Source organism: Hypanus sabinus, chromosome 23 (assembly GCF_030144855.1).
Source record: "Hypanus sabinus isolate sHypSab1 chromosome 23, sHypSab1.hap1, whole genome shotgun sequence".
In the NCBI taxonomy this organism is placed as follows: domain Eukaryota; kingdom Metazoa; phylum Chordata; class Chondrichthyes; order Myliobatiformes; family Dasyatidae; genus Hypanus; species Hypanus sabinus.
The window spans coordinates 56,093,803-56,219,129 of NC_082728.1; the positions used below are offsets into that span (position 1 = coordinate 56,093,803).

Here is a 125,327-nt window from a genome sequence, read left to right on the forward strand (position 1 = left end):
GGGTATGAATAAATTATCTCAATCCATTTGATGAAAGATGGTCCAAATCCAAATTTCTTAAGCGCAAACATCATATATGGCCATTCCACTTGGTCAAATGCACGTTGTGCATATAATGAAATGACTACAGCCTCTTCTGCATGTTTTGTATATAAGATATTGAAAAGATTATGCAAATTACCTGGCTACCTGGCATAAAGCCAGTTTGATCTGGATGAATAATAGAACAAATGCATTCTTTTAACCTATTGGCCAGGACTTTCCCGAGAATTTTGGTTTAAATGGGCAGCTGCGAATTGGGGTAATATGATGAAACCACCTCGGGATCATGGCCTAGTTTTGGAATTAGAGAAACATTGGCTTTACATAAAGTAGGTGGCAATCTGGAAGCTGTCCTGGAGTGATTCAACATTCATAAGAGCAGAGGTGACAATTTTGGACCAAGTACTTTGAAGAATTCCATGCTAAAACCATCCGCACCCATCGCCTTATTAGTGGAGAGGGAAGAAATGACCACCTTGATGTCATCTAGGCTTATACCAGCATCAAGTATATTTACTGAATCTGTTGACAGCGTGGGCAGATTCAGATTATCAAAAAATGCTTCCACAGCTTCAACATCCGGACCTTCTTGTGATTGGTAAACATTAGCATAGAACTCCACAAAACACTGATTTTTTCCATGTCCATCAATAAAAAGCCATCTTTTGCCTTTATACGATGTAATGCCCTAGAGGACTGCATCTGTCTTAACTGATGGGCTAATAACTTATGGGGCTTTTCACCAAGTTCAAAATACCTCTGTCTGACTTGTGTCAGTAGTTTTGCAACACTCTTTGGCATTATAGAATTATACTCATACCATAAGGCAGTAATCTTATTAAGTAATTCTGCTTCCTGGTTTATTTTATAAGAGGCTTCCAAATTTGCCAACTGACCATCTATTTCAGTTAACCTTTCCTTGAATCTTTATTTTTGCTGTCTCATATGCTATTATGCAACCTCTAGTAACTGCCTTCATGGCCTCCCAAAGAGTGGAATCATCCTTTAAATAGTTTAATACCAACTGATATTAACCTTCCTTCTAAAATTAAGAAAACAATTTACATATTTAGGAGTAACAATTACTAAGAATTGTAAAAATTTATTTTTTGTAGTTTTTTTATTGAAGTTCATCATCAAACAAGCATTTCCAGAAGATGTATTTCAGACATTGTACATCTATATCATATGTCACAAGTCTCCACAAAGTATTTATCTGAAGTGTACACTTATAGAAAAAAGTGGAAAGAACTATGTACAAGTAGGGAGTGATTTTTTTTTTTACAACAGATTCATTGATTTGTGAGAATAAAACCAGGCCTACGAGGCATCATCTAGTTAAACCATTTTTCCCAGTATGAATCAAATTGTTCCAGCTTATGATTAACAGATGCTGTTATCTTCTCCATTTTGTAAATGTCCATTGTAATTTCCATCCATGCATTTAAAGTTGGGCACTCCTGTGATAACCATTTCCTAGTAAGAGTCTTTTTACCAGCCACCAACAGTATATTCATTAAATATTTATTTCTTTTCAACCATTCTTTAGGTATATATCCAAAATATATGGTCTTACTCTCTAAGGGTATTTCATATTTAAAGATGTCTTTTAGGGCATTGTGTATCCCCCTCCAATAGTCTTTGATAACAGGGCAATCTCAAAAAATATGATAATGATTTGCATTTTGATTTCCACAATTTCTCCAGCAAACATGGAGGTTACTATCATAATGGGATTTCTGAGAGGGTGTAATAAAATATCTTATGTTTTTCCATCTGAACTCCCTCCATTTCTGTGAACTGGTACACTTCCATTGATACCTCCATATTATCGTCCATTCTTTCTCTTATTAACATATTGTCTTAAGGGTCTTATTTAAATAAAGTCACATCTGTAAATACTGATAAAAATCTTGTTTTTCTAATAAGTGTTTCTGTTTAAGCATTTCAAAAATGAACAGTGTTCCTTCTTTCATTATGTTGCAAAGAACTGTTATTCCTTTAGCTGTCCAGTCCTTAAATCTAGCATCCAATTTATTTGGTGTAAAATCTGAGTCATATGCATACCATTTAAGAATTGCAGAAAAAGCATTTGATAGATTGGAATGGGATTTTTTATTTAAGGTATTGGAAAAATATGGATTAGGAACATAATTTATAAAATGGATTAAAACCTTAAATAGTAATCCCAAAGCTAAAGTAGTGACAAATGGTCAAATTTCAACATCATTTCAGTTAACAAGATCAACTAGGCAAGGTTGTCCATTATCACCTGCTTTGTTTGTGTTGGCAATAGAGCCACTAGCTGAATTAATTAGAATGGACCCAGATATTAAGGGTTTCAGAGTTAATCAGGAAGAATACAAGATTAACTTATTTGCTGATGATGTTCTACTTTATTTAACAGATCCATTACATTCACTACGCAAATTATCTTATAGATTAGAAGAATGTGGGAAAATATCGGGTTATAAAATAAATTGGAATAAAAGTGAAATTTTACCTCTTACTAAAGGAGATTATAATCAATGCCAATTAATAACTCAATTTAGATGGCCAGCAAATGGTATAAAATATTTAGGTATAAGAGTTGATACTGACATAAAAAACTATACAAATTAAATTATTCACCACTTTTGAAAAAAATTCAGGAAAATCTCGATAAATGGACGGCATTACCAATAACATTAGTAGGTAGAGTAAATACTATAAAATGAATATATTCTCTAGACTACAATATTTATTTCAATCATTACCAATATAATTACCCCAGAAGTTTTTTCAAGAGTTAAACAAATATGTGAGGAAATTTCTCTGTCAAGAATATCGTTGGAAAAATTGACATGGAAATTTGATCTAGGAGGATTACAACTTCCAAATTAAGAATTATTATAAAGCAAATCAACTTAGATTTATTGCATCTTTTTTCGAGAAAGATAAACTGGCATGGATTAGAATAGAACTAGATAAAATAGGAGAAAACGTACCAGAAGATTTTATATACAAATGGGAATCTAAATGGATATGGGAAAAGAAAGAATCTCCTATATTAAAACATTTGATTGACGTATGGATTAAGATAAATGTTGATGATGAGACAAAAAAATCCTTATTAGCAAAGAGATCTTTAATTCAAAATAGACTTATTCCTTTCACAATGGACAATCAACTTTTATATAATTGGTTTCAAAAAGGGATTAGATATATAGGAGATTGTTTTGAAGGAGGTATATTATTGTCAATTGATCAATTAAAGAATAAATATAATCAAATAACACTTTATTTTGTTACTTTCAATTAAGGGCTTATTTAGGAGAAAAATTAGGTCAGACAATGTTATTGCCGAAATTTAATGAAATAGAAATTTTAATTCAAAAAGGAAATATTAAAAAAATTATATCTTGTATGTATAATTTGATTCAAAAACAGGCAATTAAACAAGGAGTCCATAAGTCAAGACAAAAATGGGAAAGTGATTTGAATATTAAAATTGAAGAAACAAATTGGTCAAGACTATGTCTTGATAGTATGTCAAATACAACAAATGTTCAGTTAAGATTAGTGCAGTATAATTTTCTACATCAATTATATATTACACCTCAAAAAATAAATTAAATCCAAATTTATCGGATTAGTGTTTCCGATGTAACCAGGAAACTGGTACTTTTTTACATTCTACATGGTCTTGTTCTAAAATTCACCCTTTTTGGACAAATTTAGACTTTTACTGAACAAATTACAGGAACACAATTTCCTCATAATCCAATATTACTCTTACTAGGTGATATTGAAGGGATAAAACCGAAACTCAAACTAAATAAATATCAGAAAGAATTCATAAAAATTGCACTGGCAGTAGCCAAAAAAGCTATTGCAGTTACTTGGAAATCGGATACATATTTAAGTATAGACTCTTGGAAGAAAGAAATCTATGGCTGTATTCCATTAGAAAAAATTACTTATAATTTAAGAGATAAATATGAAACATTTCTGAAAATTTGGAGCCCTTATTTACAAAAGACAGGACTAAATATATAGATGCTCTGAAGATGAACCAATTGGTTATTTGGGGAAAGAAATAAATATATATATTAAAGTTATTACGAACTCCATGGAGCATGTGGAGATCTTCCAACAACCAGGCACTCTTTCTTTCTTTCTTTCTCTTTCTTTCTCTTTTTTTTTCTATAGGGCAGTTAGGGGGGAGGGGTTAAGGGGAGAGGGGAAGGGTTATATACATTTTTTTTCATACTTTACTCTGTAATTACTTAAAAATGCAATAAAAAAAGTTTAAAAAAAAAGAATTGCAATATCTCCCTCTAGATTATATTCTTTTATATTAGTTTTCCATATTTTAAGAGTCCATTTAACCCATGGGTTATCAATAGTATTTATGTAACTTTGCAGGTTGTTATCAGCCAAAATTGCTTGTATGGGGATGGGAAGTACCCGCTCCTCAATGTTTTTCCATTGAACGTCATATGATGGGTTGCACCAACATATCACAGCTCTCAACTGTGCTGCAAAATAATAATCTCTAAGAGAAGGTAGGCCCCATCCCCCCTTTACATTTGCTAATTGCAAAGTTTTGAGAAGAATTCTAGGCCTTTTACCCTGCCAAAATATACCTTGATAGCATCTTGTTCCATTCATTGAATTGATTTTGATTAATCTCTGTTGGTAGGGTCTGAAAGAGATATAACAGTCTGGGCAGTATATTCATTTTAATAGACTCAATCCTTGAACTGAGACTGAGAAAAGGAATCAGGCTCCATCTTGCCACATCTTTAGTTTTTTTATATAAAGTCTGATAATTACATTCTGATAATTTTGCCAGATCTTTTGGCATAATAATACCCAAATATTTGAAAGAGTCTGTGTGCCATGCCCAGGGGTATCAACTTTCAATTTATCTTGGCTGGCTATAGTAATATGAAAGTAATTGGGTTTTATCTATGTTGATCTTATATCCTGATAATTGACCATATTGTTCAAAGGATTGCATCAATTTAGATAGAGTATGTTGGTTGCCCTAGATAGATCAAAATGTCATCTGCATAACAAGCCAATTTATGCTTTGTCCCTTTAATAGTAATTCCCCTGGTATCTTCATTTTATCTGATGTATTGAGCTAATGGTTCCAGATATAATGCGAAGAGTAGCGGTGACCATGCACAACCCCGTCTCATGCCCCTTTCTAGGGTAAGACTATTTGATAAATATCCATTGATTTTAATCCTAGCAGTAGGGTTGTCATATAGTGTCCGTATAGTTTTAATAATTGTCTTCGAAACCAAATCTATGTAAAACTCTGTACAGAAAATTCCAATTAACCAAATCAAAGGTTTTTTCAGCATCCACACTTAATACTATTGCTTCAATTTTATTTTTTTGTACATGATCCATAATGTCCTTCATATTGTTTTGTGTTTGGCGTTGTCGTATAAAACCTGTCTGACAGTTACATTATCAGTGTGGGTAGAAACTCCTCTAATCGTTTGGCCATGATGGTGGTAAATAATCTATAATCTACATTAAAAATGGATATTGGTCTAAATGACCCACATTCCATTTTATCCTTGCCTTCTTTCGGTATAGCTGAGGTTATCATTTCCTTCCAACTGGGTGGCATTTGTGCCTTTTTTATAGCCCAGTTCAGTGTGGGGAGTAAAACAGGAATTAACTCATTTTTAAATTCTTTGTACCACTTTGCCATATACCCATCTGATCCTGGTGACTTGCTTAATTTAAGCTTGCTAATTCCAGCTTTTAATTCAACTTCAGTTATGTCAGCAGTCATAGTTCTATTTTGTTCTTCGCTTAAAGTGGGTAACTCTAGAGAATTCAAGAAGGTGTCAATTAGGGTTATGCTTCCCCCTGGAACTTTGGAATATAGAGTTTTGTAAAACACTTCAAAAGCTTCTTGAATTTCACTTAGCTTATTTTTTTTTTTAATCATTTTCGTTCTTGGGTCCCTAATTCAATGAATTGTATTTTCTGGGTTTTTTCCAGTTTCCACGCCAGTATTTTCATAGTTTTTGATCCACTTTCATAATGTCTCTGTTTCAGAAACATTAAGTTTTTCCTGATTTCTTGCGTAGCCGAACTATTTATTTCATTCTTAATTCTTTTAATTTCCCCTAATGTATCCTGTGATAAATTCAATTTGTAATTCCTCTAATGTTTTATTCCTTATTTTTTTCTTATATGAAGATATTGCTATAATTTTTCCTCTTAAGACCACCTTCAGAGTATCCCATAAAATGGGATGTGAAACCTCTCCATTATCATTAAATTCTAAGTAGAGACGAATTTCTTTTTAAATTTGTTCCTTAAAGTATGGATCATTGAGTAGACTTCAACTTAGTTTCCAAATAGTATTCTTTGGTTATAGGTCAAAATCAACAGATAAATATGTAGGTGCATGGTCACTTACATCTATTGTCCCAATTCCATGGGTGTTTATTTTGTCTTTGTCTTTTCCATATGTTATGAAATAGTCTGTTCTTGTATATACAGAATGGGGAGCAGAATAATGAGTGTAATCCCTTCTGTCAGGGAAAAGGTCTCTCCATATATCAACATCCTCAAAGTGTATTAACTTTCTTATGTAAAGATTTTGTTTCATAGGTTTTTCTATTGGAAGAGTCTAAGTTTGGTTGTAATTGTAAATTTAAGTCTCCCCCACATATCAGGAGACCTTCTGTTTCCATTACCATAATATCAGTAATTTTCTGAAAGAAACCAGTATCACTTCCCGGGGTTGCATATATAAGAACATAAGAGATAGGAGCAGGAGTAGGCCAATCGGCCCCTCAAGCCTGCTCCGCCATTCAACAAGATCATGGCTGATCCAATCTTAACTCTAGTTTTCACCGAATCCCACAAGGCAACAGTGCCAACCAACAGGGCACCATGCCGCCTATTTTATTTTATTATTCATCCCACCCAAACCCATGTGATCACCCAGGGGGGAAAAAAATGATTTGCCAATTGAGGAGAGAAAATCTGGAAAATTCCTCTCCGACCCATCCAGGCTATTGAAAACTGGTCCAGGAGATCACATGGCTGATCTAACCCTAGCCTCATGTCCACTTAACTGCTCACTCACCGTATCCCCTAATGCCATTTTTATCCAGGAAAATGTCTATCTCTGTTTTGAATTTATTGAGTGTAGTAGCTTCCACAGCTCTCTGGGGCAGTAAATTCCACAGCCCCACTACCCTCTGAGTGAAGAAATTTCTCCTCATCTCAGTCCTGGAAAGGCATTCCCTTATTTTAAGATTATGCCCCCTAGTCCTAGTTTCACCCATCATTGGGAACATTCTCCCCGCATCCACCCGATCTAGCCCCTTCACAATCTTATATGTTTCAATAAGATCGCCTCTCATTCTTCGGAACTCCAATGAGTAGAGTCCCAATCTACTCAACCTCTCATCATACATCAACCCACCCATCCCCGGAATTAACCTAGTGAACCTTCGAGAGCCAGAATGTCCTTTCTTAAATATGGACACCAGAACTGCATGCAGTACTCCAGATGTGGTCTCACCAATACCCAGTACAACTGCAGTAAGACTTCCCTGTTCTTATACTCCATCCCCCTAGCAATAAGAGCCAGCATTCCATTGGCCTTCTTGACCACCTGCTGCACTTGCATACTAACTTCTTTGTGTTTCCTGCACCAGGACCCCCAGATCCCTTTGCACAGAAGCACTTTCCAGTTTCTCTCCATTTAGATAATAACTTGCTCTATTATTTTTCCTGTCAAAGTGCAAGACCTCACACTTGTCAGTATTATATTTCATCTGCCAAATGTCTGCCCAATCACTCAGCCTATGTTCCCCTGCAGGATTTCAATGTTCTCCACACTCATTACACTCCCTCCCATCTTTGTGTCATCAGCAAACTTCGATACATTGCACTTAGTCCCTTTCTCCAAATCATTAATATAGATTGTAAGGAGTTGGGGTCCCAACACCGACCCCTGCGGAACACCACTAGTCACCAACTGCCAGTCTGAGAATAAACCATTCATCCCAACTCTGCTTTCTGTTAGAAAGCCAATTCTCCACCCATGCCAGAATATTATCCCCAATCCCATGATTTTTTACTTTAAGTAATAATCTTTGGTGTGGCACCTTGTCAAATGCCTTTTGGAAGTTCAAATACACCACATCCACTGGTTCCCCTTTATCTACCCTATATGTTATGTCCTCAAAGAACTCCAACAAATTTGTCAAACATGACTTTCCTTTTGTAAAGCCATGCTGACTTTGTCCTATTAAGCTATGTTTATCCAAATGCCCTGTTACTGTTTCCTTAATTATCGATTCCAACATTTTGCCAACCACAGATGTTGGGCTAACTGGCCTATAATTCCCAGCCTTCTGTCTATTCCCCTTCTTAAATAAAGGAGTTACATTAGCATTTTTCCAATCTGCCAGGACCATTGCCGAGTCCAGCGAGTTTTGAAAAATTATCACTAATGCATCCACAATCCCGACCGCCACTTCTCTTAAGACCCTAGGATGCAAGCCATCCAGGGGATTTATCCACCTTCAGTCCCATTAATTTATCAAGTACCATTTCCTTGGTGATTTGAATCGTAGTTAGCTTCTCTCCCCCTCGAGCCCCCTGTTTATCCAGTGTTGGGATATTTTGAGTGTCCTCTACTGTAAAAAACTGATACAAAATATTTGTTCAGCGTTTCCGCCATCTCCATGTCCCCTACCATTAATTTCCTGGTCTCATCTTCTAGTGGACCAACATTTACTTTAGCCACCCTTTTTCTTTTTATGTAACTATAAAAACTTTTACTATCTGCTTTTATGTTTTTCACCAATTTACTTTCATAATCTATCTTCCCCGTCTTAATCAATCTTTTTGTTATTTGCTGCTGATCTTTAAAAGCTTCTCGATCTTCAATCTTCCCACTAGATTCAGCTACCTTATATAACTTTCTTTTTAGTCGTATACTTTCTAGTATACTTTCTAGTTGTATATATGTTCAATAGAGTAACTGAATTTCCGTCTATATTCCCCCTTACCAGAATATATCTGCCCTCTTTATCTCCCATTTCAAATACTTTTTCAAAATTTGGCTTACTTGAGATAAGAGTAGCAACTCCTCTCCTATGTCCTGATTTATATGAGGAGAAAAACAGATTAGTGAAGCCTATTCTCTTTAGTTTTTTTATGCTCATTATCACTTAAATGAGTTTCCTGTAAATATACTACATGGGCTTGTTCTTCTTTCATTTTGGATAAAATTCTCTTGTGTTTGATTGGATTTAATAGCCCATTGACATTAAAAGAACTGAATCTTACCTTGTCCTTAGCCATCTGTATTTATCTGTCAATGTATCATTGAAATTAGAATAAAACATAATCGATCTACTCCCTGAACAAATAAGAACCAAAAAATGCAAATAATAACAAAAATGGCAACGGACATGTGATTCCAAGGCTGCGGTCTCTAGTAGATGACCCTGCGTTGAGCTAGAAGAAATGTCTAGCTGCGGGAGATAACCCCTCCTTCTTGTGAGTACATTGCAGTATTCATAAAAGTCGGTGAACAAATCCATTACACAGAAAAGATTTCCCTGTGTACTCCTATATATACATATACACACACATCTATTATATACATACACATATATATATAGATGGATTTTGGTGGGGAGAAAGGAGTAAGAGAGCGAATAAAGAATAACAACTAAGTAATATAAAATCCACATTATAATAATTATTTCTCAAAATAGGTATATCACCGTCTACTTTTACTTCCGTTTAGCTTCTCAACATTTTTAAAGTTAGCCAAACCTTATGGCTCTTCTGAAGGGGGTGAGGACTGTCTTTGGAAAACTCCCTGTCTCTTCCTAATATATTTCTCTCGACCTCCTCCCATCTCCTGCCTTCTCGATTCTTACACTATTTCCCAAGCCGAGTGGGACAATTCCTCAGCCAGGCTTTCCCTCATTTTGGTCACGCTGCCGGCCAGCCCTCTGGCCTTCATGTCTGTAGTCGCCTCTTCCAGTCTGGTACAACAGCGTCCCGTTGTCATAAAACACTCGAAGTTTAGCAGGGTACGGAGTTTGAAATCTAATCTTTTATTGCTTTAGTACTCGCTTCACTTCAGAGTATTCTTTGCATTTCTGTAGGACTGCGGGGGGAGGGGTGTAATCTTGGTCAAAATATATTTATTTATCCTCCAAAAACACTCTTCTTACCGCAGGCCCTTCGTAGAATCTCCGCCTTGGTGCTGTACCAAAGAAACTTTATTATTATTGAGCGTGGCTTATCTTGGGTAGAATTCGAGACTAACGTGCGGTGGGCTCTTGACCTCCAGCTCCGTAACCAAGGGAAGATCCTGCGTGTCCTGCAATAACTTTCCGACAAACTCCGTCAAAGACAAGCCCTCCGGTCCTTCAGGAACGTTGTAGATTCTGATATTTTTCCGCTGTGACCCTCCCTCCAGGTCAAGCAGTTTACTCTTCTTGGTGATTTAATATTTTTATTGTCTGACTCAGTATCCGTTCCACTTTTTGAACGTGATCTACCACCTTCTCAATTTGAGTCTCTGCCACCGCTATTTGTTGATTGACGCTGGCGAGCTCTGACTTAATATCACGGAGCTGCTGCTTTATATCTTTCTGGAACTCCATCTCTTTCAGAATTTCAATCATATTCGCCGCTTCACCTGAACGAAGCCCAGTGTCCACCTCGCTAACACGCGGTCGGGTAGGAGAGCCGCTCGCTGCACTCCTCTTGGCTGCAGGCTCTGCAGTGTCGCTTTTTTTAATTTCCATTCTTTTACCCCATTCTTGCCCCTCTTTTCAGTTCAAATATTTTTTGAAAAATACTATATTTGATGGGTTAAATATTTCAGGAGCTAGTGACTTAAGCTGCCATTCTCAACAATGACACCACCGGAAAAAAAAACTGAAGATTTATTTAAGGAAAATTTTTTTAACTTTAATGAATTATGTTTTTAAAAGAAACTTTCTAATCGGTCGCCTCTCTCTTTATCACTGATTGGTCGAATTAATTCTATTAAAATGAATATCTTAACTAAATTTATATACCTTTTTCAAGCTGTACCTGTTTCTGTTCCTAAATCTATTTTGACTCTTTGGATTCAATTCTTTCTTCCCATATATGGAAGAATAAAAAACCTTGAATAAATAAAGCTCATCTTCAACAAACCAAACAGAATGGAGGCTTTGCCTTGCCCAATTTTAGATTATACTATTGGGCAGTTAATATACGAAATATTATGTTCTGGATATATTACATTAACCGTGAGAAATGCCCTATATGGGTTTCTTTGGAAGTCAACCCTGTTACGAAGTTTTCCATTATTAATTTACTTGGATCCTGCTTCCTTTATTTTAAAATGAACTAACTGACAATGTGGTGGTCAAACATACTTTGAGGATTTAGTTACAGTTTAGAAAACATTTTGGTTTATTGAGATTCTCCCTCTTGAGTCCCATCTTTTCTAATTGTATTTTTAAACCATCTTTAATTAACCTATCTTTTGAAAGAATTGGATAGATTGGGTATTAAACAATTTCAGGATTTGTTTGATGGAGGGAATCTCTCTCCTTTTGTGCAACTTCCAACAAAATTTAACCTTTCCAATACTCACTTTTTTCGGTACTTACTGATTAGAGATTTTTAAGATCCCAACTACATACTTTTCCTACAAGTCCAGATAAGAACATTATAGGTATTATTTTTAATCTGAAACCTTTTGACAACAGTTCAATATCTCATATTTACAGTCTGCTGTTGGGACTAAAAAAGGCATCTTTAGATAAAATTGAAGGAGTCTGAGAAAAGGATTTACTGATTTTTATATCTGAAGAGAGCTGGAAGATTATTTTTAAATTGATTTATTCTTCATCATTATGTGCTCATCATTCTTTATTACAATTCAAGTGGTACATAGAGTTCATATGTCTAAAGACAAGCTCTCTCGTTTCTTTGCAGATATTTCCCCCTATTGTGATAGATGTACTAATGGAGTGGCCACACTAATTCATGTTTTGGACATGTCCAAGCCTTGAAAAATTTTGGAAAGATGTATTTCAAACTTTTTCTGTACTTTTCAATGTTAGTTTTAAGCCCAATCCCTTGACTGCCATGTTTGGTATTGTTGAGGATGGTATTACAAAACTGAAGCCATTTAATTTGCCGGTATTGGCCTTTATGTCTCTTATGACCAGGAGGGCAATCTTGCTCAAGGGGAAGGAGGCTGCCTCACCCACTCATGCTCAATAACTATCTGAAATTATGTTGTGCCTTGATCTAGAGAAGATTCGTTGTTCGATTTCTGATTCTAAACATGATTTTCTAAAGTTATGGGGACCCTTTCTGAGTTATTTTCATAATCTTTGAACTGTTATTAAAGTATGGATCTGAGCCATTATTATTATAATATCATTTGGGAAGGTATTTTTTCTCTTTTTTTTTCCACCAACCAGCTCATTTTGGTGGGAGTAGATTTTTTTGTAATAAAATACAATTATTTTATTTTATTTTATTTTATTTCATAATTCTATTTTTTTCTACATGATTGATTTGGAATATGGGATATTGTGATCACATTACTATGATTTAAATGTAATGTGATTCATATTAGTTGTATTCCTATAAATTTTCTGTTTGTATTCATGCAATTTATATAATATTAATAAAAATATTGAAAGAAAATGAGGCAGGAGAAATAATAATGGGGTACAAGGAGATGGCTGATGAGCTAAATGAGTATTTTGTGTCAGTCTTCACTGTGGAAGACACTAACGGTATGCCTGACATTGTAGTGTGTGAAGGAAGAGAAGTGAGTGCAGTTACCATTATAAGAGAGAAAGTGCTCAAAAAGCTGAAAGACCTGAAGGTACACAAGTCACCCGGACCAGGAGAACTGCACCCTAGGGTTCTGAAAGAGGTTGTGTTAGAGATAGTGGTGGCATTAGAAATAATCTTTCAAAAATCATTGGACTTTAGCATGATGCCAGAGGACTAGAAAATTGCAAATGTTACTCCACTCTTTAAGAAAGGAGGAAGGCAGCAGAAAGGAAATTATAGACCAGTCAGCCTGACCTCAGTGGTTGGGAAGATGTTAGAGTCAATTGTTCAGGATGAGGTGATGGAGTACTTGGTGACACAGGACAAAATAGTACAAAGTCAGCATGGTTTCCTTCAAGGAAATCCTGCCTGATGAACCTGTTTGAATTCTTTAAAGAGATTACAAGTAGGATAGATAAAAGGGATGCAGTGAATGTTATGTATTTGGACTGTCAGAAGGCCTTTGACAAGGTGCCACACATGAGGCTGCTTACCAAGTTAAGAGCCATGGTATTACAGGAAAGTTACTAACATGGTTAGAGAGCATTGGCTGATTGGTAGGAGGCAGCGAGTGGGAGTAAAAGGATCCTTTTCTGGGTGGCTGCCAGTGACTAGTGGTGTTCTGCAGGGGTTGGTGTTAAGACCACATCTTTTTATGCTGTATATAAACAATTTCAATGATGGAATAGATGGCTTTGTAGCCAAGTTAGCAGATGATATAAAGATTGGTGGAGGGGCAGGTACTGTTGAGGAAACAGGAAGGACATAGACAGATTAAGAGAATGGGTAAGGACAATGTTGCAAAATGCATGGTCATGCTCTTCGGTAGTAAAAATAAATGTGCTAACTATGGGATCTGAGAGGCAGAAGGAATTGGGAGCTCTTGTGCAGAACACCCTGAAGGTTAACTTGCAGGGCGAGTCAGTGGTGAGGAAGGCAAATGCCATGTTAGCATTCATTTCAAGTGGTCTAGAATACAAGAGCAAGGATGCAATGTTGAGACTTTTTAAGGCACTGGTGAGAATTAGAAAAGATGTGCCGGCATTGGAGAGAGTCCGGAGGAGGTACACAAGAATGATTCCAGGAATAAAAGGGTTATCATATGAGGAACATTTGATGGCTCTGGGTCTATACTCACTGGAATTTAGAAGAATGAGGGGAGAATCTCATTGAAACTCTTCAAATATTGAATGACTTAGGCAGAGAAGATGTGGAAGGGATGTTTCCCAAGGTGGGACAGTCTAGGACAAAAGGGGATTAGCCTCAGGATAGAGGAGCAGAGCAATTTCTTTAACCAAAGGGTGGTGAATTTGTTACTACATGCAGCTGTGCACATGCACATGTCATTCGATATATTTAAGGGAGAGATTACTAGGTTCCTGATTGGACATGGCACTAAAGGTTATGGAGAGAAGGCTGGGAACTGGGTTTGAGGAGGAGATTAAAAAAAAAGGATCAGCCATTATTGAATAGTAGAGCAGACTCGATGGGCCAGATGGTCTAATTCTGCTCCTACGTCTTATGGTTTAATATGAGGTGTTGCCCCTCCAACCACAGATCATAAGACCATAAAATATAGGAGCAGAAGAAGGCCATTTGGCCCATCGAGCCTGCTTTGCTATTCAATCATGGGCTAATCTAATTCTTCCATTCATCCACACTCCCCTGCCTTCACCCCATTCCCTTTTGATGTTCTAGCTAATCAAGAACCTATCTAGCTTTGCCTTAAATACACCCAATGACTTGGCCTCCACAGTTATTTGTGGCAACAAATTCCACAGATTTACCACAGACTGAAGTAATTTCTCCGCATCTCAGTTCGAAATGGATGTCCTTCAATCCTGAAGTCATGCCCTGTTGTCCTAGCATCCCCTATCATAGGAGATGTCTTTACCATATCTAATCGGTTCAGGCCTTTTACCATTTGGAATGTTTCTATGAGATCCCCTGTCATTCTACTGAACTCCAGGGAATACAGCCCAAGAGCTTTCAGATGTTCCTCATATTAATTCCTTGAATCATTCTTGTGAATCTTCTCTGAACCCTCCCCAATGTCAGTATATCCTTTCTAAATAAGGAGCCCAAAGCTGCACACAATACTTCAAGTGGGGTCTCACAAGTGGGTTATAGAGCCTCAACATCACATCCCTGCTCTTATACTCTATATCTCTAGAAATGAATGCCAACATTGCATTTGCCTTCTTCACAACTGACTCATCCTGGAGTTAACCTTTAGGGTATCTTGTATAAGGACTCCCAAGTCCCTTTGTATCTTTGCATTTTGAATTCTCTCCCCATCTAAGTAATAGTCTGCCTGTTTATTTCTTCCACCAAAGTGCATGACCATACACTTTCTAACATTGTATTTCATTTGCCACTTCTTTGCCATTCCCAAAGAGTGGCCTTATCATTGCAATAGAGGAGGCCAATGGACTGACCTGTCATAATGAGAATGGGGACTGGGATTAAAACAGTTTACCCGTTGTAGAAAGGGAGAAAATGCTCAACAAAGCAGTCCTCAATTTGTTGAGCACCTTCTCTCCATCTGCAATGGGAGGTGGGGGGGTGGGATCACCTTCCAGCTGTATTCCTTCCTCTCCCCCCACCTTCTTACTCTGGCTTCTTCAGTCCTGATGAAGAGTCTCGACCCAAAATGTTGACTCTTTATTCCTCTCCATAGATGCTGCCTGACCTGCTGAGTTCATCCTGCATTTTGTGTGTATTACTCTGAATTTCCAGCATTTGCAAAATCTCTTGTGTTTATGTAGAAGCTAATGCTCAGGTTGATGTTGGGATGAAAGAAAAATACAAATAAGCCCTAAACTATTCCCATCTGAAGTCAAAGAGTTGTAGAGCTATAAAGCTGGAAACTTCCCTTTCAGCCCAATTGGGCCATGTTGGACAAGATTCCCATTTAACTTCTTCCCATTGCCTGCATTTGGCCCATATTCCTCTAAACCATTCTTATCCCTGTACCTGTCCAAGTGTCCTAATCTGTCCAAGTCCTTTTGCAATCTTACTCCTTCCTCAACACCTCCTGCCTCCATCTATTTTGTATTTTCAACAGACTTGGCCACAAAGCCATCAATTTTGTCATCCAAATCATTGACATAAAATGTAAAAAGATGTGGTCTTAACACAGCTCCCTGCACAGCACCACTAGTCACCAGCAGCCAACCAGAAAAGGCTTTCTTTAATCCCATTCTTGTTTCCTATCAGTCAGCCAATCCTATATCCATGCTAGTATATTTCATGTAATACCATGGGTTCTTAACTTGCTTAAAAGACTCATGTGGCATCTTGTTAAAGGCCTTCTGAAAATCCAAGTAAATATTATCTATTGACTCTGTCTACCCTGCCAATTATTTTCTCAAAGAATTCCAACAGATTGGTCAGGCAAGATTTCCCCTTAAGGAAACAATGCTGACTTTGACCTATTTTATCAAGTGCCTCCAAGTACCTTAAAACTTCATCCATAATAGTAGAATCCAACACTTTCCCAACCACTGAAGTTAGGCTAAATGGCGTATAATTTCCAGACTCTTGCTTCCTTTTCTTCTTAAAGAGTGTAATTTGCAATTTTTCACCAATCCAAAACCATTCCAGAATCTAGTGATTCTTGATCAATCACTATTAATGCCTCCACAATCTCTTCAGCCTCCTCTCTTAGAATCCTAGGGTACAATCCATCTGGTCCAAGTGACTTATCTACCTTCAGCTTCAGTGTCTTTTCCTTAGTGATAGCAACAACACTCACTTCTGGCCCCGATACTCTTGAATTTCTGGCGTACTTGCAAGTGCCTTCCACAGTGAAGTATGACGCAAAAAACCTATTGAGTTCATCCGCCATTTCTTTGTCGTCCCCCCCTTACTATCTATCCGGTGTAATTTCCCAGGGGTCCTTTCTTGGTCTGTATTTTGGCCCATATCACTCTAAGTCCATCCTAGCTATGTACCTTATCCAAATATCTTTAAAATCTTGTTATTGTACCTGTCTCAACCACCTTGATGCACCTTCCCTGGGCATGGGACTATGTATGTTTCATCTATTTCACTCCATCGTTTTATATATCTTGATAAAGTTATCCCTCAACCTCCTTCATTCAATTGAATAAAGTCCTAGCCTACCCAACCTCTTCCTATAACTCAGGCCCTCAGGTCCTGCCAGCATCCTCATAAATTATACACAGTAGTCCAAGTGAGGTCTCATCAATGTCTTGCACAACTGCATCTAAAGTTCCAGCTTCTATACTCAGAGCTCTAACTGACAAAGGCCAGCATGCCGGACTCCCTCACGTCCCTCTCTACCTGTGATGCCACTTTCGTGGAACTCTGTACTTTTACTCCCTCTGTCCACAACACACTCCAGGGCCTGACCATTCACTGTATGTCCAATGCTGATTTGACTTCCCAAAGTGCAATACTTAGTACTTAACTACATTGAACATCATTTGCCAATCCTCAGCCCACTTACGTAGCTGATCAAGATCCCTGTGGTAATTGATAAACTTCTTCACAGCTGATGACACCACCTATTTTAGCAGCATCTGCGAACTTACTAACCACACTTTGCACATTCACATCCAGATTGGTTATGAACAGCTATCAGGAATGGAACCTTGTTGTAAACCTGGGACATCTTGTAAAACATTATCATGAGGGGATATTGGACTTCAAGTTTGTATTCCTTTCCCTCCTCCCCCCCCCCCCCCCAACCAACCTTCTTCCCAAGCCACACTCTCTTCCAGCCCATCGAGTCCCTTACCCTGGACACTTCCACTCAGTGCAATAGCTCTTCCATGAGGCTGAGAGACCTAGAAGAGGTGAAAAGAACTCAGGACCACTCTTTGACCCCCAGCCGAAGTCAAATATATGCTTCATGTTTTTAAATTTTCCTAATATTTAGAGGCATTTTAAAATTACATGAAAGTCAATAAGTAATTTTTAAATAATTGAATGAGCCTATGATAACATTGTTTAACTGAATGAAACAAGACTTGAATATTTTTCATATTCATCTTTATTAATGAAATATTTGATGTTGTAATGAAGTCTCTATGACACAAGAGCAGACCAATGTTTCACATCCTGCACCTTACCATTTTCCACACACTTACTATAGAAATGTGGCAGACAGAATGAGATAGCATTGAAATCTCCCATTATATAAACCATTAAATATATAAAAAAGAGACTTGATTAGAACAGCCTTAAACCCATGGTGAAAGAAAGTAAGGAAATGCGTAATATAATTCAAAACAGTTAGTAAGATTGTTTGTTTTAAAAGTTGAAGGTAATGCATGCTTAACACTCAGTGGTATCTGTTGGCAGTAGTTAATACAAGCCAGAGTATGAAGAGTAGTGAGGCCCAGTGTCGAAGCGGCTTGGTGATTGATAGCTGGAAAACACATGTGGGTCTGACTTGGCTGGGAGAAGCAAGAGGCCAGAAAGCTCATCTTTCTTGCAGCGCTTCATCAGTTCTTTGTAATTGACTCTCTCCTCTGTCATGGGATCAACAAGATCCCTGGCATAGTTGGACTCTTCCTGGAGGACTCTGGCGGTGTTGTTATCGATCATGTTCGACATGAGGGCATCCTTGGTAGACACACGGCCGGAGCGGTTGGGGTCCACCAGTCCCCCAGTGAGGTACTGGGCTTCCAGGTACTGGTGAGCAACATCATTGGGCAGCCAGCCCTTCTGAAGAGCCACCCCCACAGAAAGGCGTTCCTTAGTGACAGGGTCTTCAAGCCCAGTGAAAGCCTTCTGGGCATTGAGCAACCTTCTCGCATGGGTTCTGTCAATCAGGCTTCTGTCTAAAGCCTTATGGACTGAATGCCTTTCCCGGGTTGAGATGTCTATGATCCCACCTGTAGCTGCCTGTGCTTCCAGCAGCCTTTGAGCTGTGATGGGCTCGAGTAGCTTCTTGTTTAAGGCACTGGTGATGGACATCTTTGTGTTAGTGGTGTTGTCAAACACTCCAGCTATGGGTTGTTGATCACGGTCAGTGTGCCCCCGGTAGGTTGCAAAACCTGGGCTAGAATAGTTTGTTGATTGATACCTTGAAGAAAGTGGTGGCATGGAATTCACGGTGCTGATATGTAATGCTGTTGGTTTCTCTTCACCCGCTACCAACAGTGCAAACTCAGATATTGGAAGCTTTCCATCCCTATAGCGTTTCAGCTCTTCCTTTGTGATTCTTCTGTCTTTCAGAGCAGTGTCAATGGAGTATTCTTTCCCACTCTTCTTGTCTCGAAGGACAGAGGTTTCTCCTGATATTCCATGGGTGAAAATCTCTTCCCAATCACACTCCAGCTCCTGTAGGTTGATGTATTGTTCCCGATCTATTATGTTCCTTCTGTAAGCCTCATAGGGTGACAATTCCTTTCCAGTATCTGGATCCACAATGGATATCTTTGTAGACAGATTGGTTTCTCTCATCTGGATGTCTCGTTGACGCGCTTCTTCCCTGCTGATCTGTGACTCAAGGTTTCGGATTGTGTACTCTTTCTCGTGAACTTTGTCCCTCTCCTGCATGATCTCCTTCTCTATCCATGATACTTTATCATCCAGCTCTTGTTTTCTTTGCTTTTCTTTCACATGGTGCTGACTCAGACGTTTGAACTCCTCTTTATGGACAAAAGTCTTTTGTTCTCTTTCTGCCTCCAGGTTCTTCAGTTCATCCTCCAGTGCTGACTTTTCATGGAAAGCATTATCTCTGGCTTTTCTCAGATCTGATTCCAACTTAGTTCGTGATACCATCGTGTTTTCCAATTTCTCGCACCTATCCTTAACCCTTCTTATTTCCTCTTCTATGTCCAGCCTGGAATTCTTCTCCTTGTTGTATAAATCTCGTGTGTGGGCACGCTCTTCCTCCAAGGCCTTGTCTTTTTCTATCCGGATAACTTCCCTGCAGATGAGTTTTTCTTGGGATTTCTCTTTGTGGAGAATCTCCAACTGGAGTTGAATTTTCTTGATTTCTTTGTCCAAATTAGTAACTTTATTCCTTTCTTGGTCTAACTGCTGACGTAAGGATCCAGCTAATCTTTCGAGACCTTGATCCTTTTCTACCTTGAGGACTTCTTCGGTGACAATCTTCTCTTCCAAGGGAGGAGGATTGGACTCTAGGTTGCGTATTTTATATTTGATTCCTTCCATTTCATTTTTGATGGTCTGGTGAATACCCTTTTCCTCCTCAAGGTTTAGTTCTTTCTCTCTTTCCTCTATCAGAGCTTTCAGATGCTGGACTTCCCTCTCCAGGTTCCGCCTTTGGTTTCGTTCTTCATCTAAGGTTGTGTTCAGGCTGTAGTGTTCTTTGGCAAGTTTTGGATCCTTTTCTAAACGAACCATTTCCTGAACCACAATCTTCTCTTCAGGCTTTTGCCTCTGCAACTGAGAGTACATATTCTGCAAATCAAACACTATTGCTTCAATATTCCTTCGTTTCTCCGATTCTTCACGGATTATTGTTCGGAGTCGCTTCACTTCCTTATCCAGCATTGGGTCATCTTCATACTTCACAACATCTTTGGTCACTACTTTGGTCTCAATCTTTGACCGTTCTTTCCGCCACTCATCTCTTTCATTTTTCAACCTCTTAATCTGTACCTGCATATCACCATGTTCATCATCCATTTGAGGGAGTTTATGTTTGAGTTGATCAATCTCCTTAAGCATTTCTGGGCTTTTCTGAAGCTTCACAACTTCCTTGGTGATATCTTTATATTGAATTTGAGGTTTCCTGTCTTTCAGCACTTCTAGGTCCCCATGGGCGATGGTGATTTCCATCTCCACATCACCCCTTCTCTTGGCAGTTTCTCGTATGTCTTTTTTCAGTTTTGTTATCTCTTGCTCAGTTTCAGGAAGGATACGGAAATTCTCTTGAACTATTTCTTTTGTTTCTATTTTTGGTTTCTGATCATAGATAATTCTGTACTTCATCTGCAGCTCACTCAGTTCTCTCTCCAGATCACCATTACTCTGGCTTTCTTCCTCACAAAGCTTCCTGAATTTGACTAAGTCCTTTTCAAGTTGAGGGTCCTTTTCTATCTTCTTGATCTCCTTAATCATTACCTTTGGACTAGTTTTTCCGGCTTGTTTCTCCAGGGTCTCAATCTGAGTTAGCATATCGCGTATCTTTTCAGTCAGCACCTGTTTTTTATGACCCTCATCTTCAATCTCGCTTTGAAGACTTTTGGAAGCCTTCAACATATTCGGGTCTCTTTCTACCTTCACTTTTTCAACCACAACAACCTTTTCTTTAATGTTGATTGGCTTCTGCTCAAGGATGGTGACCTCTCTTGTTAGACGATCCCAGTCACCAATAGTTATCTGCTTTTCCCTTCTCAGAGTATTAATTTCACTGCGAAGATTTTCAGCTTCAACATCCAAAGCAGGGAGCCTCTCAATTTTTTTCACCTCTTTAGTGAGCAGCCCAGTAATGGCATTTTTCTGATCATCTGTCAGCAAATTAATTTTCTGCCTAGTTGAATTTATATTACTCTGGGTTTCCTGTCTCTGTTTCCGCACTTGGTTCATTTCATTGCGCAAGTCAGAAAGGCTGGCTTCTATTTTGGGGTCCCTGTAGTACTCCACTACCTCTTTCTCTTCCATTTTATCCACTGGCCGACGTGTTCTTAGAAGACTAAGTCTCTTGCTCTCCTCCTGAAGAGTTTTTTCAGCTAATTTGGTCTTCTTTGCCTCTTCTTGGTATTGTTGTTGGATGTCACCACCTTTGCTGGCAAATGTTGACTTCACATTCTGTTGCATAACGACGTCATCTATTGGACTTTCTTGGTGCTTAAAAGAGATAATAAAATTAAGTTTTAGATCAATGTACATTATTTACACAGTATTGCATGTTGTTAAAAACAAACAGGCCATTTGCCCTCTAACAGTAGTACTTCTATCTTTCACTATTAACCCTTTTCTGTATATCTTTGCACTGCTTTCCTGAAGTATTCATTTGCCTTAACCAACCTATAAGGTGGTGAGTTCCACATTCTAACTACTCTCTGCATAGAGAAGATCTCCAAGTTTTCTTTATTGGATTAGTGTTGCCCTAGTGCCAGTGTATGTGAATCAATGTTCAGTCATCTGACCATCAGACATAACAATAAAGCTTAGTCTGACAAACCACATCACAGCGGGTCATCCAGTCATTGGGGTTCATTAGTTGTCATTTGCAACTTTCATAACATCTTAGTTGATCAGAACTGACTGACTTTTTGATTTTTAACTGCAAAGAGTCTGTCTCTGCTTTAAGAGGAGGGTTTGAATCCAAACTTTAAGACAGAAGCCTATTATTGCAGGTAAATGTGAAGCCCATGACCCATAATCAGTCTTATTTAGTGTGGTCAGCTCTTGGTACAGTGACACAGACAATGACACTGCAGATAATTTCAGGTCAAGTGAAGCACACAGGTATGGAAATTCAACCAGAGCCACACACAGAGCACAAAGTACTCCAATTCTGAACCTCAAAAGCAAGGCTTAATATCGTCACCACTACATTTGTCCATTTTGATAACTATGCAAGAGCAAACATAATCGTTCATAATCGAGAAGTACTCTGTAAATAATGAGAGGAAAATAAAATGAAGAGCCCATATTTAAACAGTGAATGACATGCCTTCTGTTACGAATATGTCATATGATGTTGTTAAACCAGGGGTGCTAGTGATCTGTAATGAACATCACTAAAACTCTCCCTCACTCAATATTCATTTCCTCCAGATGGCGGAGACAGTATTAGAACCCAAACCTATTTGGAGAAGCTATCTCAGCTTTGGTTTGCCTAATGTGGGAAAGAGAACATTGACTAAAGTTCTCACTTTCTGATAGCTGGCTATTTTCCGAGTAATAACTTTTAATAACATTGTCCACAGTAGTGCCTTGAGAGGCAAAAAGAGGGAGAAAGCTCAGAATCAAAATCAGAATCAGGTTTATTATCACCAGCATGTGACGTGAAATTTGTTAACTTGGCAGCAGCAGTTCAATGCAATACATAATCGAGCAGAGAAAACAAATAATAATAATAAATAAACAAGTACTTTGCTTCAGTGTTTACAATGGAAAAGGATCCTGGTGATTGTAGGGATTGCTTACAGCAGACTGAAAAGTTTGAGCATATAGATATTAAAGAAGATGCACTGAAGCTTTTGGAAAGCATCATGTTGGATAAGTCACCGGCTCTGGAAAAGATGTACCCCAGGCTACTGTGGGAGGCAAGGGAGGAAATTGCAGAGCCTTTGGCAATGATCTTTGCATCAACAATGGGGACATGAGAGGTTCCGGAGGATTGGAGGGTTGCTGATGTTGTTTCCTTATTCAAGAAGGGGAGTAGAGATAGCCCAGGAAATTATAGGCCAGTGAGACTTACTTCAGTGGTTGGTAAGTTGATGGAGTAGATCCTGATGGGCAAAATTTATGAAAATTTGGAGGGGTATAATATGATTAGGAATAGTCAGCATGGCTTTGTCAAGGGCAGATTGTGCCTTAAGAGCCTATGGGTAATTTTTTTTGATGATGTGACTAATCACATACATGGAGCTAGAGCAGTAGATATAGTGTATTTATATTTCAGCAAGGCATTTGATAAGGTACCCCATGCAAGGCTTATTGAGAAAGTAAGGAGGCATGGGATGCAAGGGGACATTGCTTTGTGGATCCAGAACTGGCTTGCCCACAGAAGGCAAAGAGTGGTTGTAGATGGGTCATATTCTGCATGAAGGTTGGTGACTAGTGGTGTGCCTCAGGGACCCCTACTTTGTCATTTTTATAAATGACCTGGATGAAGAAGTGGAGGGATGGGTTAGTAAATTTGCTGATGACAAAAAGGTTGGGGGTGTTGTGGATAGTGTAGAGGGCTGTCAGAGGTTACAGGGGGACATTGATAAGATGCAAAACTGGGCTGAGAAGTGGCAGATAAGTGTGAGATTTTGGTAGGTCAAATATAGTATTAATGGTAAAACTCTTGGCAGTGTGGAGGATCAGAGGGACCTTGGGGTCCGAGTCCATAGTTGACTCAAAGCTGCTGCGCAGGTTGACTCTCTGGTTAAGAAGGCATTCAGTACATTGACCTTCATCAACCATGGGATTGAATTTAGGAGCCAAGAGGTAATGTTGCAGCTATATAGGACCCTGGTCAGATCCCACTTGGAGAGTACTGTGCCCAGTTCTGGTCACCTCACTACAGGAAGGATGTGGAAACCATAGAAAGGGTGCAGAGGAGATTTACAAGGACATTGCCTGGATTGGGGAGCATGCCTTATGAGAATAGGTTGAGTGAACTTGGTCTTTTCTCCTTGGAGCGATGAAGGATGTGAGGTGACCTGATAGAGGTGTATAAGATGATGAGAGGTATTGGTCACATGGATAGTTAGAGGCATTTTCCCAGGGCACAAGAGCGCACAGTTTTAAGGTGCTTCGATGCTTCGAAGATGGAACAGAGGAGATGTCAGGGGTAAGTTAGTTTGTTTTTACTCAGAGGGGTGAGTGCATGGAATAGGCTGCTGGTGATGAAGGCAGATACAATAGGGTCTTTTAAAAGACTCCTGGGCAGGTACATGGAGCCTAGGGAAATAGAGGGCTGTGGGTAACCCTAGGTAATTTTTAAGGTAAGGACATATTCGGCACAGCTTTGTGGGTGAAAGGGCCTGTATTATGCAGTAAGTTTTCTATGTTTCTAAGTAAATCAATTACAGTATACGTATACTGAATAGATTTTAAAAAACATGCAAAACCAGAAATACTGTATATTTAAAAAAAAGTGAGGTAGTGTCCAAAGATTCAATGTCCACTTAGGAATCAGATGGCAGAGGGGAAGAAGCTGTTTCTGAATCACTGAGTGTGTGCCTTCAAGCTTCTGTATCTCCTACCTGATGGTAACAATGAGAAAAGGGCATGCCCTGGGTGCAGGAGGGCCTTAATAATCGACACTGCCTTTCTGACACACCTCTCCCTGAAGATCTCCTGGGTACTTTGTAGGCTAGTACCCAAGATGGAGCTGACTAGATTTACAACCCTCTGCAGCTTCTTTCAGTCCTTTGCAGTAGCTCCTCTCCCCATAGCAGAAGTGATGCAGTCTGTCAGAATGCTCTCCATGGTACAACTATAGAAGTTTTTGAGTGTATTTGTTGACATGCTAAATTTCTTCAAACTCCTAATGAAGTATAGTCACTGTCTTGCTGCCTTTATGACTACATTGATATGTTGGGACCATGTTAGATCCTCAGAGGTCTTGACACCCAGGAACTTGAAACTATTCACTCTCTCCACTTCTGATCCCCTGTGAGGACTGGTATGTGTTCCTTTGTCTTACCCTTCTGGAAGTCCACAATATCTTTTCCAGTAAGTGTTTTGGGATTCCACACTGTTCATGTAAGTTCCATTGTAATGCTGATACAGAGAGAACTTGCTGAGTAAATCTAAGATTCCACAAATAATTGACCCACGTAGTCTCCCCTGCAATCATTTTGTAATAGTTGTACCTCTGGTGTATTCCAGGATATAAAAGTCACATGCACGTAGGAGCAAAATTCTGAGCACTGGCCACTGGATGATAAACCCTCACTGATGTGAATTTCATGAAACCATGTACTGTAAAGGGCATTGGGCATCCTGAAGTGCAGCCAAATGTGAAGGGAAATGTTATCTGAATTCAGCCAGGAGAGCCTCAAGGAGTCAGCTACTCCCTGCAGCCCATGATAATGAGTTATGGATCTGCTGCTGGGTGGCAGGTTAGACCTTAGACTACCGAATACCAGAGCCTCTGAGAGTTGTACCAGAATTAAAAGACGGGCAAAAGTACATTCATCAACAATGTGTAATCCTTAGCTCTCAGGTGCTAAGAACTCTCAGCAGCTATCACTTTCATTACCTTTTGCTTAACCTTTGTCACAAATTCCAGCTGGCTCAGCAGCTGATCATTTGACGATGAGACTTCAGCAAAGCGTTTGACCATGTTCTTATCCTGTAAAGGATACAAAGAATGTTATTTGGGAGTCACATACAGTATATTCACTGTAATTGGTGTCTGAAAAAGGGCGAGTGAGGGACAAGGGCAACACAACACAGAAGAAGTCCAGCCAACCCGTTGTAACCATATCGGCTTTTAAATTATTATATAATCAGTTCCATTTCCATAAGACTATAAGACGTCATGGCTGATCCTTGATCCCACTCAACCCCATACACCTGCCTTCTTGCCATAACCTTTGATCCCTGACCAATTAGGATATTATCAACTTTTGTTTTAAATATACCTGTGGTCTTCCTTCCACAGCTGCCTGTGGCAGAGCATTCCACAGATTGAACTATTCTCTGGCTAATAAAATTCCTCCTTACCTCTGTTCTTACACTCCTACTCCTTCCTTTTTTTAAAAAAAAATACACACAGCTACATTTTGGGTTTTTTGTCTGCTTTATCAGCTCAAGTAGTGTGGCCCAGGTTGTAACAATCGGTGACACCAAAATATTCTCCTCCTCTTGCTGTCGGTTTCCAAACATCCTGTCAATGGAATCAGCTTACTTCCCCTATCAGAACCATCTGCTATGTTTAAATATATTTATTAAATCTTCCCTTCACCTTCACTGCTCTGAGCAGAATAATCTTGACATCTTTGAGCTTTCATTATAATAGGTGTACCTTACTGTTCTGCTTACTATAATTTTGAATTAATTTGTATTTGTAGGGGTTTATGATCTAATTGTGTTCTTTTGTGTAAAATTATGTATAATTTATGATTAATTCATGTTTTTTTTCAAGTAAACATTGTGTGATTTTATGTTCCTGTAACACACAAATTGCTGGATGAACTCAGCAGGACAGGTAGAAAATATGGAAGAGTAAACAGTCAACATCTTAGCCAAGACCCTTCAGAATCTCGTCCCAAAAACGTCGACTGTACTCTTCCATAGATGCTGCCTGACCTGCTGACTTCCTCCAGCACTTTTTGTGTGTGTGTGTGGATTTCCAGCATCTGCAGATTTCCTTAGTTTTATGTTCCTGCAACGTTTTTCATTGTACCTGAATTTTTCATTAAACTTGAATGTGACACCTTTCTACTGTGACGAGATCTGAAGGATTATTCTAAAGTGGACTGTTCCCGTAACAAGGGAGAGAGGGAGCAAACAGCTTGTGTGCTAATTCAGCAACAGGGAGAGAGGAAAAAGTCTGAGTTGCCTTGGAAACTGAAGGACGGAGCTATCTGATGGACAGCTGGTGTTCTGCACTATTGAGATATATACAAGGTCAGTTGACTTTTTTAATCAGACGCACAAGAGTCACACGACACCAGAGGCAAGGAGGACACTGGTGAGCTTTCTGTGCCCACGACAAGGGTGGGGTTTTGCTCACAGTGTGGACAAAAGAGTGACTAGTTGGGGAGCTATCGGTGTGTTTAACCCTGGCCTGGGTTGATAGCTCACTGTGGAAAAACCGACATTCCTCTTTCTGTGGTCACAAGTTGGTGACTTTAAATAAGTTTCGGGAGCAGGAGGATGACATGGAGGATTGGCATCGGCATTGGGAAGACAAACCAACTTTCTACCTCTCTCTCTCCAACTCTATTCAAATCAAATTCCAGAACTGAACTGAGTACTTATTATATCACCGTAAGACTGTATAACCTAACCACCTGAGCTGGGGAAGCGTGGGAACCTTATTTACTCACCTATATATATATATACATATACTTTGCTAACTTGTTTACCTTATCTTGTTTTATATTACTTTATTCACATAGTTACTAATAAAATTTATAACAGAAGACTCTGACCCCAGGTGTGTCCATTTCTGCTGGTTCTTTTTAACCCCTTACAGGATATGTAACACTACTATGAGATGCATAGTCCATCACTGAGAGTATATCAGACCCCAGATATCACCAATAAAGGAACTTGAGTCACAAATACTTGTACTGAGTTCATGATTTACATGCCACAGTGACTGAAAGAAATTGCAGAGAATTGTAAACACACCTTCCCTTCTATGGACTCTGTCAATACTTCCCATTGCCTTGGTAAATCATCCAACATAATCAAAGAGCCCCACTAATTTTGGTCATTCTCTCTCCTGCTTTCAACCAATGGGCAGTAGCTGTAAAAGCTTAAGGACACATTCCACAAGGCTTAAGGGCAACTTCTATCCTTTTGTATATAAGACTCTTGAAAGAATCTCTTGTACAAAAAGTACTCATGACCTCACCATCTATATTGCCATGGCCCTTGTACTTTATCAACCGACATACACCACACTTTCTCTGTAACTGCATTCTGCATATGTTTTTCCTTTTGTGCTTCCTCAAATAATCTGTCTGGCACACAAACAAAGCTTTTCACTGTCTTGTAGACATGTGACAATATTAAACCAATTACCTGTAACCCAGTCACTGTCTTCAGCACTAGCTGAAATCACTCCTGATGTCTCACCAAATTTCCCCAAATGTTAGCTGATCTGCATTCACCTGGAAGATTGAAAATGATTTTGGCATGGACTAGATGGGCCAAAGGGACTGTTTCTGTGCTGTACTTTTCTATAACTCTATCTTATGACTGATGGTTGGTTCATGCTGGAGTTGCTAATCTCCTTAAGTAAAGAAAGGCAAGTGGTCATTGAGATGACATGACTGATCAGACATAGATTACACAAAGTTTTAGAAGTCATACAGAACATACGCTAGAGGGAAAGGTCTTTGAGTCCATCAGATTGAGCCAGCATTTGTATTTCCCATTGTATCTTCAGCTACCCCTCCTTTTCCCCTTTTCACTTCATTTAACCTATTAGCATATGTGTCTTTACTTGAATATATCCATTCTTTTCACCAAACCTCTTCCCTGTGGTGATAAGCTGCACATTCTAAGCACACCTTGGTGCCAAGATCTTGTCTTTACCTGATCCTTAATGCTGTCTTGCAGTGTCTGAGTTCTTAGCTTCTTCGGGCCAGAGATAGGGTCCAGAGATGCTCGGTACTTGTCATTGTTGGTTTCATAATCCTTTGGGAAAAAAAACACAAGCAAAACATTACTGATTTCATAAATGCAGGCCCAGAGAAATTCCCTGTGTCTTGAACCCCATTTTTCCCTCTTGTTCAGAACCTTCAGCTCAACACCACCTTGTGAGGAGTGGGTTGGGGTGGAAGAGGCTGGCTAAATTAGGCAGCTGGTCCAAAACAGTGCAATAATGTGGCTTTGAGCTGAGCAGAAATTGTTGGGGTGGAGGGGAGCAAAGAAATAGAAGTATGTGACTTTGAGCAGCTCAGAAATTTGGGGGGGCACGTAAGAAATAGAAGAATTTGATTTTGAACAGAGCCAAATGCAGCCATCCTCAGCTGAAGTAAAACTCAACCTCTTCCCACCCCCACCTCAAAGTGTAAATATCATTATTGCAAAATGTCATTATTCTAATCCAAACCTCTGGAGTTGTAGAATGGTAGAATAATACAAGTCATTCAGCCCACTTATCCATGCCAATCTAACCTTGTCTGATCTATCTGCACTTATCCCATGACACCTCCAATCCACGTACCTGGCAATGCACAAAATTAATCCTTTCTTCCTACCTCCAATTTTTTTTCTGTTGGTTTCTTTGACACCTGGCTGTTTCTAAAGCTGGAATAATCTTTTTAAATTAAACATCTCCCTGATCCAGGGTCTACTTTGCCCAATCACGCTTGGAAGCAGCAGTTACACCCGACAACAGGAGTAATCAGGTGATGAGAAATTGGGAGAATCTCCAAAGCCAACACATACCTTCAGTGTTGACTGCAAGTCTTGAGAGAGATGGACGAGTTTATCTTTCTTAGATTCCTGGTTCTTGATATCGTCTACCAGTTTCTGTAAGATCAAAGATGTTACAATGGAGTGAGCCTAGGTCCCCTTGGCTCTAACATGTGTATCAGGTTGAAGAATAAATCAAGCTTGAAAAGCATCTCAATCAATGTTTCCATCAAGTTGGGTGGAAGCTCAGAAGGCATCCACCCAACTTGTGCCAAAGACTGCATTATGCCAAACCCTGGTTATCTTCAGTGAGGTGATATTAGCCCAGGCTTGGAAAATATTGTGCGCTTGATACATTGTTTTCAGCACAGGTACGTTAATGTGTCTGCTTCTTTTCATAGTCCAAGAAAAGTTGTCCATCGAAAGTTCACCAGGTGGATAAGGAGTACACACTTACAGTTACAGCTTGTAACAATCAGAGATCATCAGTGTGACCGCCAAGGTGTTATTGATCTTGGGGGCAATATCTTAGTTTCTCTTTTGTTTTCTAAAGAAATGCTATTCATACAAAAAGTGTGCCGTGCTCCTTGAAAATGTGAATGATTACTAATGCTTGAACTTGAGTGATTACAGCCATTCCAAATAAGTGAATTGCATCAATACAAAACTGAAATGTGATCACCACAAAATATGGACAGGATTACAATGAAACAGAATGGATTATTTATTTATTCATTATGATACTGCGCAGAGTGAGCCGCACCATCCGGTTATTCCCCGATTAAACCCTGGCCTAATCACAGGACAATTTACAATGACCAATTCACCTACCAACCAGGATGTCTGTGGAACATGAGAGGAAATCAGAGCACACAGATTAAACCCATGCAGTCACGGGGAGTATGTACAAACTCCTGACAGACAGTTATGAGATTTGAGCCCTGGTCACTGGTACTGTAAAGTGATGTGCTAACCACTAGGCTATCATGCTCCCCCCATGAAAATGAAGTAGATTTCCATGAAATAGTGGATTACCATGATAGTTTGGGTAAATTACCATGAAAGAGTTGATTGCCATGAACAATTGATTGGATTATCATGAAACAGAATAGATTACTAAACAAAATTAAATGGATTACCATCAAATTGTGTGATTTTCTGTGAAAATTTGATTGGATTACCATTAAAAAATGAGTGGATTTCCATGAAAAAGACAACATTGATGCAGCATGTTATTTTTTCTTCATTGTTCTATCTAGTTTGACAAGTTAAGTAAAGGAACTTCAAACCAAGTATGCCGTATTGAAAATGAACAATAGTCAACAGCAGGACACGATGATTTATCAGACTTCATATCATGTGGTACAATAGTTTTAAAAGATTCATACACATGCAATACATACATTTGTTACCAAACATGGACTGAAAGAAAGGTTTGAATTTCTACTTCCTCGTGCTTAGATAACACGTACCTTCTGGGCTTGGAGTTTGTTTTGGACTTCACTGAGGCTGGCAGTGGGTTGCACTTGGTTGTTAGGAAGATTGTCCATCCAGGTGTTGAGTTCCTGCAGGGATGTTTTGTAACGCTGTTGGGCCATATCAGCATTCTGAAGCATGTCCTCTCTGAAAAGATGAGAGAGCAAGGGTGAAGCTCTGGCACAGAGAAGCTAATACAGTGAATAGCTCATGCCTACACTGGTCAGGTATTGAACATTTATGATAAGATTCTCCCACTGGAAGCTTTAATGATCAAAGGTTTGTTTTGCAGGTATCGATTTACAACATCATGCAAGTGCAGTGGGAGATGGACATGAGTTGAGCTGGATGCCACCTCTACCTACCCAAAGCTCTAGCTAAGGCCACAGCATCTCCTCACCCTAACATGTCTTTGCACTCCAAAAAAATGAGAACCCAAAATGCTACAGCTGTGATGGAGGAGAAAACAGCAGCAAACTAACATGAGAAGCAGTAGTCTGCACAGGATCATCATGGTATTCTGTCTTTAATAACAGGATGCTTGCCTAGGTTTTTAACATGCAAACACTTGTATTTCAAAAACTATCAATCAAGCTGCCCATAAATATTGGAAATGTTTTTACAAACAGTTGATAAGGAAACATTTGTAAGAATTATATTAGAAATAGGGCAAGATTCAGATCAGAATCCAGTCAAGATGGCACCAAGCTCCAGTCCCTATTGAGGTCATGGCTCAGACTTTTTTTTTAGATTTGTAGGGATGATTTTCAGAGCAGAGGGTGAGTTGGGGATTAGGTTAGGGTTTAGGGACAGGGATGTAGGGAAGTTAGCGGTCATGCTAGATTTGAGGTCTCCAATTCACACTTCATATTCGAAGACCAGCAATGTGGATGTGTGACAGAGGACATCCAAAAACGGAAGTCACATTGGCAAGCACTGTGGATGAAGACCAGTGAGGATGAAAGCTGGTGGCCCAAAGATCCAAAGTCAGTGGGTCCTCCCACATCAGAGAGACTTCCAGGTTGGTGGCTCCTCCCAGGACAGAGAGTCCTGGAATTGAAGGTTCAGTGGGCAGGACGAATTGCAATGACTGACCCCCTAAGTATGTGACTCAGCAAGTCTAGAGTTCAGGGTCAGGGTTCAGTCATTGATGAATCCAGAGTTTGAGGTCTGGAGTTAGGGGCACCGTCATCAGTGAGTACTGTGGGTGATATGAAAAACTGAACGGAAGTCGAGAAGTCAAGACCCGATGGCTGAAGTACTGTGTCTGTGAGTCTGGGGAAGTTGAGGCGCAATGTCTGCAAGACCAAGTCCGCTGGAGACCCAGAGGTGGCCTCTTGTGAGGTTAGAGGATGTGCGTGAGTAGGTTGGTAGGAGAGAGGAAAGGGGGTTGTTTTGCTATTGTTTGTGTTCTGAATATTGTGAGCATGCTATATTGGTGTCAAGATGTGTGGCAGCATTTGTGGGCTGCCCCAGTACATCCTTAGGTCATGCTGGTCGTTAGCACAAATTATGGACTTCACCATGTTATAATGTACATGTGAAAAATAAATTAACCTGAAGATTTTGAACAGAATCTCTCAATTTCCTATGTTCCAAGGAGCAAAGTCCTAGCATGTCTAATCTCTGCTTGGTTAAAGTCCTGAGACTCCCTCTGCAGCAACACACTGTGAGTCAATTTGCCACAGTGCAGAGTTGAAGCAGCTGCTGCACCACCACCTTCAGAACCTGGCAGATACAACATCTCACTGGGGATGACCCTTTTTCTTTTAAATTAATTTTTTTATGTGTTTCTACAGTACAACTACAAAAAAATCAACAAAATGAAAATTAATACAGTTCAAAACAAACGTATCTAATATATAATTCATAACAATAAAGAAAATGCACCTGAAAGGGATTTCTTCTTTTATGTTACTGCTAAGGCTAATAAAATGGTTTCTTTGTTATGTTAAAAATAAAAATGCTTCTTTGTTATGTTAACTGCTGAGAAAGTGCTTTTCTCTCGCAGCTTGTTTGGGTTATAATTACTGATAACTAGACTTGTATTAATTTGTTAACCAATTGGGATAGATGTTATTCTTTCTTGTGGGTCTGTAAGCTATTGTTTCATAGACTTTGGGGAGACGGCGCGATGGGGATAGAGAGAGGAGACGCGATTCTGTAAGCTGGGTGACGGAACAGACCCTGAGCAGGAGTCCGAGGCCCAGGGTCTTCAGCAATGAGAGGAGACGAGGACAGATTCATGTGCAGTGTCTGGTCGACCACCATTGTTGGTCCCAGGTGGCGGGTCGAGGAGGTTGGAAGGAATCGAATGGTGGCAAGAAAACGTCGTTAACTGAGCTCCAACGGTTGTGCACGAAGTGGTTGGACTTTGGCGCCTTTTAATTTTCCTTTTATTTTGTATCTCTATTAAATACAGAGTTCCAGTAATATCTATAAAGTGTAATCATTTAATCGCATATGGTGTACTGTCTGTTATTTGGTATGGTGGGGACATCACACAGCATCTGCACAAGCTGATTACCAGTTTGGTGGGGCCAAAGGCTGCTCCCCCTAGACGGAAGTGAGCTGAGCGAGCATGAGGCTTACGAGGGGGCTACATTGTGGGGGCTCATCCGGGATTGGATTTTGTGGAAGCTGTGTGATCGCCTTCTTTAAATTATGCATGCTGTGGGGACAGAAATCTGGTGTGCCTCTGTGGGATTGCTGGTTATCACTGCATGTGTGTTGGATGGGGTGGCTGTTGGTATCCTGGAGTTCGTTGTTCAAGTCCAGACTAGTGCTGATGAAATGGTGGTGGGACCATGGGCTGTCCATATTGTTAGGAGAGAGAGGAAAGACTGGTTGGAATGTCCCAGCTATAGTAGGCTCCGCCCGGTTGTTGGAATAATGTCCAGCCCTAAAGGGGTGGAGGCATGGGCAGAGCAGACCTCTCAGTTGTTTGGTGAGTGGCAATGCTGGCTGAGGGAAAGTGGCAGGGATTGGTTGGAAGTTTGAGTAGGCAGGCTGGTGACGTTGTTAGAACTGTCAGGTCCAATTACCTCGAGGTGACTGCTGCCAGTTATGGGAAAGTGTGGGAAAATGCATTTGGTTCGACTGGAAGACAAATGCCGCAGCTGGGGGGCTTACTATATCTGTAGCAGGAGATTTGTAGGAAGTTTTCAGGGTATCTTCTTTGGCTAGAGGGGCACGTAAATTGTTTGCTGTGCCAGGGGAGTCAGTCAAGGGGATCAGCCCCTACCTAAGTTGTTCAGTTGATCCAAGAGGTGTTGGGAAACTTAGAGGAGCCCCATTGGGGCTTGGGGTCTCTGGGGGAGCACATTCCCAGCAATGTACCAAGGAAATCCCGAAAGGAACAGACCCTATTCCTGAAGGCTTAGAGGGACCATGCACTTGGGTGTCGTTATGGATAGATGGAAGCCACGCTAAAGCCATCCTCAACACCGGGGTGCAGGTCAAGTTGCTGTACAGTTCGTTTTAGAACTGGTATTTGAAGAATTTACCCTTGACAACATTGAGGGCAATGGAGATTTGGGGTACTAGTGCCAGTGATTATCCAGACAACAGTTACTGGTCAGTGAAAATGGAGTTCTTGGAGGCCAATGTGGGGGTGACTGACTTTCGTGAATCATTAATGCTGATGTGTCCGGATACTGTCGGGACGGGCAGCATTTCGATTCTGGAGGTGACCAACAGCCCGCTGGTGAGGAGGTGCATGTGGGGCCTGCTAGGAGGAGGCGGGTGAGAGCTGTTTGGAGGCATTGACTGTGCACCTAGTGTTTCAAGCTGCTTGTGAGGACGTATGTAGCAGCATTGGGCCGGTACCGAATTTAAACGAGAGCCGGTGGTGGTACGGACTGGGGGAAGTATCTGAGGGTGAGACCTTCTTAGTGGATGCTCCGAAATACCAAGAGGAAGGGGAGTTGACCACTGGACACCTTGGTGAGAGAGAGGTCGCGGCGACTGGCCCCTGCAGACGTGGAAGACATAGGCAGCGTGTGTGTGGATTATAGGACTCTGAACAGGCACACTGTCATTAATCAGAATACGGTCCTGAGGGCCGAAGAGGCAATGGTCTGTCTGAGTGGTGTGAAGGGGTTTAAAGTGTTGGATCTGAGGAGTGGATGTTGCCAGATCCCGATGAGTGAGGCTGACAAGGAGAAGATGGCCGTTATAGGTCCCCTAGGATTCTTCCGGTCTGAAAAGATGCCACAGGGCATATCCAGAGCCCTCGTAATCTTCCTGCGGGGCATGTGGAAGACCATGGGGGATGTGGAGGTGTTTGGAGTTTTGGTGTATGTGGATGATCGTCTGCAGTTTGGATTCACCTTGGGGAACTATGATGCGAGGCGAGTGCCAGAGCCCGGGTGGCAAGGAATTAATGAAGCAGAAAACCTGAAAGTTGACCTGGAAGAAGTCATTAGGAAGAAAAAGCTGGAGATAAGTTCAGTGAACATTAAATTGGAGGCTGACCAATCTTTAACTGCTGCTTTTCAGGTCAGGGTGCAAGAAGCTGGTGGAGTAACTGCGTCCCAAATGGAGATGAACATGAAGTGTGAGTCAGAACTGCTGAGACTGTGGCGAGAGTTGGAGGAATCAGAAGAAGCTGACATCTTGATTGCAGGAGGCTGAAGAGGCTGCAGAGGCAGCCCAGGCCAAATGCTTCGGTTTGGAGAAAATCAAACAGTAGCTACCGATCACGGAAATGAGGAAGAATATGGATTCGAAGGATGACGTGCTGGATGTGTGGTACATGCTGCCTTTTGCTAACTTCCCCTTGATTGAGGAAGACACCTTTGGCCCTTCTCCCACTGAGTCAGGTGTAGTGGGAGGGCTAGCTGTGGGTTACTGCAGGACCCTAGAGGAAAAGAAGCACTTCCCCGGGGCACCACTGCTCAATACAAGAGGACATGGCTTTAAGATAAGGGGAAGGAAGTTCAAAGGGGGATATTAGAGGAAGGTTTTTCACTCAGAGTGGTTGGTGAGTGGAATGCACTGCCTGAGTCAGTGGTGGAGGCAGATACACTAGTGAAGTTTAAGTGACTACTAGACAGGTATATGGAGGAATTTAAGGTGGGGGGGTTATATGGGAGGCAGGGTTTGAGGGTCGGCACAACATTGTGGGCTGAAAGGCCTGTAATGTGCTGTACTATTCTATGTTCTCTAGACACGGGATGGGGGCTCCGAGTTGCAGTGGGGGCTCGAGTGAGAGATTGAGAGAGGAGTTGGCAAGCAGACCCGAGGTATCTCCAGTTGTGTCCGAGCCTGAAGGGTTTAGATGAGGGGTATGGAGGCCTCAGAGAGTTAGGAAACTCCCAGATAGGTTGGTAACTATGTAGAGCCTGAGGAACAGGGCGTGAGGACATTGTTTGAGGAGCAATGTCACCTGGTTTGTACCTGGATTGGGTTTTGTGTCTGCAGGAAGGGTTGGCGAATTATTTAGAATTCATGAGGACATGACTAAATTTGATGGGGGGGGGAAGAGTGAAAGGGGTTTCTTCTTTTATGTTACTGCTAAGGCTAATAAAATGGTTTCTTTGTTATGTTTAAAATAAAAATGCTTCTTTGTTATGGTAACTGCTGAGAAAATGCTTTTCTTTCACATCTTGTTTGGGTTATAATTACTGATAACGAGAATTGTATCCATTGTTAACCAATTGGGATAGATGTTATTCTTTCTTGTGGGCCTGTAAGCTATTGTTTATTGTTAAGGCTACTGCCCTTAGACAGAAGCATGCTGAGCGAGCCTGAGGCTTACCGGGGGGGGGGGGGGGCACACACCCAAAATAAAATATAAAGTTAGTATCCTCCCCACCCTCCCACTACAAAACTCAAGGCCAACCATTACAATATGTAAAAGAAAAATTAATCAGAGTGTTCGACCCCACAGAGCTGTAAATATATATTAAAGTATAACGCCTACTACCAAAACTATAATGTAATTCCCATCCCAAAAAAACCCTAAAACTTACAGGAAAAAAAAGCTGGAAGTAATGGATTATGGTGTAGGAAAAAAAAGAATAAACTTAATCTAAAGAGGAGTTATGAAAGTTTTCAAAAAAGATCCCCACACCTTATGAAACTTTATGTCTGAATTGAGAAGTGAATAATGAATCTTTTCAAGGTCTAAACAGGACATAATATCACTAAGCCATTGAGCATGAGTGGGTGGGGCAACAGCTCTTTACCTGAGAAGAATTAAGCGAAAAGAGAGGCAAAAGATAGTGTTCAACGTTTAGTTGGACGCAAATGCATGTCTACCTCACCCAAGGTACCAAAAAGGGCAATCAGAGGGTTAGGTTTCAAATGACAATTAAAAATATGGGATAAAGATTAAAAAAAACTTCTCTCCAGAATTTCTCTAGCCTAAGACAAGCCTAGTACATATGAATAAGAGAAGCCTCGCCCCCTTTACACATGTCACAAACAGACTAATGTCAGGATAAAACTGTGATAATTTAGTTTTAGACATAGAAGCCCTATGTACAACCTTAAACTGCAAAAGGCAGTGGCGAGCAAATAGAGTTTGAATTAACTGATAAAGAAATATTTAAATCATGCTCCCAAGCAGTTCAAATTTTATCAAAGGGGCACACCTCAAGGTCACTAACTTATCATGATTAGAAGATATTAAGCCTTTACCCAGTGGACTAATACAAAGAAACAGATCCATAATGTTTTTCTTGGGTATCTCAGGAAAATTTGATATAAAAGAGTTAATGAAATGTCTAATTTGAAGGTATGAGTATTAGGTAGGTTAAACTATACAGACAGTTGTTGAAAAGTTGCAAAACAATTATCTATGAAAAGATCTTCAAAGCGCCTAATGCCCTTTCTATACCAATCATGAAATGTTGAGTCTTGCGTAGAAGGTAGGAAAAGATGATTGTTTAAAATGAGAATAGAGAGAGAGAAACCATGAAGGCCATTATATTTTCTAAACTGAGCCCATTTTCTCAGAGTATGTCTAATAAGAGGATTAACAATTAGTTTAGGCAAGTGACCAGGAAGTACAGATCCAAGAAGTGCAGAAATGAAGAGATCCTTACTAGAGTTCAGCTCCATTGCCACCCATTTTGGGCAGTCAGACTGTATGAAGGACCAAAAAATAAGACTACGAATATTGGTTACCCAATAGACCCTTTTAAGAATGTGTATTGCCTACCTCAGGTCCAGTTGATCGCTGGCATTCTGAAAGCGTTTGTTCAACTTTTGGACTTCTAACCGTTGTTTCTTGATATCAGGACAGTATTCCTGGAAATTCAACTCCAAAGTTCTGCAGCTGTCCTCTGTCTTTTTCAGATCCTGGTTCACCTTCTGCAGCTTGTCCTGGTCGTTGTTTAGGTCTCGCCTAAGCCTCTAAATGAGAGAGAAGCAATGACAGGAGAGGGAAGGTTTCATGAGAGGAATAATCCAAAAGGACTCAAAACTGTGCAGCGTTCTCTTCTATTTTATGAGATCTTTATCCTTGCTCTGTGTATGTCTCAAATCTAAAACAAGGTTGGATAACAAAGCATACCATTGTCCTGTTAACAAAGAGTAGGCTTCAAGAGTTTCTGAATCTCTTGCTAGAGGTGAACAGTATAGCTTTATTCGTCAAGAACTCCTAAGTAGAACACAATTACAGAGTGGATTCCACTCCAACTCACAGTGACAGGAATGCTAATTAAGGGGAGCCTTAGATCTCAGAACACTGCTTGGCTCTCACACTGGTGTGGAGCAGCCTTCTTCACAGCCTATTCAATGGCAGCCACACAAGGACTCAACGTAACTGTTTCACTGCTGAACTTGCTAAGAGAATCAGTGAATGCCATAATTTACATTTTTGGTACTATAGTAAAGTCCCCTGCTTCTGCTGGGAATGTGTATCAAGAACTTCTTATAGGAATGAGTGAGGCTCAGAGATACAATACCTCTCCTACTCATTGACCAATTCAGCCCTGAAACTTGTATCTGGCAGAATGCCATTGACACCATCTGAGACTCAACAGGCTTTTCTCATTGCCGAGGTAAATCTCAACCCTACATATTCAGGTGGCCTCCAGGTTCTGTAGCTGAGAACTGTCCATAAGCTGACTTCTCCTACCATCAGAAACATCTGTTTTTGATAGATCCCCATACACTATTCTACATAAGTTTACTAGAATTCTGTTATTTCATTAAATAGTCATGATAAAACTATCTGTAATTAAACTAGTAGAATATCTCCTGGTGCCAGAATGCTGCATAATCAATGTCATGAAATGTTGTATTAGTATTAGTATTATTATTGCTACTAACTTGTAAAGTGCTTTAAAATGTAGGGTAGAATTTACATACAGTCAGGTCATTCATAACCTGGGGAGTCACTGTGCTTTGTTACCTTGCGAGGGTAAGGTGAGAACGGGAGGTTACCCATCCTCACTCGAGGGTTTCCCCCTAGAGCGAAAGACAGTGTTGGGAGAGGCTTAATTGAAAAAAGGTATGCAAACACAATTCAATATCTGTTCTTAAGGTGCATTCCTTTTCATTTAAAGTGTGTACATAAACACACACACACACACACACACACACACAACCCCCCCCCCCCAAAAAAAAATCATTTGCATGAAAAGTTTTCTTCATCTGAAACTGGCACAACATTGCCAAAAGTGCAGAAGGTTGCAGTTACAGCATTGTCATTTCAAATAGATCACAAACATTTAAATAGATAATTTCCTTCTAAAAGATTGACTTTGGAGTTTATAGTAGGAAGTTCTGGCACATAGAATGTTTGCAGACATAGGATGTGGTTTATTTTACTTTTTATTGGATTTTTGAGACAACTTGATGAACCCATGAGTCTCCTCCCAGCAGTAAGCTCTTGCTTCCCCTAAGGGCAGGCATTGGTGTGCTGGCTTGGTGGATTTCCAACTGTTAAAGCAAATCATGCTTGGCTCTGCCTTGTCTTTTCCTCGGTATTTTGGGGTCAAATATATTTCTTAAAAAAGACTACTCTCAGTGCCACTCTATTAGATAAAATCAAGAAATTCTGCAGATGCTGGAAATCCTGCAAGAAATTCTGCAGATGCTGGAAATCCACACACACACACACACACACAACGCTGGAGAAGCTCAACAGATCAGGCAGCAGCCTACTCTTTCATCCCTTCATGTTGTGTGCGTTGCTTAGGTAACCCTGAACCTAATAAAGTGGCCACTGAGTGTGTGTTCATGGTCTTCTGCTGTAGCCCATCCACTTCAAGGCTTGATGTGCTGTGCAGTCAGAGGTGCTCTTCTGCACACCACAGTTGAAATATGTGCAATGAACACAAAATGCTGGAGGAACTCAGCAGGTCAGGCAGCATCAATTGAAAAGAGTACAGTCGATGTTTCAGGCCAAAACCCTTCAGCAGACTGGAGATGAAAAACTGAGGAATAGATTTAATAGGTGGGGGGGGGAGGACAGAAAGAAACACAAGGTGATAGGTGAAACCTGAAGGGGGAGGATGAAGAAAAGAGTTGGGAAGTTGATTGGTGAAAGAGACAGAAGGCCATTGAAGAAAGAAAAGGGGGGAGGCAATGGGCAGACAAGGAGATAAAGTGAGAGAGGGAAAAGGGGATGGAAAATGGTGAAGGAGATGTGGGTGGGGGGCATTACTGGAAGTTTGAGAAATCATCGTTCACATCACTGCTCCCCCTTTATGATCTCTGCAGCCCACGTGCTCACCCAGTCCTGCTACCACAGCCACGTATTCTTTCTGGGAACATGTCTTCGCCACCAGCTTGTCATCAATCACCTTGTGTTTCTCTCTCCCCTCCCTCCACTTTTTGAATCTACTTCAGTTTTCTTTTTCCAGTCCTGCTGAAGGGTTTCGGCCTGAAATGTAGAATCTACTCTTTTCCACAGATTCTGCCTGGCCTGCTGAGTTCTTTCAGCATTTTGTATATGTTGCTTGGATTTCCAGCATCTGCAAATTTTCTCTTGTTTGTGGTTGAAATGTGTGCCTATTTGAATTACTGTCACCTTCCAGTCTGGCCAATCCTCTTTGACCTCTCTCAAAACAGAACTGCCACTCACTTGATGTTTTATGTCTTTTGCACCATTCTCTGTAAAGTCTAGGAACTGTTGTGCATGAAAATACCTGGAGACCTGCAGCTTCTGAGATACTCAAACCATCCCGTCTGGCACCAACAATCGTTCCACAGTCAAAGTCACTTAGATGACATTTCGTTCCCATTCTGATGTTTGGTCCAAACAACAACTGAACCTCTTGACCATGTCTGCATTCTTTTATGCATTCAGTTGCTGCCACATGATTGGCTGATTAAATTGACAAGCAGGTGTACATAATAAAGGCAACACGGGATGTAGATTGATGGTGTGAAGTTTGAGTTCAGATCTATGGGCAAAGGACCAGCTTTTCCTTTCTTGGCTGTTTCAACATTGTGATCCGTTTTCCCTGCTCCCCCAAGGTAATTACCTGTAGCTCAGTCTTCCTCTGCTGCATGGCATTGGAAGTAGCAGGAACCACAGACTCCTCTGCAAGACCGGATTCGATTCTCTTGATGGCATCATTCGCCTTTTTAATGTTGGTTTCCAACTCTAATTGTGATGATGCTCTGGTCAAGGTAAAGACAAACATTTCTCAGAGAAGTATAAACTTGATCTTGGGGAGTGACTACACTTTGGGACCCACATATTCATCCATTAACTTTAAGAATAACAAATAGCAATGAGAAGTTCAGCATGTCCCTGATACCTTTCACCAATTCAACACAGAAAGCATTCTGACTGGATGTATCACAGACTGGTATGGCAACTGCTGTGCCCAGGGTAGCAAGATATTGCAGAGAGTTGTGAATGCAGCCCAGTCCATAACATAAACCACCTTCCCCTCTATTAACTCCCTCTAAACATCACTATGCAAGCAGGCTTTTTCCACTGAGGTGGGGTGAGACTGGAACTGGAGGTCGTTGGCTAAGAATGAAAGGTGAAATATTTAAGGGGAACCTAAGGGGAAACTTCTTCACTCAGAGGAATGTGAGAGTGTAGAACAAGCCACCAGTGGAAATGGTGGACGTGGGTTTGATTGCAATGTTTAAGAGAAGTTTGGGTAAGTACATAAATAGGAAGGGTATGGAGGGCCATGGTCCATATGTGGGTCAATGGGCTTAGGCAGAACAACTGTTCAGTACAGACTATATTGCTCGAAGGGTTGTGCTGTACTGCTCTACGACTCTATGCCAATCCTATTTTACCCAGTGAACTGGTCATATTCTCCATGTCTCCTCCTCAAGCATATCCAATTCCATCCCATTTATATATACAATTCCATTTTGAAAGCTGCTTTTGGAGCTGTTTCCACTATCCTTCCAGATAGTAGAATGCACTCTGATTACAACATCTCTAGTCTAAAAATCATTTTCATTTCCACTTATTTCTTTTCACCTAAATTGGTGTCCTCTGTTCACCAAGCTTCCTGCAACTATGAATATATTTTCCCTTCTCTAATTCCATCAAAGCCATGGTGATTTGGAGCAGTTCTGAAGAACTTCTTAACCTACAGTAATGTGAGAACAAAAAGCCAGCTCCTCCAGGGTTGAATAAACAGCTGCCACTCAGTGCCCTGGTTCTGACTAGAGACAGGAATCAAAGAAGTTGGAAAAATCAAGGTGGGGGTGATGAAGGAGAGACTATAAAGGTGGGTGCTGTGAACTCACTTGTTCTGGTATTGGTTGGCCAGCGAGGTGACGTGTTTGTGCTTATTCATTACATCGTTGAGCTTTTTTGGAAGCTGCGATGCAGAGGGCCCTGTGGGTTTCTTCAGAAGGTGTGAATCGCACTCTTTCTTTACAGAATCTTTCTCTACTCCAATCTTCTGTAAGCGATTATTTATATCCTGCAAATAGAGTCAGATTGGTAAGTTGACCTACAGAATGTTATAGTAAATTTTCATGTGTAATCTACAAAAGGAATCAATCCCTTGTTTGCTATTTAGTACAAATATGCCTCCCTCAGGATAAACATTCTTTGCTAAGCTCTTCTGCTGATATATTCCTACACTACACTTACAAGACTAAGACTCTACAGAATACAGGGTAACTTTCAGTAATGTGAACCTTTATTTCCCATCGAATCCCATGTTATAAGTGAAGATATATCCTTATGGAAATTTTTCCTTACAATAGTAATGATCCAGCAGGTGTGTGTTCTATAGGCAAGTAAAGCTTGTTATATTGTCAGTAGAAGGGAATGGTTGTTGTTTTAATGAACAATATTTTACAATTTGATGAAGTATCATTGTACATGTATCAGTACTATAAGTGCCTTGTCAGTTTCCAAAACAAATCTCTTAAGTGATCCCCCACTGTGAACTAGCAGCCTATGATTGTTGACCTTGGTAAATTATTTCAGTTCTCTATATATATTGTGTGTTTATATTATTTTTCAAATAAATTGTGTAAAAGTGAATTTTTATTCCATTACTCAGATTTTTTTAGTAATGTGTGGATTCTGTAAGGCTGAATTTCCATTACCTGTGAGACGAGGATTCACTGTACATGTGGCTGAATGTTCCAGTTATAAAATAAATCCTTACAACAACCATACCATCTCTCCCCCCCCCAGGGAAGTACTATCCTTATAGATCAGACAGTCGTGCCCCAATGGTACAAAAGTACCGACACAAAATCACTGAAGCTGAAATTTTCCTCCACTCTACCCCAAGGACTTTTTTTTAACATTCAAGGTACATTTATTTTCAAAGTATTTATGCTGTATACAGTCCTGAGGTTCGTCTTCCCATAGACAGCTATGGAACAAAGAAACCCAAGGAAACCGTTCAAAGAAAAACATCAATTACCTCCCCATTGCAAAAAAAAAAAATTCTTACATTATTTTTACATCTCTACTTCTTCAGGATGTGTCTGCCTTCTACCTGATTCATTTCCTTCTACATACTCCTCCTTCAGGTACAGTATGTCAGGTGTATTTAACAAGTCTGCTCTCCCCTCTCTCTGCTGTCATCACCAGCATCATTCAGGCTCACTTGGTTTCTGCACTATCTCTGGCATTCACTTTGATCTCTCCACCCTTCCATTTGCAATTTCAGATGTGCCTGGTTTCCTAATGCTTTTCTTGCTCTGATGTAAAGCCATTGACCTGAAACATCAATCTACATCTGTCCCCACAGATGCTACCTGACCTGCTGAGTATTTCCAGTATTCTCTATTTAGTTTTTTTTATATTTCAGGATTGATTGGTTAGTCCTACCTGCTGGTCCTTGAGACGGTCAGCGATGTCCTGACTGGGAGCACTTCGGTTGATTGGCATATGAAGATGGGACATCACATCCTTCTCAGTATCTTCCAAGTGGTCATTGATCCTGTTGAGCCTGGACAGAAGATCTTTGCTCTGGGGATCATCCTTTCCTGAACCAAGGCAAACAGGCAAGTGACAGGTCATGTGATGTAGCAGAAGCAAATAGGGTTACCCTTTTACTCTAGGTCACAGATCTAGTATTAAGGGTGACCCAAAGATTCAACATAAGCACTACAGCCTTAGTCTATTGATTGGTGCTTGGAGATATTCCATTGAATAGAAAACAGCTAAAAAATAACATATGCTCCATTAACACCCTTCTCTCACCTGGTGCTGCAGCTTGGGTCAACAAGCTGGTCTCCTTGGTTGAGTAGTCCCGTTGTGTGGGTTTCATTTGTTTTAATTCATTGTAACGGTTTTTCAATTTATTCTCAGTGTCTGACCGTTTCTTCTTCAAATCATCCAGTTCCTTTGCCAGTCTAGAGGTAAACAGCAGACACTGACTGAGCAGAGACACAAGAGATTTTGTAGGTGCTAGAAGTTTGCAGCAACATACAAAGGAGCGGAGGAACTCAGTGGGTCAGGCAGCATCTATGCTGGAAAATGGACCGTTGACATTTGGGCCGAGGCCCTTCATCAGGATGGAACTATTGATTAGAAAGGAGGTAAAACTCTGTTCTGGGTTCATTCTGCACTTAGAACATGACATAGTAGAGGTTTATTTGGTATCTAATCAGGGTTGTACCTGCCATGGGTCAGTGCAAAGAGAGATTTATTGTGTAGACTTGCTCAGGTAGTGCTTGATCAAATGGTATGGAGAAAGCCTTACCTAATCCACATCTTACCTGTATGACTACGGTGAGGCAACATACAAGCAGCTATTTTAACACTGCTATTGAACTAAACGTTCCAATGCAAGGTTTCAACCTCAAACTTCACTGTTAAGGTGCTGTTGTATGCTTCCTTAACTATATTACCTCCTACCTTCAGGAATCTGTGAATGTACACCCAAGCTCCCACTCTTCCTCTACTCTCTTGACTGCACCGAACTGAATGGCTCTTGCCATTATTCTTCTCATCTGCATTGTTTATTGCTATTTGTGTCTAATCAATCCACATCCAAATCTTGTACCGTCTGCTGGCCTTCTTTTAATGACTCCTACATTTCAGTCTAAATGATTGTAGTACATAGAGGATTGAGCTGCGCAGAAATTAACAGCAAACAGCCCCCCAGTCACTAAATCATCCTTTCTTCCCACCTCAAACCAACTATTTTCCAACTCCCTTGGACCTTACATTATCAAGGACCTTGCCACTTTTCATGTAGTCTTCATCATATGTAAAATTATTAGCAACATTCCACTTTACTTCCTTAAAGTTAGTCAGAGATGTCCTTTCTTGTTCATGAAATAGTGGAAAATCCATCCACTTTGAATTTCCACATTCAAGTCTACCAGGTTGCTAATAGCTTGCAAATAATTGCCACTTGGGTTTGCGTTGAATAATAACCACTTGATTTTGAAAATAAAATCCATAGTTAAAATGGGGCTTACTTGTTTGCTTGACCAATGACCTCTGAGTCAGGGGGAGGGATGTTGAAGCAAGCCCCAGGGACACGCTGGGTCTGTTTAGCATTGTTCACCACCACCCAGTTCTCTAAATCATTGTTGTCTTGGAGCATTAGCTTCTCATCGCGAGTTACTTCATTCTGAAAAGGACAAAAAGGATTCTAATTAGGTCAGTCACCTGATAGCACAGAACAAGCAGACACTTTAGTTGGCACTGTTGGTCTTCTTCACTCTAAAAACCCTGCTGTGGTCATTTAGGACGTCAATAATTCACTGTGATTTTATAGTGGCACAGCAGATAAGTGCAGCTGCATCACAGTTCCCATCGACCCAGGTTTGGTCCTGACCTCCAGTGTTGGCTCTGTGGAGCTTGCACACTTGGCCAGTTACTGTTAGAGTTTCTCACTCTTCCTCCATTTTCATCCTAAACACATGCTGAATGGCTGTTTAATTAATTGCTGGCTTGTCTTCCTTTTTCCTCACCTCTCCATCATTCCAGTCACACAGTGCAGTCACTGGAAAAGGTTTGAAAACAGGAGTGCGTCGGGCTTTCAGTGGTGCGATCTGCTGGCTCCGTCGTTTCAGATCATTCAACTCTTTGTCCATTTGGATAATATTTTTCTCATCATCCTGAGAGAGAGGAAGAAGTGCGAGTTAGGATTGTGGAATCCAAAACTTTCCATCTCGCTTTTAACCACATTGCTAATTTTTGTACTGTCAACAAATCTCATCATCATGGCCACTCTATCTAGGTCTACATCACTAAAAACTTCAGAAAAAATCAAGAGATTAGTACTGGACGGTGTAGGAATAAGTAACATCATTCCTGTTACAAAACTACTTTACAATGATTACCCCTGCCTTCCAACTACAGATCCAATCAGCCACTCACCTTAGACCTCGTAAGGTTTTCTTTGACCGGCTTGCCCTGAAAGCTGTTAAAATTTAGACTACTTCAAGTGTACTGCCTCATTAACCCACATTGTTAAGCCATATTTTTAGGTTTTGTGGAATTTTCTTCCAGGTTGCATGCTTCATTAAAACACAAGTATAATGGTGGAAATCTGGCCACTCTAGACTCTAAAACTTTGTCTTCATATCACTTGTTCCATCAGGAATTTCAATGATATAGAATACTAAATCCAGTAATGTAGGATTGAAAGAAAGGTGGTTGATCGAATTAAGACTAAAAGCACTCACCTCAAACTGGTGGAGCAGGTCAGACACATAGCGGGGATTGTCATTGTATCTGGAGTACTTGTTGTCCAACTCTGCATTGTGCTTTTTGATTGACTGGCTGAGATTCTCGGCATCATACTGAAACTGGGGTAGCAGAGAAGATAAAAACAAGGTTGAAAGGGTGTGAAGCAGTGAAGGAAAAATATTTCACAAGTTGGCAGGTTTCTACAACAGAACAACTTGGGCTTAGACATATAACAGAGGAGCACCATCAAACACAATTTGACACTGAGGCCCTTGAGATGGTAAACAAAGCATCAGACAAGGAGTCCTAACAAAGGGTTTGGACCTGAAACATTGACTCAACATTTCCCTCAAGAGATGCTGCTTGATGCATTGAGTTCCTTGTGTGTTGCTCCAGATTCCCAGCATCTACAGTTTCTCTTGTGTCTCAGTGAAAGTGAAAGGTTCCAAGGAGGAAAATTAGGTGGAAAAGCATAGAGGTTAAGGAAGACATTCCCACACTTAGAGAAGTAAAAATATGGTCGACATTGGATACGCTGGAGAAGATCTGAGATTTTGATATAGGTAAAGTGAAGACGATGGACCTGGATAATGAGATATTTCAAAGTGGACTGGACCCAATCTAGCAGCCAATGTCAGGGTGAGCATATAGAATAGATAAACCCCTAAAGACTACAAGCTGGTGTGAGCTGGTACAATCTGAACAGAGATTCACATTAAGTAACAAACAACCTGCTGGAGGAACTCAGCATCTGTGAGGGGAGAGGAATTACTGACATTTCAAGAAAAATCCTGTATCAGGAAGTTACATGTTTCTCCAGATTCCAGCATCTGCAGTCTTGTGTGTTTCTGTTCACAATAAGGCATTGAGTTCTCCTCTCCTCCACTCTCCTCCCTGCCTCAGATAATTCAATGTTGGGTTACTTTCTGTTATGCATAAATCTTAATGGCTGAAATTTGTTAGTTATCTTAGCTGAAACCCTAACAGAGCGGTCATAAACAACAAACACGAGGAAATCTGCAGATGCTGGAAATTCAAACAACACACACAAAATGCTGGTGGAACACTGCAGACCAGGCAGCATCTAAGGTCATAAACAATGGTTAGAAATTAATGAAACCAGAGGAGTACATTAGCCAGGAGGAGTGTGATGCTTTACTCCCTGTAATGTATTCCAATATCTTATGGAAGGCTGAATGATTTTGCTCTTTTGAGTAAATTCTCACCACTTGGATGCACATTGTTAGAGATAGGATGGGGTGATGGGGATGGAAGAAAAGAGGAGGGGGAAACAGGTCTCCTCTTGAGTGATAGCAGACACTATACGGTTTAGCTGGTGCACCAAGTAATAGTGCTGTCACTCAACACACTGACCTTCGCAGGCTCCTGAAAGACTGTAGAGGGAGCTGTACAACACAATGGTCAGAATCCCACACTGATTGAATATGCTTCCCCAGGTCCCAGTGTCAGCTTGTTCTTGGTCTTTCAGGTACCAGGTTCAAAGAAAGCTTTTATCCATAATTGGATGCTCCCTTTGTAAAACAAAATGGACTCTTGCCTCGTTACGGCCTTGCAAGTTGTCTGCCTGCACTTTCTGTTACACTTACTCTCTACTCTGTTGTTGCTTTTCCCTCAGTGCACTGATGAGATGAAATCCATATGGATGGCATGCAAAACAAAGATCTTCACTGTAGCTTGGAACATGTGATATTAATAAACCAATTTACAATTGGTCAGATTTACATCCACAAAACCCATGAGAAATCAAAAAAACACAGGATAAGATGTTAATATCCTTGTACCAATGTTTGTGAGCTCCTGATCGAGACTGCCTTGATATTGGGAGTGGCACCACCCCAGAGTTGACATGCAGGGGTTTTCAAGTGGCCCCCTCCTTCCTTGAGGTTTTATCAATTAGCCCACTACATTTCCCAAGTCAACAACCCCCATTGTGTCCTCCAACTCTCTTGATGCTATCTTGGAGCACAGGAGAGGTCTTTTTGCTTGATTCAAAGCAATTAACTATTTCTTTCTGCCACCTCTGATGTGACTCTGATAGTTTGCCGCAGGGTCTGATCTCAGCAATGTGGATGTGGCTATAAATCTACCGGACAGACTTTGGTTTCCCAGAGCTGCTAGATCTACATAGTGTAGCCTCTTGTGTTCTTGTGCTTCAGCCACTGAATCCTCACATGGGGCTGTGAGTTCCACAATGTAGATGATCTGTAATGACTTGGACCAGAGAACCAAGTCTGGCCTAAGGTTGGTGGTAGCAATTTCTGGTGAAAAGGTGAGTTGTTTATTGACATCCACCAGCATTTTCCAGTTACAAGCCATGTTCATCTTGCCTGTTTCTGGCTAAGGAAGGAGATTAGTTGGTCTTTTCTCTCCCTCCTGGACAAATGCTGCTGGTGTCAGAGTGTTGGTCATCCTACGGGGTAAGGAGTCAACTGCTATCTTCTTGGTCTCGATTGCTGCTACCAGACTCTTTGAGACTTGGTTGTGACACCATGTGTATCTGCTTTGTGTGAGGCTGGTTTTGCAACTTACCAGGATATGCTTCGGGGTTTCCAGAATTGGGCACAGGGAACAAGTTGGGTCCTCACTGAACCACTGGTGAAGTTTTTTTGTGAGGGAAGCACATCACATGTGACTCTGATGAGTAAGTTAAGTCTGTTTGCTTCCATCTCCCATGAGCCATTCCAACTGATTTTACTCCACTCAATGCTTTCCCACTGTGGTGAACTACATATACCTGTCTGGACACGCCCCCCCCCCCCCCCCCGCTGACTGATCCTATGGCTCCTCCCACAGACCCCGGTATAAAGGCGATTGAGGCCTGAGCCCTGCCCTCAGTCTCCAGAATGTAGCATGGTGGTCAATTGCTGCTTGTTCTTTCTTCCAGTCAATAAAAGCCGATATCTCGCCTCACGTCTCAGAGTTATTGATGGTGCATCACCCACCGCACCCATTGCCTCTGAATGAGCATGTTTTTTTGTGCAATCTTTAAATGGGTTCCTCACATCGGAAATGTCACAGAAAAAAGTCAAAGTCTTCAACTGCAGCATTTATAGAATCGTACTATCAGTAACACCACACCAAAACTGACACTCAGCTGACTTGCTGGATATACACCATGTCTGCCCTTTGCAGCTAGTTGGGGCAAACTGCAATGCATGCAGAACTCCATCAGGCACACAGCAAAGTTACCAGGAAATAATAAATGTTGTTTTGGTAGCAGAGAGAGGGGCTGGAAGGTTTAACAGCCCACCCAGGGGGCAAAGGTAGCTGAAGTAAGATTAGTGTCCACAGGAGACACATTTATTTCCACTTCAGATCTGCAGAGTTCCTCAAGGGTGCAGCCAGGTGATCTGGCAGGAAATTGCTAGGGAGGCCTCAATAAGTACTCTTGTGCATCTCTCTCTGTGCCTGCAATTTGAGGAATTCACAATGCAGGAAAATTCCTGCATTGCCTGTTCCTGGGGGTTGAAAGAAAGCAGACAATGTCTCCTCTCCTTGAGGAGGATTCAGGTACACCTCCTAATGCAGCAGCAAGCAGCAAACCAAGCGATGTGCCAGAGTCACCCTGTGGGTAGGAATCTCAGGCAGTGCTCCAGCTCTGCCCAACAGCTCAAGAAATTGCAAGGAGTTGTGAACACAGCCCAAGCTATCACCAAAACAAGTCGTCTCTGCACTGACTCCATCTACACTTCCCATTGTCTCAAGAAAACAGCCAACAAAAGATTAAAGAACAAGCAACACCAGTCTCAAGGACAACTTCAATCCCACTTTAATGATAAATATGAACACTTGACCTCACAATTTACCTTGTCATGTTCCTTGCACCTTACTGTCTTTGCGCACTCCACTGGGGAGGTCAAGTCAGGCCACAGGGCCGGGAGAGTTGAGTCAAGAGAAGTGGGATTGTGTTCAGAAGAGCTGACCTGGGTGGAGACCATGCTGCTGTCTGCTGTTCAGAGGTGCCTGTGTTAGTGCGAAGGTGGCATGTAGTGAAACCATTTCTTTTGCAATGACAAGACCCTGTTGGATATTGATTGCTGCAGGCCTGCTTCCCTTGTTTGGTGGAGAGACAGGTGTCGCTTCGGTTGTAGTGAGGACAAGGTCTCATTGCTCAGGCTTGCATTGTAGTGTGGCTTCCGGGCATGGTTGGGGGTGCCCTCGCCCATCAGTGCTGCCCTCCAGTGTTGGATTGGTTGAATTGCAGTCTGGTCTGCCTGGAACCATCAATTTGTGGGGACTTGTCGATCAGGGTCTTGGACTAAAAATATGTTTTCTCACGTGACTTTTTTTTTCATTTTTTGTTATTTTGAATGTGTGTGTATGTTTTTGCACCTTGGCCCCAGAGGAACGCTGTCTCAATTGGCTGTGTCCAAGTATGGTTTGAATGACAATTAAACTTGATTTGATTTATTTTCTCTGAAAACGTAACACTATATCCTAGAAGTTATTATTTTGTTTTCCTTTTATACTATTTCGATATGCTTATGCATGAAATGATCAGTTGGGATAACATGCAAAACACTTCTCCACTGTATCTTGGTGCATATGCCAATAATAAGCTAATTACCATTTACCAGTGTGTGACTACATGCGAACTTTCAGTGAGATCAAAGTGCATTCTGATCAGCGCCTCTTTAAACAGCACACTTTCAGGGAAGCAGTTGCTATAATCTGAGTATCTGGTGGTTAAATAAGAGCTGTTGTTTTTCAAACTAGTGAGTGACAGCAGATGTACTTTATGTTTTACACTACTGATTGGCTGGGTAAAGAAGTGCTGGGTTAAACAAAATGTCTTGCTGAAGTGTTGAAGATAAAATTTCTCAAGGAGAGTTGAGCTCCGGGTTAGGACTCGATGGGCCAAATGGCCGCCTTCTGCTCCTTTATCTTATGGCTTTATGGATTAGGAATATTCAGCTCTGGGTTAGGAGTGTTCAGCTGCACAGTGCAGTGTCTTTGGATTTATGTAAACAAGCCTCAAAGCAGTCAGATCAGCCAGCTGGCAGCTAATCTAAATCTCACCAGTCTTGCCATAGCACCTCATCTTCAATACCACTTATTGATTCCACCTTGGATCACAGAAAATTCACTTCTCAGAAATAAGCCAATTGGCATTATGCTGTTGCTGGTAGAAAAGGGGCTCTTCCAGCCTCATCCCTCTTTCTAGCGTCTGTCCCTGCAGTTCACAATTCTTCAGTTGACATCCAATGCCTCTGCGTGAAAATACTTTGCCTCAGCCTCCTGCTAAGACTTCCACCAATCTACACCCTATCTTTGACCCCTTTCTGAGTCTTTCTGATTTTATATCTAAGACTCCCCATAGATTTAAACAGGTCATCTGTCTTCCTCAGTTTTCACTGTTTCAAAAAAAACATTCCCTCCCTACCCTTTCAAAGCACTTATTCCATGTAAGATGCATGATTAGAACGGTACTCATTTCCATAGATCTTCACATCTACAGTGCTTTTGGGGACAGAGACTTCTAATTTCTCTTTATGGGCAGAGGTACAGAAAAACGTAGCTCCTCAAATTCCTATTAAGCTTTTCCTCTATCTTCTTATTCTTCTTACTCTTTTCAGAAGATTGCTAATCTCTGTCACTATCCTCTCAAATCGCTTTTTAAATATCTTGAATTTCTATCTACTAAGCCTTGTCTATACAAGATGAGGCCATAACTTAATCACTTTAGCTCAAAATCAAAATTCCAGAGTGCCTAGGAGAGACGACATCAAAATGTAAGTAATCAAAAGGGACGGGATTAGGTGCTTTATTTCTGTATCACTGTTCAACAGCTGGTCTTTTACCTCAGCACCACATCCCTGCTCTAATCCCAATCATGGGCTCCCTTATCATTTGAAAAAGCTGTCTCCTTCTTCAACATCAGTGGCAGAATTCTTTACCATCTTAGATATTGCCCCACCAAAGATTCCACTCACTCTTGATGAAGACATGTTTCTGTCATATGGCTGACCTCTGAGTTTGAGACTGTGACCCCTAGATATCCCAGCCAAAGGAAATATCATCCCTTCACCCCCATTTCAACAGAGACAAGGATACTGGAGAATTGGAATCTAAAGCAAGAAAGAACCTGCTGGAAGGACTAAGTGAGCTGAGCAGCCTCTGGGGAAAAGGGAAATGCCAATGAATCGGGTTGAAACCCCATATTAAGATTCCTCTAATGCCAAATCCCCTAAGGATTTCTTACCCACCTCTTATTCTTCCAAACTTTAGGAAGTCTGGTTAACCTCACCTCAAACTCCGTTCCAGGAAATGATTTAATCCCTTTGCTACAGGTAAATGCTTTCTTAGGTACTGAGAATAGAACCGTACTAATGCTCCAGATGCAGCATAACTCGGATCCAAACACATGGAACAAATATATCTCTACTCTTCTACTCAAATCTTCTTGTAACGTACCATTTTACTTTCTAATTGTCTGAAGAGCATGCATGGTAACTTCAAGTGATGCTATTGCTCCTCTGAGCATCAGCACCTTTCAGTCTCTTACCATGTAACCCTCTCACCATAGGCTTGGAAGGAGTTAGCTATTATTGTGAGTACAGACTAACAGCAATGCATTTGGACTCTCAATGAAAGGGCCATTTCCAATAAATAAACAGGAATGATTCTTGCCTAGAGTGTGAGAGGTCCTAGGTTCAAATCCCAATTGCTAGATCTCTGGATACATTCTAAGGGCATAGCCTCAGGATAGAGGGGCACCCTTTCAAAACAGAGGTGTAAAATTTCTTTAGCCAAACGGGGTGAATTTATGGAATTTGTGGCCACATGCAGCTGTGGAGGCCAGGTCATTGGGTGTATTTAAGGCAGAGATTGATGGGTTCTTGATTGGACATGGCATCAAAGGTTACAGGGAGAAAGCCAAGAACTGGGGTTGGGGAGGAGATAGAAAAAAAGAATCAGTCATGATTGAATGGCTGAATAGACTCGATGGACCAGATGGCCTAATTCTGGTCCTATGTCTTATTGGTTGTCTGGTGTTGTTCAATCCTGAGATTGGCCTTTAGCCATGCCAGATTCTGATCTCAATTTTTGTTCATCAACTTGGTTTCTCTCTTCAGAGTTGTGTTGCCTAGAATATATCATTCCTCTGAAAGGTTAACTCCTTCACAGGGAGCCCAAGGCATCTACACTGCCCATCAGTACCTTTCTGTAATCCTCCACGTTCTTCAGGTGTGCCTCCTGGCAAATGCAGAGATTCAGAAACTGTTGCCATTCATTCTTCACAGCGTCCCTGTGAGCCTGCAAGAGAGGATCTACATATGTAAGGATTTCCATCTAATGCACATAGGACAGGACTCTTCATCCCAAGTCAAAAAACAAAGATCCAGATATAAAGATGACACGTATTCATTCATATATTTCTATGGTTGCTTGTCAATAAGGTGTCCAAATGCAATGGGACAACTTTACAGATGAACTTCCCCAAAACAAATGCATTTTCTGGAAGCAGCCAGGTTAGTGTGACAAACTGCTCAGGAACATTCTACCTTACTAAAAAAATCAGAACTGGGTCTGATCAGTCATCACACAACGTGCTGACTAACTACATTCCTTGGGTAAAACCACACACAGGAGGTGGGAAACAGGATTTAGAACATGTTGGACTTTGTTAATGCCAACATCACCCACTTCTCTCACTATCTGAAATATATCTGATCAGCCATGATCTCAGAATAGCGGTGCAGACTCGAGGGGCCGAATGGTCTACTTCTGCACCTATTGTCTATATGATACTTTCACTAAGTATACTTAGTTGCTTAGAACTTGCTTGGTTATTTTGCAAGGCGGGATTGAATTGTCTTCAATCTTTCTGATTGTTTGGAACTGTAGTCTATGTTTGATAAGTTTTAGTTTGATTTACTTTGGAGTTGGATGGTTGGATTGGAATGGTTCAGTTTTTTTTGGTTGGGAATCTATCCACAGGGTGTCAGTTCAAATTAATTGATTGAGTAAAGTTAGTTTCATTGATTTGGACTGAGTCTATTTTTTTTTAGTTTAGGATGTTTCAATATCATTGATTTGATCGAAGAAACATGAGAATATAAGAAACTAAGAATGGGGGAGGCCACTCAGTTCCTTGAGCCTGCCTGTCAATCAATATGATCATGGCTGACCTATCTATGGCTTTAATTCATCCTCTGCCCCGATGCCCTTAATTCTGCCATTTTTCAAACATTTACCTAGTTCCTTTTTCAATGCCCCTAGTGATCAGAGTCCACAATTCATTGTGATAGATATTTCTAGCAATTCACCATCCTCTAAATGACAATTCTATGTACCTTACTTTAAAATGACCCGCCTTTAAACTTCTGTGCCCCCTCTTTCGTTATTCTCTCACTAGTGGAAACATCTCAACATGACCTGCTCCCTCAGTATCTTATGTTTAACCCCTTATTCTTTTAAGCTCCAAAGAACACAAATCTAAGGTGATTAGCCACTTATGATAGGTGACTTCGGAATAGAAACACTTGATTTGATATTGTTCACTCTGCTTACTTAATGGTTATTGCATTTGATTAGTGATGCTCATTTGACTTTGGTCTGGTTTGATATGTTCTTCCCATATAGCATCATAATTGATCTTCTAATCCCCAGTGTATGCTCTGTCAAGCAGGAAGATTGGACAATGTGATAAATGAAGTGGAAAGACTAAAGATTAACATGGTGGGAGTTAGTGAAGTTCATTGGACAGGTGCTGGAACATGTCAGAATGGAAATAAAACACTAATTTATTCTTGTGGAACATCCCATACTAATGGAGTAGGAATTCTTATGGATGAAAACATGACAAGAAATGTTTTAGGACTGTGCTGTCTTTACGACAGTTATTTAGTTTATAATATTTTCGCTTAGTAATTCATTCAATAGTATTTTCTAGTTAGAATTAGAAGTGTTTAAAGTATATTCATTGCATGTAAAATATATCGGCATGCGATGACGTCACATCCGGTTTCGCCGCGTCTTGTGGGAAAACACCGGTTTGAAATTAGCGCGAGGGTGGGGGCTTTCCACGAGGCTCACCTGAGCAGAAGTAGTTTTGCAGGCATGAGAAATCACAGTGAGAGCAACGCTGTAAGTTAATAGATAATCGATATATTGAACTAAGATGTTAATGCTGATCCTGTTAGAGGTAACGACGGTAGATAATGTTTATGCTTTCGTTAGTTAAAGAGTCGCGGATAGTTTGCATGGAAGTGTATTTAAAGTAGTCAATGGAGCAGGTAAACTCTCCCTGTATACTGCACCTTAGTGTAATGTAGTTATAGTCACCTTTGCAAGTATTTACACTTGAAATGTGATATTAAGGAAGGAACAAATACTGTATCAATCTTGTATTGTTTTATCAACAGTTTTCACCATATGTTAATGTGAAGAGTGAACAGTAAATGGTTAATCTTACTGCGATCTGGTTTGCATTAACTGTGGTTTATCCGGACGTTAAATTCGGCGTTTCGTTACACCCGAAGGAGAACGTTACAAGGACATTGAGCAATATCAGAAAGAGCGTTCCTTGTTAGATTCAGAGGACAACCATTTGATTTAGGTATATTTGATACAGGTATATGCACCAATAACAGATGGAACAAATGAGGATATAGATAAATTCTATGAAGACCTTGAACAAACAAAGAATGGATGCAAATCTCAAGATCTTGTTATTGTCATGGGAGATCAAAATGCTAGGACAAGTGCTGATGGAAATACCATAGGAAAATTTGGACTAGGGGAAAGAAATGAAAGAGGCGAGAAATGGGTAGAATGGTGCAAGATGAATAATCAAGTCATTATGAATACCTCTAAAAACCATCCAAGATGCTTGTGGACCTGGAAGAGTCCAGGTGATAACACCAGAAATCAAACTGACTTTATTAATATAAACCATAGATATAGGAACTCAGTGACATAAGCAGGTCTTTATGAATTAGTAATAGAACAAATTATCGCCCTTGAAGATTATGGAATTGAAAAACACTCATATAATCAATGACATTTATGAGACTGGAATAATACCAGAAGAGATTTTAAAAAATCAGTATTTATCACTCTTCCTAAGGAACCTGGAGCAATAGAATGTGAATTATATAGGACCATAAGTTTGATAAGTCATATCACCATGATACTTCTAAGAATCTTGATGACAAGAGCTAAAAGTAAGATACAATCTGAAATAGGTAAAGAACAATGTGGTTTTGTGAAAGACAAAGGTACAAGAAACGCGATATTGATGTTAAGGATACTATCAGAATGAGCTATTCAAGTGCCAAAAGATTTGTATGTTTGTTTTATTGACTACACAAAAGCATTTGATAAAGTGAAGCACAATAAGTTATTTGAAATATTACAGGAAACTCTAGATCTAGATTCAAAAGACCTCTGCCTAATCAGAAATCTGTACTGGGAACAAACTGTCGCTGTAAGAATAGATGGAGAAGTGATTCAGTTTACAAAAATCAAGAGAGGCATTAGATAAGGTTGTGTTTTCTCCCCTGATTTGTTTAACGTGTACAGTGAAACAATATTACAAAAAAAAAAGAGACATCTTGGGAATCAAAGTTGGCGGTGAAAACATCAATAATTTCAGATATGCGGATGACACTGGTAATTGCAAGTACAGAGGAAGAACTACAAATCTTAATTGATATAGTTGTTGAAGAAAGAGCAAAAATGGGTCTATCTATCAATTGCAAAAGACAGATTGTATGGTGATATCCAAAAAGAAGAATTCTACCAGCAGGCTGAAAATAAATGGGGAAGATATGAAACAAGTACAGAACTTTTGCTACTTAGGAAGCTGGGTGACATCGATCACAGGTGTGACATGGACATCAAAAGAAGAATAGGGACGGCAAAAGGCACCATTACGAGAATGAAAAGTATACCTTCCAGTACTAAACTAGGCATGACTACCCACCTCAGAGTACTGAAATGTTACATTTATTCAGTTATGTTATATGGCTCAGAATGTTGGACAATATCTAGTAACACGAGGAAACAAATTGAAGCAGCAGAGATGTGATTTTAGAGGAGGATGTGAAGAATATCATGGATGAAACGAATATCTAATGAGTATGTCATGAACAGAGCAAGCACAAAAAGAGAAATAATGTATGAGATCATGAAAAGGCAACGTAACTTCATTGGACATGTGATTAGGAAAGAGGAGTTAGAATACACAGTAATTATGGGGAAGAAAGCAAGAGGAAAGCACAGACAAATGACAATGGAGACAGCAGCCAGAGAACTGGAAATGAATACCAATGAATTGATCCACTTGACCCGAAACAGGAGTGTGTGGGCCATGGCAGTCAAAGCTCAAACTGGGCATGGCACCTGATGATGATGCTGATGTATGCTCTGTCAGTGATAGACACAGAAGGTGGAGAACAGGTGGCACGTACCTCAACTGCAGGGCTGCCTGGGTGCTTGAGCTTCATCAGACGCTCTCCATTGTCCTGTATTCTATTGACCGCTTCTTCCTCTGCCAACAGCCCATTTTCTTTGAAACTCTGGAGGAAAATAAAGATCAGTGAATTACATTTCCTTGTGAATCTTGTCTAGAACATTGAGGATGAGGCAGTGCCTGGGGCATGATCTAGATAGGAATGACGGAAAAAATTAAGAGGCTTTCAGGACCTAAGCATCACAGACAAGACCAACATTAATGTCCCCTTCATAATTGTCCCTTGAAAATGTGCTGACAACTGGTGGCTTTCTGGATCATTGTTAAGGGTCAACCACATTGGAATCCCACATATGACAGATCAGGTAAGGATGAAAGATCTCTTTCTCTCTTTCCTTGGATGGCATGAATGAGTTTGATGGGGTTTGTTTGCCGCAATCTGATAGTTTTTGCAGTGAACAATGCTAAGAATAATTGTTTTAAATTCTGGTGTATTAACTGAATTTGAGTTTTTCAGCTGCTGTGGTGGGGTTTGAACTTGGGTCTCTGATCTGCTAATACAATAGATTACTAATTGTGTTAGTTAATCACTGCACCATCAGCATACCCTTCACCTCAAATTGCTTTTAGATGATTCATCTCATGCCATCCTCCCTAAATAACAGGGCTAGAGTCTCCCTCATAGCAGTTTGCTTCCAGTTTACAGTTTCTGATGTTTACAGTTTACAGATCCTGTTTACAGTTGCTGTTCTAGAGATTTGCTAAGTATGCCCACAGAAAAAGAATCTCAGAGTTGTATGTGGGGACATGTAAGTGCTCTGATAATAATTTTTACTTTGAACTTTTTTTGATCAACCAAAATTGTTTTTGTCTGGTGATAAATATTGAGTTCCACACCAGGGAAAAGTCATGGGTTCTTCTTTAAGGCATTAATTTGGTGAGCAGATATATAAAAATCTAACTAGTACCTCCTGTTCCATCAGAAGAAATATTTGTGTTTGTTTCTGGGATAGAATCTGAACTCTCAGTCTTGTGCAGCTGGTGTGGACAGAGGGAGAGATGGAGGACCAGCCAAGGGAAGGAATTTCAGAACTTTGAGCCTAAGCAGCTAGAATCATGGACAACAATGAAATGACGAGCAATACCACCAATGAGCAGGGTGCCAGAATGGGAGGAGTGTGGATGTCTCAGGGGTGTAAATTTGAAAGAGCTTAAAGATTTGTAAGGGGACTGAAAATGATAGTGAGGATGTAAATTGAGACATAATCGCAGTGAAGGAAAGGGAAAATAATTAAATAAAATAACTAATTGGTCAAAAGGTAGAGTAGACAGTAAACGATATTAGTTTAGAAACACTTATCATATAACACCTTGTTTATCGTCAAATGTCATTTAAAACATTTTGTTGAAGTCAACACATGATGTATGTTAATATTGTCAATGATGATGCCAAGTTTACAGGAAGACCAAGCACCTCATACTGCTTGCGCACTTCCTCGGGCTCCAACATCCGGTCACTCCAGTCCTGCCTCTGGATCTTGTCCTGTTGCTCATTCATGAACACCAGCTGCTTGGTGCAGTCCTGCATGTAGTTGTAGAGCTCATCCAGCTGGTGGCCACGCTGCTTGGAGGAGTCCTGAGTGAAAATAAAAGCAAGGTTTCTAGACATTGCTTCCATCAGGCAGGAGGTACAGGTGCCTGAAGTCCCACACAACTAGATTCAAGAACAGCAACTTTCCTGCAACCAACTTACATAATGTTAATCCCACTTCAGGATTAGACCACATCAGTACACACCTCGCACTACCATGGGCTTGCTATCAAGTAAGTCCTGGTTTTTATTTGCACCAACGACTTTTCTTTTGCACAGTCATTTCTATTCTATCACTATAAATTTTATATAAAATTTACATTTAATTTATATTCTGTGTATTGCCTGTACCTTTGTGCCTCTGATGCTCTGCTAGCAAGCTTTTCATTGGACCTGTACCTCACTGTGCTGTGCAGATGACATTACATTTGACTTTTTTTTTGTAATTTTTTTATTGAAGTTCATCAAACAAACATTTCCATAAGATGTATTTCAGACATTGTACATATATATCATATAATCATATACATCACAAATCTCCACAAAGTAATTATCTGAGGTATATGCTTATAGAAAAGAGTGGAAAGAAAAAACAAGCAAAAGGAAAGAACTATGTACAAGTAGGGAGTGATTTTTTTTTACAACAGATTCATTGATTTGTGAGAATAAAATCAGGCCTATGAGGCATTATGTAGTTAAACTATTTTTCCCAGTATGAATCAAATTGTTCCAGTTTATGATTAACAGATGCTGTTATCTTCTCCATTTTGTAAATGTCCATTGTAATTTCCATCCATGTATTTAAAGTTGGGCTCTCCTGTGATAACCATTTCCTAGTAAGAGTCTTTTTACCAGCCACCAACAGTATATTCATTAAATATTTATCTCTTTTCAACCATTCTTGAGGTATATATCCAAAATATATGGTCTTACTCTCCAAGGGTATTTCACATTTAAAGATGTCTTGTAGGGCATTGTGTATCCCCCTCCAATAGTTTTTGATAACAGGGCAGTCCCAAAAAATATGATAATGATTTGCATTTTGATTTCTACAATTTCTCCAGCAAACAGGGAGGTTACTATCCTAATGGGATTTCTGAGAGTGTGTAATAAAATATCTCATCAGGTTTTTCCATCCAAACTCCCTCCATTTCTGTGAATTGGTACACTTCCATTGATATCTCCATATTGTTGTCCATTCTTCCTCAGATATAATTATCCCTCCTTCCTTCTCCCATTTTGTTTTAATGTATGAAGTCGAATGTGTTTTAAGATTTGACAACCCCTTATACATGCTTGAAATGATTCTACTACCATTATCTGAATTATATGCTTTTCTAAAGAGCTCTATCAAGCATGTATTTGCCTTGGTTACATTTTTAAGCGTTACATTTGACTTTTCAATGCCATCAAGGCAACCATGACATATGCTTTCTTCACCACAGTCAAGGACTCTAACACCTCTCTGTTCAACAACTGAACAATCGTCAATGAACAATGGATTAATTTGATTCCAAACTGTGGCAGGTGCTCACTGACAATTCTGCACCTGTAAGAAACAGTGACTCACCACCAGATTTTTGTATTGCTTCTGAATTCTCTTGAGTTCATCCTGTAAGAAAAGAAAAATGATAATCAATTCCTCTCACTTTTGTCTTTTAGAAGGTTTATCAACACCTGTTGTTTGTAGATTCTTGAAATAGTTGGGTCTTTTCTCTGGCAGCTGTGACTGTGGCAGAAGCCATCGTGTTCCTCTACAGAAACACAAAAGATTCTGCAGATTAGAGATCATTTGCAGATGCTGGAAATCCGAGCAACACACATAAAATGCTGGAGGAACTCAGCAGGCCAGGCAGCATCTAGAAAAAGAGTACAGTTGATGCTTCGTTAGGACTGGAGAGAAAAAAGATGAGTAGATTTAAAAGGTGAGGGGAAGGGAGAGAGAAAAACACAAGGTGTTAGGTGAAACTGGGAGGGGGAGGAATGAAGTAAAGAGCTGGGAAGTTGATTAATGAAAGAGATACAGGCCTGGAGAAGGGCAAGACTGATAGGAGCAGAGTGAGGGCCATGGAAGAATAAAAAGGGGAAAAGGAACCCTAGATGAAGGTGATGGACAGGCAAGGAGAAAAGGTGAGAGAGGGAAAAGGAGATCGGAACTGGTGAAGGAGAGGGTGGGGGTGGGGTGGAGCAGCCATTACAGGAAGGTTGAGAAATTGATGTTCATGCTATCAGGTTGGAGTCTACTCAGACAGAATATAAGGTGCTGTTCCTCCCACCTGAGTGTGGCTTCATCACGACAGCAGAGGAGGCCATGGATGGACATATCAGGACGGAATTTAAATGGGTGGCCACTGGGAGATCCCTCTTGTTCTAGTAGATGGAGCGTAGATGCTCGGTGAAGCAGTCTCCAAATCTACGTCGGATCTCAATGATATAAAGAGGCCACACTGGAAGCACCAGACCCCAACAGACTCACAGGTGAACTGTTGCCTCACCTGGAAGGACTGTTTGGGGCCTTGAATGGTAGTGAGGGAGGAGGTGTAGGGGCAGGTGTAGTGCTTGTTCTGTTTGCAAGGATAAGTGCTAGGAGGGAGATCAGTGGGGAGGGACAAACGGACAAGGGAGTCTGTTGGATGTGGGGGTAGAAGAGTGAGTTGGCAAGTTTGCAGACGACACAAAGGTTGGTGGTGTTGTAGATAGTGTAGAGGATTGTCGAAGATTGCAGAGAGACATTGATAGGATGCAGAAATGGGCTGAGAAGTGGCAGATGGAGTTCAACCCAGAGAAGTGTGAGGTGGTATACTTTGGAAGGACAAACTCCAAGGCAGAGTACAAAGTAAATGGCAGGATACTTGGGAGTGTGGAGGAGCAGAGGGATCTGGGGGTACATGACCACAGATCCCTGGAAGTTCCCTCACAAGTAGATAGGATAGTTAAGAAAGCTTATGAGGTGTTAGCTTTCATAAGTCAAGGGATAGAGTTTAAGAGTCGCGGGGTAATGACGCAGCTCTATAAAACTCTAGTTCAGCCACACTTGGAGTACTGTGTCCAGTTCTGGTTGCCTCAGTATAGGAAGGATGTGGAAGCATTGGAAAGGTGTACAGAGGAGATTTACCAGGATGCTGCCTGGTTTAGAGAGTATGGATTACGGTCAGAGATTAAGGGAGCTAGGGCTTTACTCTCTGGAGAGGAGGATGAGAGGAGACATGATAGAGGTATACAAGATATTAAAAGGAATAGACAGAGTGGACATCCAGTGCCTCTTCCCCAGGGCACTACTGCTCAACACAAGAGGATATGGCTTTAAGGTAAGGGGAGGGAAGTTCAAGGGGGATATTGGAGGAAGGTTTTTTACTCAGAGAGTGGTTGGTGCGTGGAATACACTGTCTGAGTCAGTGGTGGAGGCAGATACACTAGTGAAATTTAAGAGACTACTAGACTGGAATGTGGAGGAATTTAAGGGGGGGGGGTTATGTGGGAGGCAGGGTTTGAGGGTTGGCACAACATTGTGGGCTGAAGGGCCTGTAATGTGCTGTACTATTCTATGTTCTATATTCTATGTCATGTAAGGAGCTGCAGATATTTGAAATCCAGAGCAACACATGCAAAATGCAAGAGGAACTCAGCAGGTCACACTGTTGCAGGGTCACAGCCCGAAACCTTGACTGTTTATTTCCTTCTATAAATGCTGCCTAAACTAGTGATTTCCTCCAGAATTTTGTATGTGGTCTGACCTTTTTCTGCTTTTCTCTAGCTGCAGTGTGTCTGTAACAGCGGCCTAACTGTTATGCACTGAAAGCACATAATCTATCCAGAATATTCATGAATTCAACAAAATAATGACCACTGGACCATTGTTAAACCTTAGCAATTTCGTCAGATGTCCAGATTTTTACCCGTGTGTGGACATTGGTGAGAAATTTTGGCTTTCACTTAAGGCAGCACAGTTGTACATGGGGCAGAGGCCCGACTCTGGTGCTGTGTGTGTAAGGTTTGCATTTTTCCCCTGTGACTCCATGGGTTCCTTTTGGGTGCTCCAGTTCCCTCCTACATCCAAAGACATGTGGATGAGTAGGTTAGTTGGCCGCTGTAAATTGCCCCTACTATGGTAGTAATTAGTAGAATCTTGGGGAGAGTTGGTGTCAACGTGGGGCAAATAAAAAGTAGAATTGAAATAAATGGGTGGTTAATATTTGGTATAGACTAAGTGGGCCAAAGGGCCTGTCTTTATGTCGTGTCTCTCTATGAGGGAAAATGGCACTGGCCATCTATTCCATCAAAGCCTCCTCATAATCTTACAGTACATGCACCTCTCAATTCACCTCTCTTCCCCATGATTAGGCCAGGATTAACTCAGGGGATTGCTGGACAGCATGACTCAAAGGGCCAGAAGGTTAAATTCTGTGCAATATCTGAATAAATAAAACCCCAGAGGCTGACAGTTTCCAAATAAATGCTGGAACAGAAGAATGTTGGCAGCATCTGTAACTCAGCCATCACGGCTATTCTGCCTTACCGGATCGGAGATGGACTGTCTGTTGATCTGCGACCCATAAGCCTCGATTTCCTTACTCAGGATGTGATGGGAGGCAACCTGCCGTTCAAGTTCTGGCAGTTGTGATCCATAGCCACCCTTATTGATCTCTGCCTGTGAATAGGGAAAGAAAGCACATCAAAATGAAGTGTATGGTAGATGCAGCATGAGGAACGTAAAACAATTCAGAACAGGAACAAGCCTTCCAACCCATGATACCTACTCCTAATCATCAAGGAGGTGGGAATTGGGTATCAGAGTACAACACAGAGACCAAAGGCAGTGAGAATCAGCGTACACCATAGAGACCAAAGCCAATAGCAGTGTACAACACAGAGACCAAAGGCAATGGGAATTAATTTATAACACAAAAGCAATGGGAATCAGTGTACTACAAGCAATGGGAATCAGTGTAACACCAAGTTAAAACATAGAACATAGAAAACCTACACCACAATATAAGCCCTTCGGCCCACAAACCTGTGCTGAACATGTCCTTACCTTAGAAATTACCTGAGGTTACCCATATCCCTCTATTTTTCTAAGCTCCATGTAGCTATCCAGGAGTCTCTTGAAAAACCCAATTGTATCCGCCTCTACCACCGTCGCTGGAAGCCCATTCCACGCACTCACCACTCTCTGCGGAAAAAAACTTATCCCAGACATCTCCTCTGTACCTACTTCCAAGCACCTTAAAACTGTGCTTTCTTGTGTTAGCCATTTCAGCCCTGGGAAAAAGCCTCTGACTATCCACACGATCAATGCCTCTCATCATCTTATACACCTCTATCAGGTCATCTCTCATCCTCCATGAGAGATCTAAGGAGAAAAGACCAAATTCACTCAACCTATTCTCATAAGGCATGGTCCCCAATCCAGGCAACATCCTTGTAAATCTCCTCTGCACACTTTCTATGGCTTCCACATCCTTCCTGTAGTGAGGCAACCAGAAATGAGCACAGTACTCCAAGTGGGGTCTGACCAGGGTCCTATATAGCTACAACATTACCTCTCGGCTCCTAAACTCAGTCCCAGGATTGATGAAGGCCAATGCACCGTATGTTTTCTTAACCACAGAGTCAACCTGCACAGCAGCTTTGAGTGTCCTATGGGACGTGGATATGGACCCCAAAATCCCTCTGATCCTCCACACTGCCATGAGTCCTACCATTAATACTATATTCTGCCATCATCTTTGACCTACCAAAATGAACCACCTCGTACTTATCTGGGTTGAACTCCATCTGCCACTTCTCAGCCCAGTTTTGCATTCTAACAATGTCCCACTGTAACCTCTGACTATCCTCGACACTATCCACAACACCCTCAACTTTTGAGTCATCAGCAAACTTACTAACCCATCCCTCAACTTCCTCATACAGGTCATTTATAAAAATCACAAAGAGTAGGGGTCCCAGAACAGATCCCTGAGGCATGCCACTGGTGACCGACCTCCATGCAGAATATGACCCTATCTTTGCTTTCTGTGGGCAAGTCCGTTCTGGATCGATCCACAAAGTAATGTCCCCTTGGATCTCATGCCTCCTTACCTTCTCAATAAGCTTTTCATGGGGGTACCTTGTCAAATGCCTTGCTGAAATCTGTATATACTAAATCTACTGCTCCTCCTCCATCAATGTGTTTAGTCACATCCTCAAAAAATTCAATCGGGCTTGTAAGGCACAACCTGCCTTTGACAAAGCCAAGATGACTTTTCCTAATCATATTATGCCTCTCCAAATAGAGTGGACAGCCAGCACCTATATCCTCAACTAATACTAGAGACCATTAGTTTAAGACGAGCCCTGGATGTCAAAGGTGTGAACGATGTAATTCACACAGAGAATGACAAGTCCCTGGAAGGCACTGCGGGGTCTGGTGGTACAGACTGATACGATAGGGACAGTGAGGTAGGCACATAGAGGGTTATGGGCTGTGTAGGAGGGAACGGTTAGATTGATCATAGAACAGGTTTATGTAGGTCAGCACAACATTGTGGGCTGAAGGGCCCAACTATACTGTTTAATGTTTGATGTTCTATGAATAAGGAACATTTTTAAATCTCTTTCAGATTCTTGGACCAAATTTTTAATTGACTTTTTTCTACATCTTCTGATCATTCTTCTATTTTCCCATGAAGCTATTTCACTCAACTTCATCTCCAAAGACTGTATGAAAGAATACCTGCTGGAGTTTATCTAATGTTAGTGACGGTGATCAGTATTGTTTCACAAATGTCCCTTAAGAAAGGAAATTGTCCATATCTATCTAACCTGGCTTGTAAGTGACTACAGACCAACAATCATGTAGGTAACTTAATTGCCTGCTAAAATAATCCTCCAAGCCAGTCAGATCAAGAGTAAATATCAATGGGCAGTAGGTGCTGGCCTTGCTAACAAGGCCAACACCTGTGATGGACAAATTAATAGAGAGAATTGAATTGTTGAGCCATTGTCTTGGGGTCCAGAGACCCCCTGAGCTGTTGCAATTAGAAAAGAAAACATCATTTTTGAGGAATTCCTAATTTTATGAGGCAGGACAAGCAGAATCTGCTTTGGAAAATGTCCTGATAGACTGCACTTTGAGTTACAGATTGATAAGTCAACAAGCCATTGTAACTATCCAACAGAACACTCTCAGAAACACAGCACCATTAGTAAGGACAGGAGGAAAGGGAAGTTGTTGTGTCCTCTTGATAGGTTCTCCTGAATAGGTGAGAGTGAAGGATCATACTCTACCTGTTTCTGTGCCAGGATGTTAGACCAGTCCACGGAATTATCTGTATTGGGCAGTTTGAGTTTCTCATAGAGATCCCGATACATTGCACATTGTTTTGCCCAGCGTTCATGCATTCTCTTGACGCTAATCAGAAACATACATGAAACCCACGTTAAAACAATCACTCATTCTTGCTGGCTTATCTTGCAAGTCTAATTCTACCCTCAGTGCTTTGCAGTGAGTCCAGTTGAATATCAGCAGGTGGTGGATGGTCATACAAGCAGTTGGTAAATATCACAAGTCCTGGTTACGTGACTACTGACACCAGACAGACAATTTCTGAAGAGTATTGATAATGGCTGGGGTCACCTGCCTTATAAAAACACTGCCCAGAAGAAGGTAAGGGCAAACCACTTCCATAGAAAAAATTTCCAAGTACAATCATGGTCATGGAAAGGCTATGATCATTTACGTCGTACAACACAACACATAAGGAACGTATGAGTGGTAGCTTAACAAAAGCATGCTCTCTGGTGGGTCAGAAGATTCATCCCAATACAGGGACACAAAAGGACAATGTAAGAACGATCAACAATCCACTCCAATCCCAGCCTGTGATTATTCCCCGTATCTAGAACTCCTTGTTCATGTTCCTGAGGTTCCTTTCTCAGTGGGGATTGATTCTCACAAGTAGTACGTTCACTTGTAATTACCCATCATGTATAATCCTCTCCTGTACTTCCAATGTCAGCTGCCAGCATACAAAAGCCTCAGCTGGCAGGTAGACTCTGAAATACTGACTGATTACACCCAACAGAGTGTTGAAGCACAGAATGGGATCCAGTCTATCGTGGTCTGTGTCAATGATTTAGTCTGTTTTTCCTTGCCCCTTCAGATGGATGGTGGCCATTATGGGCAAACATCACATGTTACAAGTGTGTAATTGTCTTCGACGTGGATGTAGATGTGGATGTAGCTGTGGGATCGGGATGTAGGTGTGGGATGTGGATATAGTATGTGGGAAGTGGGATGTGAATGGATGTGGACGTAGGTGTGGGATGAGGTTGTGAGACGTGGATGTGGGAAGTTGGATGTGGGATGTGGATGTAAGTGTGGGACGTGAAAAGTGGGATGTGGGAAATGGGATGTGGATGTGGGATGTGGATTTAGATGGATGTTGGAAGTGGGAGTGTTTGTGGGAAATGGGTGTAGATTTGGAATGTTATTGGGAATGCAGGTTATGGGGAGTAGGTGTGATCATGGGGTGTGGATGATTGGCGCTCCTGTATATTGGGTATATTAAGTATTGGGGTTAAGTTACCAGTGTAGCAATCCAAAACCACAAGGTGCAATCCCAAGGGGAAGAGTAAACTACATTTTACTACAGAGAAACCCTTTAATAACCAGATTATCATAAAGCTCATCTGATTCACTCCAGCAAAGAAAATCTTTCACCTTTACCCGATATATCCTTTATATTATTCCTGACTCACTACAATATAAACATTGTTAAGAAATTAACTCAGGGGCTGTTGAAAGATCTGCAGTGGTGGCAATTTTTTATGAATGATTAGAAAGCTAGGGATTTCTGTGGTTTAACTGGGGCATAATTTATTAAGGTGAGAGGGGAGAAGTTTAAAGGAGATTTACAAGGTAAGTTAATTTACACTGAGTGGTGGATAGCTGGACTGTACTGTGCTGTCAGAGGAGGGAATGGATGCAGATACAACAGTAATGATTATGAGGCATTTGACCTAGAAATTGCTAATTCCATATGAAAGTCCATTAACCACTCAGTGAATGGCTTAAGGATTGCCACTAAGAAATGCAGGAGTGCACAGGCCATTGTTAGGCATGCCAGTGAAATGACGTTTGGTGAAATTGCAAGGATCAAGTCCATGGGGTTAGGAGAAGACAGGCTGGCAAGCAAAGTTTGCCAGTGGGTTAGGATAAGGTGTTGAGAGCGGCATGTAAGTGAGTGAGGCAGGAAAGAATATCACACAGAAGAAATTGATTTGGGAAAAATTATTGGTGCAGCTCAGCCAATAGGTAAGAAGAAGAGATGAGGGTCACAATAGAAATGGAAACTTGAGGGGTCTGGAATGCTGCCTCAGAATGGGAGAGTGGCTGCCCTCATGACAAAGGTAAACATGCAACTCTAGGGAGGGTGATTGCCCCGGTTAAATCATAGCACATGTTCACAGATATCCAGGGTGAGAGCCAGTGTTAGCTTAAACAAAGTATTGTGAAAGCCTTCAGAGTTTGGATGATACATACAAAACACTGGAGGAACTCAGCAGGTCTGGCACCATCTATGGAGGGAAAGGGACAATAGATGTTTTTGGTCAAGAACCTTCATTAGGACTGATGTACAGGTCTTATGATGAAACATCAACTGTTCATTTTCCTCCATTGTTGCATCCTGGCCTGTTGAGTTCCTCCAGTATCCCAAGTTTGTTACACCAGATTTCCAGCATATCTAGTTTCTCTTGTGTCTCTGGAGTTTGGATGATGACGGATTTGGAAGTGACTCACATATGTAGCTCATGAGCACTGTGAAACTGTGCCACCCAACCTTCAGACAATGGGTCCTCCAGCACTTTTATGGTCACATTTACTGAGGCTTGCTTAATATTTGCATATTCTCTAGAATACAAACTCTCAACATACTCTAATGGGATTTGAACTCACTGCCTCTGTATTATTAAACATAGCTGCTATGTTAATAATGTCCTTGAGAACATCAGGACATGTCAACTCACTCCGTTTCAATCTCCTGAGACTGTGGGTGCTTCAGCTTCTTTGCTTTGTCCGCATCCAGGAAAAGATCCTTAAGAAGTCCTTCTGACCGAGCTAAGTTATCTTTGTTCACAGACTGGTATTTGAAAGGACGATTGTTCTCAGAGTGTAACTTATCCTGTAGAAGAAAAAATCAAGATAAAACTGAGCATATCTATCAACAAATGCTTTAAAAATGCCACATTGGTGCACTCTTAGGATACAAAGCATAGAACAATACAACACAGGAATAGAGCATTTGGGTCATGATCCCTTCAGCCAAATCAAACGGCATATTGAAAATCTGGTCGAGTACTGCCACAGCTGGCAGGATGTTTCCGGCACATACATCTTCGTGTAAAAAATACTTACAGCACACATCTTTAAACTTTCCATCTCTCACCTTTTGGAACAGCACTCATCAGTGAGAACCAAGCAGAATACACTGAAATCTATATAAACCATATCCACTGCTCCAGCTTCATCAATTTGTTTTGTCACCTACTTGATAAAGTGCATGTGAGGCACAACTTACCCCACAGAGTGCCATGGTGGAAATATACTATAACTTTGCTTCTCAAAAAGCTCATAAGTCCTGTTCCTAATAATCCAATAGTTTGCTCACCACTAACATAATACTCACGTCTATAATTCCATAAGACCATAAGATATAGGAGCAAAAGTAGGCTATTCGGCTCATCATGTCTGCTCCGCCATTCAATCATGGCCGATCCAATTCTTCCAGCCATCCCCACTTCTCTGCCTTCTCCCTATACCCTTTGGTGCCCTGGCTAATCAAGAACCTATCTATCTCTGCCTTAACTCCACCCAATGACTTGGCCTCCACAGCCACTCATGGCACCAAATTCCACAGATATACCACCCTCTGACTAAAGTAATTTCTCCACATCTCTGTTCTAAATGGACATTCTTCAAGCCTGAAGTTGTGTCCTCTTGTCCTGGACTCCCCTGCCATGGGAAATAATTTTACCACATCTAATCTGTTCAAGCCTTTTAACATTTGGAATGTTTCTATGAAATCCCACCCCCCCCTCCCATTCTCCTGAACTCCAGGGAATACAGCTCAAGAGCTACCAGATGTTCCTCATACAGTAACCCTTTCGTTCCTGGAATCATTCTCGTGAATCTTCTCTGAACACTCTCCAATGTCAGTACATCAGTATATCCTTTCTAAAATAAAAAGCCCAAAATTGCACACAATACTCCAAGTATGGTCTCATAAGTGCCAAACAGAGCCTCAACATTTTATCCCTGCTCTTATATTCTATACCTCTAGAAATGAATGCCAATATTTCATTTGCCTTCTTAACCACCGACTCAACCTGGAGGTTAAACTTTAGGGTATCTAGCACAGGGGCTGCCACGTCCCTTTGCATCTCTGCATTTTGAATTCGCTTCCCATCTAAATAAGTCTTCCCATTTATTTCTTCCACCAAAGTGCATGACCAACATTGTACACTTTCCAACATTGTATTTCACTTGCCACTTCTTTGCCTATACCCCTAAACTATCTAAGTCTCTCTGTTTCCTCAACACTACCCGCTCCTCCACTTATCTTAGTACCATTGGCAAACTTAGCCACAAATCCATTAATCCCATAGTCCAAATCATTGACATACATCTTAAAACGCAACAGTCCCAATACTGACCCCTGTGGAACTCCACTGGTAACCAGCAGCCAGCCAGAATAGGATCCCTTTATTCCCACTCTCTGTTTTCTGCCGATCAGTCAATGCTCCACCCATGCTAGTAACTTCCCTGTAATTCCATGGGCTCTTATCTTGCTAAGCAGCCTCATGTGCGGCACCTTGTCGAAGGCCTTCTGAAAATCCAAGTACACCACATCTACTACATCTCCTTTGTCTACCCTGCTTGTAGTTTCCTCAAAAAATTGCGGTAGGTTAGTCAGGCAGGATTTTCCTTTCAGGAAACAATGCTGGCTTTGGCCTATCTCATCATGTGACTCCAGGTACTCTGTAATCTCACCCCTAACAATCAATTCCAACAACTTCCCAACCACTGATGTCAGGCTAACAGGTCTAAAGTTTCCTTTCAGCTGCCTCCCATCCTTCTTAAAAGCGGAGTAACATTTGCAGTTTTCCAGTCATCTGGTAGAATGCCAGAATCTATCAATTCTTGAAAGATCATTGTCAATGCCGTCACAACCTCTCCAGCTACTTCCTTCAGAACCCGAGGGTGCATTCCATCAGGTCCAGATTTATCCACCCTCAGACCATTAAGCTTCCTGAGCACCTTCTCAGTTGTAATTTTCACTGCACAAACTTCACTTCCCTGACACTCTTGAATGTCCGGTATACTGAAAGTGTCTTCAGCTGTGAAGACTGATGCATAATACACATTCAGTTCCTCTGCCATCCCTGCATCACTCATTACAATATCTCCAGCATCATATTCTATTGGTCCTGTATCTACCCTCAACCCTCTTTTACCCTTTATATACTTTAAAAAGCTTTCAGTATCTTCTTTGATATTAGTTGCCAGCTTCCTTTGGTAATTCATGTTTTCCTTCCTAATGACTTTCTTAGTTTCCTTCTGCAAGTTTTTAAAAGCTTCTCAATCCTATCTTTCCACTGGTTTTGGCTTCCTTGTATGCCCTCTCTTCTGCTTTTTTTCTTTGGCTCTGATTTCACTTGCCAGCCATGGTAGTGTCCTTCTTCCCTTTGAAAATTTATTTGTATTTGGAATATATCTGTCTTGCAGTTCCCTCATTTTCCAGCTATTGCTGCTCTGCTGTCCTTCCTGCTAGTGTCTCTTTCCAGTCAACTGTGCCATTGTAATTTCCTTTATTCCACAGTCACATTGGAATTCAGTTTCTCCTTCTCAAATTTCAAAGTGAACTCATATTATGATCATTGTTCCCTAAGGGTTCATAGAAACATAGAAATCCTGCAGCACAATACAGGCCCTTTGGCCCACAAAGCTGTGTGGAACATGTCCTTACCTTGGGAAATTACCTAGGGTTACCCATAGTCCTCTATTTTTCTAAGCATGTACCTGTCCAGGAGTCTCTTAAAAGACCCTATCGTATCCGCCTCCACCACTGTCACTGGAAGTCCACTTTATGCACTCACCACCCTCTGCATAAAAAAATTACCCCTGACATCTCCTCTGTACCTACTTCCAAGCACCTTAAAACCGTGCCCTCTCGTGCTAGCCATTTCAACCCTAGGAAAAAGCCTCTGACTATACACATGATCAATGCCTCTATCAGGTCACCTCTCATCCTCTGTTGCTCCAAAGAAGAAGGCTAAGGTTCGTTAACCTTTTATTACCTCTGGTTCACTGCACAACACCCAATCCAGCACAGCTGTTCCTCTAGTGGGCTCAATGGCAAGCTGTACTGAAAAGCCATCCCTTAGACATTCTACAAAATCTCTCTCCTGCGGTCCAGTACTGGCCTGGTTTTCCCAATCCACTTTCATGTTAAAATCCCCAACGATTATCATGGCACTGCCCTTCCAACATGCCTTTTCTATATCCTGCTGTAATTTGTAATCCACATCCCATATGCTGCTTGGAGACCTCTAAACAACTGCCATTAAGGTCCTGTTACCCTTGTCGTTTCTTAACTGAACCCATAGAGACTCTACCTTGTGATCCTATGTCATCTCTTTCTAATGATTTAATTCCTAGAATAATCCTTATGATCTTTTTTAAAGAAAAGAACAGCATTTGCTGTCCTCCAATACAATCCTCTATTGCCACTCTTGTAGCAAGGGATGATACAAAGATCATCCATCATCACTGCACTTGCTTCCCATCGTAACCTGGGGTGTTTCCCTTCAGTCTGAAGATGGGGAGTCCGTGGAATTCATTGCCACAGATGGCTGTTGAGGCCAAGTCATTTAAAGCCAAGATTGATAGGTTCTACATTACTAAGGGTGTCAAATGTTGCAGGGAGAAGACTGCATAATAGGGTTGAGAGGGAATAATAAATCAGCCATGATTGATTGGCAGAGAAAATTTGATGGGCTGAATGGCCTAATTCTGCTCCTAGGAGAAGAGGGGAGGTAACTGTCAGCATGCTACAGCATACCATTCATACTAGCTGTGGCTTTGAATCTCTGAAGCACCAACCTCCCTAACTTGAGACAAACATTAATATTTTGCATTAGATGAGGCATTTTGGTCCAGTAATGTGACAGGAAGATTCATAGATCGACCATCACCCATTGTCTGAGTTGTGGTTAGGAGGGATTAAGAATAATGTGTATTAGATTTTATTTCCTTTGAGAAAAGAAACCAGATGTAAGGCAGGAGGATTTTAAAATAAGGAGTGGCTGTCATAGAACAGTGGGAGATTACTTCTAATGGTCTATAACCAGGGGGCACAAGTAAGGTGTTTGCCAAAAGTAAGAAGGGTCCATGAAAGATAATCATTTTACAACACAGACATATGGAGTATGATGCCTTATATGATGGAAGGGGAATCAACAATTATTTTCCAAATGGAAATACTAGAAGAATACTTGAAAAAGCTGTTATTATTCAGGTTGATGCTCTAATGAAGTACTGATAAAAACTATCCCGATTGAAGTTATAGATGGAACTGGATGCATTTCAGCTCTGGCAAGGTTTGCAAAGTGAAACCCGACATCACGAATGGCTGTGATGCTTCACTCCAGATGAGCTCATGCTTTGAAAGGGAGAATAAAACTACACCTTTGAGGATCCCTTCAGCACCTGGTGACCCTGTGATCTGTGTCTTGGAGGCCTGCATCAGAACATCTTTCAAGAGGTAAACTTGTCAATAACATCTCTTCCTCACTATAGATCAACTATGATGCAGCTCAAGCATGCATGCTTAGCTCACTGCTCTACTCTACACCCATGATTGTGTGGCTCAGAATGGCTCAAATGTTATTGATAAACTTGCCAATGAATCAACTATTGTTGGCAGAATTTCAAAACATATTGAGGAGACATACAGGAGCCAGATAAATCAGCTGGTTGAGTGGTGGTGCAAACTTTCCCTTGACGTCAGTATGACCAAGGAACTTATTGTGGACTTCAAGAAAAGGAAGTTGAGGAAATCCCACACCAGTCCTCATCAAGGGATCAGGAGGGAAAGGGTGAGCAATTTCAAGTTCCTGGATGTCAGCATCTATGAAGGTCGATCCTGTGCCCAACATATTGATGCAATTACTAAGAAGGCATAATAGCAACTATATTTCATTAGGAGTTTGAGGACCCTTGGTTTGTCACCAAGGACTCCAGAAAATTTCTACAGGTAAACCATAGAAAACATTCTAACTGGGTGCATCACCATTTGGCATGGAGGGGACACTGCACAGGATCAGAAAAAGCTGCACAAAGTTGTAAACTCAGCAATCTCCATCATGGGCACTAGCCTCCCAAACATTGAGGACACTTTAAAAGGTGATGTTTCAAAAAGGTGGCATCCATCACTAAGGACGCCCATCATCTAGGATGTGCCCTCTACTCATTGCTACCATCAAGAAGGAGATACAGGAACCTGAAGACACACACTCAAAGTTTCAGGAACAGCTTCTTTCCCTCCATCATCAGATTTCTGAATGGACAATGAACCCATGAACACTATCTCACTATTTTTTGCTCTTTTTTTGGACTGCCTATTTAATTTTATTTTTATATACAGTATACTTCTTACAGTAATTCATTATTTTTTATTATTATATTTCAATGTACTGCTATTGCAAAACAACAAATTTCATGACATATGCCAGTGATAGTAAATAATATTCTGATTCTGAGCATGGCAAAACTGTTACAGGCATCATTGTTTGGATCAGCTCTTAGACGGAGTTCTTGTCAACTTCTTATTTCTTCAAGAAATTGCATGAAGCAAATTCAAAAAGAGCAAGACTGGTCCATCTGAGTAAGAGCATTTCGCTCACAGATGATGTGGTTATTCAGTGTTATTTGTTGGTCACTTAGCCAATGCATTACCAAGCATTGGAACAAGCTACTTCTCTTTACAAATACCTGGAAGATGCTTTGAGATGTTCAGAGGTCATCAACACAACTGCAAATTCTTTTTTCATTCAACCATTCTTCCTTTAGTTATCTCATGTTCCCTGCTGCAACCCTAAATGAAGAAAGCATACTCACCGCTCGCAGTTTTTCCTCTGTGTCTAGAATGTCCCTTTCCACCTGATCTCCATTGTTCTGCATTCGTGTAATCAGCACAGGAAGATCACTGGAAAAGTAAACAAGGAATATCAGAAGAGGACATATGGGATCCAGTGCAGAAATCGAGCAAGTGGAACAGTACAAAAGTTAGAGGGGAAAAATTTAAAAGGGGCTGGAGGGTGGTGAGTATATGAAACAAATTATTAGAGGAATTGGTAAAGGCAGGTGCAATTACAACTTTTGTAAGGCATTTGGACAGCTACAGGGATAGACCATGTTTAGAGGGATATGGGTCAAATGCAAGCAAATTGTACTGGCTTAGTTAAACAACTTAGCACAGCCCAAGAGCATGTTTCTGTGCTGCAATACTCTATGACTGTGACTTTCATTATGATACTACATGTAGAAGGCCATTTGGCCCATTGGTCTTTTGTTAGGTCCTTAAAGGACTTCTCCAGTGGCTTCCACCCATCAGCCTAAACTCTCGGTCCTTCACTTTTCCAATCCCTTTGAAAGTCACTATTTCATCTAATTACCCCCATTTCTGCCACTGCTTTATAGGAGAAGTTTGGCATATTTCCATCTTTGGTTTCTAGACCTTTATCCTGTAAAGAACATTCACTAACACAAGAACAGTTCCTGATGTTTGAACAACAATATTAAATTTCCCTCCTGCTCCTACACTCTAAGGAGATTGATGCTAACTCCACGAAGCAACAAGCAACCCTTAGTTTGATGAAAAGTATGGCAAACGTGGCTGTATTCTCCTTGGAGTTTTCAAAGTGTCAATAGAGCAGGTGAGAAAATCATACTTGTGGGTAAATTTGTTACTAATACTAAGTCGTAAGAAGCTATGGTTGTGTCTGTGATGGAGCTGGTTGAGTCTACAGCCCTCCCCACGAATAAGAACATCTTCAGTAGATGCAAACACTAGGAAATCTGCAGATGCTGGAAATTCAAGCAACACACATAAAATGCTACTGGAATGCAGCAGGCCAGGCAGCATCTATAGGAGGAAGCACAGTTGATGTTTCGGGGTCTTGGCCCCGAAACATCAACTGTGCTTCTTCCTATATCTTCAGGAGATGGTGCCTTGGAAAGGCAATATCCATCAGCAAGGATCTTCGCTGTCTGGACCAAGCCTTCTTCGTATTTTAACCATCAGTGAGGAGGTTCATGAGTCAGAAGATCCACAACCAATGATTCAATATTGGCTTCTTGTCCTACTCTCCCCTCCGTAATCAAATTTCTGAACAGTCCATGAGCCTATGAACACTACCTCATTATTGCTTTCTTGTACAATTTATTTGTTGAGTAATTTATAGTAATTTTTTTGTCTTTGCACTGTACTGCTGCTGCCAAATAACAAATTTCATGTCTTATACAGTAAGTCAGTGAAAATAGACCTGATTCTGATTCTGTCATAGATATAACATCATTAGGGAGATGTTGTGAGACTTACAGCACAGGAACAGGTCTTTTAGCCACTAAGTACGTGGCAACCATACATTCCACACTAGTCCGGCATTAATTTTATCTTTTTGTTCTCCCCATATTCTTAACCCCTCTGCCCCTCCCAGTTCTACCACTCAGCTACACACTAGGGGCCATTAAGAGATGAAAGAGATGAAACCCACACAGTCAAAGGAAGAACATGGAAACTCCACACAGAGAGCACCTGAGATCAGGACCTAACTCCAGCGCAATGAAGCAGAAGCTCCACTTGCGGTGCCACTATGCTTACCCACGGGGTGAGGGGAGCTATGAGAAGCCCTTTCATTCGGCATGCAGTCAGAAGCTGAAAGACTTCACCTTGGAGAAGTGTGAAGTCCAATACCGCAATTAATGTTAGAGGATGGGTGTTTGTTCTTGTGGAACTTAAATGGGCTACAGGTAGTTGGAAGAGAATGGTGTGATTTATTTGTTCTTTTACAGGAAATGTCAGCATTTATTGTCCGCTCTATTTGTCCCTAAACCGAGGAGGCAGGTAAGAGTCAGCCACTTTGGTGGCCTGGAATCCTATGGAAATAAGGTAGGATAAAAATAGGCACAGCTTCTTCACAAAGGGATACAAGTGAACCACATGGGACTTACAGCAATCCAGTTCTCTCATGGTCATTGTTGCTGAGAATATTTTTTTAGTTCTGGATACTTAAGTCCCCCAGGCTAACATGGTAAGGTTGATTACTCATGCTTCTGATTAATGGTCCCACACCCTGGTTGTTGGTGCAGTAAATGAACCACCATGTTCCTTCAGTAAATGAACCGCATTGTTCCTTCAAAAAGTCAACACAAGCAACACACACAAAATGCTGTGATAAGTGAGATCAGGTTAGGGAGAAGGTGGGTGGGTGGTATTTTCCTCCACAGATCTGCCAGACCTGTTGGTTTCCTCCAGAATTTAGTTTGTGTTGCTCAAGATCTCCAGGATCTGCAGAACCTCTTGCATCTATAAAATAGTGTTTGAGTCTGGGAGGTGGACACAGTAAAGGGCTGTAAATAGTGGAAATGGGAGAAAGTGAAACATGGAAGCAAATAAGGGTGTCAAGGTCCAGTCCATAAAATCTGCATTCCAGTTCATGGTCCGGTCCAGTGCTCCTTATTCCAGGTTTTCTGGTTTTCTCTTGTTCTGTTGGGTGATCTAATTGAGGTACCTGATTCTCATTTTGGGCTGGCTACATAAATATCTCCTGGGTTCAGCTTCATTTGCTGGACTGTTCCCTTCCCTTCACCTTCCTCCTTAAGCCTGTCTGAATTGCTGTGAAGTTCTACTGCTGGAGCAAGACCGGAGCCTTGCTGTGTCTGGATAAGGAACTGTCTATCGTTGTTTGGAACTGTCTCTGTGTCCATGCCTTTGCTAGGTAGGTCCGGCTGTTTGTCACTACCTTGTGTTGGGAACTGTCTCTATGTTCTGTGTATGAGTCCTGGCCCTGACTCTGTGTAGAGCCCCGGCCCCAAGTCCTGTACCTAAGGAGGGGTCCCGGCTCTGTGTTCCATGTCCCTGTGCTCCTGTCTGTCTCAAGAGCAAGGCTCCGAGCTCCAGTCCAAGAGCTCAGATGTGGGTCAATTGGCTTCTCCTCTAGCAGATTGTTCTATGCAGTATATTCACTACCTTCTATATAAAAACTTGCTCCTTGTGGTCTCCTTTAAGTCTTTCTCTTCTCTCCTTAAAACTACATCCACAAGTTTTAGACCCCCCCCTGCCCTGAGAAAATGACTGCGGCCCTCCACTTTATCTACAGTATGTTTTTTGTGATTTTTTACAAACTACTTGCGCCCCTTGTGATGATAGATACTTCGGAAATATTTCTGTCTCCACATTGAGTTCTATCCCCAAATCTCTTTGCTTCCCTATCTCATGCTCATGGGATTAGATACTTTGAGATGATGGAAAGCTGTAAAGGAACAGAAAGACCATGACAAACAGATTGCATCAAAGGCTGCATTTTCTGTGTAATTCTGTAGGAAACAAAATATGAAATTTATGATTTCATGTAATTTAACATTTTATATTTCACAACACCCATTGATATAAAAAAAGCTGAGTGGGATTTCCCATTCAGAGATTTGACCACATCATCGCATCAAAAGAGCCAGTGCCCCTTCAATTCATTAATGTCTTTTCTTCTTCTCATTGCCTTAACTGCCTCATTACCTCCTTTTCTAACACACAGGCTAAATGTCAGACCCAGCACACTGACCAACCACAGACTCCAACACTTAGAATGAACTTCACACCCAATGAACTGAATGAACTAAAACACATCATACTGAGCAACACACTCTCTCGATCTTAGACTCCAACGTATTTACTGATCCCAAACCAAACACATTTAATGACAGCGGGGAGAGTAACTAACTTTCAATTCATATGGCCTGTCCTGGGTGCAGCACATAGATGCAATCACAAGGAAGGCACGCCGGCATCTCAGAAAGTTAAGGAGGTTCTGCTTGTCACTAAACACTCTAACAAACTGCTACAGATATATCCTGATTGGTTTCATCATGTTTAAGTACAACAAGAATGTAAGAAGCAGCAGAGAGTGGTGAGCTCACCCAACACATCACGGGCACATCCCTCTTCAATATCAGTAGCATCTACAGGTAGTGGGGCCTCAGGAAGGCAATACATCATCAAAGATCACCAACACTTGGACCATGCCATCTTCAGCTATCATCAGGCAGGAGGTATAGAAAACTGAGCAACATAATGACCACTTTTAACATTTTGACCATGACATTAGACTGTTCAAACACAAGGAAATCTGCAGATGCTGGAAATTCAAACAACAACACACACAAAATGCTGGTGGAACACAGCAGGCCAGGCAGCATCTATAGGGAGAAGTGCTGTCGACATTTCGGGCCAAGACCTGACGAGGGGCCTCGGCCTGAGACATCGACAATGCTGTGTTCCACCAGCATTTTGTGTGTGTTGACATTAGACTGTTATTTGTTTTTGTTCTAAACATGATCTTTGTTGTGTTCAAATTGCATCCAACACATTGAACAAACTCAGACCTCAACAGAATGACTGAACCTCAGCATCCAACACATTGACTCAAGCTCAGATCATAACAAGCTGGCCTCAGATAAAACACTGGAGCACTCTCTTGCACTTGCCCTGTTGATTGAATCTGCTCTCACCCAACATTCTCAAATAGCACAGAAAAAGAGATCCCCTGATCATCACCTCCTCTTATATTTAGCACATCATAATTCCTCATCCCTGCCAGCTGCAATGTGATCCCACCACCGGCTCATTGTCCCAACCTTCGGGATAACTCCAATACACTGACTGAACCTTGGACCCAACACACTGACCAATCTCAGACACAGCTCAAAAGATTCAGGAAGTTAATGGTTGAGGGTAAAAGCCAGGTAGGTGGAGTTGAGTCCACAGCCAGATCAACCATGATCGTATTGAATGGTGAAGTAGGCTTGACAGGCTAGATGGCCAACTCCTGCTCCTATTTCTTTATGTTCTTATGTTGTTTTGATTAAATATTGGATTAAAGATGTACCTTTACAGAGTGCTCAAGAAGGCAGTGCTGATAAAAATGACAGTCTGCAGTTGACTGGACCAAAGTATAGAACAAGATATACATTCTAGGACATCAGATGAGTTGTGAGTGTTTGTCAAGGCCTGAGATTTGCTGTGTTGTGATATTTAGTGTCTGCCATTTGGTTTCCCTCACTGCAACAGAAAGTTGTACAAAGGCCCGCAAAGTCAGATGTCATTGGAGACTGTATAAGGACAGAACTACAGTAACAGGAGATGCCCTGAGTAACAAACAATTCTTGAAGAACATTGTTGGAATATGGTTTGGTGGGAATAGTAGTCTTGCTAACTTCAAGCAAATGTAAGGAACAAGGAGGCTCAAGATGAGACAATATAACTGGTTCTCCGGAACGCTGGGACAGCCACTATCCAAATGTCGAACTTACTGGGAGGATGAAAGAAGAGAAGATTTATGTGTGTGCTTTATGAAGACGTAACTATTGGTAGGGTTGTGGTATTGTGGAGTAGGAGGCAGCCCAGTTCCCCGGGAAAGGGATTGGTGTGAAAGTCAGAGTCCTGTTCACTAAGCTGCTGGGCTGGGCTCAGACTGTGATCAACAGAGGCACCTAGACCCAAACATTACAAGGTGATGTTTCTTCAGACCTGGATGTACTTGTATCAGTGATGTTCAGTGATCTGTAACCAAGACTACAGCAGGACAGTAAGTAATGTTGCCTGGGTACCATCCAGAGACAGGTGGTGAGAAAAAGGCAACTTCACAGCACCAAAAGGCCTACCCCAGCATCATACAGGGTCAATGAGAGTCGTGATGTGAGACAGAGTCTGCGTACAGGCAAGGAGAAGGGAAACATGAGGAATGTGAAACATGAATAAGTTAAGAAGAATTTCTTGTGAATGGGTTTGTGCACAATTAGGAATAAATTATAAGGAAAGTCTATTGTTAATTATTGGCATCGTTAATAGGATATGTTAAGTTATGGAATTGCAGTTGATGCTTAGGAATGTATGTAGGATACCTGGTTGAGTACTGGCACTCAACATCAGTAAGACTAAAGAGCTGATTGTAGACTTCAGGAAGGGTAAGACGAAGGAACACATACCAATCCTCAGAGGGATCAGAAGTGGAGAGAGTGAGCAGTTTCAACTTCCTGGGTGTCAAGATCTCTGAGGATCTAACCTGGTCCCAACATAGAGAAGACAAGACAGCAACTAAACTTCATTAGTTTAGTTATATCAACAAATACACTCAAAAACTTCTATAGTTGTACCATGGAGTGCATTCTGACAGGCTGTATCACTGCCTTGTATGGAGGGGCTACTGCACAGGTCCGAAAGAAGCTGCAGAGGATCATAAATTTAGTCAGATCCATCTTGGGTACTAGCCTACATAGTAGCCAGAACATTTTCAAGAAGCGGTGTCTCAGAAAGGCAGTGTCCATTATTAAGGACCCCCAGCACCCAGGGTATGCCCTTTTCTCACTGTTACCATCAGGTGGGAGGCACAGAAGCCTCAAGGCACACACTCAGCGATTCAGGAACAGCTTCTTTCCCTCTGCCATCCGATTCCCAAATGGACATTGAGCCCATGAACACCACATCACTTTTTTAATGCATATTATTTTTGTTTTGATTTACTTATTTATTTATTTTTACTTTTTCTTCTATATTATGTATAGCATTGAATTGCTGCTGCTAAGTTAACAAATTTCACAACACATGCCAGTGATAATAAACCTGATTCTGATTATGAGTTATACTGCAACAACAACCTCTCGCTTAGTGACAGCAAAAGAAAAGAGCTGATTTTGACTGCGGGAAGGCAAACATGCACCAATCTATACTGAGGGATCAGTGATGAGAGGGACAGCAGTTTTCAGTTTCTAGATGTTAATTAGTGGATGATCTTTCCAAAACCCGGCATACAGATAGAATCATAAGCAAAGTGTGCCAGTGTCTTTACTTTCTTAGGATGTTAAGGAAGTTGTCACCAAATACTCTGACAAACTTTTACAGATGTAGAGTTGAAAGTATTGTGGTATTTTAAATGTGCAGCAGCATAAGAGGTTACAGAAAGTAGTTGTCTTTGCTCAATACAACATGGGCATATCGCTTCCACTGCGGCCAATATCTCCAGGAAGCGCTGCCCCAGCAAGGCAACATCCATCATCGATGATCCCCCCAGCCCACGCTTCCTTTTTGCCGCTGCCACTTGGCAGAAGGTACAGGTGCCTCACGTCCCAAGCCACCAGGTTCAAGAACTTCCCTTCAACCATTCATTTCTTGAGCCAACCAGCGAAACCTTAATCACTACAGTTTCGTAACACTATGACTACTTTGATCACTTTGCACTAAAATGGGCCATTTTTCTCTAATTGTACTCTTTCTTGTATAAGCTGTGAATAATTTGTTTTCTTGTGGAGGCTGTTTATATGATACTATGAGCCTGAGATATTGCTGCACCTTGCACCTTGCACACATGCATTTGACAATAAACTTAGCTGTATCTTTGATGTATATTCAAGACTCGTTATTTATGGTTAAGTTAACACCTTAGAATATGGTTAGATCATCTGTGAGTTTATCAGGAACCAGTGTATTTAGCTGTAGGAATTATTCAGTTTTGTTTATGTCGTAGAGTGTTGAAAGAATCAGGAGTTTGTATGCTCTCCCCAGGACCGTGTGGGTTTCCTCTGGGTGCTCCAATTTCCTTCCACAGTCCAAAGGTGTACCAGTAAGAAGGTTAATTGGTCATTGGAAGTAGTCCTGTGATAAGGCAAGGATTAAATCAGGGGATTTCTGGGTGGCGCAGCGCCAGGAGCTGGAGGGACCTATTCAATGTTGTAGCTCAATAAATAAAAAATAAAATTGGAAAATCATTAGGTTTGTATTCTTCTGTCTATAGTTATTGACTTATATAAATGCTTGTAAATAATAAATTTTGGTCTTGTGCAGTAACCCCACCATACCTGACAGTGATGTAGTCTGTCAGAATGCTCTCCATGGTACAACTATAGAAATTTTTGAGTGTATTTGTTGACATGCTAAATCTCTTCAAACTCTTAATAAAGTATAGCTAACTCACAATAAAGTGAAGTTGAATGTGGCTATCCTTTTTATTCAAGAGACTGATGGATGAGGAGCAGTACATTTCTTGAACCTGGTGGTGTGAGTCCTGAGGCTCTTGTACATTCTACCTGATGGCATCAGTGAGAATAGAGCATGACCTGGGTGGTGGGGGTCTCTGATGATGGATGCAGCTTTCATATGACAAGTGTTTCATGTAGATGTACTCAATGGTAGGGAGGGTTCTACCTGTGATGTACTGGGCAGAATCCATACTTTTTGTAGGGTTTTCCATTCAAACGCATTGATGTTTCCATTACCAGGCTGTGATGCAGCCAGTCAATATACTCTCCACTACACATCTGTAAAGTTTGTCAAGGTTTCAGATGTTGTGTCGAATCTCTGCAAATTTCTGACAAAGTAGAGGGACTGTCATGCTTTCTTCGCAATTGCACTTATGTATTGGGTCCAGGACAGGTCCTGTGAAATAGTAGCTGATGGTAAAGGTTTCAGTGGGGTTACATTTGTTGGGATCTGCTACACACAGACTCTCATTAGATACAACTGGCTAGGTTAATGGTGAACATTTGATCACTGGCAAACAAGACAGCCTTCATCAAGCACACAGTGATAGTCACACCCATCCAGACTTGTTCAGTGGCACTGAGAGAACTGACTGCAAAAGAATTTCCTGCTCCACCAGTATCTGGGTGTGTTGCATTATGCTTATTAAGGCTAGTATTTAGTGATTGCAAGGACAGGTTCAGTGAGAAAAATTTGCATTAATTTATTTTGAAAATAGCTCAAATCCTTTACAATCTGAGCCAACAAGTTGCCAGCCCAACACCGCACAGAGCGATCATTACTAGATCATCTGTGTTTCCTTTGTCTACAGAATAATTATTGGTCCGTTTGTCAGGAAGTGCCCTCTTAATGCTCTCTTCAAAATGATGAAAAGGGATATATTTCATCCAGTTTACAGGTTTTGGTTTCCTGCCCAGTTTGAAAATGGTACCAGAGGGAGGAGCCTGTCTGACTATATCTCTGTGTCATGTTAACACTTTGATCGGATCCCTCTTCACTTTTTAAACTTAAGGGATTGCAAGTCAAATTCATAATTATCCTTACGATCACACCTTGGCTTCATTCTGGCTTACATCTGGTTCATATCCCTTCTGTTTAAGATTCTCAGTCATCAAGCCAGATTTGGTTCAATGCAATCACAGGAGGTTCTGGCTCCTTGTAAATCTCCTCTGTACCCTTTCTATGATTACTATATCCTTCCTGTAGTGAGGTGACCAGACCTGAGCACAGTATTCCAAGCGGGGTCTGACCAGGGTCCTATACAGCTGCAACATTACCTCTTACCTCTTGGCTCCTAAACTCAGTCCCAATGCACCGTATGCTTTTTTAACCACAGAGTCAAACTGTGCAGCAGCTTTGAGTGTCCTGTGGACTCGGACCCCAAGATCGTTCTGATCCTCCACACTGCCAAGAGTCTTACTGTTAATACTATATTCTGCCATCATATTTGACCTACCAAAATGATCCACCTAACACTTATCTGGGTTGAACTCCGTCTGCCACTTCTCAGCCCAGTTTTGTCCCACTGTAACCTCTGACAGCCCTCTACTCTATCCACAACATCACCAACCCTTGTGTCATCAGCAAATTTACTAACCATCCCTCCACTTCCTCATCTAGGTCACTTATAAAATTCACAAAGAGTAGGGATCTCAGAACAGATCCCTGAGGCACACCACTGATCACTGTCCTCCATGCAGAATATAATCCATCTACAAACACTCTTTGCCTTCTGTGGGCAAGCCAGTTCTGAATCCACAAAACAACATTCCCTTGGATCCCATGCCTCCTTACTTTCTCAATAAGCCTTGCATGGGGTACCTTATCAAATGCCTTGCTGAAATCCATATACACTACATCTACAATTCTACCTTCATCAATGTGTTTAGTCTCATCCTCAAAAAATTCTATCAGGCTTGTAAGGCATGACCTGTCCTTGACAAAGCCATGCTGACTATTCCTAATCATATTATGCCTCTCCAAATGTTCATAAATCCTGCTTCTAGGATCTTCTCCATCAACTTACCAACCACTGATGTAAGACTCACTGGTCTATAATTTCCTGAGCTATCTCTACTCCCATTCTTGAATAAGGGAACAACATTTGCAACCCTCCAATCCTCCAGAACCTCTCCGGTCCCCATTGATGATGCAAAGATCATCGTCAGAGGCTCTGCAATCTCCTTCCTTGTTTCCCAAGGTAACCTGGGGTACATCCCATCTGGTCCTGGTGACTTGTTCAACTTGATGCTTTCCAAAAGCTCCAGCACATTCTCTTACTTAATATCTACATGCTCAAGCTTTTCAGTTCGCTCTAAGTCATCCCTACAATCACCAAGATCCTTTTCTGTAGTGAATACTGAAGCAAAGTATTCATTAAGTACCTCTGCTATCTCCTTCAGTTTCATACACTTTTTCACTGTCACACTTGATAGGTCCCATTCTCTCAAATCCTATCCTCTTGCTCTTCACATACTTGTAGAATGCTTTGGGGTTTTCCTTAATCCTGTCTGCCAAGGCCTTCTCATGGCCCCTTCTGGCTCTCCTAATTTCCTTCTTAAGCTCTAGCCTTATAATCTTCTGGATCTCTATCATTACCTAGTTTTTTGAACATTTCGTAAGTTATTCATAAGTTCCTTTGTCTCATTGGAACGTACCTGCGCAGAACTCCACACAAATATTCCCTGAACATTTGTCACATTTCTTCCGTGTGTATGTGACTGACTTAGATTGGATAGATACTTTTAGAAAGAAAGGTAGGAAAGGAAGACTTACACAGCACAAAACCACAATATCAATGTGATATTGACCAGGTATTTTTCTACTGGGTCTTTATTAGGACTCAGTTTTAGTTTGTCTTTTGCACACTGGCTGATTGTCAGTCTTTGCATGTATTCCTTCATTGATTCTATTGTATTTCTCTGTCCTACTGTGAATGCCAGAAAGAAATTAATCTCAGGGTGGTACTTTGGCAATGAAAAATGTTTTGTAGATATAAGCTCTTTTGTAGATTGTGGAAGTAGACATGGTGCATAACTATCTACCATTGCACATAATTGTGTTGAAGTGACTCAATGCCAGAATTTTTGATGCATCTGGCTACTCTCTCACTCCTTCTCTTCTCCCCATCTGCCCATCACCTGTCTCTGGTTCCCCTCTTCCTTCCCCTTATTCTGTGGTCCACTCTCCTCTCCTATTTGATCCCTTCTTTTTCAGCTCCTTAACTCTTTCACCTATCACCTCCCAACTTCTCACAGAATTTCCTTCTATCCCACACGCCTTCCCCTTCGCCTGGACCTATCTATCACTTGCCAGCTAATGCTCCTTTCCCTTTCCCCCACCCCCACTTTCTGGTTCCTGGCCCCTTCCTTTCCACTTCTGATGAAGGGCCACGGCCCAAAACATCAGCTGTTTATTTCCCTCCTTAGATGCTGTTTGACTTGCTGAGTTCCACCAGTGTGTTTGTGTATTGGGGGAATCTCCCTGGTCGTTTTAGTGAGTAAAACAATGGGCTTCCATGGCAATGTGGCATAGGCTGATCAAAGGTTCAATTCTCTGCATGAAGGATGATTTAATCTATTGTTTCTGCTGTGGCAGGCGTGGGAGGAAGTGAGACTGGCAGGTTGCCTGCAATGTGGTGAAGTATTTAATCATAAATCTTAACCACTCATTTTCTCCTTTCCTGATATTCAGTGACTGCCATCTGAATCATCTACAAATTACAATCTAGTTACTCACCCAGGCTCACCCAGGATCCAACACCCTCCCAGGAACACATGACATCGAGGAACAAGCAGGACAAATCAGCAGGTGCTTGGACCAGCACACCTGCAGGTTCCCCTCTCAGTCACAAACCCACTCCAATCTGGGGTTATCACTAGACTAATGTTATCGCTGGGCCCAAATCCTCCCTTAACATTGCAGTAGGATCATCTTCACTAGAAGTAATGTTGTGGCTCTAGAAGGCAGTTCATCTTCCCCCACCCCACCCCTATCCCAGCATCTCAAGAGCAATTAAGGATGGACAATTAATGCTGCCTTGCCAAAAAATTCAGTAATTGCACTTCTTTCTCTTGAAACCTGCCTCTCAAAGGCTTCACACTCCGTCCTTAAGGTCAGGATGCTGAAGGCCATTAAGTTTTTCTGCATTTTCTATGTTAATTTCAGAAAGACAGTTCTATGAGATCAGAGGAGTAATTGCAAGTCCACTGACTGGGACATGGTGCATGAAGTCATTACGAGAAAGCCTTCCTGTATTTCTAAGCTTCTCAACTTATCCCAGCCAACTTGCTTAAATAGTTGAATGTCCCGGCCATTGGCCATTGGTAATGCCATAACATTCAGACTCAGGGCTCATAATTTATCCCTCACTGAAAGATTATTCCAGAAACTGGAATCTTTTCTGCCCATTTTTTAACAAATACCAAGCTCATCTAGTTGAAGTCTCTTCCTCCCTGCAATTGTCTGCACAGACACTGATGTCTCCACTATGCTATACTCCTCTGCTCAGTCAGTCAGTGTGTTGCATTTTTCACTCACCATCCAACAAAGTGCCAGCGCTGCACCAAGTTTCCAATCATACATGAATTAATGTGGTCCCTCCCTCCCGCACACCAGTGTTTCCCCACTTTACCAAAGTGAAGACTGGCTCTGCTATGACAGCAGATCTCTCCCTTGTGTAATTCAGAGTGCAGCAATTTTGAACCACAGAAACCAGATCTCATGATCTCTCCCCGTTTGATAATGTTGTGCATGATAGTACGTTGGGGACATTTAGAGAACAGCACAGGCACAGACCCTTAGGCCCATAATGTTGTACTGTACCAGGTAAAGAGTAACTCAAAATTACCCAAAAGCTAATCCCTCCTACCTACACAATGTCTTTATCTCTCCATTTTTCTCATATTCATGTGCCTATCTAAATGTCCCTTAAAAGCCTCAGATGTATTTGACACTTAGGGCAATGGAATAGATGGGTGAAGAAGTGCAGGGCAAATGCATTCGCAGAAATGCGTTAGCTCTCCCCATGACCCTCTCATCTCCCTCACCTCACAGAGTATAGCACAGAAACAGGTTCTTCAGCCCAACTTATCCATAGCAAATAAAGTGCCTACCTGAGCTAGTTCCATTTGCTCATGTTTGGCTGCATTCCTCTGAACCGTTCCTATTCACATGCCAGCCCTAGTAGAACATGGAACATAGAACTTTGGCCCTCAATGTTGTACTGACTTGTTAATCTATCCTATTATCAATTTAACCCTTTGTTCCTACACAAACTGTAATCCTCTATTTTTCTTACATTCATGTACCAGAAAGAGTCTCTTAAATACCTCTATTGTATCAGCCTCAATCACCAACCTACCTTTAACATCTCCCATAAACTTTAACCACTCATCTGAAACAGATGTCCTCTAACTTTAGACTCTTACTTCCCTGAGGAAAAGACTGTGACCATCCACCTTACCTAGTCCTTTCACAATGATATAGATGTCTATAAGGCTGCTCCTCAGCCTTCTTTACTCTGGGTGAACAGTCCCAGCCTATCCAGCCTCTCTGTATATCTCCATCCCTTAGTCCTGGCAACATTCTTGTGAATTGTTTCTGCACTAGCTCTAGCTTAATCACATCCTCACCATTGTACTGTAGGGCTGCCATGGAGAGTGGACGTTATGGCATTGGAACACTTCCAAGTCAATAAAGGATAACAGAAGTGACAAGCAATGCATGCAGCTGACATTGATAAACATGCAGGAGAAAATGTGGACAACTCTTTAAAGGAAAATCTCACAATTTTTTGTGCAAGTCTCCGTTTAGCTGTTGACCTTAAACACAATATCCATTTAATGTGACAAAAAATGGGTTAAATCAAGCTTCAAGGCAATCCTTGAGTTCTCATGCTGTGTTTGTCTGATTTTACTCAGCACATTTTCACTGCAGTTTCTGCATTAAAACAATGGCCACAGATTGAAAGTGCTCCCGCAGCTAAAGTGTGTTTGGAAGTCCAGAGATCCTGGGATGAACTTCCCTCCCATGATGTGAATGTGGCCAAGGAGAGCAGGTTACCTTGGTTCCAGATCATCATCCATGCCATGTTTGGTGATCCAGGTGTTGATTTAACTGACCAAAGTGTACACCGATGGAACCTCAGTAGATCACCTGCCCGGGTCCACTGTCCAAACACATCCTCTGGAATCACCAGGGAATTAACGATGATTAAACAAGGAACTAAAGGGTGACCAGGCCCTATGGAATTGTGTGTGCTACCTTCCCAAGAACCAGAAGATGGGAGGATGAACAATGGGTTGGCAAGGGCTGTTGAGGGTCTAGATTTGGACCCTGGGAATTTGGGTTTGTTCATCTACTAGTTAATGATACAGAGAAATGCACACAAATTACTGGAGGAACTCAGCGGGTCAAACAGCATCTAGGAAGGGAGTAAACAGTTAACGTTTTGTGCTAACACCCTTCATCAGGATTGGGGTCTCGGCCTGAAACATCAACTCTTTATTCCTTTCTATAAGTGCTGCTGGACCTGCTGAGTTCCTCCATCATCTTGTCTGGGTTACTCTGAATTTTGAACATCTGCAGAATGTCTTGTGTGAATTAGCTTCTGGAGTTCTCACTACCAGGCAGCACTTGGCACCTTCAGAGTGAAGCATTCCTTCCCGTTCCACTGGTGTTGACGTGCGGTAGATGTACAGGCCAATTCAGTACAGAGAGGCACTGAACAGAGAGGTCAGAAATGGCTTGGATCTGTAATCACGTCCTGTTCGGATTGAAATAAATCACAGCCACCTTGTGGAATCAATAGTTAATCGTTTTGATAATGGTTCTACTGCATTGGAAGAATGGGGTGTAGTCCTTTCCTTTACATACTTTCTCCCCACCCTGAATTCCTGGCATTCTTACAAGTGCTTTCAATGACAAATGGGTTAACTGTAATCACAATGGAAAAATCACCAGTCAGTGTTCACAAAACCAAACTATCAACTTTGGAACTTTGAAATGCAATTGGTTGGAAATGAACTGTGATGCATCAGCATCTGGAGAGGGTCAGGCTCAGGCTCAGAAACATCAGCACTTTCACCTTGCTTGCACCCAGCTTTAACACTCTGCAGCTCTGAGCACTGGTTAGACTATCAAGTGCCCAAGGATTACTGATGGAGGAAATTGATCTGCTGAAGTGGTGGGAAGAACTAACATCTATATGGTTTCTTTTAACACTGCACCTCACAGCTGGGATATACACAACAATATCTCACAAACACAGGCAATTGAGTCAAAGATGAGGCATTGCTTCAAGTGGGGGAGGGTGGTGTTCACTGAAACACTCCTGGAGCAACACACACAAAATGCTGGAGGAATTCTGTGGATCAGACAGTATTCATGGAGGGGCCATGGTAGCGTAATGCTTCTACAGCTCAGAGTGTCAAAGTTCAGAGTTAAATCCCAACACCATCTGCAAGAAGTTTGTACATCCTCCCCATGGAATGTGTGGGTTTTTGTGGGCACTCTGGTTGTCCTTCCACAGTCCAAAGACGTACTGGTTAGTAGGTTAATAGGTCATTGTCAAGTGCCACATGATTAGGCTAGAGTTAAATGAGGGGTTGATGGGTGGTGGAGCTGTAAGGGCCAATTCCATGCTATATCTCTAAATAAATAAACAGTCAACATTTCAGACCAAAACCTTTCATCTGGACTAGAAAGGAAGGGGGCAGAAGCCGGATTAAGAAGGGTAGGGGCAGAAGGTGAAACAGGAGCTGACAGGAGATATGTAAATCCAGGTGAGAAGAGGAAGGCAGGAGGTGAGGTGGGGTGGGAATAATGTGAGAAAGCAATCTTCAAATAAGATTACCTGATCAGCAGTTTAACATATCACTCACAAGAATGAAGTTCCTCATATTGGTATAGGCTGCCTACCTCTAACTTGCCACTAAAATGTCACCTATTTTTCGGCATATAGACAGCTGACTTAGCCAAGAGTACAACCAAGTGGTTCGAGGATAAGAAGAATGAATTGTACAAACTGTATTCATTAACTACCTTTACAAACCTCAGGAAATCCCACATAATTTACCAAGTGAAGTGTTAATGAAGAGTAAACACTGTTGTAAAGTGGGCCACAGCTCCCACGAATGAACAACAAAAGGAGATCTACAAAGTACAGCATCCACAGCAAGTTGAAGCTGTACCAGAGCTGTGATCTGTCCACACTCTTGTACGGGTCAGAATGCTGGTGCATGACAGAGAATGACCTTGCCAAGTTGTTGTCATTCCTCACCATAGGTTACGGAGATACTCTGTATTTTCCGGCCAAGACAAATCTCCAGCCACACCCAACTCCTTCAGTGTCACCAAGAGGACATGACCACAATCAACATGAGAAAATGTTGGAGATGGAGTGGGCATGTGATGAGAAGAGAGGCCATCTCCATCATTAAGACAGCACTTCGTTTGAGGAAACGTGGGAGACCAAAGACAACTTGATGCCGTACCACAGAGACGGAAATGAGGCTGGGGCACAATAGGGAAGGTAGCTAAGGACAGACAAAAATGGAGGACTTTCATTGCTGTCCTAAACACCAGTGGCATAACAGGCATTTGATGATGACGTTGATGCTCCAACAAACCAGTCATCGGTGAAGGGATAATGGTCCAAGGATAAGAAGGTCTAGCAAGAAACCCCTGCCTTCTCTGAACAAGGCCATGGAATTCACAATAGCCAGTTTGGAGGGTGTTGGGAGTTTGTATGAAAGACGCCCCTATACCACAATGAAGAGTCATCTGCATGTGTTGGATGATTGAACCATTGGTCTATCAGCTCAGAATCCCCCACTGAGTTGCTGCAGGTATTCGTCTATGAAAGTTCAAAATTATACTGTTCTATAGATACTAATTATTAGCAATTTGTTGAATTAATTATTATCACTTTGTTTCTGGTATTCATTATTCAGTGTTGGAATATTCTACAAAGGTTAGTTGAATCAACTCAATGCTTCTGAAGAGGAGGTTAACTGACAACCATTTCTCTGATTTATTAAATATGAGAATCATCAAGTATTCTTAATTTACTCCTCTAAATCCACTTTAAAACTGAGAACAAAGAAAAGTATTGTTGTCATTGAACTGTCTGCTAAGATTTTATGGTAACCCTACCTCTGCCAGTATGTCTACACATTTCAGAGACCTGGATTTGAATTTATGGAAAGTTTCAGTCAAAAGATTGCCCTGAAACATGCTTCCAAAAGCTCTCTCAATGCAGATCCCAAATGGCCAACTCAAAACCGAGTTTACAAAAGCAAAATTCACAAATGCACTTTCCAAACACTTCCACAACACTCAGCCTCTACCTCCGCCATGTGTTGCTAAATTTCCCACCTCAGCTACCTATTCCCCTGCTGGAACATTAACCGACCCTGCGTTCTGGCTGTGAACCCGTAAGTGCTGAATTAATTCAGCTCCTGAAACCTGTTGTGTCACCCAGCAGCCTTCCTGCTCTCCATTAGGTGAAGTTTTGTAAACTCAAGCTTGTTCACTCTGTTTAAAGCAAATTCAGAACTGAATCAGGATGATGTTGCTCACCCACATCAGAGCAATCCAGCTCGACTGCCAGCACTAAATTCCCAATTTGGAAGGTTTCCTACTTACCTGGATTGCTTGCTACCTGAAGAGACCTTCCTTTTTGAGAACATGTTTCCTGATCTCCTTTGAATCAGTTCCTCTCACGTTGGTTTTCTTTGTAAGTCTTTCTTTGCCAGCGTGGGATTGTGTCTCCTACACACATTCACACATACACAGGGACCGGGTATGTGCACTAAGCACTTCAGCTTTCGATTAGAGCTCAGTTTGGAGGGAGGTTCCTTTTCAATGACAGCTGATTCGACAAAGACTAGGTATAAGTTTCAGCTTAATGTGAAACTCACAGAACTGGTTCTGAAGTGAAGAATGAAATGTAGAAGTCACTCGCTCCACCCATCCCCACCCACTAAATCACAAATAATAGGATACAAAGTCTAAATCACAATGAGCAGCCCTTGGTATAATCACTTTGCCATTATTAGTCAGCAATAACATTGAGCAATTTCATTTTACTGATTTATTTCAGGTTTGGAATAGCTATTTACAACAACTTGTCAAAATAAACCAAAATTGTATTAACCTCGGTGTGTTTTTGCACATTACACCTATAACAATAACTTGCATTTAACTCGTACCTTTAACAGTAGTGTTTTCAAACAAAATTTGGGCGGCACAGTAGCATAGTGGTTTCGGGCTGAGACCCGTCATCAGGGTCTCGGCCCGAAACGTCAACAATGCTTCTCCTTATAGATGCTGCCTGGCCTGCTGTGTTACACCAGCATTTTGTGTGTGTTGCTTGAATTTCCAGCATCTGCAGATTTCCTTGTCTTTACAGTACAGGTGACCTGGGTTCAATTCCCAATGCTGCCTGTAAGGAGTTCGAACGTTCTCCCTGTGACCACATGCGTTTCCTCCACCATGAAGACTACTGCTAATTCTCTCAAGTCACCATTTTCATATTTCATATTGTGTTGTGACATGGCTGCTCAGCCCATTATCTCCAGGATAATCTCCTGCAGCCTTGAGTGATGCTGTGGATGACCTGATTCCATGACTGAAGCGTTGTGGGAGATCAGAACATTGAGACATTAGGGTACACTGCTGTCAAAGTAAGCGATGCTGCAGACTGTAACACTGAAATAATGAGCTGTTGGTCTTCCCTCTCGCTAAGGCAGGAGTGATGGCTCTCCCTCATCAGTGAGAAAGAGAGACAGTCTGTGGGATGTCAAACTCTTGAGATGGACAGTGGTTTTTGATGGTCTCTTGGAGGCTTTGCTATTGCTTGCATGGGGGGTGGGGGAGCTGATGGTTTTGCTAAGGTAGGTGGGGAAGGAGGAGGGGGAGGGTTGGTGCTTTGCTGCTGCTTGTGTGGGGGAGAGGAGAGGAGGGCTTTGGGATTCTAACACTTTTCTGTCGTTCATTCTCTGGGGTTTTTCTTCTGTTTTGAGGAAGTCTACAGAAAGTAAAAGTTTCAGGTTGTATACTGTATACATTCCCTTATATCAAATTGAACCATTGAGTTTATGTCAGTTTGCAAAGCAACCCCTCAATCTCATTTCACCTGTGTATTTCTCCAACACTTAGTCTCATGACTATTAACTCTCCACAACTCTCCCACCCACACTAGGAGCTATGTAGAGCAGTCAATTAACCAGCACATCTTTGGAATGAGCGGTAACTGGAGATATTGATGCAGTCACAGAGAAAACATGCCTGCTCCACCCAGATTCTGTGCAGAGCCACTGTGCCCACTCAGAAGCTTGCTCTGTACTTATGTATGACAAGTACACAAAGTGAAACACAAGAAACTGCAGGAGCTGGGTGTCTGAGATAAAACAGAAAGTGCTGAAAATATTCATCAGCTCAGTGGTGTGGGAAGGTGTCATGAGATGTGAGGAAGTGGACCAGGGAGTTGTGGAGGGTATAGTCCCTTCAAAATGCTGAACAGAGATACATCTTATGAAGACTGATTTCAGAGGATCATCCGTTCAATGTCATTTTAGATCTCGATCCATTCCAACACCTCCTTTGTTTACCAGTTCCATTGGATAGTTGTTGACTTGTAACACTGATGCATTGACTTTATTTTTCAGACAGTTGCTGACTATTTCAATGAACTTGAGGTGATTAGGGAGCTGAAGGTAAAAAAAAACATAGGAAGCAGTGATCACAATACGATTGAGTTCAACTTGAAATCTGATAGGGAGAAAGTCAAGTCTGATGTAGCAGTATTTCAATGGAATAAGGGAAATTACAGTGGTATGAGAGAGGAGTTGGCCAAAGTAAATTGGAAGGAGATGCTGGCAGAATTGACAACAGAGCAGCAATGGTATGAGATTCTGGGAAGAAATGAAGAAGGTGCATGATAGATGCATTCCAAAAATGAAGAAATACTCAAATGGCAAAATAATACAACTGTGGCTGACAAGGGCAGTCAAAGCCAATGCAAGAGATAACATACAACAAAACAGAAATTAGTGGGAAATAGAGGAGTGGGAAGCTTTTAAAAATGTACAGAGAGCAACTAAAAGAATCATTAGGAGTGAAAAGATGAAACATGAAAGCAAGCTAGCAAACAATATCAAGTTGGATAGTAAAAGTTTTTTCATGTCAAAAATAAAAGAGAAATGAGAGTTGATATAGGACTTTTGCATTTGTACAGGGCCCTGGTGAGACCACACCTGGAATATTGTGTACAGTTTTGGTCTCCAGGTTTAAGGAAGGACATTCTGGCAATTGAGGAAGTGCAGCGTAGATTCACTAGGTTGATTCCTGGGATGGCAGGGCTGTCTTACGCAGAGAGATTGGAGAGATTGGGCTTGTACACACTGGAATTGAGGAGATTGAGAGGGGATCTGATTGAAACGTTTAAGATAATTAAAGGATTTGATAGGATTGAGGCAGGAAATATGTTCCAGATGTTGGGAGAGTCCAGTACCAGAGGGCATGGGTTGAGAATAAGAGGTCAGTTATTTAAAACAGAGTTGAGGAAGAGCTGCTTCTCCCAGAGAGTTGTGGAGGTGTGGAATGCACTGCCTCGGAAGACGGTGGAGGCCAATTCTCTGGATGCTTTCAAGAAGGAGCTGGATAGATATCTGATGGATGGGGGAATCAAGGGATATGGGGACAAGGCAGGGACTGGGTATTGATAGTGAATGATCAGCCACGATCTCAGAATGGCGGTGCAGACTCGAGGGACCGAATGGTCTACTTCTGCACCTATTGTCTATTGTCTATTGACCACTAGAAAATGAGGCCAGAGAAATAATAATGGGGGCCAAGGAGATGGAAGATGAAATAAATAAGTATTTTGCATCAGTCTTCACTGTGGAAGACACTAGCTGTGTGCCAGATGTTGAAGGGTGTGAGGGAAGAGAAGTGAGTGTAGTCACTATTGCAAGGGACAAGGTGCTCAAAAAGCTGAAAGACCAAAGAGTGCATAAGTCACCCGAACCAGATGAACTGCACCCTAAGGTTCTGAAATAGGTAGCAGTACAGATTGTAGAGGCATTAGTAATGATCTTTCAAAAATCATTGAACTCTGCCATGGTGCCAGAGGACTGAAAATTTGCAAATGTTACTCTACTCTTGAAGAAAGGGGAAGGCAGCAGAAAGGATGTTATAGACCAGTTAGCCTGACCAGGAAAAATCTCACCTAACAAATCTAATGGAATTCTTTGAGGAGATTACATGTAGGATAGATAAAGGTGAAGTAGTGGATGTTGTATATTTGGACCTTAAGACAAAGTGCCACACATGAATCTGTTTACTAAGTTAAGAGCTTATGGTATTACAGGAAAGTTACTGCCATGGTCAGAGCATTGACTGATTGGTAGGAGGCAGTGAATGGGAATAAAAGGATCCCTGTCTGGTTGGCTAGTGGTGTTCTGCAGGTGTCGGTGTTGGGACTGCTTCTTTTTATGCTGTATATCAGTGATTTACATGATGGAATAGATGCCTTTGTTGCCAAGTTTGCAGATGATACAAAAATTGGTGGAAGGGCAGTTAGTGTTGAGGGAACAGGTGGGATGCAGACAGTTCAGGAGAATGTGCAATAGAGTGGCAAATAGAATACAATGTTGGAAAATGCATGCTCACTAACTTTGGTAGTAGAAATAAATGTGCAGACTATTTTCTAAATGGGGAAAAAATACAAAAATCTGAGATGCAATGGAACTTGGGAGTCGTTGTGCAGAACACCCTGAAGATTAACTTGAAGGTAAATGCAAGTGGTCTAGAATAGAAGAGTAAGGATGTGATGCTGAGGCTTTATAAGGCATTGGTGAGGCCTCACCTTGAATATTGTGAACAGTTTTGGGCTCCTGAATTTAGAAGCCTGCCTTTTTGTTGGCTTTGTGGAACAGTCCATGTTCCAAGTCTATATGGGTAACTGTCCCCCTCTTTTCCTTCGCTACATCGACAACTGCATTGGTGCTGCTTCCTGCACGCATGCTGAGCTCATTGACTTCATTAACTTTGCCTCCAACTTTCACCCTGCCCTCAAATTTACCTGGTCCATTTCCGACATCTCCCTCCCCTTTCTTGATCTTTCTGTCTCCATCTCTGGAGATGGCTTATCTACTGATATCTACTATAAGCCTACTGACTCTCACAGCTACCTGGACTATTCCTCTTATCACCCTGTCTGTTGCAAAAATGCTATCCCCTTCTCACAATTCCTCCATCTCCGCCGCATCTGCTCTCAGGATGAGGCTTTTCATTCCAGGATGAAGGAGATGTCTTCCTTTTTTAAACAAAGGGGCTTCCCTTCTTCCACCATCAACTCTGCTCTCAAATGCATCTCTCCCATTTCCCGCACATCTGCTCTCATCCACTCGGGATAGGGTTCCCCTTGTCCTCACCTACCACCCCACCAGCCTCCAGGTCCAACGTGTAATTCTCCGTAACTTCCGCCACCTCCAACGGGATCCCACTACCAAGCACATCTTTCCCTCCCCCACCTTCTGCTTTCTCCAGGGATTGTTCCCTACATGACTCCCTTGTCCACTTGATCCCCCCATCCCTTCCCACTGACCTCCCTCCTGGCACCTATCCTTGTAAGCGGAACAAGTGTTACACCTGCCCTTACACTTCCTCCCTCACCACCATTCAGGGCCCCAGACAGTCCTTCCAGGTGAGGCGACACTTCACCTGTGAATTGGCTGGTGTGATATACTGCGTCCGGTGCTCCTAGTGTGGCCTTTTATATATTGGTGAGACCCGATGCAGACTGGGAGACCATTTCACTGAACACCTACGCTCGGTCCGCCAGAGAAAGCAGGATCTCCCAGTGGCCACACATTTTAATTCCATGTCCCATTCCCATTCTGATATGTCTATCCATGGCCTCCTCTACTGTCAAGATGAAGCCACACTCAGGTTGGAGGAACAACACCTTATATACCGGCTGGGTAGCCTCCAACCTAATGGCATTAACATTGACTTCTCTAACTTCTGTTAATGCCCCTCCTCCCCTTCTTACCCCATCCCTGACATATTTAGTTGTTTGCCTGTTCTCCGTCTCCCTCTGGTGCTCCCCCCCCCCCACCTTTCTTTCTCCTGAGGCCTCCCGTCCCATGATCCTCTCCCTTCTCCAGCTCTGTGTCCCTTTTGCCAATCACCTTTCCGGCTCTCAGCATCACCCCACCCCGTCCGGTCTTCTCCTATCATTTCGCATTTTCCCCTCCCCCTCCTACTTTCAAATCTCTTACTATCTTTCCTTTCAGTTAGTCCTGATGAAGGATCTCGGCCTGAAACGTCAACAGTGCTTCTCCTTATAGATGCTGCCTGGCCTGCTGTGTTCCACCAGCATTTTGTGTGTGTTGTTCGAAGAGATGTGCTGGAATTGGAGAGGGTCCAGAGGAGGTTCACAAGGATGATTTTGGGAATGAAAGGGTTATCATATGAGGAATGTTTGATAATTCTAGGTCTGTACTTGCTGGAATTCAGAAGGATGAGGAAGGATCTCATTGAAACCTTTCAAATGTTGAAAGGCCTAGACACAGTAGATGTGGAAGGGATGTTTCCCATGGTGAGGGAGTCTAGGACAAGAGGACACAAAGATTTAAAACAAAGATGCAGAGAAATTTCTTTAGCCAGAGGGTGGTGAATTTGTGGAATTTATTACTGCAAGCAACTGTGGAGGCCTGGTCATTGGGTATGCTCAAGGCAGAGCTTGATACATTCTTGACTGGACACAACATCAAAGGTTACAGGGAGAAGTCTGAGAAATAGGGTTGAGGAGGGGAGAAAAGGAACAGCCGTGATTGAATGGTGGAGCAGACACAATCGGCTAAATCGCCTAATTCAGCTCCTATGTCTTTTAGCCTTATAGTCTAACACGCAGGGAATGAAGAGGTACAGGCCACATGCAAGCAAATGGGATTAATTGGCATTGTGGTTAGTACAGATATTGAGGACTGGAGGACCTGTTCCTGTGCTGTACTGTTCTATTTCTATGAAAGGATGAAGATTTATGTGTTGCTATAGATCAAGGGTTTTCAATGATTTTTATGCCTTGGAGCCTTACTATTAACCGAGGGGTCTGTGGGCCCCAAGCTGGGAACCCTTGGCTTAGGTGGTTTGTTTCCATCACAGAGATAAAGGCTATGGGCTCAGGAATTTGGTTGATGTCTTGGTGTAATTGTTGGTGCGTACCTCATGCAAGGCATTCACTACTGTCACAATGTACTGTTGGATAGCGATAGTGGATGGTGACTTGAAAGCTTGCAATAAAATAGGAGCCTTAATTAGAAATTCTGTTCATTCTCTTGGTTTGGTATGGACTGTCTGTCAAGGGAAGATTAAATCACTGCACAGCTGCAATCGTCCAGGGAAAGTGGGGACAGTCTCAGAAAGTTTGAAGCATGAAAACACTCTTAGAAAGACTCTCCCCCTCTCCCTCCTCTCTCTCTCTCTCTCTTTCTCGCTTTCTTTCTTTCTAGATTGACTTTGTTATGATTGCCAAAGATTTATGGCAATTGTTTTTGTTTACAGTGATTTCATCCACATTTTACCACTTCATCTCCCAGCAATCCAACTGCTTCATTGCTTAATGGCTTTCTCTTTACAGACATGAACCTTTGCCTTCAGATCAGAATCAGGTTTAATCTCTGAAGTGGTATTGTAGGTAGACAGGATGGTGAAGAAGTTTTTGGAACAATGGCCTTCATTATCAGGGATGTCATGTTGCATTTGTATCAGATATTGGTAAGGCTGCATCTGAAATATTGTATTCAGTTTTAGTCAGCCTGCTACAGGAAAAATAACATTAATCTGGAAAGAACAGAGAAGATTTATAATGATGTTACTGGGACTCAAGGAACTGAGTTATGAAGAAAGGTGCAATGGAGCATACAAGAATGAGGGGTGATCTTATCTGAGGCCCTCTGTTGGTTGGGGTCGACTATAGATTTTGCAACCTAGCTGTCTACATGATACACAAGCCAGGGAAATATGATATGGAGAGCAAGCTGTTGACAATAGACAATAGACAATAGGTGCAGAAGTAGACCATTTGGCCCCTCGAGTCTACACCGCCATTCTGAGATCATGGCTGATCATTCACTATCAATACTCAGTCCCTGCCTTGTCCCCATATCCCTTGATTCCCCTATCCATCAGATATCTATCTAGCTCCTTCTTGAAAGCATCCAGAGAATTGGCCTCCACCGTCTTCCGAGGCAGTGCATTCCACACCTCCACAACTCTCTGGGAGAAGAAGCTCTTCCTCAACTCTGTTTTAAATAACTGACCTCTTATTCTCAATCCATGCCCTCTGGTACTGGACTCTCCCGACATCTGGAACATATTTCCTGCCTCAATCCTATCAAATCCTTTAATTATCTTAAACATTTCAATCAGATCCCCTCTCAATCTCCTCAATTCCAGTGTGTACAAGCCCAATCTCTCCAATCTCTCTGTGTAAGACAGCCCTGCCATCCCAGGAATCAACCTAGTGAATCTACGCTGCACTTCCTCAATTGCCAGAATGTCCTTCCTTAAACCTGGAGACCAAAACTGTACACAATATTCCAGGTGTGGTCTCACCAGGGCCCTGTACAAATGCAAAAGGACATCCTTGCTCTTGTACTCAATTCCCCTTGTAATAAAGGCCAACGTTCCATTTGCCCTCTTCACTGCCTGTTGCACTTGCTCATTCACCTTCATTGACTGATGAACTAGGACTCCTAGGTCTCTTTGCATTTCTCCCTTACCTAACTCTACACCGTTCAGACAATACTCTGCCCTCTTGTTCCTGCTTCCAAAGTGGATAACTTCACATTTATTCACATTGAATGACATCTGCCAAGTATCTGCCCACTCACCCAGCCTATCCATGTCTCCCTGTATTCTCCTAACGTCCTCTTCGCATGTCACACTGCCACCCAGTTTAGTATCGTCAGCAAACTTGCTGATATAGTTTTCAATGCCCTCATCTAAATCGTTGACATAAATCGTAAAGAGCTGTGGTCCCGATACAGAGCCCTGTGGTACCCCACTAGTCACCTCCAGCCAGTCTGAGAAACACCCATTCACTGCTACCCTTTGCTTTCTATCTGCCAACCAGTTTTCTATCCATGTTGAAACCCTGCCCCCAATGCCATGAGCTCTGACTTTACTCACCAATCTCCTATGTGGCACCTTATCGAATGCCTTCTGAAAATTTAGGTACACTATATCCACTGGTTTACCCTCGTCTAACATCCTTGTTACACCCTCAAAAAACTCCAACAGAGCCCTTGCAGTAGGCTCTACCCCCATTCCATGCACTGATAAATCCAAAGGAACAGCAGAGACTGATACAGTTTGGCACCAGTGGTATCACAGGGATTGCCAGTCAGCATTGAACTCAACTTTGGACTACCTTAGGAACTCCAGCTGTAATTTTTCCTTGGGCTTTACTCACAAAACCTTTCTTATGAGTGGGTATAACCACAAGGCAGAGGAAGTTTGAGATCAGGGTTTTCTCTGATCTTATAGAGGTGTATAAAATTATAAATTATGCATGGATAGGATGAATATGCAGTCTTTTTTCCAGGGATGGGGAAATCAAGAACTAGAAGGCATTGATTTAAGGTGAGAAGGGATAGATTTAATAGGAACCTGAGGGGCAACTTTTTCACCCAGAGAGTGACCAAGTATGGAATGAGCTGCCAGAGGAAGTGGTTCAGGAGATACATTAACAACATTAAAAAGGCACTTGAACAAGGAAATGGATAGGAAAGCTTTGGTGGGATATGGGCAAATAGGACTAGCTTAGATGAGAATCTTGGTCAACATAGATCAATTGGGCTGAAGGGCCTGTTCCCATGCCGGATGACTCTATGACTCCATCTCCTGGGTTCCACAACCAACCTGCAGTTCCTACTTATATCCTAGATACTTTGAGATCCCTTCTGTGGCTCTCCTGGTCAGCCTTCCACACTTTAAACTTGTGCGTATGAAATTTTTGGGGCTCTTTAACCAGTTCCTGCCAAGACCCCAACCTTGTTGTCCTGAAGCTACTGACCCACACTGACACTTATATTATAGAGCAGGAGCCAATTTTTAAATCTTAATTTTTTTCAGATTGTTCTACAGTCTCACCCTTTCTGACCTCCTCAGTCTCCTCAAGTCCTACAAATCTTGGCACTGCCCCCAAGCTGCAATGAACAGCCACATCACACTGGGCTTTGCCACACACCTTGCCTCTGTAAACAATAATTGCACAAGTAGAACTGAAGAGAACCTGTTATCTAATCAGAGAATTGTAGTCAACAATTTGTCAGAACTTACTCATGAGTAGCCACCGCAAACTTCGGTCTAATGACCATGTACTTTACAAAGTTGTAAGGGACGATTTAGTGGGAAGGAAAATAGATTGTAGATTGGAGGGACCATCACTTTATACAATATTAACAATTTACGATCAGTATCAGACTACGGGTCCAAGCCCAAGCTAAGGACGATCAACACTGGTACACCTCAGGTATGTGTGCTTAACTCACTGCTCTAATCTCTCTATACCTATGAACGTGTGGCTAGGAACAGATTAAATGCCACCTATGACACAACCATTGTTGGCAGAATTTCAGATGGTGATGAGAGGAGACATACATGAAAGGACATCAGTTAGTTGAGTGGTGTCAGAGGAACAAACTTGCACTCAATGTCAGTGAGACCAAAGAACTGATTGTGGACTTCTGAAAGGGTAAGACAAGTCCTGACTTGTCTTACAAGACTGGCACACCAGTCCTCGTAGAGGGATCTGGTGGAAAAAGTGAGCAATTTCAAATTCCTGGGTGTCAGTATCTCTGAGGATCTAACCTGAATCCAACATATCAAAGAAGCTACAAAGAAGACTCAACAGTGCCTATATTTCATCAGGAGTTTGAGAAGATTTGGTATGTCTCCAAAAACACTTGAAAATTTCATGGTGAGCGTTCTAACAGGCTGCATCACCATCTGGTATGAGGTGGGGGTGTTGGGGGTTACTGCACAGGATCAAAGTAAGCTGCGAAGAGTTGTCAACTTGATCAGCTTCATCATGGGCACTCGCCTCCATAATATCCAGGACATCTTTAAGGAGCAATGCTTCAAGAAGACGGCTTCTGTCATTAAGGTGCTAATGCACCATCAATAACTCTCGGAGACGGGAGGCGAACGATAGGCTTTTATTAGCAGCAAAAGGGACCACGGCATCTCAGAGACTGAAGGAGGAGCAGAGCTTCCAATCACCTTTATACCGGGGTCTGTGGGAGGAGCCACAGGAGCAGTCAGCAGAGGGACGTGTCCAGACAGATATACATAGTTTACCACAGGTGCTTTGTTCCTTGTTCTCATTGCTACCATCAGCGAGGCATTCAGAAATAGCTTCTTCTCTCTGCCATCCAATTTCTGAAAAGACTTTGAACCCATGAACACTACTTCTTAAAATTTCTATTTTAGCACTACTTATTTAATTTAACTATTTAATATACATTTATATTTATTTAGTAATCCACGTTTTTCCCCTGTGTTGTTTTGTATTGCATTGTACTGCTACAGCAAAGTCAACAAATTTCTCAACATATGCCAGTGATATGAAACCTGATTCTGATTCTGACTTCTCAAGGTTAAATATACTTTAAATGTACTTTGAACTTCAAACTTGAGCTTATAATTCTGGGCAAAATAAAAAAAAGAGGGAATGTCAGATGAAACAGTAAAACAATGCCTTATTTCCCCCTCTCAGGTGGCTTGTATCCCTCAAATTTAAGCATCATAATACTCCCAAGGCAATGGTAATGTACTAGTGATGCTTCCTCACAGCTCTAGAACACAGATTCAATCCTGACCTCAGTTACTGTTTCAGTACAGTTTGTCCATGTCCCCCTGTGAATGTGTGGGCTTCCTCCAGGTGTTCCACTTTCCTCCCACTTCCCAAAGGTTGGTAAGTTAATTAGCTCTTGTAAATTACATCTTGAGTAGGTAGGTGACAAATGAGCCAGGATAGGTGACAAATGGTAGGTGACAAATGAGTTGATGGATATGTGAGCCAAAAGTCTAGAAGGGACAGAGAAGAGGGATGATGACTGATGGAATTACTCTGCTTGGAGATGTTGTGGAGTTGATAGGCTGAATAGCCTCCTACTACTTACAATAAATAAGAAAGAGCAAATGTAGAGGAAATAACCTCTTTCTGTGCTCTGATTGAATTCCAAATATTCCCATTACAGAAGGCAAACAACAATATTGAGATCTAACAAAGAAGAGGCCAATCATTAATAATAACTTCATCTCAGTTTGAGGCAATATATAAACAGTTTATACTTTCCAATGTGCCTTCTCAAAGGATGTTTGACTGCAGGATTCACATAGGATGAGGTAGGATGGACCTCCAAGAGAGTAAGCTAATCAATCAACATCTCATCTCTCGGAGCCAAGTCCCCTCTACAAGCTGTTGCAGTGATTCAATTCCTCTACCTATTCAATCTGCCAATCACCCATACACTCCTCCAACCAGACCCACTTCCCACTATTCTCGTCTGCCCCTTTCCCTCCCTTATTTGCTTCCATGCTACACTTTCCTCTCCAATCAGTCTTCACCATCCACAACCATATGTATAGAGTCATAGAGTAGTACAGCACAGTGCAGAAACAGACTTTTCAGCCCATCGAGTCCATGCCAAACTATTATTCTATGTAGTCCCATCCACCCACAGCCCTTTATAACCTTCCCATTCATGTAACTATCCAAATTTCCCTTCTGGTCACCTCACTGCAGGAAGGATGTGGTAACCATAGAAAGGGTGCAGAGGAGATTTACAAGGATGTTGCCTGGATTGGGGAGCATGCCTTATGAGAATAGGTTAAGTGAACTTGGCTTTTTTTTCTTGGAGTGACAGAAGATGAGAGGTGACCTGCTAGAGGTGTATAAGATGATGAGAGCCATTGATCATGTGGATGTTGATCAGAGGCTTTTTCCCAGGGCTGAAATGGCTAGCATGAGAGGGCACAGTTTTAAGGTGCTTGGAAGTAGGTTCAGAGGAGATGTCAAGGGTAGTTTTTCTATACAGAGGGTGGTGAGTGTGTGGAATGGGCTGCCAGCGACAGTGGTAGAGGCGGATATGATGGAGTCTTTTAAGAGACTCCTAGATAGGTACATGGAGCTGAGAAAAATAGAGGGCAACCCTAGGAAATTTCTAAAGTAAGTACATGTTTGGCACAGCATTGTGGGCTGAAGGTCTGTATTGTGCTGTAGGTTTTCTATGTTCTAAATGTTGCAGTCAAACCCACATCCACCAGTTCTGCTGGCAAGACTGATGCAAAATACCTATTCAGTTCCTCTGGCATCTCTGTGTTTCTCATTACAATATCTCCAGCATCATTTTCTATTGGTCCTATATGTACCCTCAACTCTCTTTTATCTTTTATATATTTAAAAAAGCTTTTAGTACCTTCTTTGGTATTAGTTGCCAGCTTCCTTTGGTAATTCATCTTTTCCTTCCTAATTACCTTTTTTGTTTCCTTCTGCAAGTTTTAAAAATCATTCCAATCCTTTATCTTCTCACTAGCTCTGGCTTCCTTGTATGCCCTCTCTTTTGCTTTTACATTGGTTCTGACTTCACTTGTCAGCCACGTTAGTGTCTCTTTTCCATTCGAAAATTTTTTCTTATTTGGAATATATCTGTCTTGCACTTCCCTCATTTTTTGCGGAACTCCAGCCATTGCTGCTCTACTGTCCTTCCTGTTAGTGCCCTTTTCCAGTCAATTTTGGCCATTTCTCCCCTCATGCCACTGTACTGTAATTTCCTTTATTCCACTGAAATACCAACACAATAAAATTTTGCTTCTACTTCTCAAATTTCAAAGTGAACTCGATCACATTGTGTTCACTGTTACTTAAGGTTCCTTAACTTTAAGCTCTCTTATCACCTCTGCACAACACCCAATCTAGCACAGTCGATCTCCTAGTGGGCTCAAAAATAAGCTGTTCTAAAAAACCATCCCTTAGACATTCTACAAGTTCTCTCTCTTGAGGTCCAGTACTGGCCTGATTTTCCCAATCCACTTTCATGTTAAAATCCCCAACGATTATCATGACATTGCCCTTCTGACATGCCTTTTCTATCTTCTGCTGTAATTTGTAATCCACATCCCAGCCCTTGTTTGGAGGCCTGTCTACAACTGCCATTGGGGTCCTTTTACCTTTGCCATTTCTGAACTCAACCCATAGAGACTCTACACCTTCTGATCCTATGTCATCCCTTTCTCATGATTTAGTATTATTCTTCATACACAGGGCCACACCACCTCCTCTGCCTACTAACCTATCTTTCCGATACACCGTATATCCTTGGACATTCATCTCCCAATGGCAGCCATCCTTTAGCCAAGTTTCAGGAATGGCCACAACATCATACTTGCCAATCTGTAGCTGAATTTCAAGATCATCCATTTTATTTCTTATGCTGCGTGCATTCAAATATAGCACTTTCAGTCCAGTATTTGTTGCTTTCTGTTTTAACTGCACCATGCCTCCATTGCCCCGTAAATCATTCCACTGGCTGTGATCTCCTGCCTTCCCTTTCTTTCATCTCTGTTGCACGCTATCTTTCATTTATTTCTGTTTCCTCCTTCCTCAGCTGTATCACTCCAGTTCCCATACCCCTGCCAAATTAGTTTAAACCCTCCCTAACAGCTCTATTAAACCTGCCTTTTTGGATATTGGACCCCTTTGGGTGTAACCCATCCTTTTTGTACAGGTTGTCCCTCCCCAGGAATGCAAAACCCTGCCCCCTACACCAGTCTCTCAGCCATATATTAATATGCCTGACTATGATATTGTTGCGCTCATTAGCACATGGCACAGGCAGCTATCCTGAGATTAACCCCCTGGAGGTCCTGCTTTTCAGCTACTCAACTCCCTGAATTCTCTCTTCAGGGCCTCCTCCCTTTTTCTACCTATGTCATTGGTACCAACATATACCAAGATTTCTGGCTGTTCACCCTCTCCCCTCAGAAAACTCTGCACCCAATCTGAGACATCCTGTACCCTGGCACCTGGAAGGCAACACACCATGCGGGTATCTCTATCAGGGTGACAGAATCTCCTCTCTGTTCCCCTCACTATGGAATCCCCTATGACTACCGCATTCCTCGTCTTCTTCTCTCCCTTCTGCACCACAGAACCAGGCTCAGTGCTAGAGATCCAATCACCATGGTCGTCCTCTGTCAGGTCACCCCTCGCAACCGCATCCAAAACAAGATAACGATTACTCAGGGGGATGGCTACAGGGGCGCTCTCTACTATATGAGCTCCTCCCTTCCCTTTCCTGACCGTCACCCACGTGTCTAACTCCTGCAGCCTCGGGGTGACTAACTCCCTGTAGCTCCTATCTGTCTCCTGTTCACTCTCCCTGTAGGTCATCCAGCCGCAGCTCCAGATCCCTAACACAGTCTCTCAGGAGCTGCATCTCCGTGCACCTGGTGCAGATGTTGTCATCTGGTGTCTCACATCTGACACCCAGAGCAAAGTACTAACCCTACAGACATGCTCCCGATTCCTCAAAAAATTCAAGGAAAAAACAAAGTCCACTTACCTCACCAAAGCCCGAATGAGCCAAAGCCCTACCACTCTGACTCAGACCGTCCCTTTGATGACTGCTCTGCTAGGCAGTGTCTTCCTTTTATGCCTGAACCTTCCCTGTTCTCCAACACACGATTGGTGGGCCGGTTATAGCCGGTAAAGGAGGACTGGAAAATTGTAAATGTCACTCCACATTTCAAGAAGGAAGGGAGGGAGAGAAGAGGAAACTATAAGTGAGTTAGCCTGACTTCAGTGGATGGGAAGGTGTTGGAGTCTATTATTAAGAATGAGGTTTCGGGGTTCTTGGAGCCACAAGATAAAATAGGTCAAAGTCAGCATGGTTTCCCTAAGGGGCCATTTTGCCTGACAAACATGCTGGAATTATTTGAAGAAATATTAAGCAAGATAGACAAAGGAGAATCAGTCAATGTTGTGTACTTGATATTCAGAAGGCCCTTGACAAAGTGCCACACATGAGGCTGCTGCACAAGCTAGGCTGTGAAACATAGAAACATAGAAAACCTACAGCACAATACAGGCCCTTCGGCCCACAAAACTTTGTCGAACATGTCCTTACCATAGAACCATAGAACATTACAGCACAGTACAGGTCCTTCAGCCCTCCATGTTGTGCCAACCCATATAATCCTTTAAAAAAAGTACTAAATGCACACTACTCCATAACCTTCCATTTTTCTTTCATCCATGTGCCTGTCCAAGAGGCTCTTAAATACCCCTAATGTTTTAGCCTCCACCACCATCCCTGGCAAGTCATTTCAGGCATTCACAACCCTCTGTGTAAAAAAATTTACCCCTGATGACTCCCTTCCCTTAATTTTGTACATATGCCCTCAGGTGTTTGCTATTGGTGCCCTGGGAAACAGGTACTGACTATCCACCCTATCTATGCCTCTCATAATCTTGTAGACCTCTATCAAGTCCCCTCTCATTCTTCTACGCTCCAAAAAGAAAAGTCCCAGCTCTGCTAACTTTGCTTCATATGACTTGTTCTCCAATCCAGGCACCATCCTGGTAAATCTCCTCTGCACCCTCTCCATAGCTTCCACATCCTTCCTATAATGAGGTAACCAGAACTGAACACAATACTCTAAGTGAGGTCTCACCAGAGATTTGTAGAGTTGCAACATGACCTCTCTACTCTTGAACTCAATCCCCCTGTTAAAGAAGCCTAGCATCCCATAGGCCTTCTTAACTACCCTATCAACCTGCACAGCAACCTTGAGGGATGTATGAATTTGAACCCCAAGGTCCCTTTGTTCATCCACACTCTTAAGTAATTGACCATTAATCCTGTACTCAGTCTTCTGGGTTGTCCTTCCAAAATGCATCACCTCACACTTGTCCAGATTAAACTCCATCTGCCATTTTTCTGCCCAACTCTGCAGCCTGTCTATATCCTCTTGTAACCTTCGACAACCTGCAGCTCCATCCACAACTCCTCCAATCTTTGTGTCACCTGCAAACTTACTCACCCATTCTTCCATCTCTACATCCAGGTCATTTATAAAAGTCACAACTAGCAGGGATCCCAGGACAGATCCCTACAGCACTCCACTAGTCACTGACCTCCAGGCAGAATACTTTCCTTCCACGACTACTCTCTCCTTTCTTCCTTTAAGCCAATTTTTTATCTAAACAGCCAAGGTTCCACTTATCCCATGCCTCATGACTTTCTGGATGAGTCTCTCATGAGGGACCTTGTCAAATGCCTTGCTAAAGTTCATGTAGACCACATCCACTGCCCTACCCTCATCAATTTCTTTTGTTACCTCTTCAAAAAACTCAATCAGGCTTGTGAGGCACGATCTTCCCTTCACAAAGCCATGTTGATTATCCATGAGTAGACTGTACTTCTCCAAATACTCGTAGAAAATTACCTAGAAATTACCCATAGCCCTCTATTTTTCTGAGCTCCATGTACCTGTCCAGGAGCCTCTTAAAAGACTCTATCATATCTGCCTCCACCACTGTCACTGCCAGCCCATTCCACACACTCACCACTCTCTGCGTAAAAAAAAAACTTACCCCTGACGTCTCCTCGGTACCTACCCTCCAAGCACCTTAAAACTGTGCCATCTCATGCTAGCCATTCCAGAATTTAGCACAGTATTCCAAGTGGGGTCTGACCAGGGTCCTACGCAGCAGCAACATTACCCCTCGGCTCTTAAACTCAATCCCACGATTGATGAAGGCTGTATGCTTTCTTAACTACACAGTCAACCTGCGCAGCAGCTTTGAGTGTTCTATGGACTCAGACTCCAAGATCCCTCTGATCCTCCACACTGCCAAGAGTCTTACCATTAATACTATATTCTGCTGTCATATTGTCACACTTATCTAGCTTGAACTCCATCTGCTATTTTTCAGTCCATCCTATCAATGTCCCACTGTAACCTCTGACAACCCTCCACACTATCCACAACACTCCCAGCCTTTGTGTCATCAGCGAATTTACCAAACCATCCCTCCACTTCCTCATCCAGGTCATTTATAAAACTCACAAAGAGTAAAGGTCCCAGAACAGATCCCTGAGGCACCACTGGTGATCGACCTCCATGCAGAATATAACCTGTCTACAAACACTCTTTGCCTTCTGTGAGCAAGCCAATTCTGGATCCACAAAGCAATGTCCCCTTGGATCCCATGCCTCCTTACTTTTTCAATAAGTCTTTCATGGGGTACCTTATCAAATCCCTTGCTAAAATCCATATGCACTACATCCATTGCTCTACCTTCATCAATGTGTTTAGTCGGATCCTTAAAAAATTCAATCAGGCTCATAAGGCACGACCTGCCTTTGACAAAGCCATGCTGACTACTCCTAATCATATTATGCCTCTCCAAATGTTCATAAATCCTGCCTCTCAGGATCTTCTCCATCAACGTGCCAACCACTGAAGTAAAACTCACTGGTCCATAATTTCCTGGGCTATCTTGACTCACTTTCTTGAATAATGGAACAATATCCCCAACACTCCAATCCTCTGGAACCTCCCCCATCCCCACTGATGATGCAAAGATCATCACCAAAGGCTTATAAGGCATTATCCTCCCACACCTGCCACAGTAGCCTGGGGTACATATTGTCCAGTCCCGGTGACTTATCCAACTTGATGCTTTCCAAAATCTCCTCTTTCTTAATGTCTACATGCTCAAGCTTATCTGTCCACTGTAAGTCATCCCTACAATCGCCAAGATCCTTTTCTGAAGTGAATACTGAAGCAAAGTATTTATTAAGTACCTCTGCTATCTCCTCCAGTTCCATACACACTTTTCCACTGTCACACTTGATTGGTTTTATTCTCTCACATCTTATCCTCTTGCTCTTCACATACTTGCAGTATGCTTTGGGGTTTTCCTTAATCCTGTCTGCCAAGGCCTCCTCATGGCCCCTTCTGACTCTTCTAATTTCTTTCTTAATCTCCTTCCTGCTAGCCTTATAACCTTCTAGGTCTCTATCATTACCTTTTTTGGACCTTTCATAAGCTTTTCATTTCTTCATGATTAGGTTTCCAATGGCCTTCGTACACCACGGTTCCTGTACCCTACCATCCTTTCCCTGTCTCACTAGAACATACCTATGCTGAACTCCATGCAAATATCCCCTGAACATTTGCCATATTTTCGCCATACTGTTCCCTGAGAACATCTGTTCCCAATTTATGCTTCCAAGTTCCTGCCTGATACCCTCATATTTCCCTTTATTCCAATTAAATGCTTTCCTAACTTTTCTATTCCTAACCCTTTCCAATGCTATGGTAAATGAGATGGAATTGTGATCACTATCTCCAAAATGCTCTCCCACTGAGAGATCTGACACCTGATTAGGTTCATTTCCCAATACCAAATCAAGTACAGTCTCTCCTGTTGTAGGCTTACTGTAACTACATATTGTGTCAAGAAACCTTCTTGAACACACCTAACAAACTCCACCCCTTCTAAACCCCTTGCTCTAGGGACATGCCATATTTGGGAAATTAAAATCTCCCACCACGATGACCCTGTTATTATTACACCTTTCCAGAAACTGTCTCCCTATCTGTTCCTTGATGTCCCTGTTACCACCGTCTATAAAAAACACGCACTAGAGTTATTGACACCATCCTGTTCCTAACCTCCCCCCACAGAAACTCTGTAGATAATCCCTCCATGATTTCCTCCTTTTCTGCAGCCGTGCTCCACCTCTTTTGCCTCCCTCCTTGTCCTTTCTGAAACATCTAAAGCCTAGCATTTGTCTGTCTGGAAGGACAAAGGGTGATGATCATCACCACAAGCCTGAGCAGAAGGTATGATGATCCTTAGATGCCTAGTCGTCAAGATCCTCCTCTCAACCTCACTGGTTTATTCCAAAGGAAAGCTTATGAAGCAATACGTTTGGCACTAGCTTGGCTGCAGGAGCAGCTGGAAGGATATTCAATGATGTCCAGCTGCCTTAGGAGTTCCATTCCGGATTTACTGTCTGGGTTTACTCCTGTGGCCTTCATTTCTCCTGAGGCTGCCCACAGGGCAGTGGGGCTATTTACCCAAAACTGGGGATCTTGTTCATGAGCACCAAGGCATGTCCACACACCGGTGGGCCTCCATGCTACGTGAGCAGGGACCAGATCTCCTCCCTGTCCTCTGTAGTTTGGCCTGTGTCCGAAAGGAGTTCAGTTTCTGTGTCACCAGTGAGGAGGCACTATATGATGCTTGCTGTCAGAGAGGCTGGGAGAAGCTAACACATCCAGCTCTCCTTTTCGAAGGACTGCTAGACGGTGGTGAAATCTGAAAGTGACGAACACTACACACTACATTGCCACTCTAGACGCACCACAACAACCATTTTGACAGCAAAGGTAAAAGCCCGTGTTATTACAAGAAAGATATTAGAATGGATAGAAAATTGGCTGACTGGTAGGAGGCAAAGAATGTGAATAAAGGGAGCCTTTTCCGGTCGGCTGCTGATGACCAGTGGTATTCCACAGGGGTCAGTGTTGGGAACACTCTTTTCCTGCTATATGCCAATGAGTCGGATGGCATTTTGGCCAAGTTTGTGGATGACATCCCCGGGGCCAGTGCTGCTCCGGAGACATGTGAGGAGCAATAAATACTCCCCGCTGGTCGAGAGGGTTCACCTACTACATGCCAACCCCCAGATAGGTGGAAGGGCAGGTAGTGCTGAGGAAGCAGGAGTCTGCAGAAGGATTTAGACAGATTAGGAGAAAGGACAATGAAGTGACAGATGGAATACGGTGTAGGGAAGTGTATGGCCATGCACTTTGGTAGAAGGAATAAAAGCATACACTATTTTCTAAACAGGAAGAAAATTCAGAAATCTGAAATGCAAAGGGACTTGGGAGTGTTCATGCAGAATTCCCTAAAGGTTAGCTTGCTGGTTGAGTCAGTGGTAAAGAAACAAGATGCAATGTTAGCATTTATTTCAAAATAAAATGAAGGACATAATGCTGAAACTTTATAAGGCATTAGTCTGTCTGCATTAGGAGTATCATGAGCAGTTTTGGGCCTCTTATCTAAGAAAAGATGTGCTGGCATTGGAGGTGCCCAGAAGAGGTCCACAAGAATGAGTCTGGTGTTATTGTATGAGGAGTGTTTGATAGCCCTGGGCATGTATTCATTGCAGTTTAGAAGAATAAGGGAGGAATCTAATTGAAACATTTTGAAAATTGGAATATTGAAAGGCCTTAATAACATGGAAGTGGAGAGAATATTTCCTATGTTAGGCGAGTCTAGGACCAGAGAAGAAAGCCTCATAATATAGGGAGGTCTGTTTAGGACAGAGATGAGGAGGAATTTCTTTAGCTAGGGGGTGATGAATCTGTGGAATTCATTGTCAGAGATGGCTGTAGAGGCTAAGTCTCTGGGTATACTTAAAGCAGAGGTTGATAGTTTCTTGATTAGTATGGGTATCAAAAATTATGGGGAGAAAGCAAGAGCATGGGATTAAGAGGGATAATGAATCAGCCTTGATGGAATGGCTGAGCAGACTCGATGAGACAAATGGCCTAATTCAGTTCCTATGTCTCAGCTGTGAAATCATGTTACAGTTTTATAAAACACTGGTTAGACCACACCTTGATGACTGAAAACAGTTCTATAGGAAGGATATGATTGCACTGGAGAGGGAGCAGAAGAGATACCCCAGGATGCAGCCTGGACTGGAGTAGATTGGTAATAAGGAGATTTGAGAGTCTGTGTTTGTTTTCCCTGGAGTGGAGAAGCTTGAAGGGTGACCTGGCAAAGGTATACCAAATTAGGAGGGGTGGACAGAAAAAAAACTTTGTTTTCCACGAGGTGGGTGAATCAAAGATGAGGGGGGGGGGGGGGGTTATAGGATATCTGAAGGGGATTTTTTTTCCCCATAGAGGGTGGTTGGAGTAAGGAACTCACAGCCTGAGGAAGTTCTCTAGGCAGATACCCTCACACATAGTACATAGTATAGTACATCAAAGGAACGGGCCCCTTTGCCAACAGTGTTGTGCCGAACTAGTTACATTAGAAATCAAATGCCTAACTAAACTAATCCCTCCTGCCGACACAATGTCCAATCAATGGAACTTCCAATCAATGGACATCCATGTGCTCACCTAAGAACCTCTGAAAAGCCTTTGTCATATTCAACTCTACAATCACCCCATTTCAGGCACCCACAACCCTCTGTGTAAAAACTCACCACTCTCACCTTAAGTGCACATCTTAGGAATAGACATTTCAATTATTCAAAATTGTCTACTTTTATCAATGCCTCTCATAATCTTATGAACCTTCATACAATCTCCTCTCAGCCTCTGCCACTCCAGAGAAAACAACCCAAGTATGTCAAACTTCACTTTACAGCTTAATTTAGACAGCATCCTGGTAAACACTTAAGAAATTTCTAGACATGTACTAGAAAACTACAGACCTAGTGTGGGTGAACTGGATTAGTGTAAGTGGGTCAATGAGCAACATGGATGTGATGGGCCAAATGGACTTACGTTTTGACTCTAGCATAGACTAGATGTGCTACTCCTTTATTGGACTAACCATTCAGTCCAGACAGGTGTGCTGTAGATAGCAACCAGATGCACTTCACATCTAGCCCCTCAGTTCTACTGCAGGGGGGTGATTCCATTAGGACAAGCTGGTCAACCCAGTGGAAAAAGGTAAGTGTGAATCAATGTATAAAACTGCAGCTATTGGAAATCTGAAACATCAACAAACTGCACAGTAGATGCTCAGCAAGTCAGGCAGTAAAGGGAAAAAATTTAATTCTGACAAAGTATCTTGGACCTGAAATGTCAACTGTTTCGGTTTCATATTTCATGCTGCATTTTGTTCTTTTTTTGTGTCAGGAACTATACCGGTGCCTAAGATAAACATGGTAACCTGCTTCAAAGACAATCTTCCAAAAGCACTTACATCCCACAGTGATGAAGTGCTTTGAGAAGTTGGTGATGAAACGTATCAGCATCTGCCTGAGAAGGGACTTAGATCTGCTCCAATTTGCCTACAGGGGCACCAGGTCCACAGCAGATGCCATCTCATTGACTCTTCAGTCAACTTTGGAAAATCTGGACAGTGAAATCCACAATGCTCTTTATCAACTACAGCTCAACATTCAATACTATCTTCCCCTTAAAACTAATCAATAAGACTTTGCCCTCAATACCTCCTTGTGCAACTGGATGCTTGATTTCCTCACTTGCAGACCTCAGTCATTTTGGATTGGCAACAACATCTCCTCCATGATCTCCAACAGCACAGATGCACCATAAGGCTGTGAGCTTAGCCCCTGCTCTACTCACTTTACACTTATGACTGTGTGGCTAAGCACAGCTCAAATGCCATATTCAAGTTTGCTGATGACACCTCTGTCATAGGCTAAATCAAAGGTAGTGATGAATCAACATATAGAAGAGAGATTGAAATTCTGGCTGAGTGGTGCCACAACAACCACCTCTCACTCAATGTCAGCAAGGCCAAGGAACTGATTATTGCCTTCAGGAGGAGGGAACCAGATGTCCATGAGCCAGTCCTCATTGGAGGATCAGAGGTGGGGCAGCTCAGCAACTTTAAGTTCCTCAGTGTTATTATTTCAGAGTCCTGGACTCAGCACAAATATGCAACTACGAAGAAAGCAAGGCACTTTTTGTCAGGAGTTTTCAAAGATTTGACATTGCATCTAAAACTTTGACAGACTGCTATAGATGTGTAATGCAGAGTATATTCACTGGCTGCATCGCAGTCTGGCATGGAAACACCCTAACCCCCACCACCCAGGACATGCTCTCTTCTCACTGCTGTCATCAGGGAGAAGGTACATGCCACAGGTTCAGGAAAACTTATTACCCCTCAACCATCAGGCTCTTGAAACAAAGAGGATAATTTCGCTCCCACAACCTAAGGATTCACTTTCAAGAACTCTATCTCATGTACTTGATATTTATTGCTTGCTTACTTGTTTGTTTGTTTGTTTGTTTGTTTATTTATTTATTTATCTTTTTTTGTGGATTTTCAGCTTATTTTCTTTTGCGCACTGGTTGAACAACCAAGTTGGTGCAGTCTTTCGTTGATTCTATTCCGGATTTATAGTGTATACTCACAAGAAAATGCATCTCAGGGTTGTATATGGTGACATATATGTACTTTGATAATAAATTTACTTTGAACTCTGATACACTTCAGTTTGATGTTTTTAATTATTTTCTGGTAATAAGTGTGGCTTTAGTTTTAAATAAATAAAATGAAATTATTTTAAAATATTTGGACCGTTCTGAAAATAATCTACAGACTTATTGAAAACATTCAGAAGCATTATCAGCAGCCAGCTATCACAGATATTCATGGATTCCAGGGCAGAACAAGCTCTGGAGGCACCCTTGCCTCTCCGACTGGCTCTGCTATGTGGGATGTTCCTCAGGTGCGGTAACTCAGTTTGTTCACCTTCTGCGTCTTTATGGGCTGTTGGTGGACAACCTGTCATATAATCCATTTTACAATGGTTGGTGATTAAAGGATAAATATTGATTGAAACACCGGAAGAACCATGCATTGTTTGAAGTCAGAGTGTCTTGTACCGTAAGGTACAGGAACGGAAATAAACGATTCAGCCCATGAAGTCTGGTCCACCATTCTATCATCGCTGACTTTTTTCAACCCATTCTTCCATCTTCTCCCTGTAACTCTTAACCTCTATACCAATCAGGAAGTAATCAATCTTTGCCTTAAAAACACCCAAAAGACTTGGCCTCCACAGCCCTCTGTGGCAACATATTCCTCACATTCACCAGCCTCTGGCTGATAAGAAAAAGACTGCTCATCTCAGTATTAAAGGATGTCCCTTTATTGTGATATTCTGTTCTCAGATCCTAGATCCTAGAATGGGAACATTCTCTCCATGTCCACTCTATCCAGACCTTTCATTAGATTTCAATGAGATCCCCACCCCATGCTTCTGAAATCCATCGAGTCCAGGCCCACAGACACAATGTTCATCATTCATTCGTTTATCACATGTATTGAAATATAGAGTGAAACATGTCATTTGTGAGGTACAGAGGGACTTGGAAGTCCTTGTGTAGAACACCCTGAAGGTTAACTTAACTTGAAGGTCTAGAATACAAGAGCAAGGATGTGATGCTGAGGTTTTATAAGGCATTGATGAAGCCTCACCTTGAGTACTGTGAACAGTTTTGGGCTCCTCAATTTAGAAAAGATGTGCTGGCATTGGAGAGGGTCCAGAGGAGGTTCATAAAGATGATTTCAGGAATAAAAGGGTTATCATATGAGGAATGTTTGATGGATCTGGGTCTGTACTCACTGGAATTCAGAACTATGAGGGGCTCATTGAAAGGCCTAGACAGTGTAGATGTGGAAAGAATGCTTCCCATGGTGGGAGAGTCTAGGACAAGAGGGCACAGCCTCAGGATAGATGTGCAACTTTTTAAAACAAAGTTGCAAAGACATTTCTTTAGCCAAAGGGTGGAGAACTTGTGGCCACATGCAGCTGTGGAGGCCAAGTCATTGGGTGTATTTAAGGCAGAGATTGATGGGTCCTTGGTTGGACATGGCATCAAAGGTTACAGGGAAAAGGCCGGAAACTGGGGCTGAGGAGGAGAAAAGAAAAGGGTCAGCCATGATTGAATGGCAGAGCAGATGGCCTAATTCTGCTCCGATGTCTTATGGTTTGTGGTACAACCACAGCCTAACAATGTGCTGGGTGCAGACCATATGTTTATCTTTGCATTCCTTGGATCATTCATCAACCGACCACCTCGGGACACCTCCAGGGTCAGTACATTTTCCCTTAGATACAGGGCCTCAAGTTGCTCACAATATTCCAGATGTGATCCTACCATTGGCTTATAAAATCTCAGCAGTAAATCATTGCTTTTATATTCCAGTTCTCACAAAATGAATATGAATATTGATTTTGCCATCTTTACTACCAACTGAATTTGCAAACTAACCTGAAGGGAATTGGGATCTAGGACTTCCAAGCCCCTAGCACTTCTGATTTCTGAATTCTCTTCCTATGTAGTAAATAGATTACATCCCTATTCTTCCTACCAAAGTGCATAATCTCACATTTCCCTATGCTGTATTCTATCTTCCTCTTCTTTGCTCACTCTCTCAAGCTGCTTGTACTTCCACAGACTCCCAGCCTCCGCAAACTACCAGTTCCTTCATCTCTTGGCATCTCCAACTGTTGAACATTGAATCAAACGTTAATTTATCATTTCATTCAAACAATGCATCTTCTACATTTCAACTCTGTCTTGCTGCTACATTAAAGGATATGTTGGATTTTATGGAAATTTCTAGAATGGTTTTAGAATCAGAGGCTAGCATTTAACCAGACAGAGCTATGCAGTACAGATATGGATTTTTCAGAAGTCAAGAGCAAGAAGTATGTAACATTCCTATCAGCATTCCTGTATTGAAAAAAAACCCAGAGTGGGTGTGGTAAGAACAGCTCAGGCAACATGTAGTATCATTGCCTGTAAGAAAAAGAATCACCAGGCCCATCCCAAAAGTCATGCAAGTTTTAAAAGGAGTTGCAACAAATATTTAACAATGCTGTGGAAATACCTCAGATCTTTAAAATGAACCCAACTACAATACAGACAGATTGATTAACATATAGAGCCATGCTATTACCAGCATTTGATGTAGTTCTCAATTTGGGGACATCATAAAGACCTTTAAAACAAACTAGGTTCTTCACTAAAGCCACCTCAATGCTGTACTATATAAATTGTAGAAGGGCTTTTCAAAGGTTAACACTCCATTTGGAGTTTCCATGGCTGGTCCACATTAACTCACAACTGTGGTGAGCAGGTTCCCTGTTTGAATAAGCTGATATGTAGAGAGGCCTTTCACTTATCCCACTGGAAGATGACTAGAAGCCAGGCTAATTTAATTTTAACAACAAAGCCCTTACCATGGAAAATGGTTTAACATTCCTTCTGTTCCTATCCCCTAGGTTAAAATGTCACTTGGCCACTGTTTCTCACTGAGGGATGCAATTTCAATGGGAAACATCCAAGTTTCTGAGTCAGACTCAGGTGTGTCAAGGCTGGGTTGTCCATGATGGTCCTGACATTATAGGTTGTGAACTTCAGAGTTAAATGCCTCTGCTCATCATGACCAGCAAACTGGAAGAAGTCAAGGTCAGTGGAAGCAAACAAAACATGAGAGTAATGGAGGTCATTATTTTGTGGAACTCTTTTTGCCCACTTACACTGTTCTTGGTTCATTCCAGTTTAGTCTTTTGCAGATATTTTACTTCCTTCATGGCCCACACCTCTTGGCGATTTCTTTCAAGATGGATGCACAATGGTCACCACAGTGAACTTGACAGTGAGGACTTGATACAGCTGGAGACCAGATTCTGTTACAAGGGCATTCTCTCACAGACACACAGCACAGCTGGACAACTATGAACACAGAGCAATAGGTGCTGGAACATGCTGCCAGGGAAGTGACTGAAGCAAGATGAAAGCAATGTTTAAGAGGCATTCAGCTGGATAAATTCATCAAGCCAGGCAACATCTATAGAAATGAACAAACAGTAAATGTTTTGGGCCAAGACCCATTTTTAGGACTGGAAAGAAAGGGGGAAAATGCCAGAATAAAAAGTTGGGGGAGTGGGGAGGAGGATAGCTAGAAAGTGATAGGTGAACCCATGTGGGCTGGTAAAAGGCTGGATTTAAAGGTTATGGGGGAAAAGGCTGGTAGGTGGAGATGAGTCCATGGCCAGATCAGCCTTGATCTTATTGAATGGCGGAACATGCTCGATGGGCCAGATGGCCTACTCCTGCTTGTATTTCTTGTTCTGGAAAGGGACAAATCTGATGGGAGAGGAGAGTGGACCAAGGGAAAAGGGGAGGAGGAGGGGCACCAGGGGGAAGTGACAGACAAGTGAGAAGAGGTAAGAAGCCAGCCTGGGGAATAGAAGCGAGGATGGGTAGTAGGAATTTTATTATATTTTTTTACAGGAGTAATCAATATCCATGCCATCAGTTTGGAGGCTACACAGATGGAATAGAAGATGGTGTGTCTCCACTCTGAGGGTAGCCTGATCTTGGCACATGTCAGAATGGAATGGAATTGGAATCAAAATGTTTGGGCATCAGGAAGTTCCACTTTTGCTGGATAGAGCAGAGGTGTTCAATGAAGCAGTCCCCTAATTTACAATGGGTCTCACCAATGCAGGGGTGACATCAGGAGGACCGAACACAATAGACAACCCCAGCAGATTCACGGGTGAAGTATTGCCTCAGCTAGGACTGTTTGGGGCTCTGAATGAAGGTGAGAGAGGAGGTGAATGGGTAGATGTAGAACTTAGGCCATTTGCAAGGAGGGAGATTAGTGGGGAGGGACAAATGGACAAAAATCATGGAGGGTGCATTCCCTGCAGAAATCAAAGAGAGGTGGGAAGGTAAAGATGCTCTGGATGTGGAGTCTTGTGGGATGGTAGGCATGTAGAGAAACTCTAGCACATTTTTACTAGTGGCTGCCAACAAAATGGATCTCAAAGAATAAGTAGACAAAACCCACTGATTTGTAAACATTTTATTTATTAAGAGATACAGTGCAGAACAGGCCCTTTTTGAGCCAGGTTGCCCAGCAACCCTAGCCTAACCACAGGACAACAACTGGTACACCTTTGGACTGTAAGGGGAACCTGGAGCATCCAGAGAAAACCATGCATTCCACAGAGATGACATACAACCTTCTTACAGAGGATGTGTGCCTTGAACTCCAATGTTCCGAGCTGTAATAGCATCATGTTAACTGCTACACTATCCAGGCCATATGCATTGCACACAGGCAAGCAGACAATAATAGACAGAATAGTTGATTAAGTTTGAACAGAAGCAAAAGAAAACAAAAATGACAAAACATTGCAGCAGAAAACAGACCACGCAGTGCAAGTGATTTATCCCATGAACATCTCATTTCACCTCTAAAATGAAATGGAACTTTTCTCTTTAGAGCAAAGGAAGATGAGAAATACAGTGCCTATGCAAGTATTCACCCCCCACACTCTCCTGGAAGTTTTCATGTTTCATTGTTTTATAACAATTCAGTTTTTTTGACACTGATCAACAGATACAAGTGTTTTTTGTGACAAAGTGAAAACAGATCTCTATGAAGTGATCTAAATTAATTAGAAATATAAAATACAAAATAATTGATTGCATAAGTACTCACACCCCTATATGACACACCAGATAATCACTGGTGCAGCCAATTGGTTTTAGAAGTCACATAATTGGTTAAATTGAGATTGCTTTTTGGAGACTCATGTGCAGTCAAGGTGTTTCAACTGATTGTAGTAAAAATACATCTATATCTGGAAGGTCCAACTGTTGATGAGCCAGTATGCTGGCAAAAACTACACCATGAAATAAAAGTCACTCAACTCCACAAAAAGATTATTGAAAAACACAGGTCAGGAGATGGATACAAGAAGTTTCCAAGTCACTAAATATCTCTTGGAGTACAGTTAAGTCAATCGTCAAGAAATGGAAAAAAATACGGCTCCGTTGTAAATCTGCCTAGAGCAGACCATCCTCGAAATCTGAGTGACCGTGTAAGAAGGGAACTAGCGAGGGAGGCCATCAAGAGACCTAAGACAACCCCAGAGGAGTTACAAGCTTCAGTGGCTGAGATGGGAGAGATGTGCATATAACAACTGTTGCCCAGTTGCTTCATCAGTTGCAGCTTAATGGGTGAGCGGCAAAGAGAAAGTCACTATTGGAAAAAAAATCTCACATGATATCTCTGGCTAGTTTGCCAGAAGACATGGGAGATTCCAAAGTCATCTGGAAGGAAGTTGCATGGTCTGATGAAACCAAAACTGAGCTTTTTGGCCATCAGACTAAACATGATGTTTAGCATAAGCTAAACACTACACATCATCAAAAACATCAAAGTTAATGCCCTGGGTGGCCAAGTCAGAGTCCAGACCTTGATCCAATTAAGAACTTGTGGCTGGACTTGAAAGGGGCTGTTCATTCACAATCCCCATACAATCTGAGAGCTTGAGAAGTTTTGTAAAGAATGTGAAAGATTGCAGAGTCCAGATGTGCAAAGCTGATAGAGACCTAGCCACACAGACAAGGCTATAACTGTTGTCAAAGGTGCATCGACTAAATACTGACTTGAAGGGGGTGAATAATTATGCAATTATTTTGTATTTTATATTGTAATTTAGATCACTTTGTAGAGATCTGTTTTCACCTTGACACAAAGGTTCAAAGGTACAATTTAATGTCAGAGAAGTGTATACAATATACATCCTGAAATGCTTTTATTTCGCAAGTATCCACGAAAACAGAGAAGCGTCCAAAGAATGAACAAGTTAAACATGAAAACCCCAAAGTTCCCCCCACCTGCACGTAAGCGGCAGCAAGCAATGATTCCCCTCCCCTCCAGCAAAAAAAAAGGCACACCCTTTACCGAACACAAGTGCGAGCTAGGCGATAGCAAAAACACAGAGCCCAGACTATCACATTTCATCCGGTATTCAACAAACCATAGGTTCTCTCTTTCCTTAATAAAGGAGAGGGAGGTGTCCCCCATGTTCACAGCGAGCAGGAGACATAACAACAACCCGCTGGTTCATGATGTTAAAAAGTCCGTCTCATCGCTTTTTACGAGCTCTGTAGCATGAAAGTCTTTTTCTCTGTTGCTCAGTCTCAGAAGAAGCCAAATTAAATTCACTGTGATTCAATGTTGTAAAACAATAAAATATGAAATCTTCCCAGGTCCCCCCCCCTTTGGAAGGGGGGGGGGGAATACTTTTTATAGGCATTGTATATGTTATGAGAGGCATAGTGGACAGCTTGGGAAGATCAAACTGGACATACTAGAGGGCATGCTTTTACAGTGAGTGGAAGAGTGTTTAGGGAGGATGTCAGAGGTAGACTGTCTTTTTATAAGCTCAGAGTGGTAAGAGCTTGGAATGTTCTACTGGGGGTGATCAAAAAAGGATATTTAAGAGACTTTTCGATAGACACATGGATGAAAGAAATATGGAGGATTATGGGCTATGTAGGAGGGAAGGGTCAGATTCATCATTGAGGCTTAAAGATTAACACACATCATGTGCCAAAGGGCCCATACAATGCTATATCTGTTCTATGGGAATCTTTTCTAGTCATCATCTATACATTGTTTTTAAAAAGGGAAGTATGGAAAAGTATAATACAGAATAGCTCTTTATTCTTTAGGACGTAGAAGGTTGAGGGGGTCTTGATAGAGGTATTTAAAATTATGAGGGGGATAGACAGAGTTGACGTGGATAGGCTTTTTCCATTGAGAGTAGGGGAGATTCAAACAAGACAACATGAGTTGAGAGTTAGGGGGCAAAAGTTTAGGGGTAACATGTGGGGAAACTTCTTCACTCAGGAGCGTGGTAGCTGTGTGGAACAAGCTTCGAGTAGAAGTGGTAGAGGCAGGTTCGATATTGTCATTTAAAAAAAAATTGGATAGGTATATGGACACGAAAGGAATGGAGGGTTATGGGTTGAGTGCAAGTCGGTGTGACTTAAGTGAGAGTAAGCGTTCTGCACAGACTAGAAGGGCCGAGATGTCCTGTTTCCGTGCTGTAATTGTTACATGGTTATATGTATACTTTAATCAAGTCCCTA

General features: G+C 41.7%; 1 protein-coding gene across 1 annotated transcript; it reads right to left on the reverse strand.

Moving 5' to 3' along the window:
* Positions 1-17,889: 17,889 nt before the first annotated feature.
* Positions 17,890-94,434, reverse strand: evpla (envoplakin a). Its single transcript, XM_059948917.1, has 22 exons — positions 94,182-94,434; positions 76,343-76,430; positions 70,192-70,346; positions 67,450-67,573; positions 64,694-64,825; positions 61,748-61,789; positions 60,061-60,222; positions 58,585-58,692; positions 54,329-54,424; positions 47,143-47,265; positions 46,426-46,572; positions 45,928-46,082; positions 44,702-44,853; positions 44,327-44,484; positions 42,775-42,953; positions 41,535-41,673; positions 38,258-38,451; positions 31,086-31,236; positions 29,647-29,730; positions 28,789-28,890; positions 25,775-25,867; positions 17,890-21,693 (listed from the first exon to the last, which is right to left on the reverse strand). The coding sequence occupies exons 1-22, from the start codon at positions 94,223-94,225 to the stop codon at positions 18,232-18,234; spliced, it is 6,090 nt and encodes a 2,029-aa protein (XP_059804900.1). The 5' UTR covers positions 94,226-94,434; the 3' UTR covers positions 17,890-18,231.
* Between the last annotated feature and the right edge of the window lie 30,893 nt (positions 94,435-125,327).

Excerpts from the sequence above, each read along its gene's own strand:
- evpla (XM_059948917.1), bottom strand. The coding sequence starts at position 94,225 with ATGTTCTCAAAAAGGAAGGTCTCTTCAGGTAGCAAGCAATCCAG. Across the intron at positions 67,574-70,191 it reads TCTCAGGAGATTGAAACGGA|CGTCAAGAGAATGCATGAAC; the intron begins GTGAGTTGACAT and ends GTTTCTGATTAG. Across the intron at positions 44,854-45,927 it reads GTCATTGGTCAAGCAAACAA|ACTGGCAAAGGAACTGGATG; the intron begins GTAAGCCCCATT and ends GTTTACCTCTAG.